The sequence below is a fragment of the Arachis hypogaea genome, chromosome 5, assembly GCF_003086295.3.
Source record: "Arachis hypogaea cultivar Tifrunner chromosome 5, arahy.Tifrunner.gnm2.J5K5, whole genome shotgun sequence".
NCBI lineage: Eukaryota > Viridiplantae > Streptophyta > Magnoliopsida > Fabales > Fabaceae > Arachis > Arachis hypogaea.
In genome coordinates this window covers 110,577,151-110,703,651 of record NC_092040.1, presented here as the reverse complement: position 1 = coordinate 110,703,651, position 126,501 = coordinate 110,577,151, and the positions used below count along the sequence as shown (strand labels likewise).

Sequence of the window (126,501 nt, the reverse complement as noted above, 5' to 3'; positions counted from 1 at the left end):
CTGAAAATATATTTCTGTAGGAATTTTAGCACGACTCGGGTGTCATTGGTGGGTGACGCTATTGCCTCAACCCACTTGGACACGTAGTCCACGGCTACCAAAATGTACATGTTTGAGTATGAAGGTGGAAAAGGTCTCATGAAGTCTATCCCCAGATGTCAAACAACTCAATCTCCAGGATCTCTTGCTGTGGCATTTCATGATTGTGAGGAATGTTTCTGGCTCTTTGACACTTATCACAGTTTCTTACAAATTTTCGAGAGTCCTTGAAGAGGGTTGGCCAGTAGAACCCGCTCCAAAATATCCTCCACATTTAGAACCGTGACAATGCCAGAGAATCTGCTGGGCTTCCTCCTCTAAGACACAACGCTTGATTATCCCGTCTGAGCACCTCTAAAGAGATAGGGTTCATCCCACAAGTAGTATTTGGCATCATGCAGAAGTTTTCTGACTTGTTGTCTTGTGTACTCCTTGGGATGAACCTAATGGCCTTATAGTTCGCAATATCTACAAACCATGACATTCTTGAAAATCTCGTCTTCTCAGGTTTGCTGTCTGTCAGAGGTTGACTAGCGGTACACTACATTGGTTATCTTCCCGTGGGTTGGTGGGGGGGGGGATATCGTTTCGAGGTTTATGCGTTAGATTTGGCAGGTTGGATTCATGGTGATGACTTGAGGATCGCTCCTCCAATTCCTCCGTCATGCCCCCAAGATTTTGCTAGTCCCCATAGACGGTGCCAATATTTAAGATGACGCTCGTATGAGTTGTGAAAGGGATCGGATCGGGACTGGCCGGATCTTGATGGTGATGGGACGAGCTTTTGGAGTGGCAGGAGATGGTACTTGCAAAGACACTCCAACGCTCTAGTCAGAATGCTAAGAGGTATAGAAAAGGGTTAGTTATGTATCTAAGGAGGCCTCTAGCTCCTTTTTATATAGTTTATGGTGATTGTCTCATCTTATCTTGTTTTGTTAAGATAAGGGAAGAGTTCGAATTTAAATTCTTGGTTAAAAATTTTGTTGTTATTAAACGGATTTAGATTGTAAAGAGGGTCCAAACCCAAATAATCGAATTTGTAATTGTCCCGATGGAAAATCCAGGAACCCGGTCCGAAACATGTACATCAATTGAAACAAAAATATGATTGTGTAAGTGAGTGATTTGGGTGTAGAGGAACAGAATTTTCTTGCTCCTCTCATCCTCCTTGGATGAAATGGTGGTGATGAAAACAAGTTCGTCCAATTAGAGTTTAATTGAAACTCTAGACTTCTATATATATATGGAACTTTTTAAAAACTTACGGACCAAATTCATACTATTTTACGCATATTCTAAAATTTTCATATAAATTTTATAAAGTTAGATGTCTTAAGTGTATAACAAATGATTCTTTACGTATATATCCGGATAATTTTGCAGGGTATACAAAATAAATATACAAAACATTTTTTTTAAATATAAAACTTTAAAAATATAAAATATAATATAACTTTCTAATCTGTGATTTTTGTGAAAATTTACATAAATTAAAAATTAGTTAATAGTATAATAATTATTTAATGTTATACTATATATATATATGATTATTTGGTTCAAATCAAGCAGTCTTAACAATAATGTTTTAACAATCAAGTAAGGACTATTCGGTTTAAACCAAATAATCAGTCGTCATGCTATTCAATTTAAACCAAACAATGTGTGTCATACTGGCATCGGCGGAAAGAGATGTTAAAAATGGACCACATGTAGGTTTAATTAATTTCCCATATTCCTTCTATTTGCAAGGAACAATTCAATTTGAACCAAATAATAATGTGTCATCGTTCTATTCAATTTAAACCAAACAATGTGTCATCAACGGAATCAGACGCTCTGTCCTCTTTTTTCTGAGGACAAGAATTTATTGTTCTCTTGTAGCGAGTTATGTCAAGTTAGACGAATAGAAAGACAAGTGAAGAATATTAGTGAATACTTACAAGAACTGGGTTGTTAAGGACGATCCATTCAATTCGGTTAGAAATTTGAATCACCTGTAAATAATGTCGCAACATATAAACAAGAAAAACATGGAAAATGGACCACAATAACAAGCTCGCCCACCCCCCCGGGGGGTTCTACCCATAAACATAACAAAAAAGAGTTTATACAAATATATCAAAGCATATAATGATATAAAGTTACAAGTATATTAATCAAGTTTAATTTATATAATAAACAAATTTATAATTGCATTTTGTCTAAATGTGAAAATATTTATGCAATAAATCATTTTTAAATATTATTAAATAATTATTTAATTATTCATCTTTTACTCGGTTTGAGTTTGTCTATTCATATCAAACATTTTTTCCATCAATTCTTTTTGGGCTTGGTACCGGCGAGTATATTCGATCCACAACACAACAACAAATCACACTTAAATCCCATTACATGCTCAATAATTCAAACAACAATGCTAACGGCTCATATCTCTCTTGCACCTAACACTCCTCTTTTAATTTCCATCAATACATTGCTTTGATAACAAAGAGGAGATGGCACTACTGTTTGAAGTCTTTAACGCTGATTCCGCAAGAGATGATGTCAAAGGAAGGTGCTAACGCTTGTAAATTGTCAATTGCATCAAATTGCTCCATATAATACTATGATGAGTAAATATTATTTTCACAAGAATTAATAGATTGAGACAAACAATATTTAATTGAATCTCTAATTAGATCAATTAAATCTTGTTAAAAGGAATTTGGATCGTGAAGTAGAAGTAAAAACAATGAAAAAAGAATTGATTTTGTATTGATTATGGACGAGGGAAGGTTTAGAAATTTTAAAAAAGTAATCAAGAATAAGAATGTTAAAACTTTCGGAGATGTTTTAATATCTGAAAAAAAATAATACTTATATTTTTCTATTTTTACTTGTCATGCGAACATTTTTTCACAACAAATTATTTATAATTAAATTTCAATCTCTTAGCAATTTAATTTCTCTTAATTAATCGCCAATCCCTTAGTCAACTAATTAAGAGAAGAGGTGAAGAACGGTTTCGATTTAAAACCATACAATATTTAAAGATTATCCTTAGATGAATTAAATGTCACATATTCAATAGTAGTTCTAAATAATTAAAGATTACGAGATGAGTTTCAAGCTAATTCCAATAATAAATTTTTTAAAGTAATAACCGAATCCAAGATAGAATTAGAATATTTTCTAATACTTCTAACTATTAATGATGAAGAACGAAACTCAATCTTAAAAAAGTAGAAAAACATAAATCAAAATAAAGAAAACACTCGCATTATTAATCCATAAATTAAAACAAAGCTCCTAATCTTTAACAGAGGATGTTTAGTTATTCATGGTAGAAAACAAAATAGCCTAAAACTAAAGAGGTGCTGGATGGCTCCAGTCTGATTCGATTCTCCTAGATGTGAACCTTGTTCAGTTATTTATAATCTAACTTCCTAACTAATTGAAATTCAAAAATTAATTTTATCTTCTGAAGAGAAAGATAACAACTTATTTAAATTCAAATATAATGTAGTCGAAATCCAAACAACTAAATCTTATCTTTCTATAAGAAGTTGTTGTTAATTAATCATTTAAATCTTGAATCTTGAATTGAATTTAGAGCTCTTTTGGGAGTTGCATTGATACTTAGCACTGGGATCCTTGATTGGACACTAGGTTTGAAGGATTTGGCACTAGGCTTGAGTTTTGGATGCCTAGCTTGGGTGCAGCGGCGGCGCTGGGTGCATGCCACTCCCTGAAGTTGGGCGCCAGCCCACTTTGCCTTCTCCCAGGCACGAAGGCGCTGGGATTGGAGTGATGGAGTTGGGCGCCCAATTCGGGTGCTGGGTGCCACTTCCTTGGAGCTGGGCTTGGAAGTTGGGCGCCCAACTTGGAGTTTAGGCACTGGGCTTGGCCTCCTTGAGCATGCTACCAGCTTCTCTTGACGTGCACTTATATTTTTTTCTAAATTTCATCTTGATTTGTTTAATCTATTATATATTACTAATTTTAGAACCTAAATGTATCATATTTAATTTTCTCATTACAATTGAAATCAAATATTTTCTTCTAAAATTAATGAATTTTCCCTTCCTTCGTACTATTTTTCAACTAAAATGTGTCACATGTCACTCCCTCATTGTAATTAAAATCAAATCTTGTTCTCCAAAATTAAAGAATTCTTCCATCTTACCTACTAATTTTACAACCAAAATGTGTCACATATCACTCGCTCATTGCAATTGAAATTAAATCTTTCCCTCCAAAATTAAAGAGTTCTCCCCCTCCCTCTTCCTTTCTCTATCACTCTCATTCGTTCAATCACTCTATCTCTTTTATATTTCATTATTAATGGCTAATTACGAATTTGACAATCAAAATGTATAACATGCCATATTTTAATTACATTAAAATTAAAATTGAAATATTAAAATTAAAATTAAAATATACCTATATTATGTATCATATATTACTATTTAATTTAATAATCAAATGTATCATATGACACTCTCTTATTAAAATTGAGAGAAAATATTTTCTTCCAAAATTAATAAACTCCCTTCCTAAATTCTCTCATCTATCTCTCTCCATTTTTCTATTTTTCTCTACCATTTTCACTATATATATAATTTATATTTTATATTAGTAATTTGACAAATCAAAATACGTCATCCGATATTTTTTTATTACAATTAAAATAAATTTTTTCTTCTAAAATTAACAAAATCTCACTCTCATTCTTCATCTTTATAGTTCTCTCTCTTTTTTCTCATTATCTATTTTTTCTACCTTTCTATTCTATAGAAAACAAAATTAACAAAATAATATAATTCAATTAAAAAATATTATTATTATTATTATATACATATTTTTTTAATTTTTATTTAGTTTTAAATTTTTACCGCTTATCTTTTTAATCTATATTTTTATTTCTCTTCTTTCAAATATTTATTACATATAATTTGGAGAGAATATAAATGTTATAATTAAAAGTTAGAATCAAGACTCAATTGTTTAAAAAAATTAATTTTGAATTAATCTTATAATTATCAATATAACTTTTTTTATACTAATATCTAATTATATTTTTATATACATAGAGAAAAAATATTATTTTAAATAGCAAGTAAAAAATTAATTATTTCTATTTGTACAATAGACTTAATACCTAATTAAATATAAAAGTATACACGTTAAATTATTTCAAATTTTAGATAATGAATATTAAAATTAATTGTTAATAAAAAATTAGACTTTTCATATAAAAATAAGAACTAAAAATCTTATTATTTGCTTTTTTATCTACAGAGATCTTGGTCTTCTAAGCCAAAGATTTTTGTCATCCTACGACTTTTTTTGTAAAAGTAGTTTAATTTGATAAATCTTTTGTATCATACATAATTTATATTGTCAGGACAAAGTGGACCGTTGATGCGTGAGCATCTTATACCCTTTTTCCTAGCATTTTCTAGTTGTTTTTAGTTAGATTTTATTAATTTTTACTATGTTTTAGTGCAAAATTTATCTTTGGATACTACTTTGAGTTTTTGTGTTATTTTTATGATTTTAGGTGAATTTTGGGCGAATTAGCAAAGTCTGGTGCAGAATGAAGAAAGGATAGCAAATGTTGTCAATCCTGACCTCCTTCCATTCCAATGAGCATAACTTGAGCTTCAGAGGTTCAATTGATGCGGTCTTAGCGGCGTTAGAAAGCTAACTTCCAAAACTTTCCAACGATATTTGATAGTTTATACCTTTTTTCAGAATTTTTGCCAAAACCGGCGCTAAACGCCAAGCTTGGGCGTTTAGTGTCCAAGAAGGAGTAGCCTCCAACGTTGAATGCCAAAAATTGGCATTCAATGCCAACCAGGGAGCAGGAACTAGTGAGCTCACCTCTTTTATGGGCGTTCAACGCCTAGAATTGAAGTTGAACGCCAGGAATCAACCCAAACACTCACCAAGTGGGCCCAAAGTGGATTTTAGCACTTCTTAACTTATTTTATCTTATGCTTGTAACTTTTAAAATTTAAATTAACATCTTTTAGATTTAGCTTTTACTATGTAAAGAGGAGATCACTTAGGTTTATTGACAGACACATTACTTCAGATCTTCTTAACTATTTTTTCTGTTTTCTTTCTAAGTCATGAGCAACTAAACCTCCTGGTTATGGTTAGGAGTTCTGTTTATTTCTATGAATTAATATTATTACTTTTCTATTTTAATATATATGTTTGATTCCATTCTAAGGTGTGACTCGTTCTTCGTACTAATGAAACTGGGTGGAACGAAAGTATGATCCTTTTTCTACATGAGTTTTGGTGATGCTCAACAAAAGATCACTCAAACTGCAGCTTGAGAACACACCTCCTAGACGGCTAATCCACAACTCGTTGGGAAAATAGGAACATCTGTTCAGTCGGGATCTGGGGTGATTAGGGACTTTGTGGTATAAACTAAAATACTGAGTTTCATACTTTGATTCGAAAGTAATTGACCTCGTTTGTGGTGTTTTAGTAGGATCAGAGGAGATTAATTACTAAGAGATTAAGGTTAATCATTTACAATTTACCATAGAATGAATCATTCATTATTAAAATAGTTAGTAAGAAGTATTAATCCGAAAAGATAAATATCTCCGAGACCTTAACTGCTTTCATATATTATCTCTTCACCAATCTTTAATTGCTTTTCTTTACATTCTTGTTTTTATGCGCCTACAATAACAACTTTCTTTATTTTTTGCTTGACTATCCAGCAAGATAACTATTGCTTTCTTAATCCAACAATCCTCGTGGGATTGACCCTCACTCACTTGAGGTATTACTTGGATGACCCGATGCACTTGCCGGTGAAGTTGTGCGAGCTCTAATTTCAGTGTTTAAGCCTCCTCTCTTGGTTGGAACCAATTCAATTCCCTCTAACACTAAACCTAAGTTTGGTGTTGGGTGTGCACTATCTACCAAGAAGGAAGGTTCCAAGAGGAAGATTCCTAGGGGATGGAGGAACAAAAAGATCCCTACTAAAAGCTTCTCACCAGGGATGAGGGTGGTACTCACTGCAAGCCAAATCTCACCTCTTACTGTGAATAAGACCCTGTCTCCTGAGCATATTGAGCTTATCCATGAGAGCACCGAAAAGAAGCTCATAGTAAGGAGTGAGGACTTAAGCCTCTATGACTATCTTCCTCCTTAAAGAAGTGGTGCACAAAATTAGATCTCGCACAACTGAACCGGCAAGTGCACCGGGTCGTCCAAGTAATACCTCAGATGAGTGAGGGTCGATCCCACGAGGATTGTTGGATTGAGCAAGCAGTGGTTATCCTACAAATCTTAGTCAGGCAATTAGAAAAGAGAGTTTTTATTGTTGGATTCACATGAATAAGAAAGTAAAGAAAAGCAATTAAAGATTGGAAAAAGATAATATACGAAAGCAGTTAAGGCCTCGGAGATACTTATCCTTCCAGATTAATACTTCTGACTGACTAATTTAACAACAAATGATTCATTCAATGGCAAAGCTGTAAGTGACTAAAGCTAGGGTCAGTGGTTATTAATATCTTCTGATCCACATCAAATGCCAGGGTCAGTGATCATTCAATCTGAACGAGGGTGAAGCTCACACAATTCAATCTCTGATGATCCTACTCAAAACGCTACAGACAAGGTCAGATCTTTTGGATCGGAGAATGAAGCTTAGGATTCTAGCCTTAGCGCCACAGAAATCTCAATTACCTATGACTAACGAGATTTTATGTCACTTATGCCAATTAGCCCAGATACTCTATTCGGATCTGTGATGCATTCTCAATCTGTAGCTCAATACTATCCTGTCAGGAACTCCCATGAACTCATCTAGAATAAGGGGTCATACTTCCGTTCCACCCCAGATTCATAAGGATGAAGAACGACAATGCATCATAGAATAGAATAAAAAATATATTAAAATAGAAAAGTAATGGTATTAATCCATGGGAATGAGCAGAGCTCCTATCCTTAACTTAGGAGATTTAGTTGCTCATACTTTATAGAAAAACAGAGAAAAAATGTATGATAGGTTTGAAGATCCTAAACATGGGTGATCTTCTCCTATATATACTAATCTAATAATGAGAAATTACAAAAAAAAATGAGATAAACTAAGCTAAAGGGTGTGAAAATCCACTTCTGGGTGCATTAGGTAAGTGTTTGGGCTAAGCTTGGCGTCCAACTTGGGTGAGTGGGCGTTGAACACCCACTTGGGGGTGTCCATGCTGCCTTGTGCTCCTTTGGTGGCGTTGAATGCCAGTTTTGGGTGTTCAACACTAGCCTTGGTCCTTCTTGGGCATTGAACACCAGAGAAGGGGTAAGTTTGGCATTCAACGCCCGTTTTGGGCAGTTATTTCCAAGGAAAAGTACAAACTATTATATATTTTTGGAAGGCTCTAGATGTTAGCTTTCCAACTTCATTGAGAGTGTGTCAATTGGATCTCTGTAGCTCAAGATATGCTCGTTAGAATGCATAGAGGTTAGGATTTGACAGCATTTGCTATCCTTTCTTTGCCTTTGAATCAGACTTTGCCAAAACTTGCCAGTTTCACCCAAAAATCACCTAAAATCATAAGAAAAACATAAAAACTCAAAGTAGTATCCAAAAGGCGAATTTTTTACTAAAACATACTAAAACTTAATAAAACTTAATAAAATATAACTAAAAACACAATAAAAACGTTGTGAAAAAGGGTATAAGATGCTTCGTCATCAGAACATCAAACTTAAACTGTTGCTTGTCCTCAAGCAACCAAAAACAAGATAGGACAAATGGAAAAGGAAAATACAATAAGTCTCAGAGTTGTCAATGAAGCTCAAATCCAAATACTGAATGAGGTTATCAGATCTTTATTTCTGAACAGTTTTGGCATCTGACTTTCCTTTGAAGCTCAGAAATATTGGCATCCTTTGGAACTAGAATCCAGATGATATTATTGATTCTCTCTTCTTAGTTTTTCTTGATTCTTGAAGACAGCTTCTTTTGGTGCTTTGCACCATTTGAGCCTAGCCGTGACTCTAAGTGTTTTGTTTTCCCATATTACCACCGAATACATAAACGTCACAGGCACTTAACTGGGGGAACCATTTGGATTCGAATTTAGCTTTGCTTAAATTCCCAGATAGTGGTGCCTAGAGTTCTTAAGTGTATTCTTTAGCTTTGGATCACGACTTTAACTGCTCAGTCTCAAGCTATTTACTTGACACCTTCACACACAAGCATTTAGTTAGGGATTGCAATTCATTTAAGCTTTTTAGGCCAATTTTGACCCTCCTAACCATTAATGCTCAAAGCCTTGGATCCTTGATCTTTCGAGTTTTTCTTTTTTTCTTTTTATAAATTATTTTTCCTTTTCTTTTTCTTTTGCTGCTTTTTCTTGCTTCAAGAATCAATATTTTTTATCTTTCAGAGAATCAATAATACTTCTCTAAATTCACTGTTCTTCAAAAGTCAATATGCTCAACTTCAATATCAAATATGCACAGTTAATTCATACATTCAAAAAATAAAGATAGGGCCACCACATCTTAAGTAATTGGAATAACTTATGATATTCTCAAGACCTAGTGTATTTTACTACTTCTTTTTCAAAAAATTTTCTTTTTAAGCTTAGTATGCAATTCATGAGACATATTTAACCATAAAAATGTTGAAAATAAACTACTAAATCAAAATCCTAAGGGTGATCATGCAAAAGCTAGAATAGAAAACAGAAAATAGAACAAAATACTGAAAAACAGAAAGAAAGGGGAACTGAAATGCAACCACCTCATGCTGATGGTTGCTCAGGCTGTGCTCTTCTGTGAAGATGATTCACCTCCCTTTGGTGCCATTGATGATAATATACATTCAAAGCTTGCTCTACAATACCAAACTTAAAAAGTTTGCTTGTCCCCAAGCAAAGAAAACTTGGTCCTTGCTATTCCGTTATGGGCATTGAACGCCCAAGGTCTCTTCCCTCATCTGGCATTGAATGCCAGTAAGAGGCACCCTCAAGGGTGTTATGTTTCTCTCCTACGCATTCCTGTTTCTGTTCTAAGTGCTACACATGATCACAAATGTTAGAAAAAGAGGAAAACTATGAAAGTCAATAGAAAATAAAATAATATAGAAACAAACTAAAGTAACCGAAAGAAAATAGAAAAGAAGAAAATACTATATAATACTTATGGTTGGGTTTCCTCCCAACAAGTACTTTTTTAATATCATTAGCTTGACACCACTGTTGTTATGTTAGCAGTAGTGTAGAGCTTTATTGCTCAATGTTATCCCCTAGGTAATGCTTGACTCTCTATCCATTAACGATAAATCTTTTGTCAGAGTGCCTGTTTTAGAGCATTATACGACCGTAAGGTGACACGTCGGTGATCACAAAAGGCCCCGTTCATCGTGAATTGAGCTTCCTAGGGAAGAGCTTGAGTTGGGAATTGAAGAGTAAAACCTTCTGACCAGGCTTGAAGACTCTGAAATAAATCTTCTTGTCATGCCATTTCTTGGCTCTTTCCTTGTAGATTTTAGCATTCTCAAATGCAGTATGTCAAATTTCATCCAACTCGTTCAACTGGAGCAACTTTTTTTCTCTTACAGCCTTGGCATCAAAGTTGAGGAATATTGTTGCCCAGTAGGCTCTGTGCTCCAATTCCACAGGTAGATGGTATGCCTTACCGTAGACCAGCTGATAGGGTGACTGGTGCGGAATTTATAACCCACAAACTAACCGACAAGTGCACCGGGTCGTACCAAGTAATACCTCATCAGGTGAGTGAGGGTCGATCCCACGAGGATTGATGGATCAAGCAACAATAATTGAGTGATTGGCTTAGTCAGACAAATAGAAAATAGTGTAGAGAGTTCAAATGCATCAAACAATAATTCAGAGAATCAGGAAAGCAAGCAGCAAACAGGTTGTGAAATATATGGAGGAAACGGTTAAGGTTTCAGAGATATCTATCTTTCGAATTGACTTTTCTTACCAACTATTTTAATCATACAAGATTCAATTCATGACAAACTATATGTGACTAAACCCTAATTCCTTAGACCTTTTTAGTCTCCTCTAACCTTTATCAACAGCCAATTCCTTGGTCACTTAATTCCAATTAGAGGGTGAAGTTCAATTCTAGTTTATATGTCACAGAAACCTTAATTACCCAAATATAAGAGGATTATATGTCATGTATCCCGTTAAGTCCAGATAATTAGAAATTTTGGAGAATATGTTTTTAAGCTATTGTTTAAGTAGAGAGCTTTTCCAAGTTTTACAAGAACTCAATTAGAACAACGGTCATACTTCCGTTCCACCCAAATTTATAAGATAAAGAACGTAAACAATTCTGGAAATAAAAATTAGTACATGAATTAAAATAGAAAAATAATAGTATCAATCCATACAATAGACAGAGCTCCTAACCTTAACAGTGGAGGTTTAGTTGCTCATGGTTCAGGGAGAAAATTAGAATTAAGAAAACTATAAATTGCAGAATGAGGAAGAAGAGAAGAGATGAGCCCGAAGGGCTTATTCTTTTCCCTTTTATATCTAATCATAACTAATGTAAATTATATTTTCTAAAACTAAATAATATCTTTTCCTATTTTAAAAAATAAAATAAAGTTTAATCAATATTTAATAAACAATCCGTGCAGCCTTCATAGAGTGAACGGGGGCCACTAGTTGCTAAAGGTGGCGCCAAACTTGGAGAATCTAAGTTTGGCGCCGTTGAGGCCGCATCCAATCTTCAAGCTTCTTCTTGCTGGCGCCAAACTTGAGAATTCTGAAGTTTGGCTTCATCACGTCGCATTGTATTCCTCAAGTTTCCTAGTTGGCGCCAAACTTGAGGTATTTTGGCTTCAGCTAAACCACATGCAATTCTTTGGTTCTTCTTAGTTGTCACTAAACTTGAGGTATCTCAAGTTTGGCTTCAACTCATTAGCAAGCACTCCTTGGATTTTTGAGTGTGGTGCCAAACTTGAAGTATCTCAAGTTTGGCGCCGTGAAGGCCGAATGAAATGGAAGAAAAAGGTATACTATTATATATCGTTGCAAAGCTCTAGAAGTTAGCTTTCTAATTCTTCTAAAATCACATCAAATGGACCTCTGTATCTCAAGTTATTTTTGTTGAAGTGCAGGGAGGTCAGCGTTGACAACATCATTCACTTTCTTCTCTTTTTCTATAGAAACTCCATCAAATCTATCTGAATGCTACCTGAAATAAAAAGAATTGTACACAACTCAAAGTAGCATTCATAGTGGCTAGAAGATGATTAATTCTTGATTAAACTTAACAATTTGAATGAAAATTCACTAGGAAAAGATAGGAAAGATGCTCACGCATTACAACACCAAACTTGAATTGTTGCTTGTCCTCAAGCTCCCAAAACTAATACATGATTAAGATGTGAATTTGTATGAGAAGTGAGAGTTCAATTAGGCTCATGTCTCTTCTTGAAGTAGGGTTTATCTATTGCAACACTGAATAGTTTTGGCATCTCACTCTTCTTTGAATCAGAGGAATGTCATTGTCATTCGGAGTTAGAATTCGGATAATATTATGAATTCTCTAATCCTTTATACTTCAGTTTAATCGTTGAATACAAAAAATTTCCTTTAATTATCTTTTCTTTGGTGCTTTGCACCTTGAGCCTAGCCGTGACTTTAAATATTTTGTCTCAAGCTTCACTTGACACAAAAACACCACAAGCACTTAACTGGGGAACTCTCTTAAAGTTTTGACTTTTTTTTCAGTTACTCACAGACAGTACTGCTCAAAGCCTTTGGTATACTATGTTAACTGCATTTGATCTCGACTCTTAGTATTATGTCTCAAGGGTTACTTGACACATCTACACCACAAGCATATGACTAGGGAAACAACTCTTTGAGCTTTTAATCATGTCTGACCTCCCTTGTCATTGATGCTCAGAGCCTTGGACCTTGCTTTTATATTTTTTCTTTTCTTTTGCTATTTCTTTTGCTTCAAGGATTAAGCTTTCACTAACTTCAGAGAATTCATAATATTTCTCTAAATTCCTATTCCTTATACATCAACATCCCTTGACTCAAACTTAAATATGCACGGTTCATGTCACGCATTCAGAATCACAAATAATACTACCATATTTAAGTAAATAAGACTACTCTTAAATATAAACTCAATTTCTCATGTAATACATCCCTTCTTTTCTTTTCTTTTTAGATTCAAACTCAGTGAGCGGTACATGAGACAATTTTTTTAACTAAAAGCAAATAACAAAATAAAATTAAATCTAAGAACTGAAAGTACTCATGCAGGCAATCAAAGCAACAGAAAACAAAAGACAATAAAATAAGAACGAAGGGAGAGATAGAGTGAAAGAAACTCAACCACCTCAGTTATATTGGTGGCCATCTCATTCCTTTGGCTGTGCTCCACCATGAAGAACATTCATCTCTCTATGGTGCCACTGATGATAAGCTAAACAGAGAGCACACTCTATAACACCAAACTTAAAAGTTTGCTTGTCCCCAAGCAAAGAAGATTTCCAAGGTGTCAAAAACTCTATCTTCAAGTACCTGTTTCTGTTCTAATTATTCTGCATGATCCAAACACACGTAAAACAAAGGAAAAAAATTGTAGAAACTCAATGAAAATCAAATAAATAACAAAATCAAAGTAACAAAAATCAAACTAAGGATACGAGAACATCAGGTTGCCTCCCGACAAGGGCTTCTTTACCGTCACCAGCTTGACGGTCAAGTCCTCTAAGGAGGAGGATCAAAGGGGCTCAGCTCTTCGCCCCTCACCGTGAACTTCTTTCATGTGCTCTCATGGATTAACTCTATATGCTCAAGAGACAGGATCCTGTTCACTGTATGAGGCAAGATTGGGCATGTAGTGAATACCACCTTCATTCCAAGGGAGAAGTCTTCAGTGGAAATCTTTTTGTTTCTCCATCCCCTGGGTACTTTCTTCTTTTTAAGAACCTCCTCCTTGGTGGATAATGCATTCCCGACACCAAACTTAGGTTTGATGTCAAGAGAAATTTTATTGATATCACCAAAGGAGGTTTGAGCTGTAGATTTTGTTGTGCATCATTAGGGGGTTCTTGAAGGTTTGGATTAATAAGCCCAATCTGCATGCACCTCTCTTCTTCACCTCCTGAATGCATATCTTTGAAGACATGAAAGACCAGTTGCTCATTATGCATTCTAAGCACTAATTCACCCACTTCTACATCAATTAGAGCTCTTCCAGTAGCTAGGAATGGCCTTCCTAGAATTATAGAGGCATTCTCATCCTCCTCCATGTCAAGAATCACAAAATCTACTGGAAGGTAGAACTTACCCACTTTGACCAAGATATTCTCCACTAATCCATATGCAGGCTTTATAGATTTGTCTGCCATATGTAATGCTATCCTCGTGGGTTGTGTCTCTTGAATTTGCAACTTTTTCATCATAGATAAGGGTATTAAATTGATGCTTGCTCCTAGATCACATAACGCTTTTTCAAAGGTTGTGCTCCCAATGGTGCATGGAATTTGAAAGCTCCCTGGATCTAGCATCTTCCTTGGCAAGTTATTCTGAATGATGGCACTATATTTCTTAGTTAGGACAACAGTCTCATCTCCCTTCAAAGGCTTCTTCTTTAACAATAACTCCTTCATGAATTTAACATAGAAAGGCATTTGCTCCAAAACTTTAGCAAAAGGAATATTGATTTGTAACTTTCTGAAAACTTCTAAGAACTTTGAAAACTGCTTGTCTTTGGTCTCCTTTTGAAGTCTCTAAGGATATGGCATTTTGGGCTTGTACTTAGGAGCTTTAGGCAATGTAGGATGAGTGTAAGAGAGATTGGGAAGGGGTTGTCTGCACACCTAGGAGAGACGTATACTACTGTGTCTTCAATCTGCTCTGGAGCTTCTTTTTCAACCGGCCCCTCAGTAACAGGTGCTTCTGTACTTGCCACTTGTCCACTTATTAAGGTGATAGCCTTGCAGTCTTCTCTTGGGTTCTCCACTGTATCACCAGGAAATGTACTTGGAGGCCTTTCAGGTATTTGCTTGCTCAATTGGCCTACTTGCACCTCCAAGTTTCTGATGGAAGCTCTAGTTTCCTGCATAAAATTATTCAGTAGTGCTTCCCAATCAGTGTTTTTCTGGGGCCGAAAATTTGCCTGTTGAAGTAGATGTTATTGATGAGACTGAACCTGGTGGTTATTATAATTATTCTACTGAAAACTGCCTGAGTATTATTGTTAAAATTCTGTGCCCTCTGAGGTTGCTCTCTCCATCCCAAATTTGGGTGATTTCTCCACCCCTGATTATAGGTCTTGGCATATGGATCATTATTGGGATTTCTAGGAGCGTTCCCCATGTAGTTGACCTGTTCATATGGAAATTGAGTATAACTATAATTCTCACCTTGCATGAAGCTACCAGTCATGTCATAAGGAGCCTCTTGAGGTGCATTCTGAGTATTAACAGCTGAAACCTACATCCCATTCAATTATTGAGTAATCAAGTTCATCTGCTGAGACAAAATTTTGTTCTGTGCAAGAATAACATCCAAAGCCTCTGCTTCCAAAACACCTTTCTTTTGAGGGGTCCCAAAGTTCATAGGATTCTTGTTAGATGAGTAGAGATATTGGTTGTTAGCAACCAACTCAATAAGCTCAGTAGCCTCCTCTAGTGTCTTTTTCATGTGCAATGAACCATCTGCAGAATTACCTAAACATATATTGGACATTTCACATAAGCCCTCATAAAAGATATCCAGGTGGGTCCATTTAGAAAATATTTCTGGAGGCCATTGCCTAGTCAGTAGCTTGAATCTCTCCCAAGTTTCATAAAGTGTCTCACCATCCTTCTGTCTAAAGGTATGAACCCTCACCCTTAGCTTAGTCAGCTTTTGTGGTGGGAAAAATTTAGTCAGAAATCCAGTGACTACCTTTTCCTAAGTATCCAGACTCTCCTTGGATTGAGAATCTAACCACAGCTTTGGTCTATCCTTCACAGCAAATGGGAAGAGCATGTGTTTGTATACCTCAGGATTAACTCCGTTAGTCTTCATAGTATCACAAATCTGTAGGATATTAGAAATAAAATGATTTGGGTCTTCATGAGGAAGTCCATGATACTGGCAATTTTGTTGCACAAGAGTGACCAGTTGTGGCTTCAGTTCAAAGTTGTTTGCAGCTATGGGAGGCACCACAATACTTTTGCCATAAAGATTTGCATTGGGAGCAGTGTATAAGCCAAGCACTCTTCTAGGTTGCTCATTCTCATTCAGATTTACCATATTGGCATTCACAGCACGATTCTGATCCATGGTGAACTCTGCAGCTTCTCTTTCAAGAGTTTAACCCAGATTTTCACTAGCCTTGTAAAGTCTAGCTTATTGTAAACGCCGTCTGAAGTTCCTCTCAGGTTCAGGATCAAAATCAAGAAGGGGCTCTTTATCCCTGTTCGGCTGTTCCTGCTCATAAACAAACAGAAAACAAAGAAAAGTGGGAATCTCTACGTCAGAGTGCAGAGAATTCCCAGTGAGGTAACCTGTGTAAAAGAAATAAAATAAAACAACTAAATAATTAAAGTAGTAGAATTTCAAAAATTATAAGCAAAATCGGAATGAAAATTTCGATCCTGTAATTTTTGTTTTCAAGATGTCTGACAGGGGCAAAGGAAAAGCCAAGGCCACCTCCAGCAAAAGAAAGAGGTCTCGGTCATCTACTGAACCAGCGACCTTCGGTTTATCTGAGATGCATCTCTCTGAAAAGGAGAAGGCGGATCAAGCCCTGCCTCCTACCAACTCAGAGACGTTCACCAATCTGTATTGTGAGCTCTGATTTCCATATTTTCAGGGGCAAAAGCTCATCCTGGAGAAGAAGCTAGTTATCCCCTCCGATCTGAGGCGGTATACTGAGCCCCAGATTGAGGAGAGGGGCTGGGCCTTCCTAGACAGAGAGCTAGTGAGAGTGAATGAGTCTTGGGTCCGCGAGTGAATGAGTCTTGGAGAGACCGAGCTGCCACAACACTAGCATCTGAACCAGCTTCTTCTTCAGCAGCAGCAGGACCTTCCACAGCGCCACGTGCATCTTCCAGGCTAGCACCACTATCAACAGCACCCCAGCCGACCTACCGTCTTGTGCAGTGCTTTTTTGAGTGCTTGGACCAGATCGGACGTTGCAACAAGCGACGTTTTGAGCGCCTGAACCAGATGATCGCAGCATTGGGCATCGATATGCCCTCCGAACCCGATACTCCTTCTGACCAGTCTGAGGTGGAAGAGGAGGCTCAGCAGGCAGAGGCCCCTACATAGCCATAGCCACAGCCGGAGCCATAGCCTCAGCCAGCTGCGGACGTTGAACCTCTCACCTAGTCTGAGTTGTAGCATCGAGGACGATGCTTTCTTCTAAGTGTGGGGAGGTCGCCGTCGTCAGCAGAATTTTATTTTGGTGACCCATTTCAGACTCTTATTTTATTTTGCTCTATTTTGTTTTTTTTCAACACTTGCACATTTTTACTTTATTACACTTTTGGGATTCTTATATATATTAGTTATTTTGGATACTTGTTAGTTTATTGCATTTTGCACTTTTGCTTGTACATATCTTAGATTTTTAGTTGGATTTGTACTTTTAGTTTGATAGTGTATATATATATATATAAAATAACTATATATATATATATAGTTATTTTATATATATATATATATATAGTTATTTTAGTTTATTAGTTGTGATTGAAAAATGTGGATTATTGAGCTTAGTTTACCTTTTTGCATATGAGAATTTGGTTTGGTTGAAAATAGGGAATAAATTAAGGAATTTTAACCTTTCTCAATCACAACACTTCATTTAGGGTATATATAATAAGCTTAGTCAAAATAATAACATTTTCCAAGAAATTTATCTATAAGGACCCTAATTGATTTGAAAAAAAAATTTAGAACTTGCTTGAATTATATATATATATATATATATATATATATTGTGGATCATGTTTTTGAGCTAAGAACACAAGCATGTGAGATTTGAGCCTAATTGTGTGGTTACATCATATAACCACTTATTTTTATTCTTGTGTGTATTATTCTCTTTCTATGATTGTAATCTTTAATTTGTTTGATTCTTTATGTCCATTATTTTGTATATACATGCACTTATATGATTGAGGCCATTGTTTCAAATAGCTCACTTACCCAAATAGCCTTACCTTTTATCTTCCTTTGTTACCCAATTTTGAACCTATGCAAAACTCATTTGTTCTTAATTTTAGAGAAAAATAATAAATGTCCTTGATTTGGATCTTTGATTAGCTTATGCTAGTGAGAGTGTTTATCATTTAAGTGTGAAAATTTTGAAAATATTGGTTGGGATAAAAAGGTATTTTTATATTTTTGTCAAAATTTTGAGAATTGGATACATACTTATGTATTGAATGTTAAACCATATGCATTGATGTTCTTGTATATATTTTAGTTTGAAAAAAAATGATAAAGAAAAAGAAAAAGAAAAATAAAAAAAAGATAAAAAAATACATAGAAATAGAAAAAGAAAGAAAAAAGAAAAGCAATAAAAAATGGACAAAATGCCCCAAAGTAAAGTTCAATAATAATCAAAGCATATGTGTGGTGATCAAAAGAGAATGCATGAGTGTGTGAAAATGTGAAGAATGGGTAGTTAGGTTTGTTTAGAATTTTATAGGTTGTTATATAGGTTAGGTAGGAAGTTTAAACTTATCAAAGATCCAAATTCTAATCCACTTGACCATATGCATCCTTATCTTGACCTTAACCCCATTACAACCTATGGATAAGCCCTCATGATATTTGTATGCATGCATGGAATAATTGTTGATTGCTAGATGAAAAATAAATCTTGGAAAGCATGATTAGGGAAGAACTGAGTGAATCAACCCTATACACTTGAGTGACTAGAGCGGATACACATTCGGTGAGGGTTCGATTGCTCAATTACATGTTTTCACCTATGATCATCTCTTTTCTTGCAAGTTTGTAAAATCTTTTTAATAACTCAATTCAATTGTGAGGTTTGATTTGATTATGATTGCCTTAGCCCTTATGTTCATATATGTATCCTTGGAAATTGACTTATTTTGACCAAGTAATTGCATTAATTTAGATAGGTTGCATGTAGGTAGATTGCATATAGTTTATTTGCATTGAATAAATGTTGATACTCTTTGTTTCTTTCTTGAGTTTAGCATGAGGACATGCTTAGTTTAAGTGTGGAGAGGTTTGATAAACCCCAATTTTGTGGTTTATCTTCTGCTTAATTTGGAAAATTTTATCAACTTATCCCACATTTATTCAATGAAATAGCATGATTTTGTAATTCTCCCTAAATTTGTGCTTAAGTGTGAAAACATGCTTTTTAGACCTTAAAATAGCTAAATTTGATTCATTTTAATTCCATTTGATGCCTTGATATATTTGTTGAGTGATTTCAGATTCATAAGGCAACTATTGGATGGAAGAAGTGAAGAGAAAAACATGCAAAGTGGAGAATTCATGGAAAAACAAGGATTTAGAGTGCATACATCGACGCGCACGCGTGACAGACGCGCACGCGTGAAGATGAGGTCGTCCAGGCGACGCGTACGCGTGACAAGAAAAACGCCAGACGACGCGTACGCGTGGCCCATGCGTGCGCGTCACAGCAGGCACGTGACCTTGATAAACCGCTATTTTATCATTTATCTTGTGCTAAATTGAGTGGTTTTTATCAGTTTTTTGCATACTTATCCATACAAACTGCATGGTTTTACAAATCCTTCACAATTCTGTTTTATGATTGAAAACGTGCTTCTTAAGCCTTTAAATTGTCAATCTTTAATTCCCCTTTATACCATTCGATACCGTGATCTGTGTTAAGTGTTTTCAGGCTTTACAGGGAAGGAATGGCTTGGAGGATGGAAAGGAAGCTTGCAAAAATAGAAGGAACACAAGAAACCAAGGAGCTGACCAGCAAGAATCGACGTGCACGCATGGCACACGCGTGCGCGCAACTTGGCACATTCCATAACGATGCGCTCGCATAACTGACGCATACGCGTGACACGCGCAGAAGACCATCAACGCGTACGCGCACCTAACGCATACGCGTGACATGCATAATACGTTGCAACTGCAGAATTTGCTGGGGGCGATTTTGGGTCATGTTTGGATCCAGTTTTCGGCCTAGAAACACAGACTAGAGCCAGGGGACGGTAGAGACTCAACACACATTCACATTCACTTAGTTTCAGTTTTAGTTTTGGGAATCTTGGAGAGAATTTACCACTTCCTCTAGGGTTCTTCGTATTCAAAGATTCTTAGATTTCTAGTTTTATGCTTTTGGATGGATATTGAGAAGAGTTACCACCTCCATTGAAGTTTCTATTATTATAGTTTGTTTTCTTATTCACTTACTCTTTTATTTCCCATTTATCTTGTTCAGAGTTACATATGGATATCTTCAATTTTGGAATTTATTAATGCAAAGAATATTTTTCTATTTAATTTCTTTATTTGCTTAATTATCTCAATTCAATTTTAATTACCATGTCTTCCTTCTACTCCCTTTACATGCATGCGAAAATGGCATCCATGTCAATGGAGTAAGTTCTCAACTTGACTTTGGAGTTGATTAATAGGAAACCCTTGATTTAGAATACTCAAGAGTTGACTTGTAATTGGAAGTTGTTAGCTGGCTCTCTAGTCACTAACGCTAATCCTTTCCAAGGGAGAAGATTAGGACCTATGAATCAGAGTTGGCTCAATTACTTGACTTTCCTTTGTTCAGTAAAGGTTAACTAAGTAGAAACAACAACCTCTTGCTATTAACCTTGGGGAGATCCAACAACGATAGAACTTTCGATTAATCTTCTCCTAGTCAAGACTTTTTATTTTAATTACATAAATTCTCTCCTTAATTTCCACTGCTTTAATTTATAATAATTTATTTTACCATCCCCAACTCCAAATTTCTCAGAAAATTCCTAACCAATAAACAGCACTCTCGTAGCAACTCGTTGGGAGACGACCTGGAAATTCTACTCCCAGTATTTTATTCTTAATTTGTGACAAACCCCTTTTAATTTCATAAGCAGAATCTTCACGGTTAAGAACTGTACTCGCAATGCTATTCTTATTATAAATTCTTAATCGGTAATTTTCCTCCCGTCAATATTTAAAGTGAAAATACTGGAGATGATTTCTGAGCTTCCCAAGCCCAAATCCAACTGATTCCAGAGACTATTTCATGCAGAATTCAAGATAGGTCAAAGGGGGAGCAATTAGTTTTAGGTTAGCATCATGTAGTTTAGTTTTCTAGAGAGAGAAGCTCCCTCTTCTCTCTAGAATTAGGGTTTTAGGTTAACTACATCTTAGATTTAGGGTTTAATTCTTGTTTTTCTTTAGTTTTCCTTGCAATTTCTTGTTCCTACATCTTAATTCTCTTAGTTTACATTGTTAATTTCTCTTTTATGCCTTTTTTAGTGTATGAACACTTTTATTGGATTTGAATTTACTTTTAATGCAATTTCTGTTTTATGTTCCTTTGTTGTTTAATTGAATTGTTGTTATTGTTTTCTTGCAATTGGGTAGTTGTAGATTTACTATTTCTTGCAATTTACTATGCTTTCCTTTTATGCCTTCCAAGTGTTTGACAAAATGCTTGGTTGTATGTTAGAGTAGCTTTTTGAACATTCTTGACTTGGAAAGAGAAATTAGGCAATCTAGAGTTATTAATACCCAATTTAGATTGACGATCTAGAGTTGTTAGTTAATATTATTTCTATTAACGCTAATCTCTTGCTAATTCGATTAGTAAGTTGATTAGGACTTTTGGATTGAGATTAACTAGTCTTATTTGACTTTTTCTCATGTGAAGATAACATTGTACCTTCTTCCATTGTTGGAGATGACTAAATAGGATAAATTTTTGTTAATTATTGTTATGATTAGTAACTAGGATAGAAAGCCTAAATTCTCAATCCTTGCCATGAATGTCTCTCTTTATTATTTGATTGTTTGCTTTATTTTTTTGCCATTTATTTCCTTGCACTTTTACCAACCCACCCCTTGGATACCATAACCAATGATATGCATACCTCATTGCAATTCCTTTGAGAGGAGACTTGAGGTTTAAATACTTCGGTTACTTTTATTGGGGTCGGACTTGTGACAACCAAAACTTTTAAACTTTTATTTGAGTATTTACTTGTTGGTTGGGAACTATACTATCAACATAATTATTTTGTGTGAAATTCTTACCTGATGGTTATGCTCACATCAGTGTTCCTTGGCTAATGCTCCTTCGGTACGCTGAGTGAGAACCGGATGGGGGGTGGACATGCAATGACACTCCAATGTCAAAGTCAGTAAAGTGTGTTTGAGATCGAAAGCTAGGGTTAGGTTGCATACCTTGGGAGGATCGTGGTTCCCTTTCTTACAGGATTCCGACGCTCCTTGAGTCGGAAAGATACGTTGTGCATCCGTGGCATTAAGTGCCGGAGGTGGCACTGGTGGAATTCAAGGAAAAGGTCGTATCATTGTGCAGATCCCCGATAAGCCAAGTCTGGGATTTGCCCGTTGTTGAGCCATCCGATCTGGAACCCAAGCCCGAAACAAGTATATACATACTGACTCCTATTTGAAAGAAAGAAAAAACTTCTTTCCAAATAATTAAACTTAATGAGCATGCTTGTATTTTGTAGCCAAAATCTTTCCATTACGAAGCACTTTTTCGAGGTTTTTAGATATCTTTCACTGCTTCTGTAATGTGAGAATCATGACATCTCTGCTTTTGAGTTGGCTTGACAACTTTAAATTTTAATATCTGATATGAGATCTTCTCTTTTTAATGAGTTTTTTTCTCAAGTCTTAGACCAACGTATAACTTAGATAAAATTTCTCTTATATCAACTATACACTTAATTAATCAGTTATCCAACACTTTAATGAAATTTTTAAACTATATTTATGTAGTTAATTTTCAAAACTAATATGAGATTAATATGAAGCTAACAAAAAACTATAATACTAGACGTATAAGCGTTTTTTAACTAAATTCAATCAAGTTAACACAAGTCTAGCAAAAAAAAAGCACGTATATGCGTTACTGCTTCTTCTTCTTGGTGCTTTTTTAGTGCAGAAGTTTTTGTTTATAATACAGATTGCATATAGAACGTAAGTTTTTACTGGAAATGTATTTTATTGATTAGGTGAGTCAATATTTTGAACATGTAGTTTTTCAAAAATTTATACGTCATGTATAAAAATTTTGTATTGTGCATCAAAATTTTTCGTAATGTATACATTTTGTTGGTTGAGTGTCAATATTTTGGACATGTAGTCCTTCAAAAATTTATGTGTTATGCATTAAAATTTGTGTTTGTGTACTAAAATTTTCTGTGTTGTGTACTAAAATTTTCGTGCTGTATGTATTTTGTTAGTTAGGTGTTAATATTTTGGACATGTGATCTTTTAAAAATTTTTGTACTATACACCGAAATTGTTGGGTTGTCAATCAAAATTTTTATACTTTAATTTTCTCAACATATATAGAAGAAGAAGATGAAGATAATGATGATGACGACGACAACAATGACGACGACGACGACGATAAAGATAAAAGAAGATAAAAAGAAAAAAGAAAGAGAAAAATAAATCAAATACAAAAAAAATACACTTATAATAATAAGTAGACTTGATTGGATTTAGTTTAAAAATCATTTTACCGGCTAGTTTTATTTAAAAAAATTGACGTAACAAAACAAATCACATTAGTATGTGTAACCTACCCCATAAATAACTAATGGAGTAAACTAAAAGTTGGAATCGAAAACAAAATTTCTAAATTGTAAAAATCAAAGACTAGAATTAATTTTGCTATAGGGACCAAAACTAAAACTTAACTATTTTACAAAAAAGCAAAAACATTTTAAACCCAATGGAAAAGAGAAAAAAAAGAAATTTATGTTAGATACCCAGATAACGAGCATACACTGATTGAAAATTCAAAGTTGACATTAAACAACAAAGTATACGATATTCAGCATTAACACATGAACCTAGGCGGTAAAGTAACCACAAGAGCGTGACTTGCCTGTGACAAACATTAATAAAAAGGAGGTGAACTTGTGAGGTGCAAATTTAATCCACCTCACCTCATTAGGCTCTCTTCTACGTCCTTATCTGTGACAATAAAATAAGTCAAACCCAAACCCCAGCGCCCCCACGCCTTTGGCCCATTACATATTCACAAAAACTTCAATAATAAAAAGGCCATTTCCATCCTCCTCTTTGGCATAGGTCTACTCTTTGTGGGGTTACTCTCCCTTTCATTATTCTGTGTTCTACAAAAGTCTTCAAGACCCCACTTCACTTTCAATCTTGTCTTCTTGCAAATACAGGTTTAACTTCCTTGCTCATATCTTATATACTGTTCCATCCAGTTATTATTATTTCTATTTTGTATATATGTCAATATGAATATTATTAATTACTAAATCTTTCATAAGAGATGAGCATCTTGTTGAATTTGTTTCAGCTGGATAAATATAGGAAAATATAAATCAATCACTAATCATATAAAATTTGGATGTCTGAAATTTAAGTTTTAAATATATAATTTTTAAAATTTTTAATATGATATTTTTTAATTGATTATTGATTACTTTTACTTGTCTTTGTAACAAGACCAGATTCAAATTATTTCAATTTATTCCCCGGTTCTTCTTCAAAATAACCACACTTGGCGTATGTTTTAGACTTTTTATGTTTAATTTCAATTCATGGTTTAGGAAAAAGTGATTTATAACTTGATTTTTTTTATAATTGAACGAATTAAAAATTATGTATTGTAATTAGAAGTTCATCGTATAACTTTCTCTGAAAACCTAACCTTTTTTTTTTACATTTTAATTATTTAATAAAAGTTATACTAATATGTCGACAAAACTTATATTTCCAATATTATTTTTTTAATTTCGGAAAAAGAAAGAAACACTTAGTAGTAGCCATGCAAATAAAAAAATCAAACACACTATTAATGACTTGCATAATAATCCATTCTTTCTGGTTTTAAATTTTGTATTTGGTGAATTTCACTGATAATCGAACAGAGAGAGGGACCCTCAAGAAACTTCGGTGGTGGGTTTTGTCTTACATCAAGTAACGCTGCTTAGGGCTTCTTCTTTCGATTAAAGTTGACTTTCTTTGATACAAGCTATAATAATGGACAAAGATCATGACATTCACAACTATTCGGTATAGCATGCTTCTCTCACTCTCTCTCTCTCTCACACACACATTGCATTTTTATATGTTCTTATTGGATCCATTACAAGCTTTTGGTGTTAGATCTTTTCACTCTCTCTCACACAAGATTGCACTTATCAGTTATCATAATGATGTTGTATTGCACCAACAGTTTTGAATCACTACTGCAGGCACCCATGCCCCCAACCCCAAGCTTCAACACACTAGACTACTCTCTTGATCATAATCACCACCACCACCATCTCATGCAGTTTCGCCAAGGCGAATCTTCTGGAGAACACAGCAACGGGATAGCCGATTACATCCCTCAGCAACAGCAACAACTGCCGCCAGCACCGCCGCCATCGTGTTTTTATAATGCAAACTCTTCTTCCTTTGATAAGCTCAGTTTCGCGGATGTGATGCAGTTTGCAGATTTCGGACCAAAGTTAGCCTTAAACCAAGGCAAGCCCTGCGAAGAACCGGGGATTGACCCGGTCTACTTTCTCAAGTTCCCGGTCTTAAATGATAAGATGGATGAACACAATATCATGATGATGAATCACGAAAGCGACGGTGGTGGTGGCAGAGAAGAAGTAGAAACAGAAGCAGAAAACAATAATGACGAGAGGTTCAACAACGGGGAAGAGGAAGATGCTGCCATGGGTGGAGCAGATCAAGAAGATGGAAGGATGAAAGGAGAAGAAGAAACTGCACGCATTTCCGAAGACAACAACTCAGTGCAGATTCGGTTCCTTGGCCATGGTGAAGATCTGGTGCTGAACCAGAAGAGGAACAACAATTCATCGGCGTTGATGCAGGAGAACAACAAGAACATGAAGAGGAAGAGGCCGAGAACCGTTAAGACAAGTGAAGAAGTTGAGAGCCAGCGCATGACTCACATCGCTGTTGAAAGGAACCGAAGGAAGCAAATGAATGAGCATCTTCGTGTCCTTAGATCCCTCATGCCTGGTTCATACGTTCAAAGGGTATGTAACTCCAAATTGCACACAAACTAAGAAATTTTGTTTTGTTTTCTATTTTTCTTTCTTTTCTTTATCATTTTTTTCCTGTATTCCTTCAATACTCTATATATTTCATTACCCTAACTTCCTTCTTAACTTCTTCTATGTTAGATTCATTTGATTTTATCAAAATTAACAAAATTGTTATATGCACATAAAAAAATTAAATATTAAATTAATTATATGTATTTATTATTTATTTTATATTTTATATATATTTTATACAAATAACTTATTTAGTAGTTAAGTTTTTGTTTAACTGTAATCTGGTTGTAAAAGTAAATTGTGATATGTAATCCAAAAGTTCTATCTAGATCTATATTTTTTCTTTTTTAAAAGAGATATATGTAATCCAACATGAGATCTTGCTTTTTAGGATAATTGTTTATTACTTATTTATAATAGCCTATATAAGTTATAAAATGAACATCTTATATTAGGAATAATAAACATTATTCTAAGGATTGAATTCTTAATCTTTTCGGATTTAGAGTTCTAATACCATGTCATGATACTACTCATCTAAAAAATTTCAGCTGATGGAAAAAGATAACACTAGTAGTTATATCTCTAATACTTCTTAAACTTCTACTATGCACATTGTACAAATATTTCATTGGCTTCCGTGCTTTTTCTTTAAGAATAGGGTGATCAAGCATCGATAATTGGAGGAGCTATAGAGTTTGTGAGAGAATTGGAGCAACTGCTTCAGTGCTTGGAATCACAAAAGAGAAGAAGGCTACTTGGAGAAGCACAAACAAGACAGGTGGGGGATTCGAATCTCGGAACACAACAGCAGCAGCCTCTTCAACCGCCTTTCTATCCGCCATTGGCATCGCCAAGCGAGCAGATGAAGCTGGTGGAGTTGGAGACCGGACTCCGCGAAGAAACCGCAGAGAGCAAGTCTTGCTTGGCTGATGTTGAAGTGAAGCTTCTGGGATTCGACGCCATGATCAAGATCCTTTCCAGGAGGAGGCCAGGCCAGTTGATCAAAACTATTGCTGCACTTGAAGATCTTCAGTTAATTATCCTTCACACCAACATTACCACCATCGAACAGACAGTACTTTATTCTTTCAATGTCAAGGTAATTCATATACATAACGTCATCAACTAAAATAATAATTTTTAAAAATTATTTATTTATCTTAAATTTCAAATTTTAATTTATAAATATTTAATTTTAAATTTTCAATTATAAAATTAAATTCTAAAAATTATGTAAATTGGCTATATAAAAATTAGTAATACCTATTATCTTAATTTATACTATTCAACGCAAAAACTATTTATCTGTCGCTCCAATATTTTTTTTCTTTCTAACCTTGAATTGACCATTAGAAAAAAAATTAGGGATTATTAAAATTTATTATTTTTAATAATTATTTAATCATCAATTCAATTTTTCAATCTAATAATCTAACAATATACTTTATCTCATATTTTAAAATATTGATGGCCAAAAATAAAATTCTATATCCTCTAACATATTTTGTAGAAAAAAGGTAGTGCTATTCTAAATTCTATTAATCCAATGTTAATAAATGTTTATTTAAGTTTAATAAACCGATGAAATTACAGTAGAAAATTATCAATGTACATAAAATTAATTTTAGACCGTCGTATTATCCAGTCAAATTTCTTTTAGGTTTGCTACAAATAGTAACCAGGAATTAAGCAGCATATATAATTAATTTGCCCACAAGCAAAAAGAAAAAACATTATTTGAGATCCTTTAATTTGTACTAACTAATTTTGTAATCTGGTTTAATTTGTGCAGGTTGCTAGTGAGTCAAGGTTCACCGCAGATGATATAGCCGGCTCCGTTCAACAGATATTCAGTTTCATCCATGCAAACACCAGCATATAATAATAATAATAATAATAATAATAATAATAATAATAATAATAATAATAATATAGTTTTATCAAGTTGTGTACCTACACTACTATATATATTTGTCTTATATATACGCCACATATATATATATATATATATATATATATATATATATATATATATATATATATATATATATATACCAGTTTGACCCTTTTGTTGTTTGGATTTCCCCTTTGTCCATGTTTGTCTGCATTATAAAGACAGTAGAACAAGAATACAAGATAATTTAAGTTCTATGGCTAATGGCTAAAGGTCACTTATACATATATAGGCGTACCCGTATATTCTAAATCAGATATATATGTTTATCTGATCTTTTTATTTTTTATTTATTTATGGAAAGAATAACTGTAGGAAATTAATATTTTTTTATGGCTAATATTAATTTATTTTATTTTATTTTATTTTATTATTATTGATTTTTTTTTTTTGAGAGTTTAAGAGTTAAGAATTTAAGATTTTGGATTGAAAGATTAAAACTTAAGATTTAAAATTTAAGATAAAAAAATTAAGAAAAAGTTAATTGTTATTAATAAAAGAAATTGACTCCCTAATTAAACTCTTATAAAAAATATTATTTAATAATTATCACACTTTGTGTTAATAGTAACTCTATGTCAAAGTTAAAAAGGTTGTGGTGGTGCTATTTTGTGGTGCTATATTCTAATACATAGATTCTTAGGACGTTCAAATAACATTCTTTATTAACTATTTTTCTAACATTTTGTTTTATTGTTTTTTCGGTTTCTCGCGTAAGTAAGCTTTGATAGTTGCTTTATTGCAATTAATTATGTTCACGCATAATATTTTGGAGCAAAACTATTTCTCAACGGGATCTCAGTTAAAAAAATGCATAAAAAAATATTAGAGAATCAGCAAAAAATTTATTATTTTTAATTAATAATTAGTCAGCAATGTTTAATAATATAAACTAAAACTAAAAAAATATGTTGTTAGATGGTTAGACTAAAAGAATTAAATTAATAATAAAAGTTATTAACTAAAAATAATAAATTTTATTTAATATTAATTTTTTTCTTAAAAAATAGAAATATGAGCCAAGTAAAAATAGACACATGTTAAATAAGATCACAACAGAATAAATTATATTAGATATTTATCTTAAATTTTACAGAATTCCAAAGTCAGACAAAGTAATATTTACTCAAGACAAATTAAAGCACTAAAGATGTGATCAACTATATTAGGTATGATCATTTTTTTATTTCCTATGTATTTATTTCTTTTTCTTTTTTTATATTTTTCTTCTTTATTCGTTTTTTTTTAAAGAAAATCTAAAAAGAGAATATGTAAGAGAAGAAGGATAAGAAGAAAAAACAGGAAAAGAAGAAAAGAAATGCTGAAAAAAAAAAGAGAAGAAGAATAAGATGTCAAATAAAAAAAAAAGAAAAAAAGAGTAAAAAAAGGAATGAAAATATGCAAAAAAAAGTTTAGAAAGAAACTCAATTAACAGCACGTAAATAAAAAAGATACAATTAAAAATATTTAATTAAAATTATTTACAAATATTAATTACTTGATCGTTCATCATTTAAATTCAAGCCATGCGCTTGAATTTATATACAACAAAATTAAATTCACGGATATATTAGAATTTCGAAAGCACATTATGATTAGTATTTAGCTAAGACACATATTATAAAATATATATAATATATATTAATTAAAATTATTAGAACACAAGTGTTTTAGAAATATTTAAAACTTTTTCTATATTATATATATATATATATATATGTAGAAATTTCAAACCGTTTATTACAGCCACTGTGTGTCTTGGGACTTGGGAGCTTAAGATTCTTTACCTACCCTTTTCTCCTTTATAATTAAAAAAAACAAGGATACTATTACTCTTTCTATGATTGAATCATATTGTTATTGCGAATTTACGATGAGACCTTATCTTAATATATCAATTTTGATACACATACTTGCATTACGTCACTGGTCAGCTCGTGGGGAATGTGGCTGTGGCAGAAGGTCTTAGAAACAAAATCTTCAATTTGGGTTTTGCTTCCGTTGGATTCATCAGCACTTAGCATGCAAGTACATAACTCTAAGGTGCAAAGTCAACTTGTCTCGTACCATCTATATATATTGTGTGTGCCCTTTGGTCTTTGACTTGTCAGAACTAACTATATATTTTGGTGGCATTAGGCTGGATTCAGACAAAGCCATCTTTGTAGGGTCTCCATTTAGCTCAAAAGAATAACAAAAATAGCATCTTAATGTGCAAGCCGAGACTAGCAACTAATACTCATGGTAATAACTAATAAGTCGAAGAAAATACTTAAGAATAACAATTAGATATGATAAATTAAAGTAATAATAACAACATTTAATTTTTCTATTTTTTTTTATCAAGTCGGAAAACAAAATGTATTGAGTATTCTTTTTATTACCTTCTTTGTATATGTTAAATCTGGACTTACATTTTAATTTGATATGATAAATCAAAAATATTTTATAATTATAAATTTTTTAAGTTTAGTATAATATTATATTGTTATTATATAATAAATGTATTTAATATATTATTTTATTTTTATTTAAAGTAAAATGTAAATAAATAATTTAAAGTTTATAATATTTTTAAGTCATAAAAAAAGAGATCTGAAAAAATAAGAACATATATAACTTTCATAGTAGCATGTTAATTTTACACTAAACTTTATATTATAAGGATAATGAAAATTTATGGACAACCTAGTATTTTACAAACCTCATCATTAGAAAAGTAATTGGCATATGATGTTGTGCTCTATGTTACACATTTTATTTCAAATCTGAAAGTATAGTTAATAAATTAGTTATATCTACGACGTAATTACAAAATTAAAAATAATGTAGGGACCCAACTAAAAGAAAAAAATATAGGAACCTAATTAAAAATTTGGTGAAACTATAAGGACCAATAGAATAATTAAATCTTAAAATAACAATCTAAATAAAAAATACTAAAATAAATAAATTTAGATTTATAGAATAAAATTTTAAAATAAATCTAAATAAATAAATTTATATTGAAATCAATATTAAAATTCCTAGATTTCGTTTTATTCATCTAATATGTGTAAGTGTTTATATTTAAAAAAAATAATTATAACTTAAAAAATAATAACAACAAAATTTATACCAAACTATATACAAATATATTTTATATTTAAAAATTTAAAAATTAACAAATTTTAAAATTTTAAACACAATTTATAAATTATTTTTTATTAAAAAAATAGTTACAATTTAAAAATTAATAATTAATTAATTATTTTATTTTATAAAGATAAAACGGCATAAATTAATTTTAAAGTATGTTTATTTTTTATATTTTTAATATTAACATATCAATAATAATATTTTAAATAAAAAATAAAAAATATTTATTTTCAAATAAAAACAAATTCTTTTAACAAATTAAAATTCTTCAAATACAAAAAAATTAATATTATAAAAAAATTTTAACAAAATAAAATTAAAATAACAATTTAAATACAAAATACTAAAATAAATAAATTCAAATATATAGAATAAAATCATGAAACAAATCCAAATAAATAAATTTACAATAAAGTTAATATTAAAATTGATAGATTTCGGTTTACTCATCTATTATGTGTAAGTGTTTATATTTAAAAAATAATAATTGGTTATCCATCATCGATTTTTCTTAGCGAATTCATGAATCGAGTCACAAGAACTCTATTAATTGAGGCATGTATTTTTTAAAATTTTATTTTAAAATTTAATTTATGAGTAAATAACTTAAAATTAAAAAGTAACAACTTAAATAAATAATAATAATTTATAATTTAAAAGAGTAATCTGTAAATAATTTAAAATTTAAAAAATAACGAGCTAAGCAAATAACTTAAAATTTAAAAAATAACCACCTAAGAAAAAACTTAAAATTTAAAATATAACAACCTAAGCAAAACAACTTAAATAAATAACTTAAGTTTAAAAAGTAACAACCTCTTTTAAAGATGACGTTTTGTTTCAATTTTCAAATTTAAGCTCTTGTTATTTTATTTTTGAACTTATTTCTTACTATTACTTACTTTTTGTTGTTTAGTTATTACTTTTAAATTGTTGATTTCATTATTGAACAATCATCCTAATTTTAAAATAATTTATAAATAATTTTGTTTAAATTAGTTCAATAATATTAATATCTAAATATCTAACTACCTTACTAATAAACTCAAAAACTAAATCCTTATTGATATATATCTAACAACCTAGCTAACCAAATAATTTATTCATTTTTTTTTAAATTAGTTCAATAATATTAAGATTTAAATATCTAACTACCTTGTTAATGAATTCAAAAACTAAATCCTTGTTATTATCTAACAATCTAATAATCAAATAATCTATTAATTTATAAATAAAATTACAAAAATTTCTAATAACGATATTTAAGCAAATAATCTTGAAACTCAATATATGAGCACCACGTCAGCATAAGAACTTCCTATTTGTATTGTTATTGCTATTGCTATTGCTATAAAAACAAAAATAAAGATAAAGATACGCTTATGAAATATGTGATATAATATAAAAAAATATATTTTTTAAAATAAGAAAATATTTGATTAATTTATTTATTTAAAAAATTTGTTAAACATTTTATCGAGAGAATTGTCATAATACTCCAAATTAGTTTTCTAAATGTTTTTGTTCGAAAAATTTAGTTACAAATATATTTTAATCACAAAATATTTTATTTTATTAGATAAATAAGTTCTAATGTCAAATTCTAATGAAAATTTTTTAACAAATTAATATTAATCTTTATTTAAAAAATATCAAGAATTTCTAAAAAGTATAAAAAAATTGTAAGTTATGATTATTATTTATATTTTAAGATTAACATACCAATGATAACATTTTACATAAAAAGATATAAAAAAAGATCTGTTCACTAATAACAAAATTTTTTCAACAAATTAAAATCTATCAAGCAAAAAAAAAGGTTTAATATTACAAAAATAATAATAACAAAATAAGTTGAAATAATAATTTAAAAAAATGAGAATAAACTTCTGAAATAAATTCAAATACCTAAATTTAAAATGAAGCCACTATTAAAATTTCTAGATTTATAAAAACAAATATATGATTACCACTACAACATTTTTTAGCTATTGCAATATATCTTTAAGATAACACTTAAAAAAGGTTGTCTAATATATATATAAGTAACCTTTTATACTAGTGACAATAAAATAGAATTATAACAATAAATTTTCAAATAACATATTGTAGGTGATGTCTTTGATAAATTAAAAATATACAAAAATAACTATTATAAAAACAATATATTACTTTTTATAAAGGTTGTCTTTAAATTTAGTTTAAACTTGACGTTTCAAGTGTTATCTAAAATTTTTAATATTTTTAAAAAAATACAAATAAGTTATATTGTGTAGAGAAAGAGAAAAAGAGGAAGAAGAAAACCCCAATTCATTCCAAAATGTTTCGTTCTTAAAACCTCAATCCTAACAAAATTTCTAAAATATTTCAATTAATAAAATCACAAAATTCTCAATCCATTCCAAACGTTTTGTTCCTCTTTGGTTCTTCAATCCATTCGATGATGACACGCGTTTCTTTATTGAGCTTCGATCTCAATCTCTGCTCGCGAATGAGCTTCGATTTTCTCTTGTGAATGTGCTTCGATCCTCTCTTCCTCTCCTTGTTGAGCTTCGATTCTCTAGTCGTTGAGATTCGATCATCTACTCATTGAGCTTTGATCCTCTGCTTATCTTTTCGTCAAGCTTCGATCCTCTCTGCTCGCGTTCATCACCGTTAGTCACTGTTTGATTATCACTGCTCGCATTTTTTGTAAGATTCTTGTTTTTGGCTTTCTTCTGTAAGTATTGATGATTCTACCGTTCTTTTTCTACTCTATTTGAGCACCTACTTACATATCCTTTCCATTGACAAGTTTAGATCACGCAAATAGCATTCCTGTTGTTTCTTTGAATTCGAATTGTTTGAGAACTATTTCATTTTATATTTTTTCCTTATGCCTTATGGTTGTTATATTTATCACTAAGCTTGTTATTTAGATGTGCGCTCTTTCTGTTTGTTTTATTGTCTCAGCCATTGGTTACTTTTTCTTCTATTTTTTTATTTTCTCCAAGTACAAATAAGTAGTTTCGTTGTGATTAAGTTCCTTTAGAGTGTGTTGCCTGAATTGAAGCAAAGAATAGAGTGCGAGTTTTGTGAGAGCGGGTTTCGCCTTATTTATAGCCACCACCCAGATATGATATTCATTTACCATGTATTTTCTTTTCCTTTTAAGAAAATGGAAAATTAGTAATATCTAGGGTTAAGTATGATTTTGGTCCCTAACGTAAGGGCAAAAAATCAATTTTGTTTCTGGCCTTTTTTTCGCAACAAAATGGTCCCAAAGGTTTCAGTTTGTTTTAAAATCGTCACTCGGACGTTTTACCCATGTGGTCGTTAGCTTCCGTTACGACCGTTTTAACAGAGAAGGATAATATTAATTAATATAAATAATAATAAAAGCAATAATGAAAATAATAAATATGTAAATAATGAAAGTGAATGAAGGTGAAGTGCCCGAGCTGTTCAACGGCAGCGTCTTCTGCTGAAGGTCGACAGAGAGTAGCAGCACTAGGGTTCGGTAGACAGCGTCCATGGCTTCCCAGAGTTCAGGAGCTTCACGATTTCATTCACCTGCAAAGGAGTTGCTCTGCGGGCATGGTGAGAGGCCGATTTTGCGAACTTCATCCACGAAGGATAATCCGGGACGAAGATTTTGGGGTTGCGTATACTATGAAGTACGGTGTTGTTCATATTTTCCGATTCTGGGTCTGAGAATTTGGAGTTTGTTGATATGTCTCTGTGGCTTCTATCAGGTTCAGGATGGCTGTGATTTCTTCCGGTGGGTAGATCCGGAACCTGGAGGTGCTCAGCAGGAGGTTGAAATTGCAAGAACTAGGAGGAAGATAACAAAATTAAAGACAAGATTAAGGGAGGTGGAAACGAAGCTTTGGGTTGTTGCTGCTCTATGTATTGCTGGTTGGGTGGGTTTTTGTTCTTATTACTGTAGAATTAATATAACTTAAAGCACCCAAATGAAATGCACTTAGGTTATAGATGATTGGGTAGGGAATGTTATAAGATTTGTTGTGATGTAGGGGTAGAGTTTGAGGGTATTTTGTGATGTTACAATGGTTTAGGGGTGTAACATATTTGAATCTGTTTGAATTAATGAAGGAAAGTGATATTTAATGTTGCCCAAAATATGACCTTAGTTAATGGTGAAGTTGTGTTAATTTGTAATCTAAATGTAGTTCCTAAGTAAGCATAAAAGCATTAAATACAGTACCTAAAAATTCAGTAATTAACTAATGGCATATTTCATTTGATGAGAAGTTCAAACAAACACAAATTAACTGTTTGCCTCCACAGGCCTAATACAAAATACAGTGGATGTCCTGGCAGTGTAACAAAGCACAGAGAAGCAACACTCAACAAAAGTGTCTTGAGACACTTAATACAAAAATACAATAATGAAACCATTGTAACTAAAGTAATGTTCTGAAACTAAATAGACAATACCAAAATACAAACATTGTTTGCAAAGTACTAAGACATAATTAATAAAATACTTGACATGCAAATCCTAAAGATTCTCCCACTGAGATGGAGGTAATTTAGCCATCAACTTCAGCTTCTGCAGAGGGACATAAAGTGCACTGCTTTGAATGACAAAAAAATGTCTCTTCCTTTCAGATGGCTGGCTCAGGGTCTGTTTGTTGCTAGTAGAGGTTGCAGCTGCTACAGCCTTGTTCTTGGGGTGGGCTTGGATGTTGGGTTGAGTGGAAGCTTTCTTAGGCTGAGGTGCTAGTGTGGTGAGCCGGCCTGCTTTTCTCTGGCCTTGGGTTTGATTTCCTGGGCTGAGCTACTGGCAAGTTGGTTGGTGATGATGTAGTCTTCCTCTTTCTTTCTTCCTGAATTGTTTGACCAGGTGCTAGCTTAGGTGTATCCTTTTTCCCTCTTTTGGTTGAAGTTTGGGCCTATAAAAAAATGAAAATCACAGAGACAGTTACATACACATCAAAGTAGTTAAATTTATAGCAAGCATCATAGTAAGTAAACCCTAGAACAGAATGTCACAAACCCTCTTCTTAGGCTTGGTACAACCACTCTTTTTGTGGCCCATTGCACCACAGTTGGAGCACCTTTGGACTTGACCCATCTGTGACAGATGAGTCTGGCTTCTGTTGTCTTCATCTGCAGGCCCTCGCTTCCTCTTCTTCACAGGTCTATGGCTTGGCCTCCTGTATGGAGGTCGGATGACATCATCATATTGAGTCCTCTCCCATAGGTCCGGGCCATTAACAAGATGTATGACCTCCGGGTAGCACCTCAGGTAGGCTTCCTTCTTGTAGCAATCGTCCACATAAGACTCAAAATCAAGACCCTCACCAAGTCACACTTCTTGAATTTAATGTTCCTAGCTGTCTGGACTGCATAGGTTGCCACTGTGTCCTTAAACTCTTGCAGAGATTAATACGTGCCCACCTTCTATTGGTACTTTCCCATGTCCTTTGAGATTTATGCACTAGAAACCTCTGTCCCTCACCCTCAGCAGCCTCCTTTTCCTCATCAGCCCCCGACTCTTGTCTTCCAATGATATGGTCTTGCTCCAATTCATCACTGTCGAATGCATACTCATCATCCAAATCACTTGTCACAACCCTTTTGCCCTTCTCCGCATTAGAGTCCTTCAGCACAGAATTATCTTCACCAATTCCACTTTCATAGTCATAAACCTCCTCACTGTCAGTGAAGTGGATGTCTTCAATACTATTTTTCTCTTTATTATATGGCAAGTATGTTGGGTCATCACTGTCTTTGCCATTACTATCATGGTCAATATCCCCCTCCTGTCCCTCTTGGCCTAATTCTATTCCACCGTCCTTACTCTGGCATTCAACTTCAGCCACAACCCCAACTCTATCAATCTTTTGTTTATTCCCTTCAAACACCACTACCTCCAGACCACCACCTATAGGTTCCTCACTGTCGATGCCTCCAGTTTCTCCCCCCACGTCTAGATAACTGACTTTCAGAAACCCCTCGACATCCCCAACCTCATGCACCACAAACAGATCAACAAAGCCTCTCTTCCCTGCTATGGTACACATTTTAATTGCCTCTGTGTCACCTTTCAACAGCTTCAAGTGACTCTCATAATCATCCACAGATGGGTCTTTGTACCATAATGAAGTGATGGTGGACTTCAAGTATCCAAGCTGCCTCAACTCCTCGTATGCCTCAAACACACTCCACCGATCGCCGTCAATGTCTTTCACGACTATAGCTTAACCCTTCAAGTACTTGAGCACACCGTTCTCATATTCAAATGCACCCCCATAGTGCACCCTCATGTTAAACAGAGCCATCTCCTTCCCGAGCAACCCTATTAATCAAGATAGGGCGTTAATAAACCAACTAACAACAACAACAAAAACAATCAGTGCAAACCCTAGCCTTACACACATGTTTGCACGACCTAGATTAAACTCTACACCCGTTACGTCCATCAACAAAGGAGAAATTGCATTAAAAAATGCTTACCTCACCAAGAACTATTTGTAGGAACGAAGCCAAGTCAACAATGCAGGAAGTTTTCCGGCACCTTTGCTCGAGCTACCAACACCGGACAGTCCTCGCAGGAATGCCTTCGAAGGGTTTCACACACACATGTTACACTCTACAATCCTTTTCTCAAACAATGGCTTGCCTGGGGAAGGCGAAATGATTTCGCGGGAATGCTATGAAGGAATAGTAACTAGCAGGGGCACTTTTGTCTTAAAAATTTATTTTTTGGTACAAGGGACGATTTTAAAACAAACTGAAACTTTTAAGATTATTTTGTTGCGAAAAAAAGGTCAGAAAAAATTGATTTTTAGCTCCTACGTTAGAGATCAAAATCATACTTAACCCTAGTATTTATAATTATTCTTTTAGTTGTTTTTACTTTTTGGTTTATGAAATTAATTAACGCAATATGAAAGATTTGGAAATGGATTTTCTTGGATAGAAAATTTAAAGATATTTTGTGGTTGGAACACTTATGGGGGATAATTTACATGCTGTACTCTGCTGGGATTAAATTGGAGGTGATAGACACGTGGATTCAGCTAATACGCGGCATCATCGATATTTTTTTGTTTCCGAGGTAAAAATTAAGAAAATAATTACACCATCCAAAATGAATATCCTATTTAAAATCTTTTTTACCATAAAAATAAATTTATGTTTACTACAAATTTAGGAAAGAATAGTTACTTCTATCATACTCTTAATACATAAATTAGTACAGAAGACAGAGTAATAAAACAGTAATCCAGAAAAAATAGTACTAGAAAGATAGAAGAAAAAATAGTTGGAGAGATAAGAGTGATTAGATAGCTTGCTATTATACTGATAATGTGAAAGAAAGTAATGGGAGGAGGAACAGATTCAGATGGGGGTGTGTGTCTGGCCAATTATATTATTAAATGTGCCTTGTGGAGTATCACATATATAGTTTCTACTTTCTACACCAACAATTTAAAATAAAAATATCTAGGGACCTAATGTGACTCTATATATTATTCATTTTCACAGTACTTTATTTTTAAAATCTTCAAATCTGTGCCGAAAGTTTCTTCACATTATAGCCAATCACTTTCCTTCAAAGATACACTTAATTTAGTTGAAAATTAAAAGTTAATGATCATCTTCTCAAGGCATAGTATAGCTCTCCAACCATTATAATTAAAGAAAACAAAAATCATCTGCTTCTAAATAATCATTTATGTTGTGCTTGGCTTGAGGTTAAGTGTGTTTATCTAAATAATGAATTGAATTAGTTCAATCGTGGATATGCATTAATTTTTGCTTCATCATCTGCTCATTCATCCTTTATTGGAATGGTATTAACTTCTCCATGTATGTTTGTGGTTTCTTGTTGAGTAATGAGTATACCGAGTTGTAAATGTATAACTAGTAATTAACGGAATTGATGTAATGTGTTTATAGTAATAAATATTGTTTAGAATTATTAATAATTTGATTAAGATTTATAAATATGCACATCATAATTATATATTTATGGCATGGATATATAAGAATTTACCCAAAAGATAAACTAAATTAAAGTAATATGTTTTTTTATTGAAGGAAAGACTTGGCTTATTCATGACTTGGAATATATAAGTCTGCAGGGTGTGGCACATTTAGTGCCGCAGTGATTTTGTCAGTGCCAAATTGTCAATATATTGTGAATTGCTTATGGATATAATTTTTTTCCCATTAATATGGGTCATTCTAAAGTATCTGTTTAAAATACAATGTTAGCTAGTTTAGACTGCAACATAGCAATAGTTTGAAAACTGAAAAGTATAACATGATCTGTTTCATCCTCAGACTATTGGTTAAGTATTTCTGTTACATTTTTTGTTTGTTGCAATTCTAATTTCTATTTCATAGATTTTTGTTGTTGTTAAATGATGATTGTGCTTAAACTTGTGATTAAATGGTTGCATACGGCAATTACAATGATTTTGCTGAATTTTTTTACCTTTTTGCTGAAACTAAGTACTATTAATTGTTAATATAGGTGTTTGGTTTTTTTTCTCTTGAAGGAGATTGATAAAAAAAAATATTGGCGGATCTGTGGTGAACCTAAGTGCAAATTGTGCGTATATAGAAAATTATTCTTTTGTACTTTTTTTATGTATATCGTTCTTTTGATGTAATGTTTGTCTACCTTTGAATTATTAATAGAATTCATTCATCTATTAATATTCTTTTAAGGTATTGTTGGCGGACATATAAATTATTATATTATTTTTGCTACCTAGATTCTTAGTTTAATAGTAATATCACTATGAATAATTAAGTTTTTCCAGGACTCATCCAAGAACTGGATGAGTTTACCAAGACATAGCCAAGAGTTTAGGGACGGCATCAATAGATTTTTAGACTATGCTTACTCCGTTGGAAATCCTCAAGGAGAGAAAATTCTATGTCCTTGTGAAAAATGTTGCAACTTCCTTTGGGATCAAAGAGAGTCCATTTATAGAGATTAAATATGCTTTAGATTTGTCAAGGCGATGGGTTAATCATGGAGAAAGTGTAATTGGTATGGATGTCGATACTGGTGATACCGGTGAGATTTATTCATGCGATGACATTGAAGGCTTGCTAGACGAAAAGTTTAGGAATGTGGCAGATGTTGAGGGAGAAAAAGAAGGTATGAACGAAGATGCAAAGAAGTTCTATAATTTGGTTGACGAAGCTAGCAAGGAAATATATCCTGATTGCAAAAAATTTTCTACGTTATCTTTCACTACATGGATGGAGCAATGCCTCGTTCACTTCCCTCTTGGAGTTGTTGAAAGAGGCTATTCCTAACTTGAATCTCCCCTCTTCTTTCAATAAAGCCAAGGCTATAGTGAAAGATTTAGGTCTTGATTACAAAAAGATTGATGCATGCCCAAATAATTGCATGCTATATTGGAAAGAGCACGAGAATGAAACATGTTGCCATGAATGTGGAACTTCTCGTTAGATTGAGCCAGCGGTAGTTGAAGGTGACATATCTTCAAAGAAAGCTCACAACATTTCTGCAAAGACGCTACCGCACTTTCCTCTAATTCTTAGGCTTCAAAGGCTATTCATGTGCTCAAAGGCCGCTAAGAATATGAGTTGGCATCAGGAAGAGCGTAAAAATGATGGAAAGCTAAAGCATCCTGCCAATGGTCAATCATGAAAATATTTTGATAACTGATATTCAGAATTCGCCAAGGAACCTCGTAACTTGAGACTTGGTTTGTCGAGTGATGGATTCAATCCGTTTCAAACCATGAGTATATCTCATAGCACATGACCAGTTATTTTAATGACTTATAACTTGCCACCATGGATGTGCATGAAACAAGAATACTTCATGCTTTTTCTGTTGATCCCGGGACCAAAATCGCCAGGAAATTATATTGACGTGTACCTGCAACCATTGATCGAGGAATTGAAGGAGTTATAGGAACTTGGGGTAGAAACATACAATGCCATAATAAATAAAACTTTTCAAATGCATGCAGCTCTCTTATGGACAGTTAGTGATTTTCCTGCATATGCGATGTTATCCAGGTGGAGCACAAAGAAAAAACTAGCTTGCCCTTCTTGTAACTATGGGACTTATTCTAGTTATCTTACACATAGTCGGAAAATATGTTATATGGGTCATCGTATTTTTTTGCCCGAGAAACATCCATGGAGAGCTAATAAGAGGTCATTTAATGGGAAAGAAGAACATCGAAAAGTTCCACCGTTGCTAGAGGGCATGGAAGCTTATAAGTCACTTAGAATCTATGGAGAATTCCTTTGGGAAGACAAAAGAAAAGGTGAATGAAGGCCCGTGGAGAAAAAGGTCAATCTTTTTTTATTTACCTATTGGAAGTATAACACATCAAGACACAATCTTGATATAATGCATATAGAAAAGAATATAGTTGACAGTATTCTTAGAACTCTCTTAGATATATCTGGCAAGACAAAAGACCACTTAAATGCTCGATATGACTTGCGAAAAATGGGCATTCGTAAGAATCTTTATCCAAAAGAAACAAGAGGTCATAGAAAAGTGAAGTTTGCAAAAGCATATTTCTCCATGACTAAAGCTGAGCAATCAATTTTTTGTGATGTCTTGAAGAAAGCAAAGCTACCTGATGGTCATGCCTCAAATATTTCTCGGTGTGTGAACCTTGCAGAAAGAAAAGTATCTGGTTACAAGATTCATAATGCCCATTTTATGCTTCATTATTTTCTGCAAATTCCCATCAAAAGTATACTTCCAAATTTGGTCGCAATCCCTTTAATTCGGCTTGACTCTTTTTTCGTCAATTGTGTCAAAAGATTATTACATTAGAAGAGATAAATCAATTGGAAGCAAAGATTGTGATAACACTATGCCAATTGGAGAAAATTTTTTCTCCTTCATTTTTTGACATAATGATGCATTTGTCTATTCATTTGGCTAATAAAGTGAGACTAGGTGACCCAGTTCAATTTCGTGGATGTATCCTCCCGAAAGATACATGTGTACTTTGAAATCATATGTTCGAAATAGAAGTCGTCCTGAAGGATCTATTGTGGAAGCCTACCTGGTTGATGAGTGTTTGACATTTTGCTCACGTTATTTACATGATGGTGTTCAAACAAAATTGAATAGAATACTTCAGAATAATGATGCTAATGACTTTGAAGCGAAAATTCTACATTCATTTTCAAATTTGTTTCCTAAGAAAGGTTGTCCATTGGGAGCAACGAAGGGTGAGCTTTTTTCTCTTGACGACAAGTCTCAAAACTAAGCCCATAGTTATATATTATTGAACTGTGAAAAAATTGAAGACTATGTTAGGTATATCCTACTTACTCTAGGTATTTCTTTTAATTTTTTTAATTATGAATTGTGGTATTATCTCTAGGTTTTATTTACGAAAATTCTAATTTTGGATTTAGAGAGCATGAGGCTGATCAACAAGGAACAAATTGGGTGAAAGCTAAGAACCATAGTAAGACCTTTTCCTCATGGTTTAAAGTACGTGCCATGTGTCGGAATGTTCCAGATTGGATTAAGGAGCTTTCTAGAAGGCCCAACAAGATTGCAAAAAGATATTCGGGATATTTTATCAATGGGTATAGATTTCATACTAGGCAACGTGACGCAAGACACATGACGTAAAATAGTGGTGTAACTTTAGTTGCGTTGGCTACGAGCTTTGCAAGTGCAAAGGATCCAAATCTAATTCGTGCAAAAGTTTCCTACTATGGTAGGATAAATGATATAATTGAGTTAGTCTACTTTAACAATTTTAATGTTGTATTGTTTAGATGTGACTGGTATGAGACTCTAGAGGATGGCTATGGCTCTTCATATGTTTAATTCAACAAAAATTGCTATCAAGAAGAGCCTTTTGTGTTGGCATGTCAAGTACACCAATGCTTCTATGTGCAAGATCCATTTGATCAAAATAAACATTATATTATGAAGTCAATTCTAAGGGATTTATTTAACATAGATGACGAAACTGATGTTGATCCCAAGCTATTTATGAAAAAGAGCCATCTGACCAGTCAATGGGTCCTTTTATACCCAATGATAATGGTGAAATTGATTTGATTAAGGGTGACTTGCACGAAGTTGTTATAGATGCTTTAAAAGGAGTTCTTCTTTCACAAGAATATAACACAGAATCAGAAGATAATTTCGAAGACGACTTTGAATGATTTATACATTTTTCCTTCATTACACTAAATAGTAGGGAAGTGGAATGAAAGATGTATCACTTTTTTATATATGTGTCTTATGGCATGCGCTCTTGTTTATTTCTATTAAATAGTAGTCTTCTTTTTTTATTGACATACAACAAAAAACAGCAACCATAGCATAACTGATTAATTTTATTTCCTTTTTATTTTTAAGGTTCTAATAGAATAGGTTTATTTTGTTTTATTTCAGGAATACAATGGAAACAAGAACTACTCCAAAGCGGCGAAGACTAGTAAAACAGTATCAAAGCAACAAGTAATTCATGCAAAAAAAATACAGCAGAAATTTATAAAAAGCAGCATTTTATCTCTCCCATGGTGGCTGGTGGTCATGGACAAAAGTGAGTGACTCCTATGCCTTCTAAGCAAAGCACTCAAAAAGAAGTCCCAATTTCCAAAAGAATGAAAAGTAAGTCGAACCAAAAAATTAGAGCTAGTGAAGAAGAGCCAGAAAATCTTAAAAAGCGTACAACTATGGGTATGGATAAATTTTTGGAGACACATGGTATTCACTTAGAAAGAGAAGATGACGATTTTAAACCAAGTGTTGAAAATAAAATATCTATTCAAGAAAAACAACAAAATCTTAGAAAGATAAATATAAAATCAAGTTGTCAAGCCATGACACTTGATATATTTTTGGAGACAAATGTGATTCATGTGGAAGGAAAGGAAGAATATAGTGGAACAAATGCTAATGAAGTTGGAGATGATGATGATGATGATGGTGATTTCTCGGATGATGAGGATTATGTTGGTGAATATGAAGATGCAGTTCTTCATGGTGATGACAATCACCTTATGGAAACTAACAATGTTAAAGATGTTGTACTTTATACATAATTATCATTTTACTTATTCATTAGCATGTATAGCTATATAACTGATTTAAATGGCTAAATTGCACATATTTATACATACTCCAAAGACTAGAAGGACACGAGAAAAAATAAGGTATGCTAAAATCTATGCAAGAAGTTGGGAAGAAAGAGAAGAGGTGACTTTTTATGGAGGACAAGCAGTGGGACCAACTCCAAGAAGAGTGAAGGACTTAACTTACTTTATTGGAACAATGGGAAAGAATAGTGATTTTATAATATTGATGTACACTAATTGAAAAGTTGTGCCCCTCAAAGTAAAAAAATGCATATGGAAATATATTAAGATAAGCGTTTTATTTCTCATCTATTTTTTATGATATGAAATTTTTCAATTTTGTATGACTTAGCTATAGTTTTGTGAAAATATATAGCTGTTGTTTTATGTTGCAAAATTTTCAAATTATCACATACTATAAGTTGAATATAAGATTTAAGAAATTTAAAGAGGAGAATTAGTCCTACTGACAAAAATTTAAATATTACACTAACATTTTTATTTAATAGCCTTACAATATCATGAAATCAATATCCTTGAATTTTTTTAATTTTTTTATTAAAATTTTTAATGGAAGTTAGAGACAGGTTTTATACTTTTATCTTGAATTGTCATTTACAATTTTTTGTTTTGTACTTTTTCGTAGTCAAAGTTCATTCTTCCAAAAGAGAGGAAAGAGTGGATGATGACTGGTGTTCGAGAAGCTTGAAAAGGTTACAAAACAAGAATTAAGAAAAAGCATTTTTAGATATATAACAACATTGAAGATATGCTGAAAAATTGCCCTTCAAATATTCCAGAAGTCTAATTTCGAAAGTTAATTACATATTGGAGTATTCCTTCTGTTAAGGTTAGTTGTAGAATAAATAATTCTATTTTTTTTGTCTTTTTTATGCTTTTGGTTTATTACATATAACTCCCTTTAATTTTGTTAAGTATAGGCTCTATCTCGTATAAATTTTGAAAATTGTAAAAAGCAACAACATCAACATCGAATGGGAACTATCAGTTTTGTAAGAGTGCGTAATGAAATGGTAATAATTTTGATTTTTTATAAGTTTTTTTTTGTTGTATAATGACCATCTTAAAAGTAGAAAAATATTATTTTTGGCCATTTTTAATACTCTTCCCCCTTACTTGTAGCGTGAAATGAATGAGAACAAAGAAGACCCATCACAAGTTGATGTGTTTGTTGCAACTCGAACTAGACTAAAAGGAAAAGAGCTTGATTTAGGAACATAAGTTGTTATTGTAAGTCATAATAAGTTGAAGTAAAACTACCTTAGATTTGTTGCTTGGATGCCGAGAATTATTTGATTTATTTTGCTTTTACTTTTTCTAAATATTTATATATACCTCCAATTTAGGCCTTTGAAGTCTCTTTAGGGAAGTAGATTCTTTCCCTTATATGAAATTCTTACTTATTAAGTGGCTTTTCCTTTTCCACTTCTGATAAATAGAAAATGTAATCATAGTAAGGTGCAACGAGAAACTTTGTGTGTGTGTATATATATATAGTGAATAACATAGATTTCCCAGAAAGGATCGAAAAAATACTACATAGTCAATAACTAAACTTGGAACATGCTTTAATGACGGATATCTGAATACTGGCAGCCTAAAAAATCCAAAAAGAAAAAAAGGTTTATTTATTTAAATGCTAGAAAAAAGAATCCTCTGTTTGAAGGTAAAACCAAAATGTTTGAGCTAAAATTTAAGGCGTTTAACTCTACTCTGAGATGAATTTAAATTTAATAAAATCATTATTGAGAAGACTTTTAGGATGTGTTCGTTAGATGTTAGTGAATTCGTTATGTTTTTTTAATAGGATAAACTTAAGGTCCACCAAGAGGCCGGAGACACTCCTAAGAAAGCATTTAATGCAGTATTTGGCAAAGAATAACCAGGAAGAGTTCGATGTTTTAGGAGGACAATCACAAAAATATCTCTATAGAAAGAACGGGAGGTTGCTAAAATTAAGCAACAACATGCAGAGACTATAAGTTCAATGAAAACTAAACTTCATGAGACAAAAGACAGAGTCCAAAGTTTGGAGAATCTTGTGAAGCTTCTCTTACAACAGAGTTCTCTTGGCACAAATATTGATGAAGCACTGCCTTTATTACGAGCCAAAGAATCAACACATGATATAAATAGTATGCAATGTCCGAATGGCAACGATAGTCCTTCCTCATCTACTCGTGTTCCAAAATGATGACCAGGTATAACTTTTAACAATACATATATAGGTGTAGCTTTGGATTTGGATACACTTTGTGTGCATTGTGTTTGTCTGTCTCCACCTTCTAAAGCAATGAATATGCAACATTACAATAAAGGAAGTTAACCTCACCTGGGGCCAAAAAGAATTGATTCAATCTCACACAAATCTGACTCAGTGGCAAGTTCAAACACTGAGTAAAGGTCTGGATCAAAGGAATGACTGTCACTAGAATAAGAAATTGTATTTGCATTTGAATTTGCAGCTTCCACCTAAAATCTTAACCCTCATTGAGATAGCTTTCATGAGAAGATCCATACCCATTCAATCTATCCATTCATTTGCTTTCATGACATTTATATATTGTCAGGAACATATATAAATTGATTAAATTTTGGACTGTGGCCTCATGACATTAACTAAGTTTCCATTTTTTGTATTGATTGTGTCTCTGAATATATCTCTTATTGTAATAAAATCCTATCGTTCTATACCTTGGCCACATTAGAAGGATTTTTTAGATTTATTTATTGTTTTTATATCTATAATATTTAATATTATCAAGAAATTTCTATTATTATAATTTTTCAGTTTTAATGATAAGTTACTTATTTTTTGTTGTGTATTATTTGCAGATTTAGCATATGGGACAAGTGAAGCATGAATATAAAATATGCAAGCAGATTGACATTTTTTGACAAATATTAATTATTATTTTGTTATGACAATTATTGTTAGAAAAGAATTTTATTGTTTTGTTGAGAATTATTGATGAATATGTATTTGAAATACTAATTGAACCTTTTAATATCTATTTTAATTAGAATTTTATTATTAGTTATTTTTTCTCTTTTATAAATTTTTTCTATTGTGCACAAATTTATTTATTAATTAAAATAATTATATATGTATGAACAAAAAATTTTATTTTTTTGTATTTTTATTACAAAAGTAACTTTTATTTTTGTCAAAAAGGCACCCTTTTATTAGTTGTATATTTTGAATCTTAGACAACACTTGTATAAGTTGCATATCTAAAAGAAAAAGCAACACTTGTATAGGTTGCATATCCAAAAGAAAAGGCAATGCTTTAAAGGGTTGCATATTCAAAACTAATAGGCAACACTTCAAAGGTTTGCAAATTCCAACTTATAAGCAATACGTAAAAGAGTTGCATTTTATTAAAAATAGGCAACACTTGTTAGTAGTGACCAAAATACGAGAGAAGAGACAATACTGCAAAAGTGTTGTCTCAAACACACCTTTGAAGTGTTATTTTTTTTCAACCAAAGGCAACACTTACCAGGTGTTGCCCTCAAAAGCGTTGCTTTTAAAGTAAAAAAGTGTTGCCTTGATCTAAGGCAACGGCTGCATCTGCAACGTCCCCTAAAAACGTTGCCTTAGGTCCAAAAGTGTTGCCATAGATAAAAAACAACCTTTTGTCAGCCTTTAAGAAACACTTTTTAAAAAAATGCCTCAACTTAAAAATGTTGTAGTGTACAAATCATCGATCTCTAATTCAATAACATTGTACTTGGTAGACTTGCCTTCCTTTTCAAGAGTCCTCTCACTCTCAATTCCAGCAAAATATCCAATAACATTTAGAATGGATTAAAATAAAATAAAAAAATTTGTTGTCAAGAAGTTTGTTAAGAAAAAAATACACCAAAATTATCAATAAAATAAATAATTTTATCCATGAATTATACTTTTTCTAAAATAATAAACTTACCAACCAAATATGTGTAATCGAACCCAGGAGCATTGAGAGTGTCAAAACTCACAAAATTAAATTCATATCATACGATACTTGATGATTTTGAAAGCATGTACACATCGGTACATTAGTTTAAATTAACCACATACTCATAATGTGTAGTCTTGAAGTTACCCACATTGAATCCAACACCAAAATATCTTATTTGATAAGATATTCTATCTCTTAGCAAATTAACAAATCGAGACACAAGAGTCTTCTTAACTGGGACATGTATTTTTCCTATCTAGAATTGATAAACAAAAATCAAAGAACAATTAAATGGGGATAAACAAACAAATTTAAAATATGAATAATATAAATTTAATATTATTTAAGAAATTGGTAGGAAACTCACGTCTTCATCGAGTCAAACCATCTCAATTGAGTATAGTAATGGAGAATTTTCGTAGCTTGGTAGTGTCTATAACCTTATCACTCATATACATACACACAAATTGTCAACTGTAGGATTGATTTTTGTAATTTTGTGAATACTAGCCATCGAAAAAAGTAAAAAAGTTTTAAATTTTGGATATATGTAGAGAAAAAAATTAATGTACTTTGAATTGTTATGTTATACATGTCTCATAACTTATACTTTTATAGTTAACCACAACTAGAATTCTCTATATTTGATTGGCTTTAATTTAAATTTGAATTAGATTTGCAAATAAAATAAATATATAAATATATTTAAAATATAAATCCTAAGAAACATAAATATTCAAAGTTTTAAACATAACATTCAAATAAAAAGAATCAACATATTTTTAAAAAAGGTGCCTTCTTAACTATACCTGAGACGTATTAAACATAGTAGAGACTTTATGCGACAAAAGTTGTTACTTAATTTATAAATAAAATTTATCTTAGCAAAATTTAAATAATTAAATAACATCTTTATTTAGTTTAATAAATTTAAATTAATTTTTTCAAAAATTTTAATTTATGAGCAAATAATTTAAAATTAAAAAATAACAACTTAAGTAAATAATAATTTATGATTTAAAAGAGTAATTTGTAAATAACTTAAAATTTAAAATATAACAACCTAAACAAATAACTTAAAATTAAAAAAATAACTACCTAAGCAAAACAACCTAAAATTTAAAAAATAACAACCTAAGTAAAACAACCTAAGCAAATAATTTAAAATTTAAAAGTAATAACCTAAACAAATAATAATTTATAATTTATAAATATAATTCTAAAAATTTCTAGTGACGACACCTAAGCAAATAAATTCCCAAACTCAACGTATGAGCACTACGTCAGCATATGAACTCCCCATTTGTATAACTATACTAGTATTAAACCCATGCAATGCACAGATTTACATTTTAATTTGACATGTTTAATCGAAAATAATATTTTATAATCGTAAATTTTTCGAGTTTAATATAATACTATCATCGTCATTATATAATAAACGTACTGAATATGTTGTTTATCTTTATTCAAAGTAAAATGCAAATATAACAATTTGAATTCTATAATATTCTTGAACCATAAGGAAAGAGACCTGAAAAAATAAGAACATATATAACTATAATAGTAGCATATCAATTTTACGCTAAACTTTATATCAAAAGGCTAATGAAAATTTATCGACAACTTAGTATTTTACTAACCTCACATATGATGTTGTGCTTCTTGTTACATATTTCATTTCAAGTATGAAAGTAGAGTTCTAGATAAATTAGTTATATCTACAGTAAATATTTGTACAAAAGTGTAATCATAACATGTTATTAAAATGAAAATACTATTTTTTACCTAAATATTATTAAAAAAAATTTTGAACACGACATTTGTTTTTGATGACTTTGGATTGCCGTCATTGTCTAGAATTAGAACCTTGAGGCCACTATGATTTTTAACTCTTGACAAAGCAATGTAAAGTTGTCCATGAGTGAACACTGATTTTGGCAAGTAAAGCACTACATGTGATAATGATTGACCCTGACTCTTGTTGATGGTCATTGTAAAGTACACTGTTAATGGAAATTGTCGCTGTTGGAACTTAAATGACAATCTTAAATCTGAAGGGATCAAGTTCATTCTTGAAATATACACTTTCTCGCCAATATTTCTACCAGTCAGGATCGTCGCTTTAATTACCTTGTTGTCAAGTTCGTTAATTATTAGTCTTGTCTCGTTTCATAAACTTGAAGTCTCGTCTATATTTCGTAGTAGCATTACAGCGACTCCTGACTTCAAAGTAAACTTGTGGTTGTGTAATCCCGAACATTTGATGTCATTTAGAAACTCTGATGTGAACCACTCTTATTGTACATCTTCATTCTCATCAGCTTAACATGTTGTGTTAGAACTTAAATACCCCTTTACCATTTTTGAAAAGATTGTCAAGACGAAATCGTTTACCTTATCGACACTCTTGAGCGTGGGTGCAAGAATTGTCCTACTCTAAAAATACATGTAATCTGCATATTTTGCAACAAATTTGGATATGCAAAGTCTATCAAATGAGAGAGAGGGTCATCAGTAATTATAATTAGTAGATTACCTGGAATTTCAACTTCTGACTCATCACCAACAGCAAAACCAATATTTCTATTTCCAATATCAAGAATCTAATTAGCAAATCTCTTCATTTCACCATTTTGTTGACCCAAAGAAGACATTAGAAGCCTCATGTTTGTATGTAGCTTAAGAACCTTACAGAACAACCACAGATGGGATGAGTTAATAGATGATGACAATATATCGTGTCTACTCTCTTTCGAAATCATCAGAAGTGTCTGTCTGAAATCACCTCCTAGAACCACAACCTTACCACCAAATGGTTGATGTGTCTTATATTGATCAGTAACTGACATAAGATCCCTGAGCGTTTGGCCAAGTGCTTCAAAGCACATTTTATTGAGCATTAGAACTTCATTCCAAATTATTAAGCTATTTTGGATTAGCAACTCAGCCTTCAAACTGTCATGCTTAATGTTGCAAGTAGATTCATCAGTGATTGTAATGGGTATTGAAAATTTAGAATGAGCCGTTCTACCACCGGGTAGGAGTAACGATGCAATTATACTGGATTCGAAATTTAAAATAATCTTTCTTCTAGACCAAATAGCAGAAGAAAGTTCATTCCAAATAAATGTCTTATCACACCTACCATGCCCATAAACGAAGTAAAAACCACTAGAGTCTGCAATAACAGCATTGTGTATCTCATCGAATACTAACATTTACTCATGAGTCATCTTTTGTTCCGTATATAAGTTTGTATGAGTCAACTCATTTGTGTCATATGCTAACTCCTCTTCTATTAGCTTATTCTGAAAAAAGCAAATATCAGACATCTCAGAATATGGCATTGATTGATAGTCTCTTAAAGATCTTGCATTGCTATTGAGTATCTTTTCAATCTCAATAAGGCAAATGTTTTTTAATTCGTCATCAGTCATGTCCTAGCAAAAGCACACGATGATTTTATGAATATTTAATAAGTAATTCCAAAATAAAATTTATTAATATTATTAATAAAAATAAAAGTAATAAGAGAATACAATCTTGATATAAAAAAAGACATAGTGAAATACCTTGATTTTTCAATGCTTTTCTCCTCTCATATAGTGTCCCGTTAGAAAATAATGTCCAAATTACATTCTAAACACGATCTGGTTTGCTAAAGCTATTAGATATGAGTAGCATCATAAATAGTTTTCTTAATTGATGACCAAATGAAAGTTCAGCTACCTCATTAGTAGGTGTAATGAATTTTCTATCGTTATACAGTAGTCCCATGGAATAACAAGCATCTTAGAAGTTAGAATATGTAATCCCATTAACTGTTCTAACAGACTCATATGTTATGCAACCTCTCTGAATAGTTAACAAAATTCTCATATAGTAAACATCACATGTACCATTAACTGTCCTAATACACGATATATCTGGTTGATCTTCAACCTTTAAGTTTTTTGGATTATTAACTCTGCAAATCTCTTGCCAACTCGAGTTACATATCATTGTGATGAAGAGGTCTAGATATCTATATTTCTTACAAATTGTCATAGCATTTTGACAATTATTAAACATGTATCTCATGCCACCAATGAAAGATTCGGGTATCATCTTGAATCTCTTTGTATATATCACTTGTCACCTTATCTTGGTTGTTTCGATAGTAGGTCAATCTTTGTACTCTAATCATGAAAAAGCAATTAACCAAGATTGTTGAAATAGACTTTCACCATTGATAAAGGTTGCATACTCGACGCTTCTTTCTTGTATTTTTTGGTCTGCTCCAAATATTAAATCTTGTAAGAGTTGAAGTGGATGTTGCAAAAATAGCAGTTGTATTTTTTCTCGCATACAACATATTGAGAACTCAATATTAGATCCTGTTTTGGAATTCTATGATCTCTCCTCATACCACATTATAGCATTATAATGGCAACAAAAAAATTCTGGATCACCAATATCTATTACATTTAATAATCACCAAACTAGTAAATTCTGTTTTAGTTATATCTGTAACAAATACTTTATATAAAAATATACCTTTTCTTCATCATATGAAGTATAAAAATAATATCTACAAAAAATTATCAATGGCTGCAATCTATAGATTAAAAAGATGAGATTATATAATATGATTTTATTGTGTCAAGATCAAGGTTTAAGTTTTATATGTACATTAATCAAATAATAAGAATTACAATAAATTAATGTTCAAATACAAAAAATATAATATATAACCATATTTTTGTCAGAATTTTAAAAATTTGTAACTAATCAATAATTTTTTGTCTACAAAAAGCATAACAATAGTAAATAATAAAGTGTTGATATTACTGCTTCTTAAATTATCTATATTTTCAGTAACATCGAATATAGCTGGGTATTCAATTTGCACATAATTATTTACTAGAGTCGTATTTTTAGTAATATCCTCAACTTCTTCAAAAATTCTTGCAAGATTTATAGTCAATTCTTTCAACAATGATTTTCTTTGTCTCAGATGTCTTCTCTTTTCAGTTATGCACATTATTTCTAATTCTTTGGTTAGTAAATTTGAATTAGATGTATGTTCCTGTGATCATTAAAGATGATACATCAATTATCTTATATTATTAAAAAAAAAATAGTTTATCCTTAGAATTAAAAGGAAACAACATTATATTACCACTGTTATTCAGTAGTATCCATAACCTTATCACTCATATACGTATACATAAATTATCAGTCGTAGGATTGATTTTAACAATTTTGTAAACACAGACCGTCGTTGTTAAAAAATAGAAAAATTTTAAATGGAGTAATTAATTATACTAAGCAAGGGAGGTGTGCTATGCATCTCTAATTCGTACTTTTATAGTTGGCTTATACCTAAAATTTTCTGAAACCTAATTGACTTTGATTTGAATTTAAAACAAAAATCCTAACAACTAACTAAAAGATGATATAATGTAAACAAAATTATTATTGTTAGACGAAAACTAATTGAATAATTATTAATTATTATCATTATTAGCTTAGAAATTAATTTGAATTAATTCGCACTGACTCATAAAATAATTACGTGAACTTATTAGTATAGGAATAAATTTGAACTATTAGTGTAAAATAAAAACATAGAGCTTACAGTCTAGTGGTAACGGCAAGTAGAGGCATTGAAAGAGGACAATCTTTTATAGCCTTCTTTATATTTCTGTATTAGGTGTTGTAGAAAGGAGAAATTTAGAAATCTTTAAAGATGAGTAGCTAGCGCCTAGCGACAATTGTAATTGTGTAAATTGCAGAAAAGCTTTAATAAAGAATGACTCAACTTACAGAGCACAGTTTTTTGTGAATCTCCAATCTCTTTTATTAATTTTTCTTTTACTAATATTTAGTGTTTACCAAAATATTTTTTTTTCTTTTGTCTTTATGTCTATAATAAACACTATATTTCTCTTTTACAAAGCAATACAATTATGTATCTTTAAAAGAATATATTTATATAAAACAATACAATTAAATATTAATAACTAAAATGATTTGAGAGGGAATTCAATTTTCATATAGGTAGTAGACCTAATGAGTGGGGAGTTGATCCTTTTCAATAAAAAAAATTAGATGATATCAATTATTTAATCTAATTCTTTATTATTTTTTTATATTTATTTTTGGTGACTTATAAAATTAAAGATAAAAAATTATACTTTATTTTTTTAGATGTTAAAAAAATTGAGAAAATTCATTTCCATGCGTGTGTGATCCGACCTACTATCCAACCCAAACACAATTCCGAAACCTAGTCGGAAAACCAAACGGAAAGTGGCAACCACCAACCACGACGGACCAATCGAAACGCTGACAATACTCCCAATACACACTCTCTCTCTCCCCCCCCCCTTCTCTCTCTCTCTCTCTCTCATCAAAACTTAATTTTTAAGCGGAAAAAGAAGAGTGCCTCCAATTTCGCATTTTTTTATAGGAAAAAGAAAAGAAAAAATGGCGATTAATTCAGCATCTTGTTGCTGCATGCCATTCTCCTCTTTGCCTTCTTCTTCTTCTTCGTCTCGTTCCGTTCTCGGAGCGCCCAATTCAAAGCCCGGCTTCTTCGGCGACGCTCCGCGCCTCAGCGCTCCGAGCCTCAGGCTCTTATCGGTTCGGGCCCAGGCACCCGATAGGGATGGTCCTGTTGGTGGACCCAAGAGGCGGGTCAGCTTAGATAACTCAGTTACCTCCGTCGGGTTATCCTCTTCCTCCGCTTCTTCCGTGATCGATTTTCTCACCCTCTGCCATCGCCTTAAGGTAATGGAAGGAAAGAGTTCATCACTCAAACCCTTCATGTAAGAAATCGCAGTTTTCTCTCTTCTCCTTTTCCCCTTACTTTATGGTTTAATCGGTTTATTTTGTTCTGTCATCATCTCTCTGTCTTTGAAAATCATAATTTCTTAGAATAAAGTGAAGCAGTGTGGAGAAAACATATGATCCGAAAAAATCCCAATTTGACCCTTTCTTTTTTATAATTTTATTCAATTGATAATGAATTGTGTTACCGTAGACTCGGGTTTTTGTGGGAATCCCATACATGGGAATATATTTTACCAGTAAATTTTGTCATATGTATAGGTATATAAGATAAGATATTGTAATTGTAATTCAGTATTATATTTTGGGTTGGATGCTAGATATGTTATTACATAGGTTGAAATTGGCTATCTTTATGATTCTGGTGGGCTATGGAACCATTTTTCAGAAAATGTGATCAGATATATATCTCACTGTTTTATTTACTTTAATGCAAAGGAGCAGCAGATTAATTTTATTGAGTGCTTTTGTAAATTTTCTTACTCTGCAAATGAAACTAGTCATCTGGAGATGATGCTACCTTAGGTATATAAAAATATTTTGAAGATGTAAACTGTGGTTCTACAACAGTGATTCACTAATAATGTAGTAATTTCTTGCCATGCATATGTTCCTCATAGACCACAAAGCGGAAAGGATGGATTAATCATGGGATAAAGAGTGCTGAATCGATTGCTGACCATATGTATCGAATGGCTTTGATGGCACTGATTGCTGCCGATGTACCTGGATTGAATAGAGAAAGGTTTCAAATTGAATTTTGCTATTATTCAAATTTGTTTTCTTTTTTGTTTGGGTTCATTCTGTTCAGTTGTTATGGTAAGCTGCTATCCTGTTTTTGGGGGTAATACATACATCTTTAGATTCCATGATTAATGGAAGTATGATGATCCTACTATTTTGAGGTTGCTTGGCTTGAATTATATATCATAACACTTGCTGTGGCACACATTCAAAAGTTTTGTTAGGGCGAGAAAGTTACTTTAGATCAGGTGCATCTTATAAATATCAACTTAAAAAAATTAGATGGTCCACTAATTAGCGTAATTTCACTAATAAGAAAACTGCTTGCTGCTTCAGAAAATGTGATCAGATATATATCTCACTGTTTTACTCTCTAAATTGTAGGTATCTAATAGTATGAGTCAGTGTATTTATATCCACCTCATCGATTTTTTTACTGAGACTTCCTTGTCTCAGTATTCATCATCATTGTAGTAATTTACTTAGCTTTCTTGCCTCTGTTCATGTTATTCATATTTCTGGACTTGCTTTTGTGTTATGTCCGCCTGATTTTCTCTATGCATTCTTTGTGTTGTGCAGATGTATCAAGATAGCACTTGTGCATGATATTGCGGAAGGTATCTCTCTAATGCCTTCTGACAGAATAATTTTTGCTGTTTGATAATAAGTATTGATGGAAAGTTTTACACAGGTTGATTTGCTATTGTTTTGGATAGAATAAAAAATTTGCAAAATCATTTTCAAATGACTTGCGACGGACTTATTGCTTGTTCTTCTTAGCTGCAACAATTGAAAATTCCACTGCAGCACAACTTTTAGAAGATGTGTTGATGGTTCTTTCATGTGACCAGAAAGTTCTGACACAAAGCATGTTTGATCTTAGTTAGTTTTGTCCTTTATAAGATTCACTTCTCCAGCTTAATAATAATCAGTGTATCAAAGACATGTTAGTGAATGTCGCTTGATAAATTGTTAATTAGTCATACATATTGACTATATGAATCAAAGAATAAGCAAGATGAAACTCCCAACTGGAATGTTTTGAATAAATATTTGCAAAAGCTAATTTGTACTTGGCAAGCAAAAGTCCGTAAAAAAATATTGGAATATTTGACTCATCTGATTTGTGACTTTATTGCTTTTGTAAGTGGCAATGAGCACATTCTTTATCCATAAGTATCTTCTATAAAGAAAGATAAAAGGAAAAGGGCTTAAGTCTAGTCTACTTGGAGATATTGCTTTGTAATCTAAATTCATTTTTGCATTCAATAGCTATTGTAGGAGATATAACACCATCTGATGGGGTGCCCAAGGCTGAAAAGAGCAAAAGGGAGAAAGCAGCTTTGAGTGAGATGTGTGAACTTCTTGGTGGAGGGATGAGGGGTAATTGCAAATTATATTTTCTTGTAGATTTACACTAAACTTTCCAAATCATGAAACAAAGTTTTACTTTGATGGCACCTTTCTTATTTTGCAGCTGAGGAGATCAAAGAACTTTGGGAAGAGTATGAAAACAATTCCTCTAAAGAGGCTAATCTTGTAAAAGATTTTGACAAGGTACACATATGCTATCTTATACAGAAAAGCCTTCTCGCCACATAGATCCTTGGAAATGCACTTAAATACAATAACTTTAAATGCACATAGTTTTGTGAACATCGATTTCAACATATGGGGAATCATGCAAAGATCAGCAGTGACTTTTATGAGTTACATTACTAGTAAATTCTTTTGTGAGGAAATGTGGGAAAGCACGAGTTTAATATGTTGAGATTTTAGTTAACATAATTTAAGCATAAATGGAGTGTACAAAATTGACATGATCTATGAGAGGGTGCAATGGTGCTTTTGGCCCATATAGTCAATATAACCTAGTAAGATGGTTTTGTTGTAGCCTTTGGATATAGTAAAACTATACAAGTACCTCTACCCATCAGCTTAAGCTTTTGGGAGAGATTGTTTCCTGATATGGTATCAGAAATTTATGACAAAAAAGGTGAGAATTCGATCCATGTTGTCCCAGTTCTTTCAAATTAAGGATTTCAGTCACAAGATAAGATGGACATGTGCATTATCCATGCATCAAGCCCAAAAATGTTTCTTGTGCGAGGAGACTTCTTAGATATATAATCATTGATGTGTCTCAACCTAGCAGCTTGTAGACAGTTTCGAGAACCAGTTCGAACTGGCCAGTTTGACCTGGTTTACCGGGAACTTGCCACTAGACTGGTCCAGTTTGGGGTAAAAACTGGTTGCACGTGAATTGGTCAAAAACTGAAAAAACCAGTAAAAGAAACTGGTAAACTGGTTGAACTAACTCGGTTTTTGGCAGTTAACCGGTTCAAAATAATAATACATAAAAGGATTTTTTTTTCTAAAAAAATATATTTTATACATTGATATATTATTTTATTATATCGGAGTTGAACCTTTAAACCTTTAGCTTCACTAGTTCGAATTTTGGTTCGGCTTTTAGAACATTGCTTGTAGGTGTTTGGAAAATATTTTCAACTATATAGCACAAGTGATAGACTCTCTAGAATCAATAACCCCAGTCAGATCTATGTCTAGAAACACACAAATAGCTAGCTTCCTGATTCTAAAAATAGTGTTTAGGAATAGAGTAGAGGTATCCTACTAAAGATTTCTCAAAAAAATAAATAAGAGTAGAGGCATCCTACTAAAGATTTCTCATAAAAAAGAAAAGGAACTCACTGCTTTCACTCATTTTATTAATTATAATTAGCCTATCTACTTTGCTAGATCTGAAGTTCAAAGCCAAAGGCATGATTACACTTTAGCTTTATCAGTACAAAATTGCTGGAACACTTTTTCAATTAACTTCTCTATAGATAATCACAACTTCTAGTTACTATATTGCTGCTTAGTAGTGACATTCAGTGCCACTATAACTCATATTTTCTGAGAAACACAACACGTGCGCACGCGCGCACACACACACACATAAAAACAACAATAACAATGTCTTATCCCACTAGGTGGTGTTGGCTACATGGATCAAACTTTGCCTATATTATATAGTCAATCCCAAGCCTAGAAAAAGAGAAGGATTATGTAAAGCCTTCAACAGTTAACAAAACATAAAACTTTGTCGAATCTTCATGACATGAATCAAACAAGATGGAGAAAAGAATGTTAGAAGAAAATGGGAGGATCAGGGATCTTCATAACAAATTAAAAAAATATTTAAAGTGAAATTTCCTGTCTCTAAACCCGTTTGAGAGGAAAAGTCATGTATAATGAAAGATCCTGCTAATGCTTTAGTCACATGTGTATTTGTATATACCATCAAAGATGTCTAATCCCTAGAAGCATTATATTTAAAACTTAAAAAATTGATTGAAAATTTTTGCAGTCTAATTCTGAATAAAGCAAGTAAACTAAATGTAGCCTTCTAAGTCCACTAAGCATGAGATCTACATTTATTGTGTCTTAATTAGCCTGTACTGCATTCAATTTTATCCAAGAAAAATGTATTTTTTTTTTAATTTTTCACCTCTTGGATTTTCTTACACGGTTACACCTACATAAAATTTTCTTGTACAACTTTATGGTCCAGATTAATGGTTTCATTTACTTGTTTCAGTTCTGTTATAAATCCTCTTGCAACTTGAGTGATTAAGGAAAATGAATAATGACGAATGTGTTGAATACTTTGAACACATACACTGGTGATAAAGGTTGTTAGGGGAACTTGGGTATTATGGGGTGCCCAAAGTCCTCTATCGAGTAGCATAAAATGCTTGATGTTGTATTTAAGAAGAGTGATTCTTCACCCTTAAAAGATAGCTTTTAAGGTGTTTCTCCCATTTAACATTGGTATCAGAACCTGGTTGTTGGCAGCACAGAAGGGGCTACTTAGAGGCTAGATTGGGATGAATACTGGATACTGGTAGCTGATAGCCAACTGCCTACTGCTGATGTATTTTTAGGGACTCAGGTATTATGAGATGTTCAAAGTCCCACATTGAGTAGCGTTGGATGTTAATGTTGGATTTAAGGAAAGTAGTCTTTCCCCATTAATAGTTAGCTTTTGAGGTCTAGTTCCCCGTTTTACTTAGGTACTTAACAAGGCGGTGTACTCTGTTTAATCATGGTGAAACTTTGGCATCAATGATTATCAAGATAACCATGATCCACCCATGATCAATTTCAAGTTATTAATAACAATATCATATATCAATATTAAAAAATTCAAGGGATTCAAGTGTTTGTTGTTTAAATTTATGTAGGAGAAAGTTTATGCAACATATAGTGTGTTTTCCCTTTATGTTATCACAACATGCATGTCTGGAGTTGGAACTGTCAATTGAGATCTTGTGGTTTCTTTATAATTGCTTTCCCTTGCTTCTCTGAATTCTGATCAGGTTGAAATGATTCTACAAGCACTGGAATATGAAACGGGTGAGTTATGGATAGATCCATTTTCTCCTATATTGAATTGAAACCATTTTAAAACCTTAATTTTGGAATTTTTAAACAACTGATTTTCTTCTTGACGAGCTGATAATGTTTCCTTAAATCTAGTTTGACCTTACTTACTGAATAGTCATGATGTGCTGTTTAATGCTAAAATTCTTCTATATTTTTTTGGCAGAACATGGAAAGGTTTTGGATGAATTTTTCATTTCAACTGCAGGTAGAGTTAAATAAACATTCTCTAGTAATGAAATGGAACTTCTTTGTTTAAACTTTTCCTTAGCCTCTGCTCATGTTTGGCCTTCAGGAAAGTTTCAGACTGAAATAGGGAAAAATTGGGCAGCTGAGATCATTTCAAGAAGAAAATCTTTGTCAAAAAAGAGGATGAGTTGATGATATAAGCAAGTGGCTAATTATGGTTGGTGAGATTGACACAATGGCTAAGTATACTTGACAACCTTTAAGCATGACTTCATTCATAACGTAGTCCTGGAGTTTTGACATAAATTAGGGATAATATCATTTGTCCCATATAAGTTTACCTTCGTTCCTTTTTAAAAAAGAATCTTTTGTTAGTGACTCATTTAGTCTCAGCTTCTGTTTCATTCTTTTCTTTTGAAGACATTATGGTGTAAATTCTTACCAAGTATTTAGGCATTTTTTTTGCAGTTGTACTTTGTCTTCTAAGCATTGCAGGTGCAACTGTTTGGTTTTATTTGTTTTCTATGAAGTTAATTTAAATAGGTATTTCATTTTCTTTCTTAAACAGTTTCTTGTTTGTTTTTCCTTGGTTGTTTTTTTTTTCTTTCCAGTCACCAAAAAAAAAAAAGGTATTCCTTTTTAAGCGATATAGTTTGGCACCGCAATTCAATTATAAAAGAAATTTCCGGCGTATTAGTTAGAAACCTTTAGATAAAGAAATATTCAGATCATACATGGTCGTATTTCGATTTAAATATTTTACAATGCCAATTAATTATTAATCCGCGATATTAATGTGTTGTGGAGTCAAGATATAGTTAGAGGACAGTAACAGTTTTTCAAGCAGGATTAGTCGGATATCAATGGATGTATAAGTGATGGAAAGTGGAAACCAAAAAAAAAAAGGATTCAATTATGAGTGTTTGGTAGTTGGTGATCATTTTGAAACGAACGCCAGAAGGTTGTTGGGCAGGAATTGCAGTGAGTTTGCTATGACTCGCGTTGAACTACGGCCAGGTTGCACTTTCAATCTTTCTGCTTATGTTTAAATATCAGATCCAAATTTTCACCATCTTATTTTTGAGAGATTAACAGCTATTATCATCAAACTCCTCACCAATAGTGCAGTTGATTGTTCTTGGTTTGGTATGGGTGCATAACGATGCTATATATCTCCGCTAGAAGGCTGACCATGTTATATGAGGTAATCATGAATTGATTTGATAAGAATCTAACTAACGACGTGTAACAGCGCTATTGATCGTTGCTATGGGTTTGTCTAATCCTTTGGGATGTATAGAAGGCTGACCATCCTCCTTACCTCCTTTACATAAGCAAGACATACAATTTTCAATCCACACTTTACAATTAGTTCGCATAATGGCAAACACGTAGGCATATAGTTAAGTAGTCATAACCAATAAAACACACCCAAATAATACACACAAATGCACTTTTTCAATGTGTGTCTTATTAGCCTTGAGCTCAAGTGTCAATTAACTACAAGACCCACATATTCCGTAGCTAACCTGAACAGTTTTATAGTCATACATCTTACAAGGGGTATCATCAAAACTTCCCAGAAGTCTATAGAATATATAAATGATTGAAGGAATAGTGCTCTATCACATTTTCTTAGAGGAATCCTATTTGAAAGAGTAACAGATCCCTTTTCGAACTTGAAGAGAACCACATATGATCCCAATACAAGTATCCATGGGTCCTCATTATTGTAATCATGTTAAAACCATGAGAAGGCTGTGGTAATTCTCAATATCAATCTCAACCTCATTGGCATTGTATCACCATACTCGACTGTCATCTTTGTCATTGTAATTCAGATCCTAATTATTCCTACAACTCCTACATTTCAATTCACAAAAATTACGTCCACAAAGGTGTAACTTGGGCCATCATGTATGTCTTGCGGCTCTAGGGTCTTTAGAAGAGACTTTGAACGCCCACCAACGAAGCCTTCTCTATCATGGACAGCTAGCACATTCCTACGTACAGAGTCTCATGTCGTGTACATGAAAAAACTCTCACTACAACTGTATAGTAAAAGGCATTTGGAATTCTCCTACTACATGGGAGTCCTCTGAGCTTGCGAGGTCTCGGAACCAGAGTTTTCTTGTCCAGAAGGGAGCCACAAATCACTTAAAACAAGCGGATATTGTAACACCCCATTACCTAAACCTTACCTCTAACCGTAAAGTGAAGGATAACAAAGTGACATGACAGTTCTAAAACCTTACCTAAACTTATAAAGCTCAAAGTCGCATAAAACGAAATTACAATATGCGAAACGTTCACACATGATACTAAACGCACAGGTACGAATAGAACAAGACATAATATATATAAAACCTTGTAGATAACTCCAGGATACATAAGGTAATAATAAAAATAAAGAAGATATATATATAAGTATGATATTAAAAAAAAGGACTAGTCACAGCCTGCAGAGTTTAGGCCGACTAGTCAAACTGAAATACAAGAGTTTTGGAAGTTAAAAACAGTTTATACAATTTATTTCTCAAACAAGATGCAACAACATCACACATCAATAATTCCTCATACATCAATTCATCACTTACCACTCGTCATCATAATAATCATCCACCACCAATCATAGCTCAACATCAATAATTCATCATCATGCAACATTAACTCAAGAATCAACACCATTTATGAACAACAATCTCATTTCAATAATTATCAACAATCAATCCAATCCTATCCTAAGGTCTACTAGTCTAAGTGTCCATAAATATTACATATTACATAGAAAAAATCGAAATCATACCTTGATCAATTCTCAATATACACCAAACACCAAAATGAAGCCACCAAGCTCGATCCAAAAGTCTCAAACCAACTCCAACAAACACCAAAACTCAATCTAACATCATACAACATACCAACATCAAACCTAGGGTTCACAAAAATAACTAAACACAAGGGTTTAGTGAGACCTTACCTTATCCAATAAGATTAGGGACAAAATCCAACAATATTCCAATGCTAGATCACCCTTAAACAAACAAAATCACAAAATCTACTAAAAAACCAAACGTAAAAATGTGAAAATGTTAGGGCAGGAACTAGAGCACGAGTTTTGAGTTCCTACCTACAAACCTTAGTTAGAAATGACGTGCTCGGCGAGAGCTTCGCGTGGCCATAAACAACTCGTCAATCGGAGCACCGTATTTCAAGTTATGGCTCCCGAAAGGTGACAATGAATAGTGACACCCATTTTCTTTTCCCTTCTCTTCACTCATGCTGATCCCTCTCTCTCTCTTTTATGGAAAATGAGCTGAAAGCTCATTAAACATACATATATATGTTGGACCTTGGGCCCGGTTTGGGATTAGTCTAATCCGTTAGCGTTTCAGGTCCGTTTGACCCACTTTGGGCCAAAACCTTTAAGATTAGTGTCCGGTTTTTTATTCTAAATTATTCTTATCCTTTCAAAACAATAAATTCAATTTTCAAAATCTTATTTTCCAAAATACGTGGTACTGGACAGACTAGAACCAGTACTACCAGTTTAAGCACCGATACGCATTTAACAAAAATTTTTTCACAAAAGATACATTTTTCCACTCAGAAAAATCCATCGAATTCAAAGTCTATATTTTTGAGTCTATTTCGGACAGTTAAAAATTATTATTTTATTAAAGCAGTTATTCCGGTTCTTACATTCTCCCCTCATAATTAGAAATTTTGTCCTCAAAATTCAAATCGCGTCATATTTCCTCCACGAAGCATTCTATTACCCACGTTGTCAACCTAAACAAGTCGTCAAAGCCTCTCATCCACCGTAGTTCTACCGTGTCGATGTTCCCTCTCGCCTTCCGCTGTGTCACTCTAATTATTCGTCACCAAGAATCCGACTTACTCTACTACCTCGAACATAAACTTCCCTTTAAACCAAATACTCCTTTTGCAACATTTTGTAAAGCTCTCAAAACAAGTTCAATCTAAACATTTTCAATGTCAAAACTTTTTCAAAAGACTCAAAAATCATTTATTCTTGAATCAATCACTTTAAATCATGATTTTCCTTAAATTCATTAAAATCCTTAAATCATAACTTTTCAATTTGAATCCTTTTCGAGAAGTTAAATTACAAACTAAATTCACAAAACAACAAAATCATAGAACTCACTTTTTCTATAAACCATACATTTAAACCAAGAGTTTCGACTTAGTTTTAAAACTAAATCATTTAAACCAAAAGTTCCAAACCAAATTTCAAAATTATTCTACGCTTTAAAACTTTTTCAACATGATTCACGGCCATACATGTTAGAAATTGAAAATCCTTATTAAAAACCGCAAAAATATTTGTCTCATTTTGTAGCTGCATCAGTCGGCACTTCCCCTGCCACCAGTGCCGACCCTCACCCATAAACTGATATGCCGCAAACTCCACAAACTGGTTTTCTGAAACATGTTGAGCTCGTAACGCATTGACTAGGTTAATCATTCTCAATATCTCTCCGTTAATGTGATTGACCTCGTCCGTGAGTTGCCATTTGGGATCCTGTCTACACCAAACAATTGATATCGAGGTGATCAGTCTCAATATCTCAAACCTAGTGCTTCAATTATCACCAAAGACACTCACAAACAAGCATGTTATGCATATCAAGTAGATAACATACATAGCATGAAAGAAAAACGACCCAAAGTGTGCAACGAAGCACAATCGGTCCATCCTTCAGGCTCACGAGGACGAACCGCTCTAATACCATAAATGTAAAACCCTGTTACCCTAAGTCTTATCTCTAGCCGTAAAGCGAAGAATAACAAAATGAGATGACAGTTCTAAAGCTTATAATATATAATATATATCCAAGAATTTATATAACTAGAAGCCTGATGAAGGAATAAAGCTCAAAGTCGCATAAAGCGGAATTACAATATGCAAAACGTTTAGTAACAGAACACGACATAATACATATAAAACCTTGTAGATAGCTCCAGGATATACAAGGTAATAATAAAAATAAACTATATATATATAAGTATGATATTAAAAAAATAGGACTAGTCACAGACTGCGGAGTTTAGGCCGGCTAGTCAAACTGAAATACAAAAGAGTTTTGGAAGTTAAAAACAGCTTATACAATTTATCTCTCAAACAATATGCAACAACATCACACATCAATAATTCCTCATACATCAATTCATCACTTACCACCCATCATCATCATAATAGTCATCCACCACCAATCATAGCTCAACATCAATAATTCATCATCATGCAACATTAACTCAAGAATCAACCCCATTTATGAACAACAACCTCATTTTAACAATTATCAACAATCAATCCAATCCTATCCTAAGGTCTACTAGCCTAAGTGTCCAGAAATATTACATATTACATAGAGAAAACCAAAATCATACCTTGATCTATTCCCAATATGCACCAAATACGAAAATAAAACCACCAAACTCGATCCAAAAGCCTCAAACCAACTCCAACAAACACCAAAACTCAATCTAACATCATACAACATACCAACATCAAACCTAGGGTTCAAAAAAATAATTAAATACAAGGATTTAGTGAGACATTACCTTACCCAACGAGATTAGGGGTAAAATTCAACAATATTCTAACACTATATTACCCCTAAACAAACAAAATTATAAAATCTACTCAAAAACCAAACGTAAAAATGCAAAAATGTTTGGGTAGGAAACTGGAGCATGAGTTTTGAGTTCCTACCTACAAACCTTAGTTAGAAGTGACAGGCTCGACGAGAGCTTCGTGTGGTCGCAAACAGCTCGTCAATCGGAGCACCATATCTCAAGTTTTGGCTCCCAGAAGGTGACAATGAATAATGACACCCCTTTTCTTCTCCCTTCTCTTCACTCACAGTGGTCCCACTCTCTCTTTTATGGAAAATAAGCTGAAAGCTTATTAAACATACATATATATGTTAGGCCTTGGGTCCGGTTTGGGCCTGGTCCAATCCGTTAGCGTTTCAGGTCCGTTTTGCCACTTTGGGCCAAAACCTTTAAGATTAGTGTCTGATTTTCGATTCTAAATTATTTTTGTTCTTTTAAAATAATAAATTCAATTTTTAAAATCTTATTTTCCAAAATACGCGGTATCGAATAGACTAGAGCCGGTAATACCGGTTTAAGCACCGTTAGGCATTTTTACAAAAAATTTTCGCAAAAGATACATTTTTCCACTCAAAAAAATCTATTAAATTCAAATTTCACTTTTTTATTTTCAAAATATCATTTCTATATTTTTGAACCTATTCTGGACAATTAAAAATTATTATTTTATTAAAATGGTAATTCTGGTTCTTATAGATACACCAGAGTATACTCCATGTAGACTTAGAAAGGCAAAGCATTGTCCTGGTTTGAGGAAAGCACAAAAGAAAAAGATAGTTAGAGGGAACAATGTTCGGCTTGCAATCCATTGAAGGTATCTCTATAAAAATCCAAAAACAAACAAATCAACACTATAAGGAAGAATGTTAGAACTTGGTGGGCAAATTTATATGCAATAAAGAGATGAACCTGAAGGCTTGCAAGAATAACATCATTGGCATATAGGAAAATCCAAAAGGACTCGTTATTTTAAAGGTAAGAAGAAACACCCTGTTGTTTAGTTTCGAGGACATCAGGAGAGGCAAACAGATCCTCAATAGGGCCCCTAGTACATAAAGGGGCAACTTTTGAACTTGCAGGAGTGGTTAGGAGGTGAGTTCATACTTGAAGTTAAGCATGATTTTATGGAGTTTTGGGTACAAATACATGGATTACCCCCTAGAGCTAACGAAAAAAATAGCAAAAAGAATAAGAAATATGATGGTATGGTTAGTGAACTGGAAGATCCAAAGAGGAACAATACTTTATTGAGAATATTTTTGAGAGTCAGAGTAGCGCTTGACATAGCTAAACCACTACCTACTGGGTTTTGGTTAGAAAGGGTGGAGCTGCCCAAAGTCTAGATTTATATCTGATATGAATGACTCCAAGACTGCTTTTGTCTAAACTATGGCAGACTGGGGCATAGGAGTAAGGATTGTAAGGAGGAAATGGCAATGACAGTATGGGACCTGTAAAAACCATGGTACAATAAGGGACTAGCAGTTTTACAGGCCAAAAATATTGGGCAATCTGACTGGAGAACTTCAAAAGAAAGTAGTCAGGAGGAGATGGGAGAGGAGATGGAGCTACGTGGAAAACAACAGGAGGATAGGGGGAGTGAGGATCGACAAGGAACGGAAGAGAGCGGAGTAGGTAGGAAAGAAAAAGGAAAAGTTCTGACTAAAGAAGAAAGTGGAAAAATCATGGGAGTTGGAAGAAACGAGGAGCTGCAAAATTGGAGAAAGGATGACAAAGGAGACAATATCCCCAAAAATTAGGAAAAAGAGGAGAGAAAAGAAGCACAAAATTCAAGGGTGATTGAAGAATTAGAGTATCAGTCTTAGAGTATGGAACAAATGATAAGAGGGAGTGTAAACGGGGGTATCAGTGTCCAACAAGAACTGGTCCTTAACAACACATTAGAAGCCCAAAAGAAACAACAAATAAGAGAATGGCTCAATGCAAATGTTCAAGAGAATATGAATAGAATGTGTGAGAATCAAAATAATCAGAAAGCCCAATAAAAGAAGGAATGTACAATGGGAGACACAGCCAAAATGGGGAGCCAAATTTTAAAATACAAGAGTCTAATACAAAGATATCAGAGCATTACACCAATGGAAAAACACTCAAGCCTATATGAAAATATAACAGAAAGGGTGAAATTAGGATCTCAAGAGAGGACAGCAGCCCTGGAAGTAACAAAAAGGAGTCAATGAGAAGTAACAACATGAAAATTTAGATTCCCAAACTCATAGAAACAATGAGCTAGCATTGGAGGTATAGAGACCAAGGAGAATAGAAGAAAAAGCGAGTTGTAAGTAAAGAAAAATTGGTGCATAACAATGATGAAGGAGAGTTGTACTATGTAGAGCTGGCTAGTGATGATGATGGAGAAGAGGAAAAAAAGGTTGCTGAGAAGGAGGAAACAATAGGCTGGGAAATTGAGCTGGCGCTAAACATGAAAAAAGGGTTACACCTAAAGAGGAAGAGGGAAAGCAAGGGAATGATCTTAATCTCCAATGAAGACAGAGGAGGGAATCGCACAAATGAAGGGGATCAAGCATCAAAGAGGCTGAAAACTCAGAATGAGGAGAACAGAGTAAGGATAACTTTGTGAAAAAAAACATTGAATCACAGGCTGTTGAGAATAACATGGCTGAGGAGGCGGACCTTAACATGTCCCAACCTCAACCATGAGTATTTTAAGTTGGAATTTGTCGAGGTTTAGCGGCCGCCTCGACAATTTCAAAACTTTTGGGCATATGTAAAATGATAAGGCCTGATGTTATTTTTCTTATGGAAACTAGAACTAAGCTAGACAAATTTAATAGGATAAAAAGAAGATTTCATTTTGGATACTCCTTTTGTGCTGAACCCCAGGGGTTGTGCGGTGGTCTCTGTTTATTTTGGAATATTAATATAAATATTAATATTTATAGCTGGTGTGATAATTATATTAGAGCGATTATGCAGGATAGAAATGGAAAGGAATGGATTGTAACATTTGTATATGGTAATCCTACTTTTAAAAATAGGAAAAAATTATAGATGGAGCTCTCGAATATGAACTTAAACAAAGGAGAATCGCAGTTATATATCAGGGACTTTAATGATATTGTATCTCAAGATGAAAAAGAAGGACTATACAGTCTAAACATAAAATTTTGAAATAGAAAATTTTAGGAGTTTTATCGATAAGAACAACTTAATAGATATTGAGCTGAAAGGGAGTAAATATACATGGTTTAGCAATCCGAGGAGAGGAGTAATAGTAAGGGAGAGGCTTGACAGAGCATTAGTAACATGGAAATGGAGAGAGATTTTTCCAAATGCTAAGCTCATCTCCTGCCTGATAATCAGCTCAGATAATTGCCCAATAGTGCTAGAATGTGAGCCTAAAGGAAGTAGTATAATAGATTGCATGCAGAAAATTCCAAAAAGGATCACTGATGAGATGAATAAGGAACTATGCAGTAATGTTAAGGAAGAAGAGGTTTGGAAAATCGTGTTCAGCATGGGAGGTTTAAAAGCGCTTGGTCCAGATGGACTAAATAGTCTTTTTTATCAGAAAAATTGGAATATAATCAAAGAAGAGGTGTGTGCAATTGTGAAGAGGTTTTTTTAGGATGGAGTCATGCCACAATAAATAAGTAAAACAACTATAATGCTAATTCCAAAAACAAAGCATCCGAAGAACTTGAATCAACTGAGACCAATAAGCTGTTATAACTTTTTCTACAAGATTATTTCAAGAGTATTGATTTTGAGGCTGCAAAAAGTGCTAGAAAAAGTGGTTTCCTCAATTCAAAGTGCATTTGTTAGAGGTATGCTAATTCAAGATAACATTATTATTGTGTAAGAAGCTTTTTATATATTGAATAAAAAAGGAAGGGAGGGTGCACATGAATTGGCAATCAAGCTGGATATGAATAAGGCCTATGATAGATTAGAGTGAAACTTTTTGGAAGAAGTATTAAGGACCTTTGGTTTTAGGGACAAATGGGTACAATTATTGATGGGATGTGTTAAAAGTGTGAGTTATACGTTCATGGTTAACAGAAAGTTATCAAATAAACCACAACAAGGACTGAGACAGGGAAGAATGATAATATCATTTCGGGAATGAGAATTCCACCAACAACCTCTAAGTTAACTCATTTGTTATTCGCAGATGACTCTATTATGTTTGCAAAGGCAAAAGAAGAGATCTACCAAATTATTCAAATGTTAAATAGATATATAGAGGCGTCGGGATAGCGGATTAATTTAGACAAGTCCGAAATTGCATATAGAAGCCAAGGCCCGCTTCAGACAAGGATAAACATTGATAAAATTTTAGAGACAGCTGCATGGGATAATCCCGACAAATATTTAGGATTGCCAGTTAGTTGGGGAAGGTCAAAAAGTAAAGCTCTTGAATTAATTGAGGAAAAGATACAAGGCAAGGTCGAAGGATGGAAAAAAGAGAAGCTATTAAACAAAGTAGGGAAAGAAATGTTAATAAAGGCAGTAATTCAAGCTATTCCAAGCAAAAGTAGCAAAGTTTTGGTGGGCAGAATCTGGAAAGGAGAAGGGAATATATTGGAAGAGTTGGAAAGACATTTCAATAATAAGTAAGGAGAATGGTGGATTAGAAGTCAAAATTTGGCCCATTTGGTGAAACAAGCATGAAGATTAGCTCAAAACCAAGATGCTATCTGGACACAAATTTTGAAAGCTATCTACTTTTCAGATTGCGATTTTTGGGAGGCTAGAAAGCAGAAGAATGCTTCATGGGCATAGAAAAAGATTTTGGAAGGGAGGGAGTTTTTGAAAAGGAAAGGGAGACGGAGTATTGGAGACGGGTCAAGGATTGCGGTGTTGTCCTGTAAGACTACAAAGTAGAGGCTAGTTCGTCTGTCCAGGAGTCCTTTCTCTGATCCAGACGCTTCTTTAATCCACTGAGGATAACCTTGTTTGCCACCTCGACTTGTCCATTGCTTTGGGGGTGCTCCATGGAAGAAAACTTCTGTTTAATTCCACATCCTTCTAGGAACTCCCCAAATTTTTGGTCGAAAAACTACGTCCTATTATCTAACCTAATGATCTTCAGGATCCCAAACCTAGCGATCACTTGTCACCAAAATTTTTTTGGCAGTTTGCAGATGATATGATGGCCAATGGTTCAGCCTCTACCCACTTAATGTAGTTGTCAATGACCACAATGAGGTACTTGACCTATCCTGGGACCACCGAGAACGGACCCAAGAGGTCGACTCCCCATTGGGATAAGGGCCGGGAGGCCAGGATGGAGCTTAGCTGTTCTGCTGGTGCTTTGTGAAAATTCGTATTTTCTTGGCATTTCTTGCACTTCTTCATGAACTCGTGAGCATCCGTCATCATAGAAGGCCAATAGTATCTGGCTCTAATGAGCTTTCGAGCCAAAGTTTTTCTCCCTATGTAGTGGCCGCAACATCTTTCATGGACATCGCTTAGGATATACTCTGTCTGGTCGGGTCGTAAGCACTTCAGTAGGGGTTGATTAAGCCCTCTCTTGTACATCTGTCCTTATATTACTGTGTACTTAGCAGCCTCTCTTCTTATTGCTTTAGCTTCTTTTTCATCTCTCGGGAGAAGTCCTTCTTCGAGAAAACTTTAGATCGGCTTGATCCAAGAGAGGGGTTCCTGACCTTGGGTCAAACAGAGTGTCACCGATGGCTCCTTCACCAAGCCTTGGATGACAGATCGGTTTCCCGTTCCGGGTCTGGTGCTCGCCAATTTTGACAAAAAGTCCGCCTTAGCATTTTTCTCCCTGGGCACATGCTGGACTACTACCTCCCAAACTCCTTGCATAACTGCTTTGTTCCCTCTAAATACCTTTGCAACAGTGGGTCCCTGGCTTAGTAGGTCCCGTTTACTAGTAAGGTCACGACTTGGGAGTCGTTGTTGACTTAAAGTTTTGCTACTCCGACCTCCTTGCCTAAGGTTAAGCTGCCTATCATGGCTTTGTTTAGTTGTTGTAGGTTATTCCTTCTGAGCTCTTTAAAATGATCCCAGTTCCTCTGAATTCTTGGTTGTAAGCTCTGTCAACTTGGAGTCTGGTTCCCCACGAAGATCTCCATTCACTTCAACCAAGAAATCAATTATCGCTTGAGCTTTGATCGCATGTCAGGGTTCAAACCGAATGTCATACTGAGACAATTCTATTGCCCAGGCCATTTTTCACCCTACCAGGTCAGGTTTCTGTAGAATTTGTCTGATCACCTGCTTAGTTCTCAAGGTGATTGGGTGTCCTTGAAAATATTGCCTTAATCTTTAAGAGGAGATTAACAAGGCGTAAGCTAGTTTTTCCAACCTGGTGTATCTTAGCTCCACCCCTTGGAGCACCTTACTTATAAAGTACACAGGCTGTTGCAGCTTGTCCTCCTCACGAACCAAGGCAGCCGCCATGGCTTCTTCTGTGACCACCAGATATAAGTACACTCTTCTCTGGGTTTACCGACGATTGGGGGTTCAGACAAAATTCTCTTGAAGTGATGAAAAGTCTCTTCACACACTGGGGTCCATTCGAAGGCCATCCCCTTTTTCATTAGGTTTAAAAAGGGTAGTGCTTTTTCCGCTAATGCATCGAGAAAACGTGACAAAGCCGTTAGCCTCCCTGCTAGCCTATGCACATCCTTTACACAACAAGGACTCGTCATGCAGAGAACGGCTTCACACTTTCCGGGTTGGCCTTTACCCCCCTTTGCGTGATCATGAAACCAAGGAACTTCCTTGCCTCCAAGGCAAATGCACACTTCAGGGGGTTTAGCCTCATATTGTGCCTTCTTAGTGAATTGAAGATGACGCAGAGGTCGGCTACCCGGTTCGGCTGTCTTCACCAGTATGTCATCCACATATACTTTTACCGACTTATCGATATGATCCTTGAAGACTTTGTTCATCAGTATTTGGTATGTCACCCCTGCGTTCTTCAGCCCAAATGGCATGACCTTATAGCAGTAAGTCCTCGCTGGCATTATAAATGCCATTTTATCTTCGTTAGGTCAGTGCATTGGGATCTAGTTGTATCCCGAGTATGCATCCATGAAGCTCAAAAATTTGTATCCCGTTGCCGCGTCTACCTGGGTATCAATATTGGGAAAGGGGAATGAGTCCTTGGGACAGGCCTTGTTGAGATCTGAGTAATCAACACACATCCTTCACTTCCCATTCGCCTTCTTTACAAGCACCACATTCGAAAGCCAAGTTGAGTAGTCAAGTTCCCTAATGAAACCGGAGTCCAAAAAATTAGCCGTCTGCCTGGCTACTTCATCAGCTCACTCCGATGACATTTTCCTCCTTCACTGTGCAACTGGTTGGATTTATGGCTTCACGATCAAGCAATGCGACATGAAGTTAGGGTCAATCCCTGGCATGTCAGCTAGAGTCTAGGCAAAACGGTCTCTGTTTGCCCTTATGGCTGCCATGAGAGGTTCCTTCAATTCATGGGGGAGGTTTCCATTTATAAACGTAAAGTTGTCCTCTGTATCCCCTACCCGGAATTTCTCCAAGTCTCCCTACGATTTTGGCCTCAGATTCTCGTTGACCCTGGCATCTAAATCCGCCAAGAACATCCCGACTGCCTCCTTTGATTTCTTCCTGGTGTTAGGCTGGCATTGTCACAAGCAACTGCCGTTTCCAAGTCACCCCAGGTCAACCCCACGGATCTGTTGTCTGCCACAAATTTCATCGTGAGGAGCTTCGTGCAAATGATGTACGATAGTTCTTTAATAGTTTTCCTTACCAGGATGATGTTGTACCTCGTGGAATCCCTCAAGACAACAAATTCCTCCATTGCCGACTTCTGGTTTTCCCGGGAACCCACGCAGATTGGGAGTGTGACAGATTCGTCAGGCTTGATGTAATTGTCTCATAATCCTATGATCCAATGATGGTGACCCTTAAGGTCACTCTACTTGAACCCCAATGTGTCGAACACATTTCGGAACATGATGTTCGAGTCAGATCCTATGTCCACTAAGATCCGTCTGACCAGGTCTATCCCAATCCTTGCCGTGATTATCATTGACGGGTCCTCGGGAAGGTCATGGCACCAATGGTCTCCTAGGCCAAAGGATATCTCGAGAAGTTCTCTAGATTGGACCTTGGAGCTTCCCCAAGACATGGCTAATAGTTTGGAATCCTTCTTCGCCGCTAACTTCGACTTAGGTGGTCCATCTCTTCCAACCACTATATTTATCACCACCATTAGAGCGGTGTCCGTGTTCTCGGGGAGTCCTTGCCTCGGCTTCACAATTCGACTCTGATCTTCCTCGGATCACTCCCTCTCTCTTCTCTATAGTTCATGGATGAACTATGAGAACTTTGCTAGCTTTCCTTCCCGGATAGCTTGTTCTAATGCGTCTTCTAAATTAAAACAATCTTGTGTCTTGTGGCTAAAACATTTTTAATAATCACAGTAAAGGCTTTTGTTTCCCCTATCTTGTCCTTGAGTTGCTTTGACTTGGCTAGTATACCCTTCTCCGCGATCTGCTGGTAGACCTCAACGATGGGTGCGGTTAAAGGGGTGTAGTTGGTGAACTTACCTACATGGGAAAACAATTTAAACGGTTTCCCGGATGTCCCTTCTTTTGGTGCCTCTTTTGGCCTTTCCGAGTAACCAATCTGATGAACTGGCTGGTTAGGTGGTTGCTGCTTATTGGCGGCCAGCACTTGGCTGACCTCCTCATCATTGATGTATACCCTCACACAATTCTGGATCTCCTGCATCGTCCAGATGAGTTTGGTGGTGAGATGTTTTCTAAAATCCTCGTTCAGAAGACTATTGGTCAGACACAGACTTTCCACTGAGTCTATCAGGCTATCAATCTCCAGACATTCGTCATTAAACCAGTGAAGGAATTTCCTCGTCGGTTTGTTAGCCCGTTGGGTTACTCCTAGTAAGTTAATCGAGTGCTTGGCCTTGGCGATCAAAGTGGTGAATTGTGCCAAGAACCTTTGTGTGATGTTCACAAAGGCCGTAATGAATCCCTGTGGGAGGGGGTTGAACCAGGGAATCACCGGCCCGACCAAGGTTATGGGAAACGCTCAGCATCTAATAGCGTCTCCCGCTCCTTCCAAATTCATCCTGGTCTCAAAGGCCATTAGGTGCTCTTACGGGTCCTTGGTTCATCATACCTCATGTTCGTTGACTTGTCGAAGTTCTTCGATAGCCGGACCTTGAGGACGCACGGGTGGAAAGGAGTGGCTCCCTTTATAATGGGATCTCGCCATTTCTTCCCTCGATCTCTCCTTCGGTCCCCATGGGCTTCCGACCTGCCGAGGGTGTAAGTGAGGGAATGAGCGTCGGTTCGGTCATACCCGTCGTCCCTTTTAGGGCTTTGTTGCTGCTCTTCCGATCTCCGTGATGGAGATCGGGTCCATAAAAGGCTCAGACGGGAGTCTTGGCTATGCTCAGGGCAGTAGCAATCCCTCACCGCCAATTCCCTCTCCAAGTTCTGTACCCCGTGTCTGAGCTATTGCATGATTCGAGAGTTGTCATTGCCGGTACCACTGAACAAGCGCTTTTCGGGGGATCGGCCGTGGGAGTCGCCTAGGTGAGACGGGATATTCGGCTTTCCTGAGAGGTCCCCGAGCTTACCTTGTTCCTCCTTCTGCTCATACCTCCTTAATACGAGGGATAAGCTCCATGGTCGCGTTAGGTTCTCCACAGACAGCGCCAATGTAAGGTTGTTCGCCAGGATTCTGGGTCAGGTGTAGGTTAGGTCAAGAGCAACCAATAGGAATGGGAAAGTATCTGGACCTGAACGCGAGTTAAATGAAGAACGGTACTACCACGATCATCGGTTGGTCGGCGGGTGGGGCCTCCTACAAGGACACTCCGATGCCAAAGTAAGTGTCTATACGATAAGGCGGCTAATTAGGGTAAGCATAACGTACTTTGGTGAGGAGTATATCACTCCCCATTTATACCTTGTACTTGGGTGGGCCCTCTAACTTGGGCCCGTCTATCTGGAAGCTTCTGCTAGCTGTCCAGGTCTACGTTGAGAGATAAGATGGCGCGCAGGTCACTTTGCACGCATAGCTCGAGGACCCATTGGGTTTGTAACCCGCAATATGGACTCCCAGCCCGTATTGGGCTGGGTCGGAACAGAGTGATAAATTAGTCTAATGTTTAATTGAGTATAACATAATCTAACTAACTTGATTTGTCGAGGCTTATTGGTCTTCTTAAATATGTGTCGTGAATTTGAATTTCGCTTTATGTATGCAGCAATTCATTAGTAAATAATAAACTCTTAAATAAAGTTTAGATCCACAATAAATTAATTTTTAACCTACCAAAACAAAAAATATAGTAAAACACACACACACATATATATATATACAAAATCCCATTATGGTCCAATTCTGACCGATAGTAGATACCAGGGCTTTCCAATATTTGATTGATTACAATTCTATAAATTCCATTTACTGCTAACCATAGAAAGAAGAGCAACCGAGCCCAACAAATTAAATTCATATGACATGACCCAATCGAATAAATAAGAATTTTTGTCTTTTATTTCAAAAGCATTAGTTTTTTCGAAGTAATTTCTTTTTTTACCTGGATCAATCGAAAGTTTGATTCTATCTGAACTGCTCATTTTCAAATGATATCCACAGTGTTCACAAATATTCATTTTTGATTTAAACCCTGTCATCAGGTCACCAACTTCCTTGACTTTCCGGCACTGGGCAGGCGTCAGCCCCCATACATGGTCTTACGACTTTGCGAAGATCTATGTTTTTGGTAAACAGTCGCTCGGGCCTCGCCGTGACATGAGCGTGAAAGGGATAATCTGTTTTTTTTTTATAACTTCTAAGGGCTAAAATAATTTATTTTAACATTTTGGCCCCATATTGTACGGTGGGATATATATATATATATATATATATATATATATATATATATATATATATATATAATCAAAATAAAAAATATAGTCAAAATGTGCAGTTACTTTAGTGCATTATCACATTTGCGTTTGATTGTCGTTTTCTTAATAAAAGAAATCCTGATTTAATAGAGCGACCTCCACATATATTTTTAATCTAGTCTTAGTTAGGACAATATATTAATTAAATTCTCAAGGCTGTGTATTGACAAATATGAGTTAAACCCCAAAATAGTTCTTGAAATTGGCGTTTTGCACTAAAATTGTTTCTGAGACTCTAATTGCACCAATTACATTCTTGAGATTGAAAAAATGCACCATGTTAGTTCCTGACCTATTTTTCATTAACGACGTGATAACATGGCATGATGACGTAAACTGTAAGCGACACGTGTCACTTTATGATTTGGCCACGTGTAATGATATGATTCTGTGGTGACCAGTGACACGTGGCATGCTGACGTGGATGATTGTGCCACGTGTCACAATGTTATTTGACCACGTGTCGACACAGTATTCGTCCACGTGTTATCCATTATGCTATCGTTGTATATGCACCAAATTAGTCCCTCACTTTGCATTAAGTGGTTCATTTTAGTCCCTGAAATTGAATGTCGCGCACCAAACTAGTCCCTTCACCAGTTTTTTCACATTTTTTATAAATTCAAAATTCTCAATATTTTTGAATGCATTAATTTCAATTCTATTTTTTCACATGTTCTTCAAATAAAAGCGTTTTTATAAAATATTTTTTCTCTTGCGAATACCCTAATCGCCGACTTGGAGTTGACGTGAAGGCTTTTCAAACACCTTCAATACCATCTCCGACCTCTTTCAGTACTTTTATAAAATATTTTTTTTCTTGCGGATGCCTCTAATAGCCGCCGTCTTGGAGTTGACGTGAAGACATTTCAAGCTTCCCTCATTACGATCTCCGACCTCTTTCGTCTAGACTACAGAGGTCAAAGGTGGTAGTGAGGGTGCTTGAAGTTCCTTCAATCTAGCTCATTTATATATAACAAAAACATGTATTTCATAAGAAAAAAATATTTATTTTAATTATTGATTTCTTGTTAAAAATATGTTTTTTTATGAAAAAAAATGTCTAATCAATCATATAATTATTTTTTATAATAACATACTTATATATTACAAAATTTACCAATGTTAAATTATTAAAAAAATTATATAATTAAAACTAAAATTTTAAAATTTTTTATAAAAGCACTCGTATTTAAACGATATATGAAAAAATATAATTGAAATTTGTGTATCCAAGATATTAAAATTTTAAATAAAAAAATGAGAAAACATTTGTGAAGGGACTAGTTTGGTGCACGACATTCAATTTCAGGGACTAAAATGAGTCACTTAATGAAAAGTGAGGGACTAATTTGGTGCATATACAATGATGGCATAATGGATGACATGTGGACGAATACTGTTACGACATGTGGCACAACCGGACACGTGGCCAAATAACGTTGTGACACGTGGCACAACCATCCACTTCATCATGCCACGTGTCACTGGTCACCACATCATCATATCATATAATTACACATGGCCAAATCATGAAGTGACACGTGTCACATATAGTCCATGTCATCATGCCATGTCATCACGTCATTAATGAAAAATAGGTCAGGGACTAATATGGTGCATTTTTTTCAATCTCAGGGATGTAATTGGTGCAATTGGAATCTCAGGGACAATTTTAGTGCAAAACGCCAATCTCAGGAACTATTTTGGGGTTTAACTCGGACAAATATATATAATATTTATTAAATTTAACATGGCCATATTTTATTAATATTTTGTGTAAATTCACAAAATTATATATATTAATTATATGTCAAGTTGACTCATTTTATGCTAATTTCTTTTAAATTAATTAGAATATTTCTAATGAAATATTAGAATCGAATTGGGTCAAAAAAAACTCGGTTGGTGATAAGTTTTTTTCTATTTTCCTATTTTCCATTTTTTGGTTCTCTTATTTTTATAATTTTTAAATCCTTCAAACAAAATAAAATATAGCCTCCTATCGAGGCCCACATTACGGCCTACCAAGGCCCAATCTCCGAGCAGCCATATCTTGTACACTTGTCATTCATTTCTCCTGCTCCTCCACGCGACGGTAACAGCCCCATCTCCGACGACATTGCACCACTGATCTCCGACGACCATGGTTCTGAAAATTAGACCGACCCGACCTTGAACCGTGTTTCTCTACCGTTCGGATTGAATTGAGAAATCGCTAGACATAAAACCGTTTTGAAACCGCTGTATCGATTGGATACCGGCCGGTTTTCAATCACCTGCCTCAGACAGTGTCGTTTTGGCTTATTAAAAAAAAAAAAACAGGAATTGAAGCCTCGCACTCGCAGTCTCACACGAACCATCATCTGAGCACATTGCTCTTCCCTCATTTTGAGAAAGAAAAGAGGAGACAACCCTACCATTCACCGCCGCCGCCGCCGCTCTTCTCACCGCCATGGTCCCACCATCGTGTGGTCGTCCTCCATCGTCCCCTCTGCTGTATTCTCCAACGCCTCTGTTCATTCGCCAACTTCTTCGTGTCGCATCGCTAGCTCCAGTTCGTCAGTTCGTCGCCCATCGTCCGTGGTTGTCCGCCGGCGTTCTTGCTCAATCTCGCTCATACTCTACTCACTTCTCAGACCGAAGGTAATCTATGTTTTCTTGATTTTATTTTTGTTTTTAATTTCTTTCTTATACCTGTTTTCTCTGTCTTCTTGCGTAGTTTATTGAGATTCATACTCTGTTCGCTGTTCATTCGGTAATGGCTATTTTCTCTCTTATTTTTTTTAATTGTTGTTCAGACTTCAGATTCAGAGAGGTTCCTCATCTTTGCTTGCTTGGATCAGTATGGTTTAGGGTATTCATTTCCTGAATGATTTGAAGCAGAATTTAAGTGGACCAATTTAATCTTGCTTGTTTTTTGGTATAATTTAATCTCCTTTGTTAACCTAATTTAATCTTGCTCGCAGTAAACCCCATCTATTCAAGCAGCTTTTTTTTATGAGTGCTAAAATTATGATAGCAATAGCCGTCAACAGCTTTTTTTTTTTAAATCTTGCACTGTTTGGGCAATGGGCAGTATATTGTTTGCAGTTTCCTTTTGCATCTTATTAAATGCATTGCTTATTGAATCTAATCAGAAGCTATGATGATGAATTTTGTAGCATTGGTGTGCTTATTCTTCTTCTTCTTCTTCTTCCTCTTTGTTTGGGACATACACGGTAGGATACTTTTAAAGATTTTGATTAATAGAAGTTAAGTTCTGTTCCGATTATAGCTTGCAAATTCTTACTAGGTTTTGTCCAGGGCCTTCGATTTAATTTAGTTTAGAGTTATTTGTTATCAAAGAAGTCACATTTGAAATTCTTTTTTCTTTACTTTCCTTTTTCTTTACTTATCTTGTTTCAATGTATGCTAACAGCTCATGAATTAGCCTCTGAAGTTGGAAACTCTTATTTCTGTACAATCAGTTCCTACATGATTTTAACTACAATATATAATTGGGATTCGTTTCTAGAAGTTTCTTGATATAAGTTTTCTTTAGCCTCTGTGTTGACTAGAAGAATGTAGTTCCATCATAGCGTATGGTCTTTAATGTTTGCTACTTTCTTGTATCTGGCTTTATTGTTGAGACAATTTGATTTGTTGCAGATTTACTAAGATCATAAGACTAGTTGATATAATGCTTTAAATTTGGATGATATTTTAAAGTTTATATTAGATTATAATTATGTTTTAGTGTGTTTATTAATATTTTATTTATTATTTTATTATAAAACGGTTATTCCAATTGAACTACAGTTGAACCGGTTGGATCAGTGAATCAGTAATTAAAGCGGTTCAATGACTGGTCCAGTTTTCAGAACCTTGCCGACGACTCACCAACTCTGAGCTCCATAGAATTCGCATTTTCCATCACCATACAGCCACCATGGATGGTATTCCATCTCATCTCACTCACTTCATTATTTCTTCTGTGTTCAAATTTTCTTTCGATTCAACTCGGTTGAGCTTGGAAGTAGTTCATAGTGTTCTGTTAATTTTCGATTTAGCTTCATATAAACGTGGGGAGTTTCAAATTTTCGTGTATTATAGCGAGCGAGTTTCATGATAAACATGTATATGTGTGTTTCAGTTGATTCACAGCCAACTATGGAAGAAACGATTCTGGTGGGCGATGACCTGATGATGGGTCCACCGTCACCTGTTGTGCCACCTGAAATTGCATCCCATGTTCTCCGCGGTGTTGATTTGTGTGATGGAATCCTTAAGAACCTGTTTTTATGTAAGCTTTCTTCTTTACATGTTACATGCTTGATTAAATATCTATAAGCTTTTTGTGTTTCACTTCATTTGTTGTAACTTTAGACTGGAAGATAAAGGATTTAGGCAATGAATGCAGTGGTAATTAATAAGAATTATAAAGTATGTATAACTTAGGACCATCAGCTTGCGATTTTATGTGACTAAAGTGGAGTTAAAATGTGTAGCAATATTGCCTTAATTATTTATATCTATTGGGTCTGAAGAAACTGGAGAGGCAATGATCTTAAAATTAAATAAGTTCCAAGCAACTGATAAATCCTCATGGTTTGTGTTGTTTGTCCCTAAGGTTTTAGTATTAGATGCCTGTTACAATGTTGTCTTTTCTGGATATTTGGTAAGCTTTATTTGAAACTTGTTAGGCTTGCAAATCAATGACATTGAACCATTCTGCCAGGATGAGCTTGCTCTTTATAAACAATGTGCTGAAAGAAGGGTGAGATGATTGTCATATATTACAGATATATTATTCTTTGTTCTTCTATCCTTCTTTTCCATCTTACACTCAACTCATATTGTTATTATTGTGGATGGAGTTCTGGGAAGTGCATTTAATTGTTAACGTATCTTCTTTCTTTTTCCTCGTTGGGTAAAAAAATGTAGGACAAGGAGATTAGGAATCGTCTTCAAGAAAGTGACCGGAAATTGGGTTCATCAATGCCTTTTGAAGAAGCCAAGGAGAGAGTTACCCAGCTTGAGAAAGAAGTTACGTCATTGGATAGGTACATTAAAGAGTAGTCACCAATCTAAGGACCTTGGTTTCATGCATTTGCATAAATTATGCTCTATATAGTTGTATTAAAGCTACAGTCATTAGTGTCTGTGGGTTGCATTTTAATAGGCTGTGTTTATCTTTCTTTCTCTGTCATTGAGCATTCAAACTAAATATTGGATGCATGTTTTTATGAATACAATGTAGAAATTCACAATGTATCGGTTTCTTATATTCATGTATTTCATGCATAGGCACCTCATTCTTGCTACTGGAGCTGAAGGCATGGAAGGTTTTCGACAAAGATGGAGTTTACATGGCCGCCTAACTGATACCAAGTAATGTTTGTCATCCATTATTGTCGTTTTGTCAAGTATAGTTTGTTTGGCATTTAAGTTATTTGATTAAGATTATGACTTGGTTATTGAATTTATAGAAAAACTCATTTTAGATTATGGTTTACAATTACACTTTTGTTTCTCAACTTTATAGAAAAACTCATTTTAGAAGATTCCTTTTCCAAACAAGTTTTAATTTCAACTGCTTCATATCTTCAAATTATTTCTAATCAATCTGATTACATGAGTATTTAATCTAGTGGCCTCTGCCTTTGCCATTGCTAAATTTGCGGAGCTAATAGCCAATAAGATTATTCGATAAGTTTATCACTAAGACATCAGTGTCATCATTATTAGTTCATGTTGCTTCTTGTTACTTTTCAATTGTATGCTTGCTTGGTTTTACTTGTTCACTTTTATTTTGTTACGTATGGATTTGATGCAGGAAAAGGTTGGAGTCCTTAAAGCAGGGCATAGATAGCAGAAAATGAGGATGAGTCCAACAACAGAAATTTGGTTCCTAGGTGAAGGTTGAACCTGCATCAGGGGGGCACCTTGTTATATGCATCCATCCAAATCGTTTAGAAATATGGTATTCCGATTATTTGTTGTCGTAAATTTAACGATGTATGTATTTTGGTGCCCTCAATAGTCAATATTTTCATTGGCCAATTTTATGGTGCCTTTTGTTTGGTGTCTAATTTTTGCCTAAATTACCTTTTATAGCAATTTTAAAATATTTAAAATTTTTTAACTTTTATACTTTTAAATTTAAAATTAATCATTTAACTTATTTTAGCAATTAAACAATATCTTTTAGGCACCATAGCAAACACCATTTTCATTCTACCTGTGCTCCCTCTAATTTCTAGGGAAAATAGTCACGTTATATCTAATGTGATCAACTTAGAACTCAATGCTACATATTTGTTAGGTTTGTAGCAAAGATGAAAGATGTCATTTCCTTCTGATAGGATTTCAGAAATGTGTGATTTTAGGCTTTAATTAGTTTAGCTTTTAACCGGTATAGATTTTATTTTATTTTCAAATTGACATCGTTCAAAATTACCATAGTTTGATATGTGAGAAAACACTAGACAATTATTTTATCTATTATAGTTATTATTGTTTGTATTTATTATTTTTAACAGAGTCTATAAAAAATATTGTAGTTTTAAAAAAGTTATTTTTCAAATGGAAACTTTAGTAAATTGCATGTTTAGAGTGTTAAACAAAGCGTCTGATTGTCTTGTCATTTTTTCATCTTCCCAATTCACATTCATTTTTCATCTCCCCAATTCACATTCACTTGCTTTCAAATGGTGTCTAGATAATTGCTAGTTAAAACTTAAAATGGATGTGCTTTTCAGATTTTGAGTGTTACCATGAGGTCAAAGTAAATTAATTAATAACTTGTTTTTGCGTTTCCACGTTTATGTTGTTGGGACATTAAAACTAAATATTAATATATTAATTAACTATTTATTTAACCTTCCAAACGTTGTGGTTTTTATTATTTTTTCTTTGGTTTAATATTTTTGTTCTGAGGGTTACCTGCAACGTTGATTTGGATCTGAACATGAGGTCCAGATTCTTTTGTATGGCAGCGTCCGACTTATTGATGTCGAGATGTTGCTTGTCTGAGTTCCTTGTAGAGGAGGAGGATGGTATCTGCAAGAGACTCTGATGCTTAAGTTAGTAAAGGTTTTAGGCAGATTTTTAGTAGATTAGAATGTAGATTATATTTGAAGGATGCCAGTGTATTTATAATAGAGTTGATGACCACTTTTTTTGGAAAAGTTCCATCTTTATTGATGGATAACTATTCCCTTTATCTTGGGAGTTTGTTGGAAACTATCTTTTTTAGGGAAAATAAAGATTGTAGGAGAGATTCGCGGAGACAATTACTTGCTTGGACAAGTGGAGCTGGACTCCCTTGCGGTGTCCGACCTCTTCAAAGAGATCGGGTATGGATGAAGATCTCTTTCCAGGATTGGTCTGTCAATCCTTATTGGGTCTGGCTTTAGTTGCTGGATTAGGGTATGAATAATATTCCTGCTTGAGTCCTGAACTTTATGTAGGTCGAGATCAAGCAATTCGTGGCTTCTGCTTAGACGTCAGGTACCCTGCCTTTCCATAGGTTGGATACTCGATGTGTTTTGAAAATTTGAATGTTGCCTCATTAAATGAGGGGCGAACGTTGCGCAGCAGTTTTTCTTGGGATCCTGCATGTTTTAAAGAGGAGTTTAGAGTCATTATGTCCATTGTCTCCTATAAAAGCGTTTTTGGCTCTTCTTCTTCTCCTTTCCCAACTGTTGAAAGCTTTTTCATTTTCTTCTCTCTTTGCAAAAAATCTTTCTTCTTCTGTTCTTGCCTTCTAGTTGCTCTCGATTCCAAGATTTCTTCATCTTGGATCTTTTAAAGATTTTGCTTTATGGAGAGGAAGGTTTGTGATTTGTGGCTTTGAGGTGCCCCTCCTTCTTTGAATTTTCATCGAGGTTGGTGCTTCTATTTATGTTATCAGTAGCTTTGTGTTCTATTTGTGGCGTGGCTGTTTTGAATGGCTTTCGAATAGAAATGCTAGCAATGTGCTTCTTTGGGTGTGCTTCTTGGATTTCGGCGGTAGTCTTACTTGTTTTCTTTGAGACTTTTTGTTGATTATTGTCATTTAGTCTAAAAACTTCTTAGTTTGAAAACTTCTTTTGTAACCACTTTTGTTGATTAGACCGCAACGGCTTTTTGTTGATTGAATCGCAGTCGGTTATCTGGGACTTTTCTAAGTTTTTGTGGAACTATTGTTACTGTAACTGTTTTGTTGTTTGTTGTCGTATTGTTCCCAATGGTATTGCTGCTATGTTGTTACTGATAGCATAGGAGGGACATTGTTTTGGTGTTTATTTGTAGAAAAATTTCTGAAAATGGCTCTTGTTGGTTTTACTTGTTTTTGACCGACTTCTTTTCGACGACGTCTGAGTTGTTGGAGTAACGATTTCTTTATTTTGCATATATAGGTATAGCTTATATGTCACGTGCTGTAGTTTTGAATATGTCGACTAAGATTCCTCTTAGCTTTTTTACTTGGGTAGATACTACCGTTCTTTTTTTGTGTCCCCGTAGTTGATAAGGAATACTGTGATGTACTCTGTAGGCATCATAAAATATGTGATAACAAGGAAGATGAGAGGAATTACGAGTTAGTAGTACCTGATCCTAAAGAGAGAATTTGTTTTCCTCCTTTGGACAAGTCGGAACGCCCATTCTTTTATGCCTATGGTTGTTTTTCACCAAATTAGGCATTTCTCTCCCTTTTACCGACTTTGAAACGAATATCCTTTGGGCTTGTAATGTGGCCCCTTTCCAGCTTCATCCAAACTCCTGAGCCTTCTTAAAAAATTTTCAGCTTCTATGTCGGGAGCTTGAGGTCTGACCTTCTAGTAAGCTTTTCTTTTATCTGTTTGTTTTGACCAAACTCGGGACGTTGAAAGGGAAGGCTTCTTGGTTTTTCTTCTGCACCATCCAAGGTAAGGAAGTTTTTTCCATTTTTGATAAATCCTTTCATGACTTTAAAAATCATTTCTTTAAAATTCAAGCCGTGGAGGGTGCCCGACCTTTCTTTTTGGATGGGAATGACGAGCTTTCCTTTCTCCTATATTGGCAAAAAGAACCTGTAGTTAGGGGTGGCAAGCGGGGAAACCCGCCTCGCCTCACCCCCACCCGCCCCGCCTAGTGAGGTGGTCCTAGAATTCCACCCCACCCCGTCTAACTGCGAGCTGGCGGGTTAGCGGGCTAAGTCCGCCAAAGCTCCTCTTTTTTTTTTTTACTATTAACTACTAAATAATATATATATAATTTCACAATCATAATAATAAATTTATAATTTCTAAAGGAATAAAAAATTAGATTTTATATTCATAAATATTAAAATTTTTTGTAATTATAAATATCTAATAAACATAATTATAAACCAAGTTTTCATCCAAAACATAAGTATAAATATTCTCTCCAAAGCAAAATAAACATAATTTAAAACATAACTATAAGTATTGTCTCCAAAGTAACATAAACATAATCTAAATCACTCAATTTTTATCTTCATACTCTTGTAAGTTAGGTTGGGAGAAGTTAGGTTTTGCCAAAAAATTATAAAAATACCCCATCACTAAAAAAACACTAAACCCGGCGGGGAAGCCCGCCCTGCCCCGTCCCGCCCGAAACCCGCCAAAGCCCGCAGTTTAAGCGGTGCAGGTTAGGCGGGCTTTTGCTATTTGGCGGTCCCAATTTTTAAATCTGGTATGCCTTTTTTGGCGGGTTACGCGAGCTGACTCGGCGGGTTTAGGCCCGTTTGACACCCCTACCTGTAATAGTCAAATATAGCTTAGATAGCCTAGAAGAAGTTGAAAAGTATTTTGTGAACGTGTTGCAAGAGTGTTGGGGCTGAGCTCCTCACTTGGACATAAAAAGGTTCTTAGGGAACCCCGGTCAACTCCGGTCCAAGTTAGGTAGTTTCCTGATCTCTTAGCTTTTACGACTTTTCAGTTTGTATTTTTGTTATTTTAATGTATTTTGTATTTTTTCAGAGACCATGGCTTCCAAGACTTTTTCTATGAAGTATCTGCGTCAGACTAAGAACACCATTGTGGTTTGAAGTCTCCAAGGTCAAGAAACCGGTGGCACCTCCTCCTGTCCTTCCCCACAAAAAACGGATTCTGGTCCTGCTTCCTAGAAGAAGCCCATCCCTAATCCTTCTGTTTGCCTGATTCTCTTCGACCCGACTTTGGAAAGCTCAGGTACCTTGTCTTGCTCGTCACCTTCAGGGCCTCCTCCCAAAAAACAGAAAATTGTTGGGGAGTCAAGTATCAATGATAAGGATTTTGACGGGTTTGCTTGGAGCGAGAGGAATATTTTGCCCCATCGCCAGATAGCCATGGACAAGGTTGTCAAACTCGCGAGTCTAGGTAAACTCGTGGAGCTGACCTAGACTCGACTCGTAGATTCGTACGAGTTTACCTGTTATATATTTTTTAAAAAAATATATATATCATGTATAATATATATATTTACTCAGATATAGACATTCGAATCTAACAATTTCAACATCGAAACACATAATAAATTAACCTAATACTAAAATTACAAGTTACAACAAGTACTTTGGATCACACATTTAAATCATTCACAAGTATCTATCTAGTTCAACATAAAACACACAATTACACAATCAAAGGTTCATAAGACATAACCAAAACACAAAAGAAAACAACAAAGCAACAATTAAATTTCTAATAAACTCTAAAACTCAAATCCTCCAATATCTTCATCTTCCATGGCATCAACATCATCATCTTCACCATCTTCATCTGAAACATCATTTCTTTCAGCCTCAGGTTCAACACGGCCAAGAAAATCATCATCATCATTCACATATTCATCTTCTTCCTCTATTAAATTTTGTTGTGGATCCCTAATAAACTCATTCTCACCTCCCTCACCCATGTTGAATTCATTACTATTCATACCTGGAATAGCAAATTCATTTCTATTTGGATCATCATTAGTATTGTTATTCGTTGGCAAGTGAGAATGCTCAACACTTTCAGCAATATTTTCATTAACATCCTCAGTTATCCACTCATCATCAGAATGCACTGCATCAAATTCAAGTTTTGGAGTTTTTCTAATTTGCTTGCCCTTTAACTTCAAATTATACATCACATACACTAAATCATTCATTTTCTTTTGATGCAACCGATTTCTTCTCTTTGTATGAACCTACAAACATATAGTGCCAATAGTTAATAAAAATACAAAAATTAAAATTAAAATAAATAATGAATAGTTCTAAGGAAGTAAGGAATAAGGAATTACCATTTCAAATGCACTCCAATTACGCTCACAACCAGATGAACTACAAGTTAAGCTTAGAACTCGGATAGCAAACTTCTTTAGTTCTGGACAACTATCTCCATAAAAGTCCCACCACTCAGCAGGTAGCATGGTCTTCCTACTACTCTTTGCAGTTTCATTACCAAAGAGGCCTCTAGCATAATGAAAGTCAGGAAGCTGTAGACCAACTTTTTTCCTTTCTTCTTGGTTAGGAACCAGTTTTTTCAAACAACTATATAGACCAATCTTAATGTCAGCATCATCAACCATGAAATTTGGTTCATAGTGATAATGAGGATTAAGATAATACGCAGCTGCATGCAATAGTCTATGCAATTGACTTTCCCACCTTCCATCAATAATTTCCCATATAGGTTCATAACTAAAAATAACAATGCAAATGAATAAAAATAAGAAAATTAAATAAATAACTGAATATAAGAAGAAAACATGGTAACATGATACATTGATAATCAAATATTAAAGCTTTCAATTAGTCAAGACTCAAGATTACCTCTTTTTAACACAACCGAAGTTAGTCTTGATTGTTTCTTTAGCGTTTCTCATGCCTTCAAAGATGAAACCTATGGCTGGTTTTTCATCTGAATCAACCAAGCGAAGGACTGTAATGAGAGGAGCAACAGCCTTGAGGCATATGACAATATTCTTCTATAGCCTACTATCCAAGGCCATGTTTTGGACTCTTATTCCTTCAGGCGTTGATGCAACCTTAGTTATCTTCTAATCAGCAGAAGTAAACATAGTCATCAACGGTCCTTTATTATCATGAAGACAAGTGAGAGTCAAATAGGCAGTGGCGAATCTTGTGGCACCTGGCCGAACCAAGTCATTTCCCTTTGTAAAATTTCTCAACATGCTAATGAGCATACTCCGGGAGTAGATAAAAGTGGTGATTTTTCTTCCCTTTTTTATGGTTGTTTCATGCACCTTTAGCTTCTTTTCAAAATCCTCCAATATCAAATCTATGCAGTGTGCAGCACATGGTGTCCAATACAAACTTTCTCTAGTCTCCATCATTCTTTCTCCAACAGCCTTATAATTAGCAGCATCAACCAGTTCTCTTCCACTCTGATTTAAATTCAGTAAGCATTTCATCAATATTGTTCACTGCTTTCTTTAATTGGGTTTCTCTTAACTCATGGTAAGAAGGGGGGTTTGTAGCCAATTCCATATCTCTCAACCATCTCACAAAACTTTAAAAATTCGGGATTCTTAATAACATTGAAAGGAATAGCACTTGTATAGAAAAATATGGCACATTGTTGATCACATTGTTCCGTTAGATCCTTCTTCATCATTTGATTTATTGTTGATTGAACTTGAGCCCCTTTTCCTTTTGTGACAAAGTTGCGAATATCTTTCCCCTTTTGTTGAGAATTGTCCTTCTCCTTTTCTGTTTGTTCAGGATAATCCTCATCATCACCGAATCTTCTCTTCTTTAATGATGCTTCTTTAGCCTCCACACAGACTTTCAACATCACAGCCTTCACTTCTTCAGGTACTGAAGCACAAGGCTCTGAATCCTCTTTAGTACCGGCAAGATGATGCTTGAATCTATAAATCCCTCCGCTTATAGTCTTTGAGCAATAATTACACTTCACTTTTTTACCATTGTCTTGAACATCAATCCCATGTTTCCATCCTATATCACTTCTATTTCCAGTTGCATTTTTCCTCCTAGAAACAGCAGGTGTAGGTCTAGGAATACTAGGAAGCGAAGACCCTGTCCCTGAACCAACATTCTCAGACATTTTGTAATTTTATCCCTAAAAATCAACAACCCAAACAACAAATTCAGATTCAGATTATCCACTAACTAAATTCATATTCAGATTATCTACTAACTAAATTCATAACTAACACTAATTTCAGCTACACTTACAACAATAATGTTCAAAAGATGAAAAATTTTCAGCATCATAATTCATAAGACTTAATCAATAATCATCACTCCAAATACAGTACAGCAAGCAATACTTTTGTGATTCGGAATAATATACCACCCAGTTAACCCAAAAGTCCATTCTCATTGTCATATGAACCCCCTTTGAGGTCATCAATATAATCAAGCATAAACAAATTAAAACAATGGCAACCAGTCAACCACCAATACTCCAATACTCACTTTATCACACAACAGATACATTTTCATTTAAATTAACAATTCGGACTTCAGAGTTTCAATTAAACTAACACAGTAAGTCAGTAACACTAACTAACAATTCAGACTTCAGAGTTTCAATTCAGACTTTAGAGTTTCAATTCAGACTTTAGAGTTTCAATTAAGATATTTTAGAGTTTCAATTCAGACTTCAGAGTTTCAATTCAGACTTCAAAATTTCAGTAAACTAAACATAACTATATAACAGAAGCAGAAAACAAAAGAAAAAAAATATATAACAGAAGCACTATCCACACATTTTAACCATGATTGAAGCATGAAGCATGAAGTACATATTACAGAAGCAGGCAAGCAGCATCAGTTTTTTTTCACACATTAATTTTTTTTCAACAGATCAAACGCAGATCAGGGCCTTAATAAATTTGCAGAATTGAATAATTGCAACCAAAATTGTTAGCATTTGAATTAGTTTAACAAAATTACCTTAGAGATGGGCAGACTTTATCACTTGAAGCAGATCGGCAGTGCTTCAGTGAAGAAAAACAGAACAAGGCCGATGAGGGCAGAACAGGGGAGGGGAGGCAAACGGCGTGGTGGTGGGCTCTGGCGCTGTGCGACTTTGCGTGGTGGTGGCCTGGTGGGCTCTACGAGACTGCGACTCTGCGTGGTGGTCCTTCACTAGGCTCTGCGACGCTGCGTGGGTGAGCGGTGGGGGATGAGGGATGAGGCTAGGGGAGGTGAGAAGGCGAGGGATCCGTCTGGACTCTGGCGTCCGGCCTCTGCGTGGCGGCGCAGACAAGGTCGCCGTTAGATGGTGGAGGGAGTGAGGAGTGAGGCTGGCCGTGAGGGTTTGGTGGAGGGAGTCACTAGGGTTTCGAACTTCACTTCTTCATTAGTGGGTGTGGGTTTAGGTTACCGGGTTTGGGTTAGCCACTTAGCTGTAGGGTTTTTTTTTCTGGGCCAAAACGACGCCGTTTTGGCGAAAATGGGCAACGAAATTAAACTCGCTGACTCGCTAGCAAACTCGCGAGTTTGCACGATTTTATCCGAGTCAACCCGAGTCTACCCAGAAACGAGTTTATGTCCGAGTCAACTCGATTCTACTACCTAAACTCGTAAACTCGTACGAGTTTACGAGTTAACTCGCGAGTTTGACAACCATGGCCATGGATGATGTGGCTATTCAAAATCACCTCAACCATATGGCCCGTAATTGTATCCGTATGGTGGGAGTGGGCACTGCTCTGGCTAAAGAGCTAAAAAAGACTCATGTACGTGCCACCCAAGCCTTTTTGGACTCTATCGAAGCTGAAATGGAAAGGCTGAAGGGTTTGAAGGAAGAGTTAGAATAGAAGAATGCCAAACTAAAGTCTTACTTGGAGAAAGCCCGTTCTCAGGCGATAAAGGCTGAGGCTGCAGCATTAATGGCTGAGGGGGTAAAAAAGAGGGCCGAGGGGAGTTATACTCAGACCTATGGAGAGTTGATCAACCTTTGGGAGGAGTTAAAAAATGCCCGGGAGGAACATGCCGCCCTTCAGGAAAATGTGGTCGCAGGAATGGACGAGATGTTTGAAAATTTAAAGGCTCAAGTCTGAGTCCTTGCCCCCGTCCTAGACCTTTCCTTGCTCGGCCAAGACAACATCGTCGTTGACGGGAAGATCGTGTTGGCCCCTGATGAGGATGAGGGGCCTCCTCTCAACCCGAAGTCCCAAGGCAGCCGACCTCCTCAGTCTCCCGAGGTCCAGGTCGAGGTTGAAAATGCTAAGACTCCTTCTTCACCTCCTCGTCCTATCCTAGCCGTCCCGGTTTTTGTGCATCCTCCAACCCATCCTGTCAAGAGTAAAGATGCCCAGACAGGTGAAGATCTCAACCCGCTTCTTGGCAAGACTTCTTGAATTTTCTTTAGTCTTGTTTTGGATATTTGGAAGGACTTGACTTGTGGGTCTTATGACACTTAATATAGTTTGCTTTCTCCACAATCTATATAAAGTAGTATTCAAGTTACTTTCTTACGTTTAAAGAAATTTTTTGTATTTTAAATGAATGAAGCTAGGTCCTTTTGAGGTTGAATATAGTTTTCCTAATTTTGGATCTTAAGAACTTTGTTAAGTTATGAGTTTTCCTTCATAGTTCCGACTTTGAGTAGTCGGTCTTTATTAAGTTATTTCTACAGCTCATTTTTTCATCTGGCCTTGAAGTCATTTTTCACGAGTTGTTTATATAAATTCTTACATTAGGCCGGTGCTACGGACCTTGGACTTAGGCAAAAACATTGAATAAGACACATCAATATGTCAAAAAAATTCGTAGAATCAATGGATTTTGATGGTGAGTTATTTGTTATCCTAAATACTAAATAAGTAGTATTAGTCCCTGAAAAAAAAAAAAAGAAAACAAGTTTACAATTCATGAGTCGAAAGAAGAAAAGAAAACCAAAGAATAAAATTATTCAAGTAAACGATAAAAAAATGTTAAATAAATGTTTGAGGTGAAATTTTTTTAAAATAAAATAATTTATATTGAGATACAAATTTTGAATAATTTTTTATCAATTATATATTAATATTGGGCTTTAGGTTTTAGGTTTTACTTGCATATTTTTTTTGTTTATTCTAGAAATTATAAATACAAAAAGAGAAAACAAAAATCATACATTACTATTTTTAAAATAAAAAGATTATTTATTATCCTATTTTTGTTCTTTTTTTATTTTTAAAATAAACAAAAATTAAAACAATAAATAATTATACTTTACAATTTTAATTCTTGTATTAAAAAATTCGAATATCATTTTGATTATCTACGGTCTAATGATTTTATTTCTCCAACTTATCAAGGGGCTACAAAATTAATGCGAATTATTTAAATTAAATTCATGTCATTTGATAATAAAAAAATGTTAGACAAAAAAAATGTTTTTTAGAAAAAAAATATTTTTTAAAAAAAAAAGTTGTTTTAAGCAAATAAATCTAAGATAATTTTATTCTCAATTCATGTTATATTATTTAATTTTTAATAATTTAATTTTAGTTCATTAGAAAAAAAACTTTCAATTGTCACTACCGAAGGAATAATTTTAATCAAAATTGGAACTAAATCCAAATAATTGGGGGTATGATAAACTCGAACTAAATTTTAAATTATAAATTTAAATTTTTATATGACAATAGAAAAATGTTATACAAGTAAAATCTAAAACCTAAACTCTAATATTAATATATAATTGATAAAAAGTTATTCAAAGTTTATGTCTCAATATAAATTACTTCATTTTAAAAATATTTCATCTCAAACATCTATTTAACAATTTTTTTTTATTTTTACTGTATTTAAATAAATTTGTTCTTCTAGCTTTTTTTCCTTCTTTCCACTCAAGAATTGTAAATTTGTTACCTTATTTTCACTTATTGATGTCACTTATTTAGTATTTAGGATAAAAAAAAATAAATTACCGTCAAAATTTATGGACTTTACGATTTTTTTTAGATCAATTAATATTATTTTATCCTTTTTTTTTAATCTAAGTCAAGGTCCTATAACACAACAAGTATAATCACCCGTGTCATGCACGTGAGAAGATTGAAATTATAATTTTAAATTATTTTTTTGAAATTAATTTAAATTATAATAATTTGATTAATAAAAAAATAACATATTATGCATTTTTTTTAATTCGGTGTTAATTGGATTAATTCTAAAATAGTTATTAATCGGTTTTAATAATGTACTTTTTTCAATAAATCACACATGTATACTGAATGTGATCATAAATAATATAGTAATAATAGTTAAATCCACCAACAAATATATTAGCTATATTATCACACTATTAAACAAATTAAATATAAAGACTATTAACACTTATAAATTTATAAAATCGTATTTTTTTTGATTCGTGCGAGGGTTTACTTGTCAAATAAATTTAAAATATAAACAAAAAATATTTATAAGATGGACCTAGCATCACTTGAAAGAATCATGGAAAATAATCAACTTATCTTATCATCCATGAGAACCATTTCTACATAAGTCGTCTTATTCTTGTCAAATTTGTATGGGACTTTCCATAACCTTATAATTCTTGCCTTTATTTTTCAAACTTTTTTATTACATAATCTACCGTACCATAGGTAACACTGTTGATAGAATCGTAATTAGTAGCCCTTATGTATGAAAAATAATAAATAGAAGAAAATTTATGTCCGAGGTACGAATTTTTTAAATGATAAATTAAATAATTGTAACAATTCGCTATTACTCCTTCTCTCTCTATATATATATACACTAATTATACATGGTAATAATTAGCAAATATCTTCAATGGAGATACTTACTACAGTTAGGTGAAATTTATTTCATTATATTTTATTAACCTTTATGATTAATTCAATAGAGATACTTACTCAATATATATGTTATCTACATTAATTATATGCCAATATTTTTAGAAAAGAGCTAAAAAAGGAGATATATAAATATATATAATATCATTGCTATATAGGAAAGTAGGGCTGTCAAACGGGCTAGTCCGGTCCATTTAGGCCCAACACATTAAGCCAGTGGTTAAATGGGCTGGCCCGTTTAAGCCCACTTTATTCGCAGGCCAGAATTTTAATTTCTAGCTCGGACCGTTTATGGTCAGTCCAATGGGTTAAACGGGCCAGCCCGTTTATCATTTAATTTTATTTTTTGAAAAATATTTTGACAAAAAATACCACTTTTAGGTCAAAAATCTTTAAAAATAATATTTTTTTTAGCTGATAGGTCTGATTTTTAGGTCGAATCGAGAGAGATATTAACTAAAAGTACTGATTTTTTTGAAAAAAATGTAAAAAAAAATAAACGGGCCACCCATTTAGCACACAGGCTAGCCCGAAATTTAAACGGGTTTAATTTTAGAGGTAAAGTCCGTCCATTTAAATGGGTAAACGGATTGGTCCGATGAGTTTAGCCAATTTTGACGGTTCTAATAGGAGGCATACATAAATTGATACCTTTTTTTATTATATTATACAACTTAAAATTGTAGTATCATGTTATTATTAATTCTAGATACTTGCTATAATTATATCAAATTTAATTATGACTCTAAATAAATAAAATTTATAACATTCAATATTATTTTTTTCTTTTTACATTCAATATTTACTGTAAATATAAAAAGTAAGATAATTAATGAAAAAATATGAACAGAAAATAAAATATATTAATTAAAATTCAATTTGTTATCTAATTAATCTTGTGTCCATACGATAAAACTTTATGAAAATGTTATGAATCACAAACTTTTTTTATTCTACATAAAAAAAACACTATACGAAACTTTTAGTCGTACAAAAATAATTATAAGAATTAATTATTGATGTTGATATTAATCACAATTAATTATTGATATCCTATTTTTTTAAATATATTTTACCTTTTTTAAAATATAATGCATGTACCATGTAGACCTTTTATTATTATTATTATTATTATTATTATTATTATTATTATTATTATTATTATTATCCACTAATTGATATCAAATTAAATAGGTCACTATTAATATGTGCATCAACTATCTTCTAATAAAATTATTATACTTAAATGCAGATTAGAACTATATCAATTGATATAATTAGAATGATTAAAAATATCGATAATTGATACGTAGTTTAATAACGCATTGAATATTGATTATAATTAATTAATTTATATAAATTATAATAAATTGTGAGATTTGAATGGCTAATCAAATTAATTAATTGATATAATTAATTAATTATAATTGATTTGCTTTGACGAATTAAATGAAATAGATTTGGAAACACCTCAAGAGCATGCCACATCAGTTCCATTATTAAATACAAAAATTTTATTTTTATATAATAGAATAGAATAGAATAGATAGATAATAAATATATTTTCTTAAATTAGAGTAATTATACATTATTCATTAAATATTTATTATAATATTGTAATATAATTATAATAAAAATATTTTTATAAAATAAATTTATTTAGAGAAATATAAATTGGTTATTAATGGCCCTTGCCATTATCATATAATTATCATATTATATTATTATTATCATTATTATTATCAATATAATTAAAATGATCAAAAATATTTTCGATTGATAATTGATAAGTAGTTTAATAATGTATTAAATATTGATTTCATATAACTATAATAAAGATATTTTCTTAAATTAGTATAATTACGTATTATTGCTTAAATGCTAATTATAGTATAATTATAATAAAGATATTTTTATAAAATAAACTTAGAAGAGAAAATAGTGTATTAATTTTGGCGAGAAAATAGATTCACGAGGAATCGACACCTCACTTTCATTAGTTGGAAGAAAACCCAATTTTAGTATATTAAGTATATATATATATATATATATATATATATATATATATAATTACAAACGGTATGAATTTTTAATGCAGATACTAATTGCTACTAATAGAAAAAAATTATATAAATAGAAATTATTCAATCAATTTCGTATGACAAAACAATGGTTAACAAAAAGTATGGAATCTTTTTTTGACATACGTATTATGCCATACGTATAAATTATACGGGTTATTTTATAACTTCATATATATGTATAACAAAGCAGTTTAATATTATATTTTATCTATATTAATTATATGTCAAAATTCTGAAAAAAGAGATAAAAGTGGAGATATATAAATATGTATAATATTATTGTTATATATGAAGCAGTTTTATATTACTATAATTATAGAGACTTACTATAATTATATCAAATTTAATTATGACTGTAAATAAATAAAATAGGAAACAATCAATACTAATTTTTTTCTTTTTATAGTCAAAATTTACTGTAAATATTAAAAATAAAATCACTAATGATTAAAAATTTGAGTAGAAAATAAAACTCCATAAGCTAAATTCAATTTGTTAACTAATTAATTTGATGTCCATATATTATTATTATTATTATTATATATTGACTAAAACTGTGAATACATACTAATAAAATTATTACATACGAATGAGAATTAGAATTTTATCAATTATATAAATTCAAAATTATTATTATTATTATTGAATAATGATGATAATTCATGTGATAATGAATATTACCTATAAAATATCTAAAATTTAATAATATTCAACAGTAATTATGTAACAATTATAATTCAAAAATTACTGTATATGAAGTCACGTGAATGATTATTATAATTGATATAATTGCTATATATTCTCAATCTTATAGGTTGTATCAATTTAACTATATCAATTATATTCAAATTAGTAGTCAATTATTTTTATAAAAATTCTTGCTATAATCAGGTTATACTTATGAGATTATCTTGTATTAATCGTTATAATTAATTTAATAAAGATATTTATTAAGTATATATGTTATCTATATTAATTATATGCCAATATATATTTGTAAGAATGAGTTTAAAAAAGTGATATATAAATATATATAATATTATTGTTATATAAAAGTTAGATTTAAATAATATATTAAATATTGATTTGATATAATTATAATAAAAATATTTTTTAAAAATAATATAATCATATATTATTCATGAGCTAATTATAATGCAATTAAATATATAATAATATTCTATATTATTTATTTACCGTCATAATTTGATTTGATTGTTTTCTAATTTATTTACTTACATAAATGATTAAAATATATAACATAACTATCGTAATTATTATAATTTTATGATATAATTATAATTAACATATTTTATCATAATTAAATATTGATTTGATATAATTATAATGAAAATTATTTTCTAAAATAATATAATCATATATTATTTATGAGACAATTATAATGCAATTAAAGATATTATTATATCATAATGTCTACTTACTATATTAATATAATATCAAAAGATACATGTTTCATTATTTTTTATAGATAAAATCGGTTTTTATTGGCAACTAAATTGTGCTTAGGACAACGAAAAATTATATATTTAGGTAGAGTTTTTTTTGTCAAATATAATGAAAATACCAATAAAAAAATAAAGAATAAAAATAAACTTAAATAATATACTTGACACCAGTTTATTTTATTAATTATTAAATTATTTAAAAATAGTACATTCACGAAAAATAATCATAATATATAAATTGAGACAATAATTTAAAATTCTCTAATTATAATTTAATCAAATACTAATATTAAAACCAAAATTACTTAAACAATATTAAATCTATTCTAGTCTTTAGTCACGTATAGTATAAAGTCATTCTCGTAACGACAACTAACTGAAATAATATCGTAAGTATCAACATTTAAAATTCGTACAAATTTAAAATTAATAGTACATCAACAGAGTTAAAAACACAACGAAAATGATGACAAAAGTATTGAGAGTTTGGGACATTTATTTTGCAGCTCACAATAAAAATCTGAGGACACTTGCTGCAATAAGAGCAATTAAAAAAAAAGAAAAACAAAATCTGAATTTGAACCAAATTGACCAATTTAGGATGGTGAATCTAATGAAAAATTATGCAACCGAATAATTATAATAATTTGATAAAAAAGGAGGATGAGTAAATTATAAATGTTAGATAATTAAAATTATTGATAAGTAGTTTAATAACGATCTACTTAATTTTAATTATTTTAATTATAAAAATAAATTACAAATGTTAGATAATTAAAATTATTGATAAGTAGTTTAATAATGCATTAATAATTAAAATATCACAACTGATATTACAATTTTAATCGAATAATTAAAATTATAATAATTTACTCATCCTCCTTTAACCACATTCCATTAGGTTGGTCATAATAGGTGAGTAGATCCAACAATCATTCGGTAAAGTAGAAATTATTGCCCCTTCTTTGAACGCTTAGTTTGAATCCGAATCAGTGAAGACAACTCGATGAGATATTTTATAGATGTGATGCATTGTAAACGATTGTGGTAAAAGACAATTGAATTGGAACATTAGACGATAAGAACAACTTAGAGTAACAACAATTAATAAATTATTAAAAGAATAATATAATAGAATGAGTATATGAAAAATATTATAAAAAATTATAAATTGTACCTTAAAAGGATCAACTTCAATAAAAAATGAAGAATACATTCTTATTCTATGAAGTAGTAAAAAAAATACTAAATATAAAATTATGAGCTGACTCTCAAATTTAGATGTATGTACGGCAGAAAAACACTATTTATAGACCTTAGTAAAACAAAAATAAATAGGTAAATTAATTACTATTAAGGCAATTTGTTATTATGTACAGTAATTACGCATTATAATTGATAAGTAGTTTAATAGTGCATTAAATATTGATTTGATATAATTATAATGAAGATATGTTCTTAAATTAGTATAATTATATATTATTCATTAAATATTAAATCTACTTAATATACTAAAACTGAGTTTTCCTCAAATTATTAAAGGTGACGTGTCGATCTCTCATGCCTCTATTTTCCCTCCAAAATGAATGAAATTTTTTACATTCTAGATTATTTTATAAAAAATATCTTCATTGTAATTATATTATAATTAATATTTAATGAATAATATATAATTATACTATTTTAAGAACATATCTTCATTATAATTATATCAAATCAATATTTAATGCACTATTAAACTACTTATTAATTATTAATTAAAAATACTTTTAATCATTTTAATGATAATAATAATTAGTATAATTATATTATAATTAGTATTAGAAAATGAATGATATATAGTTATAATGGTCAAATTGTCATTTCTTCAAAATCTATTACTTTGAATTATAGAAAAATGATTAAAAGTATTTAAAAAATTATTTAATTATAGTAAAATGAATGATACATAAAAATTGTCAAATTGAATAAAAAATTGGAGCATCTTCGAAGCGAATAATTAAATTTATTTTAGAAAAATATCTTTCATTAATATAATTATATTATAATTAGTATTTAATGAATGATACATAATTATACTAATTTAAGAAACTGTCTTTATTATAATTATATCAAATCAATATCATATGATATGATATGATATGATAATAATATGCTATGGCATGAGTTATTCTAATCATAATAAAATTCTTTTCAATGCACGGGTTATTCGGTTATTTTGTACTTATAAGTCTTTTTAATAATAATAATAATAATAATAATAATCTACTTAATTTATTAAAATTAATTTTTTTAACTAATAAAAATTAGGTATCATTTCTTGATGAGTTTTTTTTCCAAAATAAAAATATTAATCTTTTATATATTTACATTTATTATTTATCAATTTCTTTTATTTTTATTTCTTATATTTGTTAAAGATTTTTTTAAATTATTGTTATTTAATTTATTTATTTTAGATATTAATTATTAATAAGTCCTCACAATTATTTTTCAACTATTAGTATTATTGGTATATTAGTATATTTTTAGAAATATTAGAAGTGAGATGCAATTTTTTATGAACTTTTTTATTTTCAATATAAAAGCGCTACTTTCAATAATATTTACTATCTTTTCAATCTATTTTAAAAAATATCTTTTTTATAATTATATAAAAATTAATATTTAATACATTATTATACTAATGTCAATCATTAAATATTTTTAATCATTCTAATTATTATATTAATTTATATAATTCTAATTCTCAATCATTATGTAAGTTTATATACACGTTGATACAAATTGATACTAATTATTAGATTAATTATATAATACTAATTGTTGACCATTAATATTTTTAATTATTATTTTTAAATTATTATTTTTAATTAAGCATAATTAGTAACAAATTGATACATACATTCATGGTGACAAATTGATATTGATATTAATTAATTAATTAATTAATAATAATAATAATAATAATAATAATAATAATAAAGGTCTAAACAGCACATATACACGTTATATTTAAAAAAAGCAAACATATTTTTAAAAAGATTAAGATATTAATAATTAAAAAAAAAACACAATTCTATAATTCTAATTGTCATAAATATAATACTAACGTTGATAGTGGTAAATTGATATTGATATCAATAATTAATTTCTATAGTTACTTTTTGTTCTACTAATTGCCATAAATATGATACTAACGTTAATAGTGGTAAGTTGATATTGATATCAATAATTAATTTCTATAATTACTTTTGTACTACTAACCTAGGTTATATATAGTGTTTCTTTTGTGATTTGTGAGTCTAAATCTAACAGGTAAAGCATTCTTTTTTTCTAATTTTTTATTCTTCTTTGATTGAGCAATTATTTTCAAGGAATTTTGTAGGTCAAGTTCAAGTCTCATTCCCTCCATGCTTTCTACGTTTGTCCGAAAATATTCGAAGTGGAGCATATAATAAGATTGAATTTCCTAAATTTACGTTCAATTTTAGAAAATTCGTTCAAATTTGAAGATGCAATTTCAAAGATTGGTACTATATTTAAATTTTCTTTTCTTAAACTTTTGTATTAAAATAATTTTATAACATACTGTGATTTTTTCAGAAACTACCGGCATTCTGGTGCATCAATGCAATGTCATTGAGAAAAATAAAGGTCAATTTAGTTTGACAATTTTAACAAGAAGATAGTCTGAATTTGTACAGATTCTAAATGTTCGATCTTATGATGTTATTTCGGTTGGTTGTCGTTACTAGAATGACTCTAATCTATACGTATCTAATGACTAGAATAGATTAAATATTATTTAAATAATTTAGTTCTAATATTAGTATTTGATTAAATTAGTTTTAGAAAAATTTAAATTGTTACCTCAATTTATATATTATGACTATTCTTTTTGGATATGTTATTTTTAAATTTTTTAATATGAAATTTCTTTCTTTTTTTGATTTGAAGTTTATTTTTTATTGAATATATGTATCACCTTTTTTATTTTTTGTATTTCAGATTAGTAATGCAATTATTAAGAGAAATATAATTCATCAATATACTAAAGTGATTAAAAATTTAATTATATTGTATGGATACAAGATTGATTAATTAAGATTAAAGCGTGGAAAAAGAAAAAGAGTCTCAATACGTGATTTTATTTTTTTTGCTAATGTATAAAAATATGCAAAAAAAAATAAAACATCACCATTTAAAATAAAAATAGTTAATCATCATGTGTATGAAACGGGATTGAGAAATATGCATGGATAGAAAAAATAAAAATTATTGCATGATTGTAGAATAAAAAATAATCATATATATATATATATATTAATTGTACATAAAAATATTTAAGTCATATATATTATTTTTTTTTTGTTATGATTATTTTCGTGTATATATATATATAAAAGGAAATATTTAGAATTATTTAACAAAACTAATATATACGTATACATAAATAAAGAAATTACTATAAACAAATTATTATAATTTATGAAGATTACACATATGATGACATTAGTAATAAAGAATAAAAAAATTATCGATTGATTGTAGGCTCAAAAAAATAACTATGATAAGAAAATAACTAATATATGTGATTTAAATATATCTACATACAATTTATATATATGTATAAACTAAATAAAAAATATTTAGAATAAATATATTCTGAGAATAAAAAAATCCACTTAATATACTAAAATTGGGTTTTCCTCCAATTACTAAAGGTGACGTGTCGATCTCTCATGCCTCCGTTTTCTCTCCAAAATGAATGAAATTTTTTCAATTCTAGATTATTTTATAAAAAATATCTTCATTGTAATTATATTATAATTAATATTTAATGAATAATATATAATTATACTAATTTAGGAACATATCTTCGTTATAATTATATCAAATCAATATTTAATGCACTATTAAACTATTTATCAATTATCAATTAAAAATACCACAATTAATTATAATGTATGATTATATTAGAGTTGTAACACTTAACACCAGATTAAGAAAAAACAAACGCATAACGTATTACTTTTTTATTAATCAAATTATTATAATTCAAATTAATTTTAATAAAAAAATTTAAAATTATAATTTCAACCTTATTACGTGCATGGTACAAGTTATTGAACAATTTATTATCATATGCATGGCACGAGTTATTGAATAATTTCTCATATATTTTTTTACTCTAAAATAAATACACTATTTTTACCTATAATTATTATTCTTTATCAATTTTTTTATTTAAATACTATTATTATTTATTAATTCTTTTTATTTTTATTTTTCACATTTATTAAAAATTTTTTTCAATATTTTAAGTATTAATTATTGTTATTTAATTAACTTATTTTTGGTATTTAATTATTAAAACTTTAGGTATTAATTATACTCCAATTGCGATATTAAGACTTTGAACATCACGTCAATTTAATTTTGGGCAATACCACAAACAAATAAATAAATATATATATATATATATGATATTTTAAGTATTAATTATTGTTATTTATTAACTTATTTTAGGTATTTAATTATTAAAATATTAGATATTAATTATATCCTGTTTATAGTGTTAAGACTTTAGAGATAATTCCAATTTAATTTTGAGTAATGTCGGAAGCAAATATTTAAACTATTAGTATTATTAGTATATTTTTTAAAATATTGACATATTATTAATATATCTATAATAAGTAATAGTAAATTTTCTCTCGCATATTTATCATTTAAAAAATTTATAATTTTGACATAGTCTTTATTCTATTTTTTTCTTTTTCATATCTAATGGCTACTGTCTACTATCCTATCAATAGTATCACCTACAGTAAATTATACGAAGAAAAAATATGAAAAATAAAGACCAGAATTATAAGGCTATAGAAAGTCCCATCCAAGTTGACAAGAACAAGATGGCTTACATAGAAATAGTTCTTTTACTAAATTAGTTGATTCTTTTACTAAATTTTTTCAAATAATGCTAAGTTCAATTTATAAATAGAGTTTAATTTTGATATACTGACAGTGTAAAATATTTTATACAATCGTGCAATCACATCCGTTCTTTTGTATGACCATTCACGCATTCAATGTGAAAAGTAGTTATTTTTACTGATGTGTCATTATATAATTGGATGCATGTGTAAAACTACTTTACATTGTCAGTGCATCAAAATTAAATTCTTAAAAATATTTGTAATTCGTATTTTAAGTTAATTTTATAAGTATGTCATTCCACAAGTCAAAGACAATTCTTTTTAATAGCTTTGTAGAAGCTGATAACTTTTATATTTAATTTATTTTGTAGCAGTACGATAAAATTTATTGTTCAATCAATAACTATTTGACAAAAATGTTTGAGAATGAATTGGTATAAAGGAAGGTCTATGTCTTTTCAAATTTTGAGATTGAAAAATCAAGCAGAATTTAATTTCTTATATTATTCACTCATCTGTTCTTAATTTGGTATTTTTAATTTAATTTTTTTTGTTCAATTAGATATTATTGGACTCTTGAGTGGAAAAGAAAAACTTATATCATGGTAAAAGATAAGGAGAAGTGACCAGTACATTGTAATTGATATTCATGATTTACAGTACGTATGTAAAATTTTAATATTTTAATGTGAATATTTTTTTAGTAATAATTATGTGTTGTAGTGCAAAATTTTTTTTTATATATATTACTACTTATTTCTCTTAATTCTCGCTTTCATTTAGAAATGAGAAAAAAAAATAAGATACACATTGTGATATCAATTTACAATCTAATTAATTGATCATCTATGTGATCACTAAACAACCGAATACATAATTATTCTCTAATTTACAAAATTTAACAAAGACATTGGTAAGCATATTGGTTTAGTATTTATTTATATATTTTATTTATTTATGTTATATTTGTAATCATATTATATCTATTTTTATCAATATATATTTTTTTAAAAATATCGTTAGTGTTAGAATATGGTGTATTAAATAAATTGAATGATAGAAACACGTAACTATTTTTTTTTCAGTCAAGATTCAGAAAAATATATATTGTAATGTAGACTTGCAATATCAGTATATTAATAGTGAAGTGGAGAAAAAATATAATATTGTATCAAATTTTTTTAAATCATAATTGTAATTTATGATTGAAATCATAATTTAAATATTTTAAATGGGATAATTTTATTTAAAGAATTCATAATTCAAACATAATTCTTATACACTTAATAGTTACATTTGAGTTAATATACTTAATATCATATTTAAAAAAGAATAAACAATACACATCATATTACTTATTTATTAATTAAATTATTATAATTTAAATTAATTTTAATAAAATAATTTAAAATTATAATTTCAATTTTATCACGTGCATGGCACGGGTTATTACCCTTGTATAATATAATAATATAATTATAATAAATAATTTAGAATAGATGAAAAATTTTATTCGTTTTGGAGGGAAAACAGACTCACGAGAGAGTGACACGTCACCCTTATTAGTTGGGGGAAAATCCAGTTTTAGTATATTAAGTAGATACTAATTAGGCTAATTTTATGATGCTTTTTGTTTGTTGTTTAATTTTTATCTAAATAATTTTTTATAATAACTTTAAAATATTTAAAATCTTTTAATTTTTATACTTTTAAATTTAAAATTAATTATTTTACTTATTTTAATAATTAGACAATATTTTTTAGACACTATAATAAACACCTAGTAATTATAGGCCTATTGGGTGTGGTCTGGGTGGGTTCTATCTAACTGGGTCTGTTTGTTTGGCCATGAGCCACGACAAAAAGATATTTTTGGTGTTCAAATCTCATTTATATCCTCCAAGTAACACTCCAGTGAATTTCCGTACCTTGCTTGATTTCCACCCTTAGCCATTCTTTTCCATACCACTATAGAGTACAGACCTCACCTTTTATTTTATAGGATAAAACCTCAAAAGCTATGATAGCTATCATGAGTAGGGATGGCAACAGATCCCCATAAAAAGGGACATGCCTCTCGTCCCGCCCCCACCTCCATAATCTGTTTTCGTCTCCATCTCATTTCCACGATGAGTAACGGAAATTTCATATTTGTTGGAGACCGGAGTCTTCGCGGATCCCCGCAAATTTTTATAAAAATTAAAAATTGATGTTAGTTAAACAAATTTAGTACAAACTAATTACGAGTTAATATTCAAAATGACTCCTAAAATTTGACTTTCGACTCAATTTAGCCCTTAAATTTTCAATTGACTCAAGTTGTACCCTGAAATTTTGACCCATGCCTCAATTTGGCCCTTTCGAAGTTTTTCGTCACCGAAAAGCTGACTTGGCAATTTTAAATGACACGTGGCACTGCAACGGTTAGATGACATGGCCAAAATTTTCAAAGCATCAATTTAACCCCTAACAATTTGAACATAAAACCTAGCGCAGCCCCAATTCCAACAAATCGTAGTAGTTAATGTGTGTACTAAATATACATGATAAGTTTATTATTATTAAAATTTTTTAAATATTTTCATTTAATAAATATAAAATAAATACATTAAAAAATTTAAAATTTTCATATTTTTAATAAAAAATTTATTAATTTATATGTAAGACACAAAATAGATAAACTTTTATTTTTATTAGTGATAAATAATTTTTATATTTAACATAGTAGAAGTTTTCTTAAATGGATAAAGTATATTTTGATTCTTGGTGGTCCAAAATTCTTTTTGAATCATAACCATTGAAAATTTGAACTAATGATTAAGATTCAACCATTTTATTAATTATGTAATAATTATATTTATATTTAAATATTTTAAATAATAATTTTATTTTAAAATTTTAATTTTACCTTTTTTTTCTTCTTTTTCTCTCTCTCACTCCCTGTACATCACTACGCTTGATTCAATTTCATTTGTTCCTTCCCTGACTGTTATTGCAAATAACATAATCTCACATAATACACAACAAAAGGTTAAGAATGTTAGTTCTTATATTTTATTTTTTCTATTACAACTGCTATTTTTTCTATTTTCGTTCTTTCATTTGACTCTTTTTTTTCACATATTTAACTTTTTAATCTCAAACCACCAAGTCTCTATTAACACCTATTAACACCTAGGATAATAAGTCTTGAGAGACTTATAAATATGGATGTAAAATTTTTGGTCGATGCCTATTTGACAAATTTAAAAATTGAAATCAAAGAAAAGAAAGACCCAAAATTTGCAATCTCAAATTACAATGCTTAGTTATATATATAGGTGATAAAGTGCCATGAAGAAAGGGTCATATGGAGAACAATTCCCTGTCGAAAAGATTCATAGCGCCTCAACCTTCATGAATGTCAATGGCCACCATTGAAAAGGTTGGTGGAAGAACTCGAGGTTCTTTTTTAAAAAAGATGATAAAGAAAAAGGATATTAATGACATTTTATAAAATTATTTCATATTTTTTCTATAAAAACCATTAAGATCTAATAATCGGTTATAATATATTTTGGTGGTGCAGTGTTTAGTGTGATGATAACAATGGTGATTGTTGGATGGTGAATATTGGAAGAAGATGTAAGAAGAGGAAGAAGATGTGAGAGGAAGAAGATGAGGATATTTATGTAATTTATTATTTTATTTTATAATTTTTTTATCAAACTGTTAGGTTTATGTTCAAATTGTGAGGGGTTAAATTGATGCTTTAAAAAATTTGGCCATGTCATCTAACTATTACAATGCCACGTGTCATTTAAAATTGCCAAGTCAGCTTTCCAGTGACGAAAAACTGTCGGAAGGGCCAAATTGAAGTACGGGTCAAAATTTTAGGGTACAATTTGAGTCAATTGAAAATTTAAGGGCTAAATTGCATCGAAGGTCAAATTTCAGGAGCCATTTTGAGTATTAACTCAATTAATTACTATAGAATTTTAGATGTCATAACATGACATTTCAACGCTAACTATATATATACGTATACAATTTTGGAAAAACATGAGCAATACGTAAGACGGGACCTGCTCTCCATAAAACATGCATTTATCTTCACAAATATTTCTGAAGACAACCATTACTAAGTAGGAATTGATGAAAAATTTTCCAACTGCCAACATTGCTAATCTGTAATCACTTTACACATTTGAAAAATTTTGAAAAAATTTCACATTTTAAAATTTAGGAATTAAGATGCATAATGATATAATCATATAAAGTTCACAACAGTATAGTTAACCCCATATTATTATGACACATGCGATGATTTCAAAGTTGATTGGGGTCCCAGGGTGAACAAAATCTCAAGTAAGGAAAGGAAACCAGACCCTAGAAAAAAGGAGAGAAAGGAAGACATTTGGCTCAAGTCTGAACTGAAATCACTATTATTTCACACAATTATCTACAGGAATAATATCTTGGTAATTAATATTACTTTAATACAACAGTATGTTACAAAACATATATCACTATCCAAATCAAATCTAAACTCAATCAAAATTTCTCGCTATCAACTCAAAGTCTCAAACTATGAAGCTCTGCTTCTTCCTACCACGTTTCCTTCTTCTTGGGTTTGCGCTGATCATACAAGAAAGGGCATTTATCAGCTCTGAATCCTCTTCATTAGTGAGGAACTTCGCGGCATCCGGGTTGGCAAGTAGTTGTTTCGCCACAAGGTATCCAGCAATAGACCAAGTCTGAAAAAGCCGTGCTTGCTTCCCAATAAATCTAGCTCGTTTGGTGTCATAATACTCAGGCCACTTGTCTTTCGATATGCGCCTCTCAGCAACTTGGACGGCCTTTGAAGCAATATCTGCTCTATTCATCTTAATGCATGCAACAGTAAGCTGCAAAAAAGATTTAAAAAAAAAACCTTTGTGATAATCATCAATCGACAATTTGTGCATGCCACTTCTATTAAGAACTGTAATGTAGGTGTGGAAATTTTCTGAAAAAAAGTCAGAATTTCGACCAAATGGAAAAAGGAAATATATCTTTTCTGTTCAAATTGCCTCTCATTTGCCTTAAACAATTTAGCTAAAACTTTTGGACAACCAACGGATAGAAGAGGCCCATTGGTTGGCAGATGAAAGTAGCATAGATAGTATCTGTTAAGAGAAAGAAGAGGCAGGATCAGGGACTAACCTGCCAGAGCAAAGTTGGCCATGACCCTCCATTGTGGTAGGACCAAGGACTGCAAGAGAAATAAAAGGTGAATGCAAATAATTGAAACTAAAATGAATAACATCGGACAGCATAATGTCAAGTGGCATACTTGTTCTTGGGATCGCTTCCGGTAATAATCCGCCATTCCTGCCCGTCGAGAGCAGGGTAACATATCTTGAATGGCATGTCAGCTACTAACTCTGCCCATTTTGCTTCAATAAGGTCTAAAATTGCATGTGATTGTTCTGCAGTGGCCAGACTACTGACAATGGACCACAAGTTTCCAAGGGAGAAGAAACGGAAGTCCATGTGAGCCGGTTGCAGGTTACCAATCAAATAGCCTCCTTTGCTTGGCATAAATTCAACCAACCATGGAGGAATTTGCTCTGGATATATATTGAATTTGTTAACAGCATCATAGGAGTATTCCTCTGTCTTGTATCTGTAGATTTCATTGACTTTTCTCATATCAATCCAGTAATACTCCCTTATATGAAATGATAATGCAACTAGACGATTGTTAAGGGCTCTAATAAGATCAGCTGATCCATCTTCTGGAGTAAGCATCTCACGTGCACAAAGTAGTGCTGAATAAAACAATGCCTGTTGGAACAAAAACATGCATGGAGTTTCAAATTAGCATTCATTGGCTAGGATCCATATCCTCATAAGAAGATGGCTATTTTAGAAGCGAAAATAGGAGCAACTAACTTGTATCTCCAAAGGGTGACCATGTATTCCCATCCGACGATCAATCATACATGAACCATCGGTAACCAGCAAAGTAGGAAACATATCAAAACCATCAGCCAGGCACAGCTTTAAAATCATCTTAATTCCAGTTTGCACATCAACTCTCTCTTGCACAGATAGGTCTCCAGTGCATTTTCCATATGCTCGCAACAATATAATCCACCATAATCCTGACAAAAGAATACTATAGTGTTACTACTTAATGCAGCATCTGGAAAATTAAAGTTTTAAAAAAGGGAGAAAAAGAAGAAGTATCATGTATGAACTAATAATTAAGAGTCATAGGGCAGTAAGAATTGCCACCAGAATCAACTGGTGCAACACGTCCAATTGCAGCTTCACCAAAATCAGGATCCAAGACATCTTCAGTTGCAGCATCATCTCCATCTAGGAGAATCGTCCGCACCTTGAAACTAGCAGGCATCAAACCTTGCCCAGGACTATGACAATCCATGGTTTTCTCCCAACTCTGCCAAAACCTGATTAGTTATTACCCTACCAACAAGCATAACTTGTAAAGATGAATAAACCATCAAGTAAAATTTCAAGAAATTACCTGTAACTGAAGGGTATGAAGAATAAAATTCCGCACTATATCATACTCTCCTTTCAAGAGGAAAGCTATCCCAGAAGGAACAAAGTCACGGATAAAGACCTGATCATAGTTCAATATAACAGTACTGCTAGGATCATTAGCAGCAATTGTTCCAATGGGATTATTACAGTAATAAACAATAGAGCTCCTCAGTAAATCCCATGCTTCATCCTCTATCGAATTCCCGCTGACCTTGTTCAGTGAATCTCTACTAAGTCCATCGATATGCAACTTGTCCTTAGATGTAAAACCTCCATTATTATGTTTTACTGCAACATCTAATCCCATCGCTTCTCCATGTCGTGTACTATCAGTCACAATCTCATCAAGAGAACCTGAATTCTGTATTTTATCCAACTTAGACGGGGCACCTTCGTGGTTGTTATTTGTATCTCCATTGACACTTTCAACCCTTTTACAGTTACAAACAAGAGATTCCAATTTATCAGTACCATGAAACACACGCTTCCCCTTAGAAGCACGGAATGGTCTTGAACTAAGTTGTGCTTGGACATGCACTGAACTTCTTTTCCTTGTGTTAAATCCCTTGGATTTATTGGACCTCACATTATGAAAATCATAAGAACTTGAACCACACACAACTTGCAGAACAGCTTCTGAAGCAGCCATGACTCTGACCTGTTTTGTTGATCCTCTCTTAAGAATCAAAATATCAAACAGAAGATGAACAGCATAAATAAAAACATATTAATATTATTAGTAATCAAACTGTGACTATATGAATGCAACTGTGATATGATGGTGCTAAATAGTAAATACTACCATCTATGCTAAGTATATAATATAATAAAGAACAAACAGTAACATCATAATTTAACACAGTTTTCTGAATTCTGAATTCTAATCATAACTATCTTCAGCTGAACAAAGAAACGAAGAATTTAAATAAACGGGGAAAATTACTAATAATAGATGAAGAGGAAATGCAGAACTCAAGAAATTGTTGTTTCATATGATCTCAACAAGGGAAGTATCTTTACCTGTGAATTGTAGTTGAAGATTCGGGGTTGGTGAGAGAAAAGAGATATCAACGGACAATCAGAGACACGCTAATAATCATAACGTCAAAACGTGAAAAGGTTGGTGAGTGAGCGTGGTAAAGCTTTTTCGTTTTCGGTTTCCACCTTCCAACCTCTCTGTTTTTCATCTGTACAAGCACAAGGGGAGAATGAATCTGAGAAGGCGTAACGACACCGTTTCCCGCGAACTCCATCGTCGTAAAGTAATTAGTATTGGGCCGGGTGGGCCTGGTCCATTTTGTTAACCCGAAAAGAGGAAAGGGCAGTAACGTAATTTTGTGATGTGCGGCTATCTTGGTCAATCGAGGACGCTAGATTGTTTCAGAGATTCAGGAACAGAAGGGCGTGTTCATCTCCGTTTCTCTCAGCTCCTACATTTTCGAAGACCCGTTTCCTTCGTGCAGAGTGAGTTTCTTTTTCAGTGTCTAATTCTTCTCTCCGTTGCTTAGTACAGTTATTCATTTCTTGTCCATTTTTTACTTTGTACGCTCCGTGTTTTCTGCAAGTCCCTTTCTTACTCATGCTACGCTAACTGCGTTTTTTTAAATTCAAAAAGGAAAATTGATTCGGTGTTGTGAAATTGGATCGAATATTGTTCAAATTATTGTCTAAACATAAACAGTAGTGTATGATTTTTGTCAGGATTAGTTGGATTATTTGATAGAATGTAATGCCCTAGAAAAAAACATCATTGTATTCGGACTATGGTTCATTGAAGTTTGCTGTAGTTGTCTGCAGTTTGGTTCAGGGTGGTTTGTGCAATTGTGCTGTTCCTACTTTTTTTTTACTCGAGAGATGCTATTTTACTACAGAACCATCACAAGTTTGAATTGCTAGAATTTGATTGGGCGTGCAGTTAGGTATACAACATGTTCATTTAATTGAATGAATTGAGAAATAACAGCACCATTAAAGTGAAACAACCATTTTCCCGGTATTTCTAGCTTCTCCCCACGTATTGTTGAAAGTAGCCACTTTAGTGGATAGAAGTTATGTGTAGGTTATGTGGATAGTTCAATAATTATGTTCATTGTATTGTGGCTTTTAATCTGTATTATATTTTTTTGCTTGTGTTTCATGCCTGATTTGGCTTCAAGTATTTCTCTTTGGGGGCATTGCAATCTCATTTGTTTATAGAGCCCAATATTCTTCACAAATTCCCCCTTTTAGGAAACTCATTTGAGATTGTTGTTCATTATGTTACACAGGATGTCAGAACCACCTTTCAGACCACGAGAGAAGCTTGTTGAGAAGCAAAAGTATTTCCAGAATATCCATAAACATACGTACTTGAAGGGACCATATGATAAGATTACATCTGTTGCAATACCAATTGCTTTGGCAGCAACTTCATTGTACATGATCGTAAGTTGGTTATTTTAATGAAAAACTTCACATGATCTCTATTGACTCTCTCTGAATTAAACATGCTCAGCAAGTCTTCTCTCGTTTCCTGAGATCCGTTGCTTTTTTTCAGGGACGAGGGATCTATAACATGTCACATGGGATAGGAAAGAAAGAATGATTTTGCAGGTTCTGATGGAGGAAGTGGCTGTTTTGTGGCACAAACCTCAAAGCTTCCTCAACTTGTACCATTTTCTTTGCTTTTATGCTTGCTACCTTATTAGTTTGCATATCACCAACGGAAATTTAGAACCTGAATGAAAATAATTAGTTTGTTTGATTTGATGTATCAGATTGGTGACTTTAACCGCATGTTTCTGTTTTAATGCTTTGGTAGCACCAGAAAGTTCAATTTATGTTTCTCCGTGTTTGGTTTGTATAACATCTTGTTATAAGCTTTAGTCTTTGTTTGTTAGACCATTACGATATGGGTTTTTTATGATAAAAATAAATTACTCATAATGTTGAGATAATTAAATGATTAGAAAACTTGTATGTGAGCTTATTTATCGCGTCCTTTTAAAAATATAATTCATGTTGCATAGTTACATGAAATTTGGAAACTCTAGTAAATTTTGCAAAAACAGAATAAGCTTGAGGATTTCATTATTGAAAATTTATCAGATATAGGGATCTTTGCCAATTTTGAGTGGGGAGATAGGGATAGGGGCACAAATGCACAATGTCTCTACATTATTTTATTGCCCCTCTTAAATCATCATCAAACACGATTTGAGTAAAGGTGATTATTTCTCTATTTCATTCCCTTGTCATCTTTTTACACACAAATATATGTTGTTTGTATAATTATGTGTTAATACATTTTGAAAAAAAAAATATTTATTTATATAATTATATTCCCTTGTCATTTGTAGTGGATTTGATGTTGATACTGATATCTCTTCCTGGCCTCGGTTGATTTTAGATAGAGTAGTGCTAGGGAGCTAATGACCTAAGTGTATAATGGGCTAAATTTTTGGTCTATGAATAAAATAAGCATTACTCATAACCTTTTGGATCTAAAACTCTAATACCATGTTATGAACCCACTCATTCCAAAAGCGTAACCTAATAGGACAATGTAACATTAATGGTTATATCTCTAATACTTCCTAAATTTTCATTGTACACTTTGTACGCTTAAGCCATTGGCTCTTATACTTTCTCTTATAGATAATACTAAACCATTTTTTTTCATTTGTTTTCTACAGGTATCAATTAATACATATTTTCTAAAGAAATTTATTCTCAAAAATTGAACTTTCTTTTTTTCACAAAAATGAATAATAAATTTTTTTAAATTAAAATTATTAAAAAATAATAAATAAACCTTAATGATGTAGCATATTGTATAAATAATTGAAAATGAAATAGCCCAAAATAATTAATTACATGTAATGTTCGTTCGTCATTCCATTATCAAACTATTAAATTAAATGTATTACTGGAAAGACTAATTAAAGATATGTTGACATGAGAAATAGAAAATTAAAATTTTAATTATTTCTAATAGTTGATAAATATATTAACATGGGAAAAGTATCATAACAACATTCAATCCAAGAACTAAAGTTATAAAAGAGGGACACTGATGAATTTTATTGACTTATACACTTCTATGGTCTCCACATAAGTAAACATAGTCACCACAGTAAGTCAATAACCCAATCCAAGGAGAAAAAGAAAAACGAACTAAAGAGCCATACGACACTTTAATTTCTAAAAGACTTCTATTTTATCACTTCAGTTAGTAAAAGATTAAAGATATACACCTTAACAAAATCACTTCTTGAATTTTTTTTTTTTGAAAAGTTAAAATGTATATGTTTAAGTTTCAAGAAACTAAAGTATAAAAATAAAAATCTTTGAATTACCGAAGCATATACATTTAATTTTCTAGAGACTAACTTGAAATCTTACGAGGAACTGAAGTGTAAATTTGCAAACCGGAATAACTAAAAGAAGTAAACTAGTTAAACAATGATGTTGAGTGTAGAGTGTTGAGTGTAGAGTGTTGAGTGTTCACCGTGCAAAATCCAAAAGTGGAAACTTTGACAGGATCCATCTTCCCAACTCCTAAAGAAAGAGGATCCATGATCGCAAATTCTCGATCATGAAGCTTTGAGAGTGTTATCAACAGTGGCTTGGATCTCCTTCTTGCTCATCACGACAGAGTGTTTTTTACTTTCAAAGTCAAGCTTATCGAAATCTCCAGCATTGCCTAGATAATCGTACAAAACATTCTCCTCACTTTCGGGTATACCTTGTGTTCCCTCATCATCAATTTGTTGGAACTCCGCCCTACCATGATGCTTGTCAGAATAAAACTTGTGAAGCCTTTCTGCTTCTGGCAATCCAGAAAATGTGGCATTGAAGGTCACACTACCAAGTTGCTGTAGTTTGCAGGTTTCCCACGGAACGCTTTTGTCTTTCCCCCACCAAATCTCATATCTTCAAAATCAGAAAAAAAAATGACAAAGAAGAAACCGGCAAATAGTAAAACTCCACAAATCAGAAAATATTCCTGTTTTACCGATTTTTAGCAAATCGAAGTAGTTCAACATCTAAATTCTGAGAGTGAAATCTACTTCTCTTTATGAGTACTAATTTTCGAAAGTGCATCAGAGATTCTTTTAAATTGATTAAATAACAAAAGAAAATCTGAAAAGAAAAGCAAATAAATTTGATAGTAAAATGTCTGAAATTGAAATAAATAACATTGAATTTAAATAAAGTAATAAATTGCTTTCAATAAGATCAAAAGACTTTTGAAATCAAATACAAAATGTTGAATCTTAAAAGAAGATGAAAAAAATAAACTTACTAGAAAGATAAATTTGCAAGGAAAATAAAGATTACAAAAAATTTAAAGGAAATTTAAAAGACATGGAAAGAACCCTACAAAAAAGAAAGCTCTTAGCAGATTCAGGAATTTGCTGAGGATATGAGTATTGGTGCACGAAACTGGCTCTGCAGAATTCGCACAGATAGACCGGCAAGTATACCGGATCGTCCAAGTAATACCTCAGCTGAGTGATGGTCGATCCCACGGAGATTGTTGGTTTGAGCCAACAGTGGATACCTTGCAGATCTTAGTTAGGCGGATAGAAATTATAGTATGTCACGAAAAAACATATAAAGCAGATAAATAGAATGTTACTAGATAGATGAGAATTCAATGTTATGAGAACGGTTGAGGCTTCGGAGATGCTTTGTCTTTCCGGATTAACTTTTCTTACTGTCTACTTCAATAACCTTCTTTTTCCTTCAATGGCAGCCGTAAGTGATTAACTCATGTCCTCTCATCAAGTTAACCTCTTCTACTACAACAATCAACCACATTGAGATGTCAAGCCACCTCTAGGTTTCTCATTGTAGCAGAAGATGAAGCTCTAAGCAATCTACTCCCCTTCAAGATCCTACTCAAGGTGCCACAGACAAGGCAGATCTTCCGGATCAGAAAGTGATGCTTCTCTGACTTTAGACTTAACGCCACAGAGACCTTACTTACCCACGGTCAACGGGATTATATCTCACGTATCCAAAGTTGCCCAGGTACTCTATTGGAATTCGCAATGCAATCTCTAGCTTTGGTTGAATGCTATCCGGGTCAGGACTCGTGCGGAACCCATGTAGAACAAGGATGATTGTCACGGATCACCCTCAATTCATGAGATGAAGAACGAGAATGTATAAGAGAATAGAATCAGACATATTGAACTAGAACGGTAGTATTATTGATCCATGAAACTCAGCAGAGCTCCTAACCTTAACCGTAAGAGGTTAGTGACTCATACTGTACATAATAGTGTTCGAAATAATGGGGGAGGAAGATCCTAAACAAGGGTGATCTCCTCCTATATATACTAATTTGATAACTAAGAAATACAGAAATAAGATAAACTAGTCTTGTAGTGCAAAAATCCACTTCTTGGGCCCACTTGGTGAGTGTTTGGGTTGAGCTTGAGTATCTCCCACGAGCTAATACCCCTTAGGGGTGTTGAACGCCACCCCTGGGCTCCCTTTTGGGCGTTGGACGCCAGCTATTCCCCTATGGGCGCTGGACGCCAGGAATGGGACTAGTGGCTGGCGTTGAATGCCAGTTTTTGGTCTTCATTTCCAAAGCAAAGTATAGACTATTATATATTCCTCAAAAGTCCTGGATGTCAGCTTTTTCATAGCCGTTAAGAGCGCGTCATTTGAACTTCTGTAGCTCCAGAAAAGCTCTTTCGAGTGCATGGATGTCAGATCCTGATAGCATCTGTAGTCCTTTCTCTGTCTCTGAATCAGACTTTTGTTCAAACTCCTCAATTTCAGAAAGAAAATACCTGAAATTACCATAAAACACACAAACTCAAAGTAGAATCCAAAAATATGAATTTTGCACTAAAAACCTATGAAAACTTAATAAAACTTAAACAAAACATAATGAAAACTATATGAAAATGATGCCAAAAAGCATATAAAATATCTGCTCATCAAAACACCAAACTTAAATTGTTGCTTGTCCACAAGCAACCAAAAACAAAGTAGGATTGAAAAGAAAAAAAGTATACAATAAATATCAGAATTCTCAATGAAGCTCAATTTCAATTAGATGAGCGGGACTAGTAGCTTTTTGCTTCTGAATAGTTTTGGCATCTCACTTTCCATTGAAGCTCAGAATGGTTGGCATCCTTAGGAACTCAGAGTCCAGATGATATTATTGATTCTCCTAGTTCAGTTCTTTTTTATTCTTGAACACAGCTTCTTTAGAGTCTTGGCCATGACCCTAAGCACTTTGTTTTCCAGTATTACCACCAGATACATAAATGCTACAGACACGTTAACTGGGTGAATCCCTTATGATTGTGATTCAGCTTTGCTAGAATACCCAGCCAGTGGTGTCCAGAGTTCTTAAGCACACTCCTTGCTTTGGACCACGACTTTAACTGCTCAGTCTCAAGCTTTTCACTTAATACCTTCACACCACAAGCATATAGTTAGGGAAGCAGTTCATTTGAACTGTTTAGGCCAATATTTTGTTTCTTTTAGGCCCTCCTAACCATTGATGCTCAAAGCCTTAGATCCTTGCTCTTTCCTTTTGGTTTAAAGAGCTATTGACTTTTTGCTCTTGCCTTTTGGTTTTAAGAACTATTGGCTTTTTTTCTTTCTTTCTTTTTCTGCTTGCTCTCTCTTTCTCTCTCTCTTTTTTGCTACTTTTCTTTCTCTTTCTTTTTGCTACTTTTTCTTGTTTCAAGAATCAATTTTTTAGATTTTTTAGATTACCAATAACACTTCACTTTCATCATCATTCTTTCAAGAGCCAATATTCTTTACTCTAATATCAAATATGCACTGTTTGTTCATGCATTCAGAAAACAAAAGCAATGCCACCACAACAAATAATTGAACTATTCTTAATATAAAATTCGAAATTTATGTATCATTACTGCTTCTAAAAAAATTAAAATTTTATTCAAGTTCAATGAGATGATAAAAGGAACATTTTATAGCTAATTGAAAAATAAAAACTTAAATCCCAATAATACTCTTGCACTTCTTAAATTAAAAGATAGAAATTTAAATAAACATAAAAACTTAAAGACTACTAGTGATCATGTAGATCTAAACATAAGAAACATGAATTAGAATAGCCACAGAAATAGAGAGGTGGAACTCAACCACCTTAATTATGGGGAGGCGTTAGGCTCTTCAGGGGATAATTTCTGACACTTCAGATCTTCTAGCTCACGTCCCTGCTTTTCTTGTTCCTTGACCAGTTTACAAAGCACGCTAGTTTGGTCTTTTTGCTCATCTCTTAACTGATCCAAGGTGGTTTGCAATTGTGTAACAGATGCTTCCAGCTGGATCCAATATTCAATTGGAGGGATCTCTTGCACCTGAAGAGGCTCAGGTGCCTTCCTTTTGGGTTGATCAGCTGGTACTTGGGCGCATTCCATCACTTGCTTGGTGATTGGGATTTCTGCTAGGTTAAATAAGTCTTTGTTAATCATGACTCCAGCCTTTTTACACAAGCGAAAGATAAGGTTTGGATAGGCCAATCTGGCTTGAGTTGACATCCTTTTTGCAACCTTATACATTACAAAGGGAATCAGTTGGTGGACTTCCACTTCATTCCCTATCATGATGCAGTGAATCATCACAGCCCTTCTAATGGTAATTTCAGAATGCTTGCTAGTAGGGAGTATGGAACCAACCCATAGCAATTGGTTTGAGATCTACTCTTCTCAGTTGGTTTGGATTACCTTTTGTGTTGTTGATCCACTTAGTTCCAGGCAGACATATGTCTTCTAGAATCTGATCCAACTTTGGATTAGCCACCACCCTCCTATTAAAGGATTTCGGATCATCCTTTGGGGAGGTAACTTGAACATCTCTCTCACCTTGTCAAGATGAAAATAGAGAGTCTTCCCTTGCACCATGGTGCAAAAAGTATGGAATCCTTGTCCATCTTTCTTTTGCTTATCTGTCATCCACAGATTTGCATAGAATTCATGGATCATTGTTATTCCAACATTGATCTCGAGATCAACCAGGATCTCCTAGCCTCTCTTTCGAATTTTCTCTTGGATCCCAGGTACTCATCTTCTTTTAATTCGAATTTGGCTTCCAGGATCACTGTCCTCTTGCACATTATTTTGTAATAATTTTCTTCATGTTGCTTTGTGTAGAATTTGAAAGGTTTGAAAACAACTGTTTGGTTGTCTTCTTTCTTGCTTTTTGAAGTGGGATTTTCACTTTTTGGAGCCATGAAATTCGAATAGAGTGAGAAGGAAAGGCTCTTTCCACACCAAACTTAAAAGGTTTGCTCATCCTCGAGCAAAAGAGAGGAAAGAAGATGAATAGGAGAGGACGAATTCGAATGCAAGGAGTATAAGGGTGGCCAAATGGTATAAATAGGGATGGGGAGGGTGGGAATTCGAAAGTCAATTAGATAAAAGATAAATAAGATATGATTCACACTTTAGTAAAAGATAGAAAAAGATAAGTTTTAAAAATCAAAAGATATGAAAAAGATAAAAAGATAAAAAGATAAGATAGAAGGTATGAAAAAGATTTTAAAGTTAAATAATAGATTTGAAAAGGAATTGAAAAAGATATGAAATTGATTTGAAAAGATCTTAGATTTGAAGGGAATTTGAAATTAAAAGATGATGGTTAAAAGAATCTTGTTTAGAAAAGATGATTAAAAAAAATAAAAATTGGAAAAGATAAGCTTTGAAAAAGTCAACAACTTTCCTATCCTATTTTGGGTGTTTCAATGCCCAGAATGCTTTGATTCTGGCGTTCAACGCCATGCTGATGATCCTTCTGGGCATTGAACGTCCAGCCAGTGCCTCCTGGCTAGCGTTCAATGCCAGCCTTGCTTCCTCCTTTCAGGGCATTGAATGCCCAGCCAGTGCCCCCTGGTTGGCGTTCAACGCCAGGATTGCTGCACCTTGGGGACGTTCAACGCCCAACTAGTACCTCCTAGCTGGCGTTGAACGCCAGTCTTGCTGCCTCTTGGGGGCGTCCAGTGTCCCTCTTTCCCTCTTGTCTGGCGTTTCAACGCCAGCAAGGGGCTTCTCTCAGGATGCTCTATTTTCTGCTGACTGCTTCTGCTTCTGTTTTGACTACTGCACTTGATCACAAACCTAAGGAAATAATTATGAAAATTAAATTGATATTATTCAAATAAACTTTAATAAACAAGAAATAACTCTAATTATGATTGGGTTGCCTCCCAACAAGTGCTTCTTTAACGTCAGTAGCTTGACGGTACTGCACTCATGTCAGCAAAAGGGTGGATTTGTCTTGCTCAATCTCATCACCCAAGTAATGTTTCACTCTGTGGCCATTAATAGTAAATCGTTTATCAGAGTAATTGCACTAGAGTTCTATATGACCATAGGGTGATACATTAGTGATCAGGAAAGGTCATGTCCAACGTGACTTAAGCTTTCCAGGGAAGAACTTTAGTCTAGAATTGAAGAGCAGAACTTTCTGTCCAAGTTCAAAGACTCTGGAAGAAATCTTTCTATCATGCCACTTCTTGGCCCTTTTTTTATAAATCTTTGTATTCTCAAATGCAGCAAGTCAGAATTCATCAAACTCATTTAGCTGGAGCAAACGTTTCTCTCCTGCTGCTCTTGCATCAAGGTTCAGGAGTTTGGTTACCTAGTAGGCCTTGTGTTCTAGCTCCACTGGCAGGTGGCATGCCTTTCCATCCACCAATTGATATGGTGATGTTCCTATAGGGGTTTTGAAAGTTATCCTGTATGCCCAGAGAGCATCATCAAGCTTTCTTGTCCAATCCTTTCTAGAAGTATTCACCGTTCTTTCCAGGATTCTCTTTAGTTCTCTATTTGAGGTTTCAGCTTTCCCATTTGTCTATGGATGATATGGGGTGGCCACTTTATGGCGAATTCCATATCGGCTCAGCACAGAGTCAAGCTGTTTATTGCAGAAATGAGTTCTTCCATCACTGATCAGTGTCCAAGGGACACCAAACCTGCTAAAGATGTTCTTTTGAAGGAACTTCATTACTATTCTAGTGTCATTTGTGGGGTGATGCAATAGCCTCCAGCCATTTAGACACATAATCTATGGCTACACGGATGTAGGTGTTTGAGTCTGGAGGAGGGAAAAGACCCATAAAGTCTATACCTCATACGTCAAATAGCTCAATCTTTAGGATTCCTTGCTGAGGCATGTTGTGACCATGAGGGAGGTTGCCAACCCTTTGGTAACTGTCACAGCGACGGACAAACTCTTGGGAATCCTTAAAGAGTGTGGGCCAGTAGAAACCACTTTGGAAGACTTTAGTAGTTGTGCGCTCTCCTCCAAAGTGTTCTCCATAATCGGAGCCATGGCAGTGCCATAGGATTTTTTGTGCCTCTTTTTTAGATACACAATGGCAGATTATCCCATTCGAGCATCTCTTAAAAAGATATGGTTCATCCCACAAGTAGTATCTAGCATCATGAATGAGCTTTCGGGCTTGCTGCCTACTGTATTCCTTGGGGATGAATCTTATAGCCTTGTAATTTGCAATATCTGCAAACCAAAGTGTCATCCAAATAGCAACGAATTGCTCATCTGGGAAGGTTTCAGACACCTCAATAGAGGAAGGAGATGTCCCTTCTACTGGTTCAATCCGAGACAAGTGGTCAGCCACTTGATTTTCTAACCCTTTTCTGTCTCTGATTTCTATATCAAACTCTTGCAGGAGTGTATATATATATATACACACACACACACACAAGAAATTAATGCATATGATTAAAGTATTGAATGCATGAATATTCGCCAAAAGATTTTTTTCACATTTTCACATATAGTATAAAATACCCAATTCTCAAACCAAACGTTCTCAAACCTAATTTTCCCACACTTAAATTATGCACACTCTCACTAGACTAAGCTAATCAATAATTCAAATTAAAGACATTCATTATTTTTTGCTTAGAGTTAGTGATGTGCTAAAATAAAGAACAAATGAGGTTAAATAGGCTCAACATTGGTTTGCAAAGGATGATGAAAGGGTAAGGCCATTTGGGTATGTAAGCTTTAGTGAAACAAAAGCCTCAATCACATAAATGCATGCATACATTGAACAATGGACATATAGAATCAAGCAAGACAAAGATCACAATCTTAGAGAGAACAACACACACCAAAACAAAATATTGGTTGATAAGATGCAACCAATCAAATAGGCTCAAAATCTTACTAGGCTTGTGTGTTCTACTTCTAGCAAGTTCAACAAAAAAATTTTATTCAAATTGGTGGAATGCCCTAAAACAGTTTTTCGAAAAAGAAATCATCACTTCAACCGAGTAGTTCTAGCACAAAGATGGGTATAATATGTACAAACTCTAACTATCATGAAATCTATCATGTAACAACTATCTAAAAAAAGCAAATTATGCTAACTAACAAAGAAAATTATAGTTTAGGTGTTGGAAAAAGGACTTGTTACCCACAAAAATCGGTCATCAACCTCCTCACACTTAAAGATTGCACCGTCCTCGGTGCATTCATATATGAACAAGGGGGTACGGAATCGCCACTTTCAATGGCCTAAGGATGGTGTGACAGGGGCACCTCCATGCCCACCTCTCGATTGCATTCTTTGCCAAAAGCTGAAGTGGGTTCCAGAGTGTCGGTCTCCGCCAAAGGTGGCTTTGGAAGTACTGTTGATGTCATCGGGATGTTGTGAGTAATGTATAGGTGAGCTTCTCAAGTCTGGAGTAGCGTGTCTCAGTGCTTTGGAGAACCTTACTTATGAAGGATACAGGACTTTGTGTTTTTTGTTCATCTTCCTGGATTAGTGCCACCGCCAACGCTTCCTCTGTTATGGATAAGTAGAGGTATAGTTTTTTTCCCATTCTGGGTTTTGAGAGTATGGGAGGTTCTTCTAACACTCTTTTGAAGTATTGGAAAGAGTCTTTGTATTCGGGTTCCCCTTTGAAGCTTATACCCTTTTTCATGAGTTTGAAGAAGGGGTTGGCCTTCTATGTTGAGGCTCCGACGAAGCGTGATAGGGTGGTAAGTTGCCCAGTTAGCCTTTGGACATCCTTGAGGCTTCTGGGGTTGCTCATCTCGAGGATGGTTCTGCACTATTTCGGGTTTGTCTCTACTCCTTTTTGTGTGATCATGAAGCCCAAAAACTTCTCGACCTCCATCTCGGATGCGCATTTCGTCAGATTAAGGCGTATTCGGTGCTTCCTCAGAAAGCCTGATATGAGATTGAGGTCGTCAATGAGCTCGTCAATGTGCTCGTTGCCTATTTCTATTTTGACTAGCATGTTGTCAATATAGACCTCCAATTTGGTTCCTGAGAAGTCTTTAAAAATCTTTGTGACGAGCCTTTGGTAGGTGGCCCAGCATTCTTTAACCCGAAGGGCATGACTGTGTAGTAGTATGTGCCTTCGAGAGTTTTGAACGCTATTTTCTCCGCATTCGGTCAGTGCATGGGAAAAGGCATCCACTAGTTCGTTAATGTTTGGCAGGGTAAAGGCGTCCTTTGGACAAGCTTTGTTTAAGTCTGTGAAATCGATGCACATTCGTCGTTTACCATTTGCCTTTTGACCAACACGATGTTGGCCAGCCAGGTCATATAGGGTAGTTCCCGAAGTGAATGCAAAAAGGTCCCTGTTTTGTTTCAGGAGTTCCATGAGTTTGCTTTTTAGGTTGAAGGGTAGATTCTTGTTGATAAAGGTGAATTCGTCTTTGGTTTTCCCTAGCTATAGATTTTCCATGTCTTCCTCTGGTTCCGGTCTGGGTTAATCATCTTGACGTGCGTCTAGGTCGGCAAGGAAGATTCCTGTTGCATCCTGAGATCGCTTCCGGAGGGCTAGGCTGGCGTTGTCACATTCTACCGTGACTTCCTGGTCACCGTGTATCATTTCTATGGTTTCGTTGTCCACTTGAAACTTCATGAGTAGGAACTTGGTAAATATGGCGATAGAGAGGTTGTTGATTGTCTTTCTTTCCAATATGATGTTGTAGGCCGTGGAATCCTTTGAAACCACGAACTCGGTGAGTATGGTTTTCTTTTGGCTTCCAGTTCTGATGGTGACTGGTAGGAATATGAAACCATCCATCCAGAGAAAGTTGTCTCTGAGTCTGGTTACTTCGTTGCTATGACTTTGTAGGTTTTCATTTCAAAGTTCGAGCTTGTTGAAGGCTCCCCTGAAGAAGAAGTTAGAGTCGGCTCAGGTGTCCACTAGGATACGTCTTACTAAGCCGGTCCCGACCTTGGCAGAGATGACGAAGGGGGCGTCTCCCGTTGAAGTGCCGTTTTGGCAATCATTAGGGGAGAATTTGATTGTTATCGGAAGGGAAGAGGGTTTTTTTTCATCTTTTACGGCTAGCACCCGAAGATCTTTTATCAAAGAGGATTTTGACTTTTTAGATGCGTCCTTCCTATTGATAATGTTTACTATGATCATTGGGTCGGTCTCCAGGCTCTCCTAGTTCACCTGTCTCACCATTCCAGGGTTTAGTCCTTCCTGCTCTGGCGATCTCTCCCTTTCAACTTTCTTGAGCTCGCGAATAATTTTGGTGAACTCGGGGAGCTTGTCATTTTGGATGGCTTATTTGAGAGCGTCTTTGAAGTCGAAGTAGTCTTGAGTCTTATGTCCACATCCTCTATGATAATGGTAGTATAGGCTTTTGTTACCACCTATGTGTTCTTTCACTTGTCTGGCCTTCGGGAGGATGCCGTGCTCTGCTATCTGGTGGTAGATTTCTGTGATTGGGGCTAGTAGAGGGTGTAGTTTGTGAACTTCTCCACTCCAGACAACCAATTAGGGGAAAGTTTGAAGTGTTCCTTTGGGGTTTTTTAGGGCAGTAGGTAACTCTGGGGTGCCGTGTTGCCATGGTTTCGTTTATTGGCGCCATGACTTAGCTTACCTCGTCATTGTTTATATATTTTCTAGCGACGTTCTGGATTTCATGCATCGTCTAGACCGGTTTTGTTCTAAGATGCTTCCAAAAATATTCATTCATGAGCTCGTTGGTTAGGCACAGGCTGGCCAAGGAGTTTGTGAGCCCATCAACAGCTAGGAATTCATCATTGAACCTGTCAAGGTACTTCCTCGTGGGTTCGTCTGGTCGTTGCGTGACGCCGAGCAGGCTGATTAAGTGTTTTACTTTTGTGATTGTAGTGGTGAATTGGGCCATGAATTTCCTGGAGACATTGTCGAAATTGGCTATTGAGTCATTTGGGAGGAAGTTGAACCACTTGATTACTGGGCTGGCTAGAGTTACCGGAAAGGCCCTGTAGCAAACTACGTCGGTAGCTCCTTCTAGGTTCATCATGGCCTTAAAGGCCGTTAGGTATTCTTGTGGGTCTTTTGTCCCGTTGTACTTCATGTCGGTCGGCTTGTCAAAACCCTTCGGAAACCTAGCTCTTAGGATTCTTTCGATGAACGGGGTAGTTCCTATTATCATGTGTTCGTTCTTTCTTCGTTTGGAATCTCCTCAGTATCTCCTTTCATCGTTGTCGTGCTGGCGTTGGGGCTT

General features: G+C 33.3%; 6 protein-coding genes across 11 annotated transcripts; 4 read left to right on the top strand and 2 right to left on the bottom strand.

Moving 5' to 3' along the window:
• The first annotated feature begins 24,256 nt into the window (after window positions 1–24,256).
• Window positions 24,257–28,208, top strand: LOC112802718 (transcription factor FAMA). 2 transcript variants are annotated; one of them, XM_025846054.2, is made up of 5 exons: window positions 24,257–24,436; window positions 25,148–25,292; window positions 25,456–26,272; window positions 26,955–27,395; window positions 28,089–28,208. In XM_025846054.2, the coding sequence occupies exons 2-5, from the start codon at window positions 25,273–25,275 to the stop codon at window positions 28,176–28,178; spliced, it is 1,368 nt and encodes a 455-aa protein (XP_025701839.2). In that variant the 5' UTR covers window positions 24,257–24,436; window positions 25,148–25,272; the 3' UTR covers window positions 28,179–28,208. The 2 variants fall into 2 exon arrangements, with proteins under 2 accessions (XP_025701839.2, XP_025701840.1); XM_025846055.3 differs by having other exon boundaries at window positions 24,269–24,436; window positions 25,475–26,272.
• A 26,395-nt stretch (window positions 28,209–54,603) lies between these two features.
• LOC112802717 (uncharacterized) lies at window positions 54,604–61,226 on the top strand. The gene is made up of 8 exons (XM_025846052.3): window positions 54,604–55,216; window positions 55,897–56,021; window positions 56,600–56,637; window positions 57,293–57,403; window positions 57,498–57,577; window positions 60,409–60,445; window positions 60,639–60,680; window positions 60,768–61,226. The coding sequence occupies exons 1-8, from the start codon at window positions 54,914–54,916 to the stop codon at window positions 60,851–60,853; spliced, it is 822 nt and encodes a 273-aa protein (XP_025701837.1). The 5' UTR covers window positions 54,604–54,913; the 3' UTR covers window positions 60,854–61,226.
• An 18,029-nt stretch (window positions 61,227–79,255) lies between these two features.
• On the top strand, window positions 79,256–87,768 carry LOC112802716 (uncharacterized). 5 transcript variants are annotated; one of them, XR_011882426.1, is made up of 9 exons: window positions 79,278–79,902; window positions 80,058–80,179; window positions 81,058–81,194; window positions 81,392–81,541; window positions 81,942–82,015; window positions 82,183–82,301; window positions 82,546–82,629; window positions 83,075–83,221; window positions 87,207–87,768. XR_011882426.1 is itself a non-coding variant. In XM_029298572.2 (8 exons), exons 3-8 carry the CDS (start codon window positions 81,188–81,190, stop codon window positions 83,118–83,120), a joined length of 480 nt encoding a protein of 159 aa, XP_029154405.1. In that variant the 5' UTR covers window positions 79,278–79,902; window positions 80,058–80,179; window positions 81,058–81,187; the 3' UTR covers window positions 83,121–83,301. The 5 variants fall into 5 exon arrangements, 3 of the variants coding, with proteins under 3 accessions (XP_025701836.1, XP_029154405.1, XP_072093943.1); XM_029298572.2 differs by lacking the exon at window positions 87,207–87,768 and having other exon boundaries at window positions 83,075–83,301; XR_003202510.3 differs by lacking the exon at window positions 80,058–80,179 and having other exon boundaries at window positions 79,299–79,902.
• Window positions 87,769–87,918: 150 nt separating this feature from the next.
• LOC140173279 (uncharacterized) lies at window positions 87,919–90,284 on the bottom strand. The gene is made up of 6 exons (XM_072196117.1): window positions 89,715–90,284; window positions 89,461–89,601; window positions 89,027–89,157; window positions 88,495–88,894; window positions 88,146–88,398; window positions 87,919–87,986 (listed from the first exon to the last, which is right to left on the bottom strand). Exons 1-6 carry the CDS (start codon window positions 90,282–90,284, stop codon window positions 87,919–87,921), a joined length of 1,563 nt encoding a protein of 520 aa, XP_072052218.1.
• An 18,600-nt stretch (window positions 90,285–108,884) lies between these two features.
• LOC112802714 (alkaline/neutral invertase E, chloroplastic) lies at window positions 108,885–112,360 on the bottom strand. Its single transcript, XM_025846049.3, has 7 exons — window positions 112,045–112,360; window positions 111,005–111,700; window positions 110,752–110,917; window positions 110,407–110,618; window positions 109,805–110,298; window positions 109,675–109,723; window positions 108,885–109,376 (listed from the first exon to the last, which is right to left on the bottom strand). Exons 2-7 carry the CDS (start codon window positions 111,671–111,673, stop codon window positions 109,053–109,055), a joined length of 1,914 nt encoding a protein of 637 aa, XP_025701834.1. The 5' UTR covers window positions 111,674–111,700; window positions 112,045–112,360; the 3' UTR covers window positions 108,885–109,052.
• Window positions 112,349–113,866, top strand: LOC112802715 (uncharacterized). The gene is made up of 3 exons (XM_025846050.3): window positions 112,349–112,488; window positions 113,292–113,448; window positions 113,561–113,866. The coding sequence occupies exons 2-3, from the start codon at window positions 113,293–113,295 to the stop codon at window positions 113,606–113,608; spliced, it is 204 nt and encodes a 67-aa protein (XP_025701835.1). The 5' UTR covers window positions 112,349–112,488; window position 113,292; the 3' UTR covers window positions 113,609–113,866.
• Window positions 113,867–126,501: the final 12,635 nt, after the last annotated feature.

Excerpts from the sequence above, each read along its gene's own strand:
- LOC112802718 (XM_025846054.2), top strand. The coding sequence starts at position 25,273 with ATGACATTCACAACTATTCG. Across the intron at positions 26,273-26,954 it reads CTGGTTCATACGTTCAAAGG|GGTGATCAAGCATCGATAAT; the intron begins GTATGTAACTCC and ends CTTTAAGAATAG. Across the intron at positions 27,396-28,088 it reads TTTATTCTTTCAATGTCAAG|GTTGCTAGTGAGTCAAGGTT; the intron begins GTAATTCATATA and ends TAATTTGTGCAG.
- LOC112802717 (XM_025846052.3), top strand. The coding sequence starts at position 54,914 with ATGGCGATTAATTCAGCATCTTGTTGCTGCATGCCATTCTCCTCTTTG. Across the intron at positions 57,404-57,497 it reads TCTTGGTGGAGGGATGAGGG|CTGAGGAGATCAAAGAACTT; the intron begins GTAATTGCAAAT and ends CTTATTTTGCAG. Across the intron at positions 60,446-60,638 it reads AGCACTGGAATATGAAACGG|AACATGGAAAGGTTTTGGAT; the intron begins GTGAGTTATGGA and ends TTTTTTTGGCAG.
- LOC112802716 (XM_025846051.3), top strand. Across the intron at positions 82,016-82,182 it reads AACAATGTGCTGAAAGAAGG|GACAAGGAGATTAGGAATCG; the intron begins GTGAGATGATTG and ends AAAAAAATGTAG. Across the intron at positions 82,630-83,074 it reads GGCCGCCTAACTGATACCAA|GAAAAGGTTGGAGTCCTTAA; the intron begins GTAATGTTTGTC and ends GATTTGATGCAG.
- LOC140173279 (XM_072196117.1), bottom strand. The coding sequence starts at position 90,284 with ATGTCTGAGAATGTTGGTTCAGGGACAGGGTCTTCGCTTCCTAGTATT. Across the intron at positions 88,399-88,494 it reads ATTGGAGTGCATTTGAAATG|GTTCATACAAAGAGAAGAAA; the intron begins GTAATTCCTTAT and ends ATATGTTTGTAG. Across the intron at positions 87,987-88,145 it reads AAATGAATTTGCTATTCCAG|ATGAAGATGGTGAAGATGAT; the intron begins GTATGAATAGTA and ends ATGATGTTTCAG.
- LOC112802714 (XM_025846049.3), bottom strand. The coding sequence starts at position 111,673 with ATGGCTGCTTCAGAAGCTGTTCTGCAAGTTGTGTGTGGTTCAAGTTCT. Across the intron at positions 110,918-111,004 it reads TTCATACCCTTCAGTTACAG|AGTTGGGAGAAAACCATGGA; the intron begins GTAATTTCTTGA and ends AGGTTTTGGCAG. Across the intron at positions 109,724-109,804 it reads GGAAGCGATCCCAAGAACAA|TCCTTGGTCCTACCACAATG; the intron begins GTATGCCACTTG and ends TTTCTCTTGCAG.
- LOC112802715 (XM_025846050.3), top strand. The coding sequence starts at position 113,293 with ATGTCAGAACCACCTTTCAGACCACGAGAGAAGCTTGTTGAGAAGCAA. Across the intron at positions 113,449-113,560 it reads CAACTTCATTGTACATGATC|GGACGAGGGATCTATAACAT; the intron begins GTAAGTTGGTTA and ends GCTTTTTTTCAG.